This window comes from Astyanax mexicanus, chromosome 3 (genome assembly GCF_023375975.1).
Source record: "Astyanax mexicanus isolate ESR-SI-001 chromosome 3, AstMex3_surface, whole genome shotgun sequence".
NCBI classification, from domain to species: domain Eukaryota; kingdom Metazoa; phylum Chordata; class Actinopteri; order Characiformes; family Acestrorhamphidae; genus Astyanax; species Astyanax mexicanus.
Window position 1 is genome coordinate 3,926,781 of NC_064410.1, and position 131,878 is coordinate 4,058,658.

Below are 131,878 nucleotides of genomic sequence, written 5' to 3' on the forward strand. Positions count from 1 at the left end.
GCATATAATCATTCATTTAATCAAATAAAATTTTACATACATAAATCATACTTCATTCAGTGTACAGGCCTAAATCCACCTCTACTACAAGATCTGGCTGCAATCAACGCTTCAATCTTGATTAATGCATTCAGCACTGAGAATAAATGAACTTAAGGAAAGCTGTACAGAAAAAAGGGAACAAAACTGGACTGACAGATCAGTTTTTATAGAATTTTTTTTTTTAAACGGACTGTACCCTGGTGGTTAATGGCTCATGTGAAAAAAGTTACTTGGGCTCAAAAAATGGAACCATTGCTTTTCATTATTTGACAAATAATCAATTAAATAATCTCTTATTGATTATATATTTTGATAGTTTGAAAAAAAATGAAAACCGCCTATTGTTTTCCCACACAAATCATAATCAATATCCTTAAAGTACATAATGATATCAAACTAATTCTGTTTACATAGATGCACTAACTATATGTTCACAGGCAGCTAAAATGTTATTAAGCTACTTATAAGGATGTGACTTTTATTGAAGATTAACCCTTGTGGTGTTCATATTTTTGTTACTCGTTTACTTTGTTACTTGTATTTAATTCAGCAATTTTAAAATGTTTAAAATGTTTTAAAATATTAAAATGCTTTACACATGCTTGCTTCACCTAAATTGCAAGCAATATAAACAGCTTACATGGTTAATATTTGCCCTTTACCTTTCTTATGTTACATTTCTTTTAAAAAGTGCTACTCTTTTTTTTATTAGTTTTTTAATAAAATGTAAAAGAAAATGAATTAAACTCAAGATATGAGTAGAAAATTTGTTTAGTTGCAAATTTACAAATGAAGCAATGTTTATTAGCCCTTGGCCAAACATACTGTATATAATATAAATGTGTGTGTGTGTGTGTGTGTGTGGGGGGGGTGTACAGTGTGTGTTAATCGAAAATGTGTTTTGATATATGTTTTTCACAAAAAATGAGCCAATGCCAATGAGTTTCAGTTAGAAAAAATCTTTTTTTAGTATCATTTGATGAAAAATGAAAACCACACAAGGGTTAACTAAAGAGTGCCAAAAATGTCTCACAGTATGCAAATAGAATGTACCAGGAGCCAATGGAAAACTTAAACTTAAAGTTAAAGAGAGTAAATTAAATGATCATAAGTTGATTAAACTTTTATGCATTTCTATTAATAAAATAGGTTCACCAATGTTATCCTAATTCAAAGTAGTGGAGCAATGTTTGGAAATATACAGTTTTACATACAACAGACTTTGAGATTAAAGGAATTGTGGGTTTACAGTACAGTTTACAGTAAACTGATGTTAATGGAGAAGGTGGAGAGAGACGGGGTGGAGGTCAGGCTGTCGGGGAGCTGAGGAGAGGGAGGAGGTGTTATTAGGCTGCTTTGTAATTACTCTGCTGTCTTTGTTTAGAGAGTCCCGGACAGGGGCTGATCTGCCTACTTTAAAGCCCCTCTGTCAGCGTGCCCCTCACTCCCACCCTGTTCTTTACTCCTCAGTCTCTCTGAGAATAGAGCAGAGATCTGATTCTACTGCTGCCTTAAAAAAGAACCCTCCTTACTGGAATAATCTTCGGTGTTCTTTTTATTTTATTTTATATATATATATATATATATATATATATATATATATATATATATTTTTAACTCTTTTAACATTTGATTTTTAATCTTACTAATTTATTTTTTTTAGCTAGACCTAATAATATATGCTATATATATATATATGTATATGTATATATATAATATAATTGCATATCTAGAGCACAGTTTGGATCCCAGTTCAACATAACTGTGTCTGGATACAGTGATCTTCATCCTGGATGATAGCAGGAATCTTTTATTCTCACTTCCCTCCAATGAAGGTAAAACGCTATATATTTTATATATATTTTATATTTTCTCCAATGTGTTTTAATTTAATCTAATCAGTCTGCATAGGTTGTAAAGGAATGCAGTAAATTAAATTTCTTGAAAATCAATCCTTATTTATTTAATTTATAATAAAATTGATTTTGACTCCTAAATCAGTTTACAATGTATGTATTTGTAAATGTAATTGTATTTAGTTAAACAAAATGTGTTAAATGCAATTTTCCCTTTTGGGAAACACCAGATCATTATAAATATGTATTATATAATATTGTATAGCATTTTGGAATTAAAGTCTAGTTGCTGTAACTTTTATTATTGATGCATAATCAAAGCTACTAAATTATTGAGAGTAGTTTCAAAATAACATACAGCTCTGGAAAATAATAGGAGAATTTTTGCACCGAGAGTGGCATACATTCATCCAAAAGCAGTGTGTAAGACTGGTGGAGGAGAACTGTGATTAAAAACCAGGGTTATTCCACCAAATATTGATTTCTGAACTCTTAAAACTTTATGAATATGAACTTTTTGTTTTCTTTGCATTATTTGAGGTCTGAAAGCTCTGCATCTTTTTAGTTATTTCAGCCATTTTTTAGTTACTTAATAGTATACAATATAATAGATCATGAATAAATGAGAGTAATTGCTTAGTGAATTAAAGCTCTTACTGAATCATTTATAATAGTTAGTAAAAAAAAATCACTTATATTTGATTATTTAAAATTGACACTAAAAATGCAAAGAGTTTAAGAGTTTAAGAGTTTAAGAGTTTAAGAGTTTGCGGAGTTGTCTGTATCTCTATAGAACCACTTGAACTCTTTAGTTCTTTGGCTTTGGCTGAGTGTTGACTCTGAACTCTGGCATCCTGGAGACTGTTGGCTCGGGCTGTGGTTTTGTTGACCGTGGTTTTGTTTATGTTGACGTGCTAATTAAGACAGCAATAGGCTTAGGCCTCCCACGCTTCACCCTGAACATCTGGCTAACATCAGTGCTGCAGACCCTGTGGGCTACTGTCTGAAAATCGTGTTGTGTTTTTAATGTACAGCTCTGGAAAAAATTAAGAGAGCACTTCAGTTTCTGAATCAGTTTCTCTGATTTTGCTATTTATAGGTTTATGTTTGAGTAAAATTAACATTGTTGTTTTATTCTATAAACTACAGACAACATTTCTTTCAAATTCCAAATAAGATTAATGTCATTTAGAGCATTTATTTGCAGAAAATGAGAAATTGCTGAAATAACAAAGAATACCTCAAATAATGCAAAGAAAACAAGTTCATATTCATAAAGATTTAAAAGTTCAGAAATCAATATTTGGTGGAATAACCCTGGTTTTTAATCACAGTTTTCATGCATCTTGGCATGTTCTCCTCCACCAGTCTTACACACTGCTTTTGGATAACTTTATGCCTTTACTCCTGGTGCAAAACATCAAGCAGTTTAGCTTGTTTTGATGGCTTTTGATCATCCATCTTCCTTGGTAAAATCAAAGAAACAAAAATATTTAACTGTTCATCTGTCTGTTCTGTTCTGTTAGTTTTTTTATCATTGTGTTATATCGATATGTTAAGTCTCATAATAATAGAAGCTATATTGTATATGAATTATAAATATAATTATATTATAAATATAATATTGACCCCTAGAATGTGGGATCCAAATGACTAAAATGTGTGTTTTTCTTTCTTTCAGGAGAGCCAACAGTAGGTGAAAGGAGCATCCACTGGACAGACAAATGGACGCTCCGGTCACATGCACTTTATTGCTGCTAGTGGGTTTGGTAATGTTGGGCGTGGAGGGCCGTGAAGGGGCCTTTCATCCTGACAGCTCCAAAAGCGAGGGTGCCCAGAAACGCCCGTCGCGCTCCTCCGACTCGAAGGCGGGCCGCTGCTCTTACACCTTCATCGTACCCCAGCAGAAGCTGAAGGGGGCGCTGTGTGTGAGCACAGAGAGCGCGAGAGCTAACAGCTCGGAGACGGCCGCCCTGCGCACCCTGCTGGTCCGCCAGCAGGAGCAGCTGGATTTGCTGCACAGGCGTCTGGAGCAGGAGGGGTCGCTGGCGAGCGAGGTTAGAGTGTTGCGGAGAGAGAGCAGCAGCATGAACGCGAGGATCACCCAACTGTACGCCCAGCTACTGAACGAGATCCTGCACAAGCAGGAGCAGGCGAAGGAGCAGCGGCGTCTGGAGGGTCTGCTGCTCAACGCAACCTCACAGGTAGTCTGGAGTTCACACTGGAGTGTAAAATAATGTCTTGTGACACATTCTTACACTTCTCCATGCTTAAAATAGGACTTAAGGCGCATCGGATTATAAGACAAATTAAGCAACAATATTAAGGATGACTACATTGAAGTGAGTAAGGGTATCGCCATGTTTCCCTTCTAACAGGGAAGCTGGGGGAAGCGCCTAAGTAAACAAAACTGTAATTCTTCAAAAAAAAAAAAATCTTTCAAAGTAAAACGAGCTCTGGATGTTAATCTACTCATTTGGGTGATTAAAGCACTTCCGCTAATTTACAGTAAGCTTAGATTTACAATATTTTGTCTAAGGGTCAATATTTTTTCAATAAAGAGTCTCCAGCACTAAGGCTAGGTGCAGCAGCATTAGCAATAGCATTAGCCGCTAACCAAAGCGCTAACAGGAAGTGAATGCTTCCCGATAGCGCTAGAGTGTTTTATAACCCAAGGTGCTATCAGCTAGCAGTTTATTCCACGTAGCTTGTTTTAACATGTATATACTATAGTCAATATAGTTGCCTCTGAATGGCAAAAGAGCTATTGCTGTGGTTAGCGCCTAATGCTAATGCTGTTGCACCCAGCCTTAGTGCTGGAGAAACTTCACTGAAAACTCACCCTTACAACGCTGTGCTTCAGTGGAGTGACTTTACTGCTCCTTAATACCTGACTCGTAAAATTCATACATAAGCTACACCAGATTATAAGGCGCACTGTCCATTTTTGGGAAAAATATTTTTAAGATTTTAAGTATGCAGGTTTTTTTAAACATTGTGGCCACTCACTGTCTACTTTATTATTAGACACTGCAAACTAGCTGATGACACAGAAGCTCATTTTTTCCTACACAGTTCGTGTTGGTCATCCACTAGTTATTCATCAGTGGTCACAGGAAGCTGCCAATAGGATGCTGCCTAAAGAATGCTGCCTAGCAGTGACACTACGGTGTTTAAAAACTCCAGCAGCACTGCTGTATCTAATCAACTCATGCCAAAACAAGATCAATACTCAGTGTCACTGCAGTGCTAAGAATGACCCACCATCCTTACTCTTTCTTTCCCTGGTTCAGCTGTTACAGATGTCCAAAAACTACAGAGATCTAGAGAGGAAATACGAAGCCCTTGCCTCTACTGTGAGCAACCAGAGTCAGATAATGACACACCTGGAGGAACACTGCCAGCTCTGCGACATCGCCAAAGCACAGCAGGTGAGAGGCATCTACCAGCACTATAAGGCCATTATTTTAGTGGTATGTCAAACATATAATAAATGCAGCTGAATATACAGCCCTGGAAAAAAATGAGACAATTTCATCAAATTGAAAAAGATGGATAATCTGCTTGAATTTTTGCACCAGGAGTGGCATAAAGTTATCCTAAAGCAGTGTGTAAGACTGGTGGAGGAGAACATGATGCCAAGATGCATGAAAACTTAAAAAACAGGGTTATTCCACCAAATACTGATTTCTGAACTCTTAAAACTTTATAAATATGAACTTGTTTTCTTTGTTTTTTTGAGGTCTGAAAGCTCTGCATCTTTTTTGTTATTTCTCATTTCTCATTTTCTGCAAATAAGTGGTCTAAATGACAGTATTTTTTGTTTGAAATTTAGGAGAAATGTTGTCTGTAGTTTATAGAATAAAACAACAATGTTCATTTTACTCAAACGTAAACCTATAAATAGCAAAATCAGAGAAACTGATTCAGAAAATGAAGTGGTCTCTTATTTTTTTCCAGAGCTGTATCATAATTTATTTATTCTCTTTATTCTGACACTGACAGGATGCTGCATCATCAGCAGTTAATGCGTCTGCCAGCAGCCCTGAGCCTAAACCCATGGTCAGCTACATCCAAAGAGACCAGAGTGCCACCCAGAACCAGGAGGAAACACTGCAGGAGGTTCAGGAGTTCTTCACGCCCTCGTCAGATCTTTCCACAGAAGCACCATTCATCAGTTACCCTGTCACTAAAACCCCAGGTAAAGTCATATAACAAAATGGAAAATGAAATCTGCATCTCCAAAAAAGTTGTCAGTAGCAGAGGGAATGCTGAAGTGCTGTAAGATTTTGTGGGAAAACAAAACTGCACTGACTTTAGACTTGATAATAAAACACAGTGGATCAACACCAGCAGATGACAGACATGTCTCTCCAAACCATCACTGATCATCAGTAAATTAGTTTGTACATTTTATTTGTAAATCAAGGGAGCAGAGTCTGGAGGAAGAGTGCAGAGACACACAGTCCAAACTGCTCGAGGTCTAGTGTGAAGTTTCCACCAATCAGTGATGGTCTGGAGAGACATGTCATCTGCTGGTGTTGATCCACTGTGTTTTATTATCAAGTCTAAAGTCAGTGCAGTTGTTGTTTTCCCGGAAAATCATACAGCACTTCATGCTTCCCTCTACTGACAAGTTTTATAGAGATGCAGATTTTATTTTCCAGCAGGTCTTGGCACACTGCCCACACTGCCAAAAGTACCATTTAGTCTTATAAAATATTCAAATTTTCTGAGATACAGATTTTGGTTTTTTTATTGGCTGTGAGCCATAATCATCAACAATAAAATAAATAAATGCTTAAAATAGATCACTCTGTGTGTTTAATACATCTATATTATATATGAGTTTTACATTTTAAACTGAATTACTAAAATAAAGTAACTTTTTGATGATATTCGTATTTTTGGAGATGCACCGGTACCTACGCTGAATTTTGGAACGGCACAGTAATTGTCATTACTTGGCACACACACACACACACACACACACACACACACACACACACACAGATACACACACACACACAGATACACACACACACACACACACACACACACACACACACACATACACACATATGCACACAAAAAAAGAGCCACCTTTTGTGCGGTGCTGCTCTGTCACTGCCCTGTGAGATTACAGGTTAGACAGATCATGGTGGGCGCTCATTTAACAGCCCCACCCTTTTAAGCTACAGCAACCAGACGCAGCATCGGCGGCAGGAAACAGAGGGAAATTTCAGTTACAGTTATTACAACACAGCAGCAGTGGGCTGTGGTTGAGTTGCATTTTTCAACCATTCCTTTCAAAACTAATAAAAAGAAGTGAAACTAATAAAATAGACGTTAGCAGAAGTGGACAAAACCATAAAGAAAATGGGATATGTACTTCTTCTTTCACTGTTTTATTCAGCAAATACAGCTTTTTTACACTTAATGATACATTAGTGGTGCCAATTGAAAAAAAAAATTGGATTAATCACAAAAGAACTGTAATTAATTGTGGTTAATCGCACCTTTTCTTCTTCTACTGAAGCTTTAATATAGCTTTTAATAATGCTAGGCATTGAAATTTAAATAAATGAATCAATTTTAGATATGCATGAATATTCAATAAATTCATTTTTTGCAAGAGGGACAAAAATTTTATTCATACTTCACCTTCAACAAAAGCATGCCTGAGCGTGAGAGAGAGAGACAGAGAGAGAGAAAGAGAGAACAAGAGAGTTAATCCAGCATAAATAAAATTAAACCTACCTTTACATCACTTAATACAGCAAAAACTAACTCTAATAATGCAAAGAAGGCAAGTTCATGTTCATAATGTTTTAAGAGTCCAATTAATATTTAGTTGCTTAATCATGGTTTTTAATCACAGTTTTCATGCATCTTGGCATGTTCTCCTCCTCCACCAGTCTTACACACTGCTTTTGATTAACTTCATGCCACTCTTGGAGCAAAACTTCAAGCAGTTCAGTTTGGTGGTTTGATGGCTTGTGATCATCCATCTTCCTCTTGATTATATTCCAGAGGTTTTTCAATTTGGTAAAATCAAAGAACCTCATCATTTTTAAGTGGTCGTTTATTTATACCAGGAGTAAAGGCATAAAGTTATCCAAAAGCAGTGTGTAAGACTGGTAGAGGAGAACGTGCCAAGATTCAGGACAACAGGGTTATTAAACCAAATATTGATTTCTAAACTATTTTCTGCAAATTAATGCTCTAAATTACAATATTTTTATTTGGAATTTGGGAGAAATGTTGTCCGTAGTTTATAGAATAAAATAAATATATACATTTTACTCAAACATAAACCTATAAATAGCAAAATCAGACAAACTGATTCAGAAATTGAAGTGTTCTCTTCATTTTTTCCAGAGCTGTATGTATGCTTTATGTATACGTGTATGTGGACATGTAGAGGATGATGTATGATGCTAGAACTCAGACCTGTTTCTTCAGGGACGGTGGGAGACCGCTGCTGGACATTCCTCTGCAGTAAACAGATAAGCGCAGGCTGAGAGATTGGCTGGGGCTGTGTGTGGATGGTGCGTGACCCTGCCAGGGGTTTGATAAACAGGCCAGAATTCCTAAGGCATCCCTTGTAATCTGCTTGGCTCCTTCACACCATCTACTCATTAGAGAGTTCCCCTCACACCCTGTCAGTAGCCCTCACTTAGAGTACACACTCATTATCAGCACACGCCAGCCAGCTGAGGACGACTAGCAAACACAAGAAATTCCAGCAGTTAATGTATGGACAGCCAGTAGGGGTGGGCAATATTATATCGTATACAATATATCGTGACACAGAAATATCGTGATATTAAAAATTTATACCGTGATAATAGAGATGTTCTGTCTTAAAAGTAGTCTATTATTTACTATTATTATTTACTATTTATTATATTATTATGAAGCTTTATTTATTGTATAATTGTTTCAGTTTGCAGTTTATATGCATGCACTAAATATTCTGCAATATTTTTGCTGCATTATATTATTTTATGCTATATTATTTATTTTGCCACATTATGATTATGCTGTTATACTATTATACTATATTCCTGAAATTAATTAATTATTTTTCTGTTTTCCTATATCGCCAAGTATATCGCTATCGCAAAAATACCCTGAAATATCGTGATATTATTTTAGAGCCATATCGCCCACGCCTAACAGCCAGGCCTGAGCTTATTTAGCAGATGTCCCAAGTCTCCCGGAAGTTGCAGGAGTCTATCGCATATCAACAACGGCTCCCTGATTCCTGCAAGTCAGATAGAGAAAAATTTTAACCTTAAACAATACTAAATACTATTTATTTAATTAGAACAGACTGTTCTAACAGTGCCAAATAGCGTACCCTTGATATTACGATCCTTTAAATTTTCCAAAAGTCTTCAGTGTGCCTTATAATCTAGTGCATCTTAAGTATGAATTTCACCAGTCAGGTATTAAAGGGGCAGTAAAGCATTAGCATTAGGCGCTAACCGCAGAGGCGAGTATTTTGGACTGAGTCTGTCTGTTTACCGTGTTAAAACAAGCTACGTGTGATGAACCGCTAGCTAATAGCACCCTGGGTTACTGGAACACTCAGGGTTCCTCAGTCTAGCACTATCCAGTGGGGTTTACCACCAGCTAGTGCTGTGGTTAGCGGCTAATGCTAATGCTAATGCTGCTGCACCCAGCCTTAGCTATAGTGCTGGAGAAACTCTTTGCTGATCTGTTGTTTTATGGTGCTCTAATCTCTTGGTGTTTGACAGCTTTAGTTGATCTTACAATAGTCATAGGCCAACTAGTGAACTTTTATGCTGAACTTGTTAAAATATCCTAAGAGCTCGCTGTTTAGCTTCTTGTTTTGGTAAATTTGGTTAGAGTTAATTTAAGACTTCATGTAAATGTACTCTAACCTGTACATTGCTGTTCTTGTTCTTTTGCTAGAGCCGAAAGGGTTTGTGTCATTAAGCCTAAGCATTTGAAATAATATAAAAAATTGGAAATTAAAACTTTTACATTTAAATACTTGTACTTTTACTTTCAGTACTTTTTCAGATTTTTTTAAAATTAACTACTTGCAATACTTAAGTACAAAACATGTTGCATACTTTAATATTTCTACTTAAGTATGTAGCTTAAAGAACACTATAACTTCTACTCAAGTCATTTTTTGATAGAGTACTTTAACTTTTACAGACTTTCAAGTCTCAAGTCTGGGTCTCTAGTACTTTATACATGTCTGCTTGTGCCTCGTTTTGCCATAGATTCTAATGAAACCTCTGTTTGGAGTGTGCCTCTGAAAAATCTCTGTTTGAAGGGCAATGTAGCTCTAAGCAACCCTTAACCTAACCCTCCAGTCCAACAAGTATCTGGACAACCCTAGGCATACCTACCCCTAAGCATTAATGTGCAAAACAGAGGCGTAGGGCTAAGTGGTATGGCCAAAGGGTGAAATAGGATTGGGCCTATATAGAGAGAAGGTAAATTGGGGTGGGGGACAAACAAGACTACAGCTAACATAGTAAAAACTCTAAATCTCTACAGTTCCCACAATACCTTGACAACATGGCCTGAACTACAGCATCCGTGCTACATCCAGTCAATGTATGGACATCATTCATCTACCAACATAATGAATCTGTCTCTCCTTGCAGGTCCATGGCAGGACTGCCAGCATGTTCTTGACTCGGGTGAAAGCACAAGCGGCATTTACCTGCTACGTCCACGCCAGTCCAACCGCCTGCTGCAGGCGTGGTGTGAGCACGGGCGAGCTCTCGGCGGCTGGACCGTCATCCAGAGGAGACAGGACGGCTCGGTAAACTTCTTCAGGAACTGGGAGCAGTACAAGGTCAGCTTGTCAGTCTTACACTCTTTTGCTTCCACAAGGGGGCGCTAATAGCACTCAAGTTGCATTTTAATATTATTTCTGCAATATAACACACTTATATTTGTATCAGTACTTAAAATTAAGGAACCAAAAGTGTTTCAAGGGTTTCTGAAGCTTCCTGACACATATATAGATTAATGTTTTCTGTTGAATAGCCAGTTTATCCCATAGCGAACCATCTTTAAAATGGTAATGTTACTGATTTCTATGATTAACGATTTTTTTGCAGAGTTTGTATTGCCTTGAGGAGTGTTGAAAAAGTGCACACAGCCTTTGTCCTCTCTCCCTTGCACCCCTCAACAATCGTTTGGCAATTCATCAGCACAATGGCCACATTTATGCGATGGTTCAGCGAAAAGATGACATTTACACAGATTTCCCCTCAGACCAAATGTACTTAATCAGCCATGATGTATTTTTGGTGTCTGAACTTTGCTTCTTTAGTTCTGTGCTGCAGCTACAGGGCAAAGGCTAATGTAACTAATGCATAATGGAAGCTAATATCTAGCCATTTAGCATCCTCCAAACTGTGAGCTTAAATCTGCACAGACTTGCCTCTGAACGTCAGGTTGTTGAGTTATCAAAAACAGACTGTCTGTAGTGATTTCTGACTCTGTGTAAGACACTGCTGTCTATAGCTTAACATATAACATTTCAAGATAATTGTGTAATGCCTGAGGCAAGTAGTTAGCATCATGCTAATAGTTTGATGTATACATCTCTATTGTTTATGTTGCTCTCAGTGATGTCAGTAATGCATTACTTAGTAATGTGTTATTTAGTAATGCGTTACTTGCTTAGTAACATATTACTTGCTTGGTAATGCGTTATTTTCTTAGTAATGTGTTACTTAAAAATGCATTACTTTGCAATATGTTACTTAGTAATGCCTTACTTAGTAACGCATTACTTGCTTAGCAACATATTACTTGCTTAGTAATGTGTTTTTTTCTTAGTAATGTGTTACTTAAAAATGCGTTACTTAGCAATACGTTACTTAGTAATGCGTTACCTAAAAATGCGTTACTTTGCAATATGTAACTTAGTAATGCGTTACTTAGTAACGCATTACTTGCTTAGTAATGCGTTACTTGCTTAGTAACATATTACTTGCTTAGTAATGCGTTATTTTCTTAGTAATGTGTTACTTAAAAATGCGTTACTTAGCAATACGTTACTTAGTAATGCGTTACCTAAAAATGCGTTACTTTGCAATATGTAACTTAGTAATGCGTTACTTAGTAACGCATTACTTGCTTAGTAATGCGTTACTTGCTTAGTAACATATTACTTGCTTAGTAATGCGTTATTTTCTTAGTAATGTTACTTAAAAAAGTGTTACTTAGCAGTACGTTACTTAGTAATATGTTACTTAGTAACGCATTACTTGTTTACCAACATAATACTTGCTTAGTAATGTGTTATTTTCTTAGTAATGTTACTTAAAAATGCGTTACTTAGCAATATGTTACTTAGTAATGCGTTACTTTGCAATATGTTATTTAGTAATGCGTTACTTAAAAATGCGTTACTTTGCAATATGTTACTCAGTAATGCGTTACTTAGTAATGCGCTACTTGCTTAGTAATGCGTTACTTGCTTAGTAATGCGTTACTTGCTTAGTAATGCGTTACTTGCTTAGTAATGCGTTATTTTCTTAGTAATGTGTTACTTAAAAAAGCATTACTTAGCAATACGTTACTTGGTAATGCGATACTTGCTTAGTAATGCGTTACTGACTTAGCAGCTGCTGAAAGTAACCAATAAAATAACTTAGTTAAAGTAACTTACTTTTAAAATCAAGTAATCTATGAAGTAACTTAGTTCCTATTTAAAGGAATAATCAGATTACTTTTTCAAAGTAACTAAGCATCATTGGTTACTTTGATAAAACACAATCAATGTGACATTCTGGACTGGACACACTATAATATCATCTGCTGTCTTCCTCTCTTCACAGCAAGGTTTTGGGAATCTGGACGGCGAGTACTGGCTGGGTCTGGAGCACCTGTACTGGCTGACCTCTCAGGCCACCTATAAGCTCAGAGTGGTTATGGAGGACTGGCAGGGACGGCAGGTATTTGCTGAGTATGACAGCTTCAGGGTGGAGCCCGAGAGTGACTGGTATCGCCTGAGGCTGGGAAACTACCAAGGAAACGCTGGTGACTCTCTATCATGGCACAGCAACAAAGCTTTCACCACTCTTGACCGTGACAAGGATGCCTACTCAGGTAGTTCTGTCTCTACTTACTTATAATGTCTTAGTACATATCACCAGAGAACCCTCCCAGATCCTCTCTGGAGGTTACACCATCCTGCTGGAAAATGAAATCCGCATTTTCATAAAAGTTGTCAGCAGAGGGAAGCATGAAGCTCAGCTAACACCTATAAGATTTTCTGGGAAAACTCTCCCTTGATTTCCAAATGAAATGCAAAATTTACTGATGTCAGTGATGGTTTGGAGAGACATGTCATCTGCTGGTGTTGATCCACTGTGTTTTATTATCAAGTCCAAAGTCAGTGAAGTTTTATTTTTCCTCAAAATCTTACAGCACTTCATGCTTCCCTCTACTGACAACTTTTATGGAGGTGCGGATTTCGTTTTCCAGCAGGAATTGGCACATTGCAATTATTGCTTAAAATAGATCACATTTTGAAATTACCTTCTGAAATAAAGTAACTTTTAATGATATTCTAATTTTTGAGATGCACCTGTACCTAATGACACTGAAGTGGTGGTGCACTGTTCTACTGTGCAGTGACACCTGCTAAATGTGACCTTTTTGAAGATGAATCAGGAGAAAACAAGAAAACCTGAAGCATGATTCAGCTTCAAAAGTCACTGTATATATACAATATGTAAATGTATTGAATGTGAAGTGAAGGTTGATGATCAGTGTTCTCCTCTGTGTTTTCTCTTCTAGGTAACTGTGCCCATTACCAGAAGGGTGGTTGGTGGTACCACATGTGTGCCCACTCTAACCTGAATGGGGTGTGGTACAGAGGGGGGCATTACCGAAGCCGCTACCAGGATGGAGTCTACTGGGCCGAGTTCCACGGTGGCTCATACTCTCTTAAGAAGGTCATGATGATGATCAAGGCCATTTGATGAGAACAAAAGTTGGAGAGATGGACAAAGTGCCAGTGGAAAGTACCAGGAGGGACGTTTTTTATGTGGATACGGGACAGATATGGCAATAAAAGGTTGAAAATCTTCAAAAAACTGGGTTCTATTATGTTTGTTGGACCTGAAGTTTCCTTTTTTATTAAAAAAAATGATTTTAAGCTTTAGTCCTTGGATTATTAATATGAAAAATCGAATTTTGGTTTCAGTGTCAGTTTTATAAGAGCCGTTTTATAAAATGTCTGTTGTAATGTAATGTTATAAGGTGTGGGTTGGGAATATGTTGGTAAGGACCAATCAGTAACCCTTAATAATACCTAATAATACCATTAGGTATCTAAACTGTGACACATCCTTTGGGAATAGGGGAATGGACACCAATCATGTCTACCTATATTTGCAAATACCTTCCACCAACAACAAAAGACGCTTAAAAAACATAATTTACACCCAACTGGGGCTCAATTTTAAGGCGTGTCTCCCTTTTAAGGCGTGTGTGGATTGAGGCAGCCTTTAATTAAATGTACCTGGCTGGAATTAATCAGTTCAATCGAGCCCAGATAGGCACAACTGAGTGCTGTGTGTTGTGGAGTGGAGGTGGGCCCAGAGTTCCCCTGCCTCCTCACCACAGTCCCTCTTCCTAAGCTTCCAGCCACCAGGGTTAAATATGAGGCATCATCTGGTTGTGTGGTTGTGACTGGAGTGGAATCTAAGAGGCAAGTTGAGTGGACATCATCAGCAACGCTTCCTGTTGTCCTTCCTTGCTGCTGGTTATCGTATCGTTGGACCCTTCCAGGACCCTTCAAGGTCATTCACCTTTTCATCCTGATCCTGCCTCTGCTGATCCAATACTCCACCAACCACAACTCCGATCCTGCCGCCAAAGAGCGTGGTGGTGATCAGAGGTGGGTCACAGGCTTGGAAGAGGGCTTGGTAAAGAGCTGAATCTACAACCGAAAAAGCCCTGAAGCCAGTGGAGAATGTTGGTTCCTTGTCGGGACAGCAGCATCAGAAGTCCAGTCCAGTGTGTGCACTGGTGGAAGTCTTCCTGGCGATGCCTTGTTTGAAGGCTCTAGGCCAGGGGTGTCCAAACTACAGCCCGCGGGCCATTTGCAGCCCGTTTTCTTTTTTGGAGGTATTTTAGAAATAGAATGAAAGTTGGCCCGCTGTTAAGCAGGTTTTTATAATGTGAGATTCAAAGTTTGAACGCTAGGTGTCAGAAACGGGCCAAAGAGTCTAAAAGCGGAGAGGGTGCGCATTTCTAGCGCAGAAAAATGGGCCAAAGAGTCTAAAAGCGGAGAGAGTGCGCATTACTAGCGCAAATAAATTGGCCAAAGAGTCTAAAAGTTGCCGTAATTAAGGAGTTTAATATTAAGAGACATCATGAAATTAAACATCAATTTGAAAAATCTTAAGTAAAATGGTGAATAAATGAAATAATCAGGAAAAAACTATTATTTAAAGTGGTATATTTCATTATTTGTTTTATTAAGGAGTGTGGCCCGTGACTTCAGATATATTTCTCCTTCTGGCCCCCAACAAAAAAAGTTTGGACACCCCTGATCTATGCACACCAGCTGAGCTCTGGAAGGGGTATCCATGTCCTGACATTGTCACCTTGGAATATGCTCGTGCCATCAGGGAAGAAAAAAATCCATTAATTGAATAACCTGGTCATTTGTTATGAACTGTCATTTCAGAACATCTGCAAATGTTCCATTTTGGATAAACAAATTTACATTTGTACATAGCTAATAATGGTCATTAAACCTTTTAACATCCCCCTTAATAAAAAAGGGAGAACATATCTCAAATTTTGTATGTTTTGTTTGTTTGGAGCAACAATAAAAAAAAGAATCAGTGTTTTTTGTTTTTCCTTTTTATATAAACCCCAGTTTTTATTCATAATAAATTGCACCTCAATCAAACATTTGAAACAGAACCCAAATCATGCATAAAAATAAATAAATAAATAAATAAATAAAGTGTGTGGTGTATGAAGTGTATAATCCTATTTCATAATCTGAAAATTATGTTCATCTTCGAAAAATCCAAAATGTGTGAGTGATTTACTTTTAATGAGAAATGAAAAACTACTGAATCCCGTCAGATGATATGACCCCCTAGTGGACATTTTTTTTTAGCTTAAAATACATCTAAAAAATTGGAATATTAGAAAGTTATTTTATTTCAATAATTCAGTTCAAAATGTAAAACTTATATAGATGTCAGTAACAATGAAATGATATTTTTGGCAATGTGGGCAGTGTGCCAAGTCCTGCTGGAAAATGAAATCTGCATCTCCAAAAACGTTGTCAATAGCAGAGGGAAGCATGAAGTGCTGTAAGATTTTGTGGGAAAACAAAACTGCACTGACTTTAGACTTGATAATAAAACACAGTGGATCAACACCAGCAGATATCTGACATGTCTGTCTAAACCATCACTGATTGGTGGAAACTTTACCCTAGACCTCAAGCAGCTTGGACTGTGTGTCTCTCCACTCTTCCTCCAGACTCCAGACAGATTTCATTTTCCAGCAGTACCAATTGGTCTTATATAATATATAAAAAATAAACACTTAAATACTTAAAATACATCACTCTGTGTGTAATACATCTACGTATATACTATATGAGTTTCACATTTTCAACTGGATTACTAAATAAAGTTAATTTTTAAAAATTATATTCTAATTTTTTTAAGATGCACCTGTACTTCTTCCGGTTAGTAAAGTTCCAAAAGTTGATTTTAACTTAAAAAAAGGGTTAAATGTTAGTTATTGCAAAGTTTTAGCATGGATGCACAATCAAAAATAATTAGTATATTGCCCATTTATTACCCTGGACCAGCAGAAGGTTAAGAGTGGAGTTAGATGGGGGTAAATACCGAAGCGTTTGGTGAAATCGGTGCTGCTGCTAGGTGATGCCATAAACCAAACATTAAACCAATGCTTTTTTTCTTTCTTTTTAACGTGAAGGCGGGGGTGCAGGTTACTCAATGTGATTTCCTCTCTCTCTATAGTTCAGGATATCCTGTTGACTTCAGCATCTTCTTAGAAACAGCAGACACGCCGTAGACATGCCCTGTTCCACATGAGTGGGTGAATTACAGTGAGTAGTTTTTTAATTCCCCCAGGAGAACATTAGTAGAACCCCTGTCTGTAGAACTTCATTCTCACAAGAGCAGCTCTGGTTCAGGACCAGCCATGCTGCGGCTGCTGCTTCTGAAGCTGATGGGTCTGATGCTGGTCGGGCTCGTAAAAGGCGGTAAGTTTCACTTTTGATTGTGTAGAGATGGCTGATAAACAAGCTTTCAACACGTTTTTCTCGGCAGTGTTTGCATAGATGAGATAGAACTCCACTTACCACCTTATTCAAACATTTACTCTGAGAAAAAATGGCACTTTGAGTTAAAGCGATTAAAATGCAACTAAACTGCTTTTATTTGGGAGTTTTTTATTTGTGGCAGGGCGAGCAGAATTAATAATAAAAAAAGGATTTTACTACGCCCCTTTAAGAGTTACACCAAGGAACTTGCATAAACTCAGGTTCGTAGGCACCAGAAATAATAAAAAGACAATTATTTTAATTAACAACAAAATATTTTAGATTTTTTTATTTGTTAGACTTGTACACAGAGAGAGAAAGAGAGAGAGAGAGATAAAATTCATATTAATAACAATAAAAAAAAATAACATTGTTAAAAAAACAATTTTTAAAGGAAAAAAACAGTAATTCACCTAATTACCAAGAGAGAAAATTATTTTGTGGGTAATCCAACAAACTGTAGAGTAGAGGCTCACCAGGTTGGGAACAAATTACCTTATCCAAAAAAAATAAAATAAAATAAAATAAAATAAAATAAATATCCCCTCCTGGATCCCTCAACACCTACTTTCCAAAAAAAAAAAATAATAATAAATAAATAAATAAATAAATAAACCACAACCACACACCCACCCACAAAAACACACCCACAGTACTAGGCACTTAAAAAGAGTTAAAAGTAAAGTACAGAGTGCTGAGAGCTGTGAATAATAATAATAATACAAAATATGCTAGAAAACACATTGTTAAAAAACAATTTTAAAGGAAAATACCAAGTAATTCACCTAATTACCAAGAGAGAAAATTATTTTGTGGGTAGTCCAACAAACGATACAACAATTGCTGTTTTAAGCTGTAGAGTAGAGGCTCACCAGGTTGGGGACAAATGACCTAATCCAAAAAATAAATAAATAAATAAATAAATAAAAAAAATTCCCTCAGCACCTACTTTCCAATAAAAAAAAAACACAACCACACACCCACCCACAAAAAACACACCCACAGTACTCAGCACTTAAAAAAAGAGTTAAAAGTAAAGTACAGAGTGCTGTGAGGAGCACTTTACTTTAAAAGACAGCTTTTAAAGGACCACCATGGGCTCTTTTGGGTTAATAAAAGGATTTGTCATAAATATAGTTTTTGTACCTATCAACCACACACTAAGAAAAGTAAGTACAGATTTGTACTTAAAAGAGTATAAAGCTTGTCGCTGGAGCTGTACCTTATATTGAGGTACAAAAAGGTACCTTTCAGTGAAAGTCCTTTTATGTACCCATGGTTTTTGTGCCAGTAAAGATTATAAAAATTTCAAATAAAAAAATGTGCAAATAAAATATATATTGTTTATTTAACAGTGACACAGAATACTGAATGTACCTTTTGGCTGCAGGTTAAATGGTACAAATTTGTACTTATTGCTGTTAGGAATGGCTTTGTACTTCAGAGGGAACAAATCTGACCCTGTAAAGACCAATATTATACCTTTGAGGGTACAATTATGAAGAGTGTACCTTTGAGTACAAAAAAGTACTCGTATCATACCTCGTTTTTTAGAGTGCACTCAATGACCCGTCATGTCTTAACTTTCTCATTTCTGGTATAAACTTTATTGATAAACTGATAAACAAGCTTTAAACACACTTTTCTCGTCAGACCCTGAAAAACAGCACTTTTTATAATTTAGTTGATTAAAATGAGGCTAAACTGCTTTGATTTACAAGTTTAGGGTGCATGACAGTATTCAGACATGTGCATATAATGCTTAATCGGTTAAAACCCTAAAACACAGGATTTTAGGGGTTAAAGTTAACTAAGAGTGAATTTATTTAGTATTTGAATTTGTTGTTTGATGTATACACCAGAGTTGCCAGAGTTGAGTTTCACAAATTAGATGACTCTGGTGACACTGGTGACCGATGGGCGTCTACTGTGGTGAACATGTTGAGGGTGTGAACTTCAAGAATGACAAAGTTGTACGGTTGTTGCATTGTGTGTGTGTGTGTGTGTGTGTGTGTACGTGCATTGGTGTAAGGATGACATGGAATATACAAATAAAACAAATCTAAAAATAAAAATAGTTAAAATATCCGCACCTTCTATAAAACATTAATTTAGTGTATTGATATTATAAAAATAAAAACAATACGTAAAATATAATTTCACTATTGTATTTTATTCAAATATTGTGACACTGTGTGTTTCACTCAAACCAAACCCATAGAATTATTATTTTTTTTTTTAGAATTTTTTTTGGTTTGTAGAACGTTTTCTTAACGATACAGTTAAAGTCCTTAGAACGCTCCATCTTTCACTTTTTTTTGGATTATTGTTTGTAGTTGGTGATATTTTAAATATTTGAGGTATTTTATTTTGGATATTTAAGGTATTTGATTTAAGATCAAGTTGGAATAAACCCTGTAATATTGTTGATATGCTGAACATCAGCTGTTTTGTTTTTGGTTGGTTTTCTCTGCATTTATGCGATTTTTAAGCACACTTTTTAAACAGTGATTTGGTTTTATCTGAATTCCACTGTAACTGTATCTGGCAACCCTGATGGCTTGCTGTTGGCTATATTTGTTTAGCTGTCTGTTGTGTAGTAATGAGAATCACAATGCATTCTGGGACAGATTTAGCTCATTTATTATGCATATATGTTTACTATAAATCATGGTGCATTATGGGAGTTTATAGTGCCTTTTAAAATCATTCTGACCATTAAAAAAAAAGGAAGAAAGCATAATAATGAAGTATGTAGAAAAAACAGATACTTCACACACAGACTGAAGTCTATAATTCTACATGTATCCATCTCTAGAGCTCAATCTGTTTTCAAAAACATGCAAAACCACAGCTGCTGGTTCAGGGTTCATTTCTTTATCTGAGAAACCGATTTAATGCATCGTTGATAAACAAACTAATACCTACCATGGCAACACCACATACACCACATACACATCTCCAACAACAAAGGGCTGAACTCTTGCCATTGAGGTGCAGTAGGTGGCAGTTTCAGAACAGAGCATCATCTTCATGGGAAAGTTTAACCACAACCAACTTCTTGTCTGCTGTTAACACTCTCACACACTCTCACAAACACACACACTCACACTCACTCACACACACAGCGCGTGTCACTCCACCTCAATATGCGTCACTCAGCAGAAGTGTTGCTTGAGAAATACTCATGTTTCTATGACACATAACAAATAAAAGCATGCAAAATAATAATAAAAAAACTATAGCAACTACAGTGAGTCCAAGAAGTATTTGATCCCTTGCTGATTTTCTTCGTTGGCCCACTAATAAAGACATGATCATTCTATACTTTTAATGGTAGATGTATTCTTACATGGAGAGACAGAATATTAAAAAGAAAATCCAGAAAATAAATCTAAGGAATATATATTAATTGATTTGTATTTCATGGAGTGAAATAAGTATTTGATCCCTTAGTATTCATTAGCATTTCTGGCTTTTACAGACCAGTTAGACACTCCCAATCAACTTGTTACCTGACCTGAAGCCACCTGTTCTCACTAATCACTTGTGTGAAAAACACCTGTCCACAGAATCAGACAGATCACACAGATTTCAAGTCTTTTCAACCAAAGAGCTGTCACAGGACCTCAGAGTCAGAATTGTTGACCTTCACAAAGCTGGAATGGGCTACAAAAAGATTAGTAAGGTGTTGGATGTGAAAGTAACACCTATTGGTGCAATTATCAGAAAGTTTAAAGAGTATAACATGACAATCAACAGACCTCGGCCCGGTGCTCCAAAGAAGATTTCGCCTCGTGGGGTGGCAATGATGCTGAGAACCGTCAGAAATCGTCCTGCAACCACTCGGCAGGAGTTAGCAAATGACCTGAAGGCAGCTGGGACCACAGTTTGCAAGGAAACAATTGGCAACACTTTGCGCAACAATGGATTCACATCCTGCAGTGCCCGAAAGGTACCCCTGCTGAAGAGAGCACATGTGGAGGCGCGCCTCAAGTATGCCAATGATCATTTGAAAGATGAACCAAGTTATTGGGAGAAGGTTTTGTGGTCAGACGAGACCAAAATTGAACTTTTTGGCCTCAACTCCACCCGCCAGGAAGAAAAATACTGCCTATGACCCCAAGAACACTGTGCCCATAATGTTTTGGGGGTGTTTCTCTGCCAAGGGTACAGGGCTACTTCACCGCATCACTGGGAAGATGGATGGAGCCATGTACCGCACAATCCTGAGGGCAACAAAGGATTGGCTCAAGAAAAATCACATTAAGGTCATGGAGTGGCCCAGCCAGTCGCCAGACCTCAATCCGATCGAAAATCTATGGAGGGAGCTGAAGGTCAGAGTTGCCAAGCGACAGCCCACCAACCTTCATGATTTAGAGAGGATCTGCAAAGAAGAGTGGGCCAAAATTCCCCCTGGTGTGTGTGCTAAACTTGTGGTTAACTACAACAAACATCTCACCGCTGTGCTTGCAAACAAAGGCTTTGCCACTAAGTATTGAGTGTGTTTGGCAAGAGGGATCAAATACTTATTTTCCTCATTGAAATACAAATTAATTAAAATATATTCTTTAAAATTATATTCTGGATTTTTGTCTTGATATTCTGTCTCTCCATGTTAGAATATATCTACCATTAAAAGTGCAGAAGGATAGTTTCTTTATTAGTGGGCAAACAAAGAAAATCAGCAAGGGATCAAATACTTCTTGGACTCACTGTATAGCACTGCCTGGCCAAAAAAAATATATACCCTAATATTTGATTGGGCCGTCATTGGCTTTAATTGTGCTTTTGATCTCTGTGGCATTGCTTCAATAAAAAAATTGAAAAATCAAGCAGGTAAATCCAAGAAGAAAGGAATAAATAAATAAATAAATAAATAGACACACCGCTGTCGTCAGGGTTGCAGTCCAATACACTACCACTGCCCCAGCTAGTGAATTGGGACACAGCCGGGAAAAAAAAAACAGCCTTATAAGGAGAAAGGGAGCCCAAGTCATGCTGAGCGCGACAAAGACAGACGGGGAGGCATGTAAACTAAAGCATGCCAGAGAAGCGTTTTATTTATTTTTTATTTTTTTCATTATCGTTTATTATAGATATTTTACGCTTGCAGGCCTCCTATTGCTGACCCCTGAGCTAAACCATTATTTCATAATATACTAATACACAGAAAATGTGTGTTTTTAAATAAATCTTTATGCTTTTACTAAGCCAACAATTTGATAACATAGAGATGCATCAATATACCCACTGGCGTACATGTCCCACCCAATTTGTCCCCCCCAAAAATGATACCGCGGAACTGGGGTGTCGCCAGGAGCGAATCGTTTCGCTCAGCTCAGCCGTATTATTAATGAGGAGACAACTGAGCGCTGTGAATGGGAAATCTCTTAGCGCCAATCACAGTGCCGGTTTAAGGATAAAGTTCCCCCTTTCAGAAGAAACAGCCAATCAGCTTGGTGGTTTGGCGGAGCGTGGAGGAGAGTGGGGAAGCTGTGGGGAATGATGCAAAAGTAGTTTATTTTAATAGGTGAGTTGTGAATGTTGCAAATTAAACTTATTTTAATAGTTCAGGCTTAGAGTTAGAGTCTGTTCGAGTTTGTTCTCAAGTATTGTGGTGTAATTTATTATTTAGAGGGGTAGAAGAGACGGTTGATCTGGAGAAAGAGGAAATGTGGAGAGGAAATTGACATGCCAGTACAACAGTGAAATGTAATGTGGAGTAAAATGTTTAGGTTGTAAAGTTTTACTTGGATGTAACTAATAATAAACAGAAGTATTAGCAGATGCCCCCCTACCAGTACTGAATTTCTGTTAAATGTTTTCTAATAGCGTAGCCTTTTTTTAGTATAGCAGTGGAGAAACTGTTGCATGCTGTCTAGCAATATTAAACAACAACAGTGTATTTTATATTGCTTAGTGATGTGCATCATTCAGTTCATTTCAAACCTTGTTTACATTTACTTGAATATATTGTCATTTATATTGCAGATCTTTGCCCCATTACTCTTCATCCTGCTGAGGTGGTGGTTGAATATGGAGCTTCAGCATCAGCAAACTGTTCCACTTCCAACCCTCATGAGGGAATGGGCTGGGTAGCCTTTCAGGGACCAGTGGATGAGACGAATGATGTCCAGTTCATCATCTGGAGTGTGGACAATATTGAAGAATGGGACATAACACCATTTTGCTACATCAACAAAACAGATGATGACCAGTGCACTGTCTCCCTCCCAGTTACTGTCTACAGTGAGTTTTTGAGTCTTATCTGTTGGGTTTGAGATTGATTTCTTCTCTTCTAAATAAAAAGATTTTTGTAGATAACATCTCAGATCTTTTTCTACAGAGATTCCTGACAGCATGTTCATCAGCACTGTGGGCGACATCGAGCCGATGGATGAGGGCAAACAGTATGAGCTCCAGTGTGACATTCAGAACGTCGCTCCTGTTGAGTTTCTCACTGTAAAGTGGTACAAAGGAGACACTCTAGTGGGAAATTCAACCTTTACTGACTCCAGAACAACTCCAAAGAATGAGTCAACTACACTCCAGATCTCCCCCAGCAGAGATGATGATGGAGCTCAGTACAGGTGTGAAGCAGAACTGGATCTGGGACCAAATGGACCTCAACCTCCTCCTGCAATGATGTCAGATCCTCTCAACATTGCTGTAAAATGTGAGTACTCTAAAGATTTCTAAAGATCTTCTAGAGCTAGGGCTTCCCCACATGTTTCTAATCACAGCCAAAACCTAGACCTAGAAAGCTTAAATTGCCCTCAGGGAGGTTTAACCAACCAACCACAGCTAGGTTTGTGAATATCATTAAAAAGTTACTTTATTTCAGTAATTCAGTTCAAAATGTGAAATTGAACTTTTATTGTTGATCAGGTTTTACAGCCCACAAAAACCCAACAAAATTGAAATAATATTCTTAGAAAATTTGAATATTATAAAAGACCAATTGGTACTTTTGTCAGTGTGGGCAGTGTGCCAAATCCTGCTGGAAAATGAAATCTGCATCTTCATAAAAGTTCCCTCAGCAGAGGAAAACTTTGCACTGACTCTGGACTTGATGATATAACACAGTGGACCAACACCAGCAGATGACATGACTCTCCAAACCATCACTGATTGGTGGAAACTTCACACTAGACCTCAAGTAGTTTGGACTGTGTGTCTCTCCACTCTTCCTCCAGACTCTACTCCCTTGATTTCCAAATGAAATGCAACATTTACCGATCAGTCAGCGATGGTTTGGAGAGTCATGTCATCTGCTGGTGTTGATCCACTGTGTGTTGGTCTTGACCATTGAAGAACAGGATGAATGGAGGTTAATAATGTATGGAAAGAAACATATTAACTAAAGTATGTAAATAAGGAGTAGAACCACAAAGAGCTCATATATGCTTAATGGAGGTCAGAAATGGGACTAATAGTGTAGAAACAAGGAGGTGGAGTTGTGAATGTGATTTTTTAAATTTAGTTCATGACGAGGTAGTGCATGTCATAAGCATATAATCTAAATATTGATAAGTGATTCTCTATTTTGTCAGATTGCCCCATTACTCTTCATCCTGCTGAGGTGGTAGTTGAATATGGAGCTTCAGCATCGGCAAACTGTTCCACTTCCATGCCTCACAAGGCAATGGGCTGGGAAGCCTCTCAGGGACAACTGGACATGATGGAGAATGTCCAGTTCATCACCTGGAGTGTGAAGAGCATTGAGGAGTGGGACATAGCACCATTTTGCTTCATCACTCATGAAGCTGACCAGTGCCAGGTCTCCCTCCCAGTTACTGTCTACAGTGAGTTTTTGCGTCCTATCTGTTGGCTTTGAGACGTATTTTCTCTCTTCTTAATGAAAATATTTTGTAGATAACATCTCAGGTCTTTTCCCACAGAGATTCCTGACGGCGTGTTCATCAGCACTGTGGGTCACACTGGACCGATGATTGAGGAGCAACAGTATGAGCTCCAGTGTGCTCTTCAGGACGTCGCTCCTGTTGGGAATGTCATTGTGAAGTGGTACAAAGGAGACACTCAAGTGGGAAATACAACCTTTAGTGAATCCAGCAAAACTCCAGATAAGCTGTTAGCTACACTCCAGATCTCCCCCAGCAGAGATGATGATGGAGCTCAGTACAGGTGTAAAGCAGAACTGAACCTAGGACCAAAAGGACCTCAACCTCCTCCTGCAGTGATGTCAGATCCCCTCAACATTACTGTAAAATGTGAGTACTCTAAAGCTTTAGCTCTTCAAGAGCTAGGGCCTCCCCACATGTTTCTACTCAAAGCCAAAACCTAGACCTAGAAAGCTTAAATTGCCCTCAGGGAGGTTTAACCAACCACAGCTAAGTTTGTGAATATCATTAAAAAAAGTGACTTTATTTCAGTAATTCAGTTCAAAATGTGAAATTGAACTTTTATTGTTGATGATCAGGTTTTACAGCCCATGAAAACCCAACAAAATTGTGTCTTAGAAAATTAGAATATTATATAAGACCAATTGGTACTTTTGTCAGTGTGGGCAGTGTGCCAAATCCTGCTGGAAAATGAAATCTGCATCTTCATAAAAGTTCCCTCAGCAGAGGAAAACTTTGCACTGACTCTGGACTTGATGATATAACACAGTGGACCAACACCAGCAGATGACATGACTCTCCAAACCATCACTGATTGGTGGAAACTTCACACTAGACCTCTGCTGATTTAGTTATTTAAGAGCACACGCAAACCTGGGCTGGGTTACCTAACAGCATCTTACAAAAATAATGAACCAGTGGGAAGGTTAGCAATGTTGGCCAAGCCTAATTGCCAGCATTGCTAATCTTGCATTGATGATGGTAGAGTCTGACCACTGCCTTCTTTAGCACATCCCAAAGGTTTCCATTGGGGTTAAGGTCTGGACTCTGCAGCAGCAACCCCAGATCATTTGCTTAGTTAAATCCAGGTGGTAACTTTTCTTTTTTGGTCAGGTAGTGTAGTTAGCTAGTATGCTCTGTTCTATGCAGGTCCTGGTCCTCTGCAAAGGTCACTGCTCTCAAGTAAATGTACTGCTAGCCAACTGATAATTTAGGCTACTCTTAAGTATACTTTGTATTTCTGTTTTAATAAGTATTTTCCAACCTCTTGTTTTAAATATAAAAATAGTATTTTGTTTAGAAAAAAAAACAAACTAATTAGAAAACAAAAAAGTAAACTAAAAGCCATTGGTCTCTAGTAGGACCACCCCTGAACACCCCTGATTTAAACTTTATACAATGTTGTATGAGTTCATACTAATGCATATTGTCACGTATTATTTTGTGTTCATTTTTCAGATAAACCAGTGTCAGCCTGTTCAAACTGGTCACCAGTAATTAGCACCACCCTGGACTCATATCCTTTTCCTTTTGTGGGCAACCCGCCACCACGGCTCACCTGGTATTTTAGAGGGTCAAAGGTTGATCCCACTAAGCAGCTCGGCAAACACGACTCTGGACAATATCTGTACACAGCCATCAATACTGTTCACATGGGGAGCTGCTTGCTCAACATCACAGTGGAATGTGAGTGAAAAATATTTCATTGTGAATTATTTTATTTTGTATATTACAAACCTAATTAAAACAGTATGGAAAAAGGAAAAAGCAAAAAGCACAGTGTTTGTAGCCTTCATTGTGACCTGCGTCGTCTAAAAAAAATACTTACTCCAGTAAAGTATCAAAAACCAACATTTCTACTTAACACCTCAGTTTACTTTAACCTACACTATTGTTGCATTACTGAAGGGTACTGAAAAGGGCTGCACGATATATCATTTAAGCATCGTCATCATGATGTGTGCATGCACAATAGTCACATCGCAGGACGTGCAATGTCACTAAAGGCAATTAAATTAAACACATCATGTTGCAATGTTTTGATTCTTGACACAAGAAGTAGAAACACAGCGCTGTCTCTGTGTCTGTGTAAGTGAAAGGCTGCTGCTGCCTGAGAAGCGTGAGGGGGGGGAGTTGTGGGCAGGAGTAAACACGAGGTTAGTTGGGCACTTGCTTGTAAACGTGAGCACGTGTTGATAGCTGTGCACCACAGTCCAGCACAGTTTTGCAGCGCAGATATTTCCAGTTATTCCAGTTAAAAGCCATTTAAATGCCTGATTAAAGGTCAGATTACTGTTGCTTTGCTGTTTTCCTCGGGTTTTGAGGGCTTGGTGCTGACTCAGATTTTAATAGGTCCAGATGCGAGACAGAGCGCAGGTGGGGGCAGGGCTGGTGACGTCATAGACCCTGCATTGTTTAATATCTTGATATGTACCGTCAAAAAAGCACATTTGCAATGTAATTTTTTTCCAAAATCGTGCAGCCCTACCCCCTATCACTAGTGAGGGTAAAGACTAGCACATCCCTCCTCTAATACATATGAAGTCATATTCCGCCTCTTTTTAAACTGCTCCTGATGCAGCATTGGCAAGTAGCATCACTCGGAGCGTACTCGGAAGAAAGGGTAAGACCAGGTTCTGATACATCAGCTCACAGACGCCTTGTGTTGATCGACATCACCCTAGAAGTAATGAGGGGAAAGAGCTCCATCTACCCATCTACCCACGCAGAGAGAGCAAGACCAATTGTGCTCTCTCAGGGCTCCGGCAGCTGATGGCAAGCTGCATAAACAGGATTCATGCAGCACCTGTTTGACATTTTCCACACTGTCCCAATGTTTCTTATGTGGTTATTTGGCTGTAATATGTTGTCTACGTTGCTAGTCTCATTCCTAATCTCTAATCAGTGGTTCCTTTGTACAAATTTGTTCTGCCTTTTTTCTACAGATGGACCAGAGATAGCACCAGGAGACGACTCAGCAGAGGTCAACAGAGGTCTGAATGTGTCCCTGACCTGCAAAGCTGATGGGAATCCAAAGCCTGTTTTAAGGTGGAGCTTTAACAATCAACCTATGGCTACTGGAAAGGGAGAGGCAACACTCACCATTTCTAGAGCCAAGGTTACCGACAGTGGCGAGTATCTGTGCACTGCAGCAAATAAAATTGGGACCCAAACAAAGAGAGTCTCCCTGGTGGTAAAAGGTAGGCACATTATTGCTACTGTAATATAGTATAATAGTGTTATTTTCATCAATAACTAATGTATATCTGCTATAGCTAACTAGCTAGCTATCAACAGCACAGGCCAGTGAGAGTTTAGTCCTATGAAGCATGACTTCAAAGCTTTAACATTTTTTTCTTAACATTATTAAGCATTTCTTGGGTGAAGTGAAAATATGATGTTGGTAGAAGGACCATGCAACTGTCCTATTGGCTGAAATGTACACATGGTCCAACATTTGCTTAACAACATATGAAGCATGTTGTAGAATCCATTCTCTGTAAGGTTTTGCTAACCTGTTTTTTTGGAAGTATTTTTAGCACTATTAGGCGCGCCAATTATAAGGCCCATTTTATGCGACACTAGTAAGGGACAGGGGTGTCTCCATGTTTTCCTTCTAATTCGGCAGGTCTTGCCGCTGGGTTACCTGTAGACCTGTAAAGCTAAGCTAAGTTAGGTAAACAAAACTGTAATTCTTAAAAAAAAACCTTTTCATATGAGTCAGACAAGTCAAACTGGATGTAAATCTACACAAATTTTTCTCCTAAAAACTGTTTATTTGGGTGAGTTAAGTGCATTAGCGTTAGCTGCTAAAATGTAGCTTGTTTTAACGACTGCTTAGCATGGTTAGCGGGTAATGCTAATGCTGCTCCAGTCTCGTGCTGGAGAACTAAACTGCTCCTTAATACCTGACTGCTAAAATTCATACATAAGGCGCACGGTTGATTTCAATTTGCTGTATTTTGCCTAATGCAAGACTGTCTATCTATTTTGGCAGACATTTGTCCCATCACTCTTCGTCCTTCTGAGGTGTTGGTCAAATATGGAGACTCAGTCTCGGCCATCTGTTCCACTTCCATCACTCATGAGGGAATGGACTGGGAAGCCTCTCAGGGACAAGTGAATGAGACGAATGATGTCCAGTTCATCACCTGGAGTGTGGACAGTCTGGAGAAGTGGGACATATCACCATCTTGCTACATAAATCTAATAGATGATAACCAGTGCAGGGTCCACCTCAACGTTACTATTTACAGTGAGTCTTGCGTGTTGAGTCTTATATGTTGGCTTTGGGGCTTTGGGACGTTTTTTCTCTCTTTTCAATGAAGCGATTTTGTAGATAACATCTCAAATCTTCTTCCACAGAGATTCCTGACAGTGTGTCCATCAGCATTGTGGGTGAAACTGGACCAGTGGTTGAAGGCAGACAGTATGAGCTCCAGTGTGACATTCAGAACGTCGCTCCTGTTGAGTTTCTCACTGTGAAGTGGTACAAAAGAGAGACTCTAGTGGGAAATTTAACCTTTACTGACTCCAGAACAACTCCAAAGAATGAGGTAGCTACACTCCAGATCTCCCCCAGCAGAGATGATGATGGAGCTCAGTACACGTGTGAAGCAGAACTGGATCTGGGACCAGAAGGACCTCAACCTCCTCCTGCAGTGATGTCAGATCCCCTCAACATTACTGTACACTGTGAGTACTCTGCTGATTTTTGCAAGTAGTAATTCCAGAAAAGGCAGAAAATATATGTTCTCTACTAAATGAAATGAGCTTAAGACTAACTCCATGGTCTTCATGATGCTGTTTGTTCACTAAAGTTCTCTAAGAAACCTCTGAGGCCTTTACAGCACAGGTGTTTTTATACTGATAATAAATTACACACAGCTGGACTCTATTAGCTAATTAAGTGACTTCTGAATAGAGCAGCTGATTGCACTGTATTTTATATAGGGTTTTCAGGTATTTAATTAGAATTCAGAATGGTCCAGTTAGAGAAAATTTCATTCTTGGGCTCCCTATCTCCTTATAAGGGAGTTACACGGCAGCGTCCCAATTCAACAGCCGGAGCAGCGGGACCGCGACCCTGACAACACGGGTTCGATCCTGCGTAAAGAGTATTTATTTCTTTTTTTTCCTTACCGCATCTTCACAGACCTGATTTGCGGCAGAGGAGAGCGTTTGGTGATCTTACACCACACGTGATTGGTCTGTGAGGTTACTGCGCTGCAAAGCACGTATCCAATTAAATGCGGTGTGGGTCCGCATTGGACAACGTCCAATAGGTCTGCCTATAAGTGACCTCTGGTCTATCACCTAAATCTCAATAAAGTACATTTAAAGCTCCACTAGGTAGGATTGAGATTTTGTGCTCATGGGCTCCCCCTACAGTTGCTGAGTGTAATAAATGTTTCAGGCGGATTAGTTTCTCTTTCTCGTTTTTTGGCTTTCACAGACATATTCGGTCTCTTTCCAGCTTCTGTAAAGAATGAACCAGTAGTCCTTGTAGAACTGTTAGAACTAAAGGTCGGAAAGCAGGTTGCAGTTCTCGCGAGCGTTGGTCGCGGCCGCCTCGGAAAACTTACAGAGTCTGGTTTGAGCTCAGAGGAGCTCCGGCACAGACACGAGAGCACCGCTATTCCTCCTATTACACCTCAATGCAGCGCTGCAGTGAGTTTCAAGATGTAATTTTACTTCTTTAAAAAGATCAAAAATCAAGGAAATCCTACCTAGTGCTGCTTTAAGTTTGTGGTTGTATGGTGAAAAAACGTGAAAATATTCAAGAGGTATGAATACTTTTGCAGGCCACTGTAGTTGTGGCCCACAAGTTGAAACACGCTACTCTACATTGCAAAAACTTTTTAGCTTTACAAAAACGAGGCCTCATATATTGTTTGTGTTCTTTTTGTTTTCAGATAAGCCAGAAATAATCTGTTCAGATTGGTCACCAGTAAGTAACACCCCCTTGAGCTCATGTCCTTTTCCTGTCATGGGAAACCCAACCCCTGAACTCTCCTGGCTTCAAAGAGGATCTCTGGTTGAATCGACTAAACGCCTCAGGAAAGATGACTCTGGACAGTATCAATACATCGCCACCAATTCTATAGGGAGGGCCACCTGTGTCACCAACATCACAGTCAAGTGTGAGTCTCTTTCTTATCATGAAAGCTGTTCTGTTAACTGAGACAAGTAGACAAGTGAGGCCTGCAGTTCTTTGGATGTTGTTGTGGAGTCTTTTGTGACCTCTTGGATGAGTGATCTCTGTGCTCTTGGGGTAATTTTAGACAGCTGGCCACTCCTGGGAAGTTTCACCACTGTTCCATGTTTTCAGCATTTGTGGATAAAGGCTCTTACAGTGGTTTGCTGATCAGTATAATGTTTAGCAGTTTAATTTTCAGACTAAACTATTTTTTAGGCTAAATTTAAAATGAAGAAGAAATGGGATTTTATCCAATTTTTCAATTATATAGTTTTTCATTTCAGCCGTTTGCAAAGAGAATTTCAAGAAAAATTAAAAGTTGAATCTTCTCTCAATTTTCTGATTTGTCCATTTTTGTATCTTGTAACACAAATCTGATGGTATAATAATCCTTAAAAATGCTAAAATGGAAAAATCAGAAAATAAAGATAAGATTCATTTTTTTTTATTTTTTCTGAAAATTCAATTGTGAGGTGCAGAAATGAAAAAAAAAAACCTAAAATTTGGAAAAATGGATGAAAACCTATTTCTTGTACACGGCACTACATAAAAAAAAATAATACATTTTACATACAATTTTCTATTCTTACATTTAGCCTCAAATGGTCAGAAAATTACATCAATAAACATTACACTGACCTTCGCTGAAGTCCCAAGTAATCAGACTCAACTCAGGTGGCAAACACTTTTTCACACAGGGCCATGTAGGTTCTTTATGTTTTTTTATCCCTTAATAATAAAAACCTTCATTTAAAAATTGTAACCAAAACATTTGAGAGTTAAAAACAAGCAAAAAAAAAAAACTTTTTCACACCACTATATATAAACACATGCATATGTTACTTTAATTAAAGCATTTTGTTCTAATTTAGCTTTTTTTACTTCATCTTATCAGTGTGATAAAGTCAAATACAAAAATCAGAATTTCCCTATATGATCAATAAAGTATCGATCTATCTGCCTGTCTGTCTATCTGTCTGTCTGACTGTGTGTTTGTCAAAATTGGTTCACGCCTACTTTCTCTAAACAGACGCACCAGAATTTGTATCAAGAGAGGACTCAGTGGAGGTGGATAGAGGCATGAATACGTCTCTGTTCTGCAAAGCTGAGGGGGATCCAGTGCCTGAAGTGAGCTGGAGCTTTGAAAATATAACAAAGGCCACTGGAATAGGACAGACAACACTGAACATTTCTGGAGCCAGACCTGCTGATGGTGGAGAGTACACGTGCACTGCCACAAACACATTTGGAAGCCAAACAAGAAGAGTCTCCCTGGTGGTTCACAGTAGGAATATAATAAGCTTTTATTTTGCATTAATTTGACAGTAATTCTGCAAACCAGGTCATGACTAACTAGCAACAAATGTTTTTTTTTTATTTATTTATTTTATTTATCCTGACATGGTTTATTCACGACTAATTGCCTCCCTCAATCTCTCAATCGCCCAATCATTTAAATAGGAAATCCCTCATTATATGTCTACTTGGGAACTGTAATTAGGGGTGGGCAATATTATATCGTATACAATATATCGTAACACAGAAATATTGTGATATAAAAAAATCCATATCGTGATAATAGGGCCGTTCTGTCTTAAACGTAGTCCATTATTTACTGTGAAGCTTTAGGTGTATTTATTGTATAATTGTTTCAGTTTGCAGTTTATATGCATGCACTAAATATTCTGCAATATTTTTTGCTGCATTATATTATTTTATGCTATATTATTTATTTTGCCACATTATGATTATACTGTTATACTCTTATACTATATTCCTGAATTTAATTAATTATTTTTCTGTTTTCCTAAATCGGCAAGTATATCGTTATCGCAAAAATACCCTGAAATATCGTGATATTATTTTAGAGCCATATCGCCCACCCCTACTTGTAATCATGATTTGGTAAAAAAGCAGTATCCACAAAAGTCTTTGAGGAGCAAAGATGTGCAAATTATCTCCAGTTTGGAAACAACAGTTTTTCCATCCTTCTTTATTTTTTATGGTACTTGCAGCACTGGAAGACAATATGCACTTTTTGACTTTCTTTGTACTGGAGCACCAAACACAGCGCAGAAAGTCAGAGACTGCTGCTCAGAAACAGCACATATATGGCAACAACATATAAAACTGCATATTATATGGCTTTATACACAGTATTTTCTATAGAATATAAATACAGCTTTGAAAGTATTATTATATTAAACTGACTCTGCGTTATCAGTAGAAACTTGTACCATAATAATTTTAATTACACATTAAAATGGATGGGCATGAGCACATTTTACAAACTTTACAAAAGTATAACAAAACATTACCAGGGTTCTTGCTCCATTTTAAAAGTCAAATGTAGTGATTTTTAAGACCTAAATAAATATATTTCAAGGCCCAAAAATGTAGTCATAAAATAATTTATTGAATTGAAAATTAAAACTTAACATTTCAAATTTGTTATCAATTTTCTTTCTCAATTTTGTTTCTTTGTGATGCAGAACATGTTCGCATGTTAGCTAGCTCACCGCTAATGTTAGCTAGCTTTCCGCTAACCCTAGTTTTCTCCCGGGTAACGTAGCTAACTCTCTGCTAATGTCAGTAAGTAAGCTAGCTTGCCACTAAAGTACGCTAACCTTAGTTCTCTCCCCTCAGTAACGCTAGCTAGCTCGTTGCTAATTTTAGCTAGCGCTACGGTAATGTAAATTTTCTTCCCAGTAACTCGCCGCTAACGTTAGTATGTGCTTTCCCACTGGCATTAAACGCACAGTCTAACATTTTAATACCTACAGCAAATTTACAGTAAATTTAAGACTTTAAGCTTTAAGCTTTAGTCACCATGTTTACACCATGTACTTACATTTGATTTAGGAATTTATTGTATGTATTTATGTATACTTGTATTTTGTCAGATTGCCCCATTACTCTTCATCCTGCTGAGGTGGTAGTTGAACATGGAGCTTCAGCATCAGCAAACTGTTCCACTTCCATGCGTCAAAAGGGAATGGGCTGGGAAGCCTCTCAGGGACAAGTGGACATGATGGAGAATGTCCAGTTCGTCACCTGGAGTGTGAAGAGCATTGAGGAGTGGGACATAGCACCATTTTGCTACATGACTCTATATGAAGCTGACCAGTGCCAGGTCTCCCTCCCAGTTACTGTCTACAGTGAGTTTTTGAGTCTTATCTTATTTACTCTCTTCTTAATGAAAATATTTTGTAGATAACATCTCAGGTCTTTTCCCACAGAGATTCCTGACGGCGTGTGGGTCAGCATTGTGGGTCACACTGGACCGATGATTGAGGGCCGACAGTATGAGCTCAAGTGTGCTCTTCAGAACGTCGCTCCTGTTGGAAATGTCATTGTGAAGTGGTACAAAGGAGACACTCAAGTGGGAAATACAACCTTTAGTGAATCCAGCAAAACTCCAGAGAATCTGTTAACTACACTCCAGATCTCCCCCAGCAGAGATGATGATGGAGCTCAGTACAGGTGTGAAGCAGAACTGAACCTAGGACCAAAAGGACCTCAACCTCCTCCTGCAAAGATTTCAGATCCCCTCAACATTACTGTACTCTGTGAGTATACAGTATCTGGATGACAATAGGGCTTTGTATTGGCAAGAACACATTGGCAAAAACACTCATAGTATAAAAAAACACACTATCACATTTGAGGAAATCTGAGGAAAAAAAAGCTTACTTATTATGCAATCAGAACGGTGGGATCTTAAGACAGAATACAACATTGCCCTCTAGTGGGCAGGGGTTAACACTACACTTATAGTGCTTTTCCATCAAAAGAACTCTTGAACTTTTGAAGGTTTCTTAAACCAGTTCCATTTGGTCTTAAAAGAAAAGTGGTGCTTTTTTTAATTATTTTTTATCAATTCTCTTTCCAATTTACAAGGCCAACTACCCAACCCACTCATTAGGACTCCCCCTATCACTAGTAATGCCCCAACACACCAGAAGGACAAAGAATAGCACATTTCTCCTCCAATACATGTAAAGTCAGACTCCGACATCTTTTTAAATAGCATCACAGCGCTAACGTTCGGAGGAAAGCGCAGCGACACGGTTCTGATACATCAGCTCACAGACGCCTTGTGCTAATCGACATCACCCTAGGAGTGATGAGGGGAAAGAGAAGAGTGCCATCTTCTGTACCCACCCAAAGAGAGCAAGACCAATTGTGTTCTCTCAGGCTTCCGCAGCTGATGGCAAGCTGCAAGACCAGGATTCAAACCAGCAATCTTACGATCGTGTTTCCGATCTTACGATCATACGTTAGCAAAAGAGAGCATTGCACATAACCCAGGCTATCACAGCTGAAGGAGCAATAGCATTAGCCAACATGTTCAACAGGTTGAAAACCACTGTGTGTTCACAATGGCTGTGTCTAAAACGTGAGACATGCTGTCTACCTAGGCAAGATTTTAAGGCAGGAAGGCACCTGGTCAACTGTCTGAATCAGTTTTTAGTGAGCCAGCCTTCTGTTTTTTTTTTCAGACTAAAATGCTAACAGCTAATTTCAACACAGCTTAATGCTCATCTTCATCAGTAGATCTTCAAAGAGATCTTCATCACTACACTACATTGCCTTCTAAGTGAAATAGCGTGAGCAGCAAGGCAACAAGGCAGCATTGTTTGCGTTTCAGACACTATAATAGATAATTGCATGAATTCATACTAATCAATTCTTCATATATTATTTTGTGTTCATTTTTCAGATAAACCAGTGTCAGCCTGTTCAAACTGGTCACCAGTAATTAACACCACCCTGGACTCATATCCTTTTCCTTTTGTGGGCAACCCACCACCACGGCACACCTGGTATTTTAGAGGGTCAAAGGTTGATCCCACTAAGCACCTCGGCAAACACGACTCTGGAGAATATCTGTACACAGCCATCAATACTGTTCACATTGTGAGCTGCTCGCTCAACATCACAGTGGAATGTGAGTGGAAATTTATATTGTTGTGCATCTCAAAGAATTTGAATATAATTGAAAAGTTGCTTTATTTCAGTAATTCAGTTGAAAATGTGAAACTCATATATTATATAGATGTAATTCAAACAGAGTGATCTATTTTAAGTGTTTATTTATTTTGTTGTTAATGATTATAGCTTACAGCCAATGAAAACCCAAAAATCTGTGTCTCAGAAAATTGGAATATTATATAAGACCAATTGGTGCTTCTGGCAGTACTGTGGGCAGTGTGCCAACTCCTGCTGGAAAATGAAATCCGCATCTCCATAAAAGTTGCCAGCAGCAGAGAGAAGCATGAAGTGCTGTGAGATTTTGTGGGAAAACAAAACTGCACTGACTCTGGACTTGATAATAAAACACAGTGGATCAACACCAGCAGATGACAGACATGTCTCTCCAAACCATCACTGATTGGTGGAAACTTCACACTAGACCTCAAGCAGTTTGGACTGTGTGTCTCTCCACTCTTCCTCCAGACTCTGCTCCCTTGATTTACAAATGAAATGTAAAATGTACTGATGATCAGTGATGGTTGGTTTGGAGAGGCATGTCATGTTTTCACTGTCTTTAAGCCAAGCCAAAATTGATGATGAGTATGTATTATTAATTTGTCTTTTATTAACTAGTACTTCAGTTTATGGCAATCTCTCTACCTCTCTTCTTTCAGATGGTCCAACATTTGACTGTCTCAAAAACTACAAGTGGAGAGAACACAGTCTCTTCTCACATAACTGCACAGCTCTGGCTTCTCCTGTAGCTACCGTCTCCTGGATCAAAGATGGAGAAAATGTGCAACCCCCACGCAATATCACAAGGAGAGATAATGGCTTGTACATCATAAGGGCAAAGAACAAATATGGAACTGTAGACCATCATTTGTACCTTAATGTTCTATGTAAGTTACTGTCTTAAAAAAAACATATTATTATATCATATAATGGATGGGTAGCAATAGTGTCCACCTCCAATATTTGTCATTTTGATCAATTATTTCATCAAGACCCTCAAAAAGTCTTCTAAGGTCGTCACCCAGAGAGAGCAAGGCCAATTGTGCTCTCTCAGGGCTCTGGCAGCTGATGGCAAAGCTGCATGAGCAGGGGGTTCCAACATCGACATCATGTTAAACTCTATGGATTAACAATGGGATGTCACTCAAGGTCATATGCGTGCAAAAAGCAGATGAACAAATGCCTTAGTGAAATAGTGAAAGTTGTAAAAGTTTTAAATTTAATATACACTTTCCTGCAGATACCCTAAAGACAGAGATTCATTTTCTCTCCATTTCTTTTAAAGCTCATATCATTTATTGATTTGGAAAGAGTAACTTTTATTACCAGCTCATACCACCCACCCCTTATACTTTAAAAAGTCTGTATGTATGTGTTATTTATGAAACGTGAACTTTTTTTTTCTGCAGATGCCCCAGTTATAGCACTGAAAGAGGAATCGGTAGCGGTGTACAAAGGCAATGCTGTATCTCTGCTCTGCAAAGCTGAGGGGAACCCAGAGCCTGAAGTGATTTGGAGATTTAACAATCAAATAAAGCTCACTGGAAAGAGAGAGGCGATACTCAACATTTCTGGAGTCACCGCTGCTGATAGTGGAGTGTATACATGCACAGCCAAAAATGAGCTTGGGAGCCAAGAAAGGAGGGTAGAGGTGCTGGTGGCGGTGAAAGGTAAGCTGTTTATCAAGCTTTTTATGGTGGGAATGTTGGGACTTTGACACATTGGCATGCAAAGTCTTGGTCCAAAGCTATGCAAGCTGAACAAGAAATTCAATCCAAATTGCTAAATGTTAAGATGACACATTCTCAATGTACAGGGGTTGGACAATGAAACTGAAACACCTGTCATTTTAGTGTTCGATTTTAGGTTTAATGGCTAAATTGGAGCAGCCTGGTGCTCAATCTTCATTAATTGCACTTTATTGCACCAGTAAGAGCAGTAAGAGTGTGAAGGTTCAGTTAGCAGGGTAAGAGCACAGTTTTACTGCTCAAAATATTGCAATGCACACAACATTATGGGTGACATACCAGAGTTCAAAAGAGGACAAATTGTTGGTGCACGTCTTGCTGGAGCATCTGTGACCGAGACAGCAAGTCTTTGTGATGTATCAAGAGCCACGGTATCCAGGGTAATGTCAGCATACCACCAAGAAGGATCAACCACATCCAACAGGATTAACTGTGGACGCTGTAAGAGGAAGCTGTCTGAAAGGGATGTTCGGGTGCTAACCCGGATTGTATCCAAAAAACATAAAACTACGGCTGATCAAATCACGGCAGAATTCAATGTGCACCTCAACTCTCCTGTTTCCACCAGAACTGTCCATCACCACAATCAATTACTGTGCTCTAAAACCAGGTGTTTCAGTTTCATTGTCCAATCCCTGGATTTTGAGCATTTTTTCATCTTCAACTTTTTTTAAATACCAAAATAGGAAAAGGTCTTATAGGCACCATGCATGACTAGTGGCCCATCCTACAGCTTGCTTCTTTTAAGGTAGACTATTGTAGATTTTGAGATTTTGTTTAGAATTATTATCACCGCGTAGAAGCAATGCTCTTGTCAGCTTATTAATCTTTTTCACAAATGCTACTGCTGATGTTTGCATCCAGAATTTGCTTAAAAATGACTGAATTAATTTCTCCCTTTATCTGTAAAATGTTCCCAAAATTGCCATTGGCTGCAATACGATGCCAATGCATGACTGATCCACCCCCATGCTTATCAACCATTTCTAGAGGTGTTCTTTTCATGAAATTCCTCTTTTCTTAAACATGCTGGCTTTTTTCTTTACATCCCTTAGCCTTTTCTAATATATCCATAAACCTAACAGACTAATGACTAGTTAGTTTGCCCCCTTGCCCTCTGGTATGTGTGTATATATATATATATATATATATATATATATATATGAGTGAAATAAGGCCTCTAAAAAATTCTTTGATTTTACCAAATTGAAAACCTCTGGAATATGATCAAGAGGAAAATGGATGATCACAAGCCATCAAACCAAACATAGTGGCATAAAGTTATCCAAAAGCAGTGTGTAAGAGTGGTGGAGGATAACAAACCAAGATGCATGAAAACTGGGATTAATCCATAATATGTCTTTTCAATCTGTAAATCACTGTAAATATTCTGTAAATAATATTTACAGTACCATATTTATATTCATATTTATACATACCTATCTATATTTTGCATATTTTGTATATTTTGCACTTGCTGCTATTGCATTTCTGGTTAGATGACAATAAAGTTAAATCTAATTAAATCTAATTAAGGTCAAATCTCCTACGTTTCCTATACTTTTGCAAGGTAATTCTATCATTTTAGTTTAAAATTGTACCAACAATCTTTAACTTCATGCCTTTTGGAGATCATTTCTTCTCTTAATCCTGCTTAACTGTTCACAGTAACAGTCATTTTGACCAGGGGTGCCCGAACTTTTGCATGCCACTGTATACCCTTGGTTGTCATATACAGTATAACAGTGATGATGTGAATGAACTAAAAATAAATGCTGGGGTTTTGTAAGTGCTGACTTTCTAACTCTCTCTTTTTCTACTCTCCCTCTTTTAGAAAACACCATTCAGATCGTTCCAATAATTATTGTTTTGGTGTTGATCATCATAATTTTGATATGCATATTTCTGTGCCTCAAGAAGAGGCGGATGAGACGTTACAACGTGACTGCTGCGAACGGAGTTAACATGTCATTGCTTGGTAATGGTAAATCGAAATAATGACTAACTTGACTCCTGAAGTATCTCTTACTGTACACTTTTAGTCTTTTCACTGCTTTTAACACACTGAAACCTGAGTGATGTATGTTGTTATGTTGTTATGTTGTGATGTACTTAGATTTTTATCTTGATGCAGCATAAAATTGACAGGACGTTGGTCTAGTTGTCACTGTTTATTGTAAGATTTCGAGTTAAAGAGGATGAGAAAATACAATCTGTTTGGTTATAAACTTATAAACACTCCTCCAGTTAAAATAGTTCCATTGCTGCTCTGTTTGTAGCTAGACGGTTTGGTTTGTAAGCGCTGCATTATTGCTAGGTTACCTGTATGTGGCGGAGTAATACATGGAGAACTTCAGTTACAGTGCATTACCAGCTGATAACGGTACTCACGGAACACCTCTCAGCCAATCACATTGCAGGGTTGGAACTGTGGTATAATGCATAATAATTAGTAAATGGACTAATAAAAAATATATATAAAAAATAGATGCAATGGGTCACTAGAACTTTTTAAGTTGGTGAGAGTTTATTTTTTTATAGTGTAACACAACAGTATAAGAACAAACTCTTGAAGGCAAATAGGTGCACTCACAATGGTATAAACTTTATTTGATGGTACAATACAAAGTTAACTGATGTCAAAGATGGCACAAAGCTAAAGTAAATAAAAAAATCCCCCTGTTAAATATGCGTCCATTCTAGGGCTGGAGCGATATTGATCAATAATTACATCTCAATATGCTCTGGAAATAATAAAAGATCACTTAAAAATTATGAGTCTCCCAAATTAAAAACCTCTGGAATATAATCAAGAGGAAGACGGATGATCACAAGCCATCAAACCACCAAACTGAACTGCTTGAATTTTTGCACCAGGAGTAAAGCAGCATAAAGTTATCCAAAAGCAGTGTGTAAGACTGGTGGAGGAAAACATGCCAAGTTGCATTAAAACTGTAATTAAAAACCAGGATTATTCCACCAAATATTGATTTTTGCATTATTTGAGGTCTGAAAGCTCTCATTTTTTTTTGTTTTTGTTATTTTAGCCATTTTTTGCAAATCAACTCTCTAAATTACAATATTTTTATTTGGAATTTGGGCGAAATGTTGTCCGTAGTTTATAGAATACAACAACAAAGTTCATTTTGCTCAAACATATACCTGTAAATAGCAAAATCAGAGAAACTGATTCATAAACTGGAATTGGAAAGTGATCTCTTAATTTTTTCCAGAGCTGTATATCTTGATATTTTTTCATTCCATAAGGTAATAAAAAAAACAGTTTTAACTGTTGCAGCTAATTGAAATGCATCATAATATATATATACCGATATAAATGATATTGTTTTTCTTATATCTCGTATGAAAATATTTGGCCACACCCCCTCTAGAATGTCATTTATTTTTAGCTCCTGCCCTTCAAACAGCATGAGTCTGTCATTGATATCTGACTTAGAGGTACAGATTGCACACTGCCATTCTCTTGTATACTGACTGCTTGTTGGTGTAAGCAACTATAAGGTACTGATTTCAACATTTTCTATATTTATATATCAGTGTATTGTACATTTTTAAATGTGCAATAGACTATAATAATCTTCTTGCTACTGGCGTTTTGTAAACAGTATTATATTACCCATTAATGCTTGCATTTGCATGTGTCAGATTCCATTAAAACTGTTCTGTAAAATGTTCAAATGCTCAGATGTTTAGATGTTCACATTACAAGTGTTCTCAGATCAGATTTGATTTTATTAACCAGCATAATACTACTGATGAGGCTACGAGACTATAGACTGACAGAAGGGAGGAGGAAGTAGCTGTTAGATATAGTAAAATGCCATCTGAATATATGCTGATTTTGTGGCAATGCAAAATTGTTTAAATACTTGAGATATTATTCTGTCTTATGGCTGAATTGATGCGTGGTTCAATAAAAAGTGCTAAAAAAAGAAGTGGTGATAATGTGCATCCTTTTTTTTCAGACCTCTGTTTAGAGTGAAAGATTTGGGTATTATTTTATTACTGATTACAGATGCTAATGGTGAGATATATCATTTTTTTAACCAGTTAATGAAATGAGGGCTGAAGCCAAAATAAATAAGGGAGGTAAAGAGAAAGGGCAACCCTACCCTGTCAAAAGTCTTTTCTGTCGTTTCTCAGGGGTTTCTGAGGTAATTCTCTGGTTTATTGGGGTTTTTATCCTCTGTGATTTTATTCCTGTCCAGAACGACCATGTATGTGTTTTTCTCAGATGTCCTTTAAAGAGAAAATTACAGGCTGAATTATCTACTGTTTTTTCTCTATCTACTGTTGGTCCTCCAGTAATTTTAGTCCCGTCCGGATCCACTTATCAGAGTTTCGTCTTCTCGCGTTTATTAAAATAGCTATTTATCCACTGCCGTGCACCGTAATTACACTTTGGGCACGCGATTCCACGGAGATCCACTTGACAAAAAACACAACAGCAAGTGGAAATGGAGGAGCTACTGAACGCACTGTCATGTGACTGAGAAAGCCAAAAAAAAAAACAAAAACACTGGTCCTCCTGTTTTTTTTTTGCACTCCGGACGCAAGAGTAGAAGTGTGAAATATTTTTTCACAGACTTCCCCCTGAGAAACTAATCCCGTCTGGGTGGGTAGATGGCGCTCTCTCTCTCTCTCTTCTCCTCACTCCTATTGCCAGCACAGAGCTGTGATATATCAGAGCTGAGGATCTGGCAACTCATTTCCTTTAGAGATCATTGGCTACCCAGTGATGCTGCTCTGATGGCAGCTTAAAAAGAGCTGATGGCTGATTTGACATGTATCAGGGGAGGCATGAGCTTGTCCTGATCCTCCTAGTGTTGGGAGCATTGCAAGTGATGAGGGGAGTCCTAGTCAGCGGAAGGGATAATTGCCTCAGCAGAGTAATAACTATAAATACATTTATAAAAATAAAAACATTCTTTTTGGAGAGAATTTTACAGAGCAGAATTTCCCAGTTTAGCTTTATTCAGCTTAATCACAGAGCTGAGGTACAGTCCCTCTGGAAGGTACTTATCTGTTTTGTGAACCCACAATGACCTATGATTTCTCAACCATTTTCACCTGTTCATAACTAGAAAGCACAACATCCCCCATGAAAACAAACAAAAAAAATCTTTTGTCAATTATTTTTTAATAGCTGACTCTGAAAATGTGAATGAACTAAAAATCTGAAATAAATAAATAAATAAATAAAAATATTCTCCATCTCTGGGGCTAAGCTAAGCTAAGGCTACATTCATTGACATTACACATTGACATTGCTCAAATCTGATTTTTGTGCTCAGATCTGATTTAACTATCTTGACGGTTCACATTCACAAATGTAAGTAATCTGTATCTGTGTGTAATGTGAACGAATTTGTCCACCAACAACAATAAACGCAAGTTGGATTATACCATCAGGTTTGTGTTACAAAAATAGATGAAAAAACTAAAATTGGAATAAATGGACAAAAACTTATTTCTTGTACACTATACTACATAAAAAAACAAAACAAATAATATTTAATAAATATTCATTTTTGCATTTAAACGTTACGCTGACCGTCTAAGCTAATGATTATTCGACACTAGATAAAAGGGGTAAATAATAAAGTGTAGGGAGCAGGTTTAGGGCACTCGTGTGGAAATGAGATCCGGCTCCTTTAAGAATTAGGGATTTGGGAGAAGATTCAGCTTTTTTCATTTTTCTTGAAATTCTGTTTTCAAAGGGCTGAAATAATAAAAAAAAGATAATTAAAAAATTGTATGAAAACCCATTCTTCTTTAGTATACTGAATGGAAAAAATAAGTTTCATAAGTTGTATTAGTTTTTTTAGAATGCAGCTTGATTTGGTCAAAAAAAAAAAATAAACTGCTAAAAGTTACACTGATCGTGTAATCCTTGCAAAGTGCAAAAATGAAAAAATCAGAAAATAAAGAAAATATTTATTTTTCATTTTTTCCTGAGTTGCAGAGATGAAAAAACTAAAATAGGAAAAACTTATTTCTTGTGCACTGTACTACATAAAAAAAGAATGATTTTTTATTTATTTATTTATTTATTTTATTTTTGCATTTAAACGTTACACTGACCGTCTAAGCTAATGATTATTCGACACTAGATAAAAGGGGGTAAATAATAAAGTGTAGGGAGCAGGTTTAGGGCGCGCGTGCGGAAATGAGATCCGGGTCCTTTAAGAATTAGGGATTTGGGAGGGACGCGGATATGAAGCTTTAGTCGATCCTTTGCTTTGCAGTGGAAATTACTCCGCGGGCAGCGGGAAGTTAGTGGGGTTTTTAGCCTGTTAGTGAGTTTCTGCGCTGTTTAACTCGCGGTGTGGGATATGTGGAGTTAAATGAATGTCAGACGCGGGGAATTAGCTGTTTAAGGCTTTACTCCGGGAGCTCCCGGCTCTGCTGAGTTGGGATAACTTTTCCGTGGAGGAGGAGGAGGAGGAGAAGCAGCGGCGGTTTGGGATCCGCTGATAAGAAACAGCAGAGGGAGTCCGCCATGGATTGGGGAACGGAGCTCTGGGTGAGTGAGCTTTTTAACTTATAGCTAATTTAGAACAGACAAGAACAAAAAAAGAACAAGTATAAGTTAAGAACAGCTATTTAACAGTGTAATATTATGTAATATGACTCTAATTTAACGTTAAACCCTATAACGCTAACTGTAATCAATGCTTATGACCTGCACAACAACAGTGTAGGTCTCCTAGTTAACTATATAGAAAACATAGCTAGCAATAACTAATCCAGGTGCAGAAAGTAAAAATCCATCCCAGGATTTTGTTCCAGCTGCGAGCCTGGGACACTCTGTCTGCGCTCTGCAGCTGCTGACCCGCCCATACTGTGCTAGCAAAACAAAACAAAACCCGGAGCCGGATTTTTATTGTCTGGATCAGGATTACTCATCTCCGAACGTACTAACTTGGTTTGCTTGAGTTAAAACTGGTAAATATTAAAATATTGTCTATTAAACTTTAAACGTTTATGTTAATCGAGTGTTTGAGTGTTTTACAAACAGTTTACTTGCAGTATGTTTGCAAAAAAGAGTTGTCTGCCTGCAAATAAGTTAACTGCAGATCGGTAACGATGCGGTTTCTATATAAAGACTATTAATCTAGTTAACTAAAACAAGTGAACTAAGATAGGTTAGATAGGTTAGTTTCTTGTTTGTTTGTTTGTTTGTAACTTTGCTGCTGCTGTTGTTGTTTTGTGCATAAAAGTTAGTTTATTTATTTAATTTTGCACTGTGGCAAAAGTTAAGCTTGAGCTAATCCGATTTATTCCTTCACTTATTAGTCGTTTTCATATTGGGTGCTAATTTAGCTGAGAAATGTGTTTTTCCATTAGTTGGTATTTCCAGAAGCTCTGCTGACTGTCATGTAGTGTTTTTATTTTTGACTTCTCTATGTTAAAAAGTGAAGAGGCTAAGTAGGTGTTGCTTGCTTTGTGTCTGTCTGTCTGTCTCTCTATCTATCTGTTAGTCTGTCTCTCTGTATGTGTCTATCTCTCTATTTGCATATCCGTGTGTCTATATCTACGTCTGTCTTCCTCTCTATCTGTCTGTATGTCTTTCTGTCTGTCTCTCTGTGTATCTACATCTACCTTTCTATCCCTCTATCTGTGTCTTTATGTCCTGTATCTGTATCTATATCTGTCTGTCTGTCTGTCTGTATGTCTGTCTATATCTGTGTTTCTGTCTGTGTATCTTTTCTAGAATGTCCCCCTGGGGATCAATGAAGTGTCTGTCTGTCTGTCTGTCTATCTATGTCTGTCTCTATCTGTGTGTTTGTCTCTCTATCTGTATGTGTCTATGTCTGTCTGTCTGTCTGTCTGTCTGTCTGTCTGTCTATCTATCTATCTATCTATCTATCTATCTATCTATCTATCTATCTATCTGTCTTTCTGTCTCTCTATCGGTCTTTCTGTCTCTCTATCTGTCTGTCCTTCTATCTGTCTTTCTCTGTATCTATGTCTGTCTCTGTGTGTTTGTCTCTCTGTCTGTGTCTATCTCTGTCTCTTTTTCTGTCTTTCGCTGTATCTATCTGTCTCTCTGTTTCTGTCTCTGCCTTTCTGTTTCTCAGTCTCTCTGTCTGTCTGTCTCTCTGTCTGTTTCTGCAGGCCTGTCACAATAAAAACATTGCAAATGTAAACATTATCTTGTCCAGTACATTTGATGCCACTGATATAATGATTTCCATAGCATAAAATTACAGTCACATCTTTTTAAACAGTAGTGAACGTTTAAATCTTGGGAACTTATATAAATACATTGAGGAATGCCCTAAAAGAGGTTGTGCAGATATATTGTATGATAAGTCAGTGTTATTATCGTGACCTCCATCTGTCACTCTCTTGATCTGTCTCTCTCTGTCCTTTCTCTATCTGTCTAATATATTTCTATCTTCTTTTTTTATAATAGTAAATAATAATAGTTTATTGACATAAAGTCAATAAACCAGCATATTTGTACCATTCAAAAACTCTGATGCAGAATGTATGAACAATCTTTTGTAAGAATAATGTTGCAGTAAGAGAGGTGAGAAGAATTTTTTCTTTGTTCTGATCATTATTAAAAAAGTTTGAATCATTTTAACAGCAGATAACTCCACAGCCTGGGTTGCAGGTAAAGATTACAGTGATGTTTATCCTGCCTGACTCTCTGTCTCATTTAAAACTGCCTGAATGTCACCCACAGCCCGGTCCAGTGACCTTTTGGCCTCGGCTCTGATGTCAGAGGCCGATTCCCTGTGTAGGGTCCTGTATAGAGGGGGAAAATAGGATTATCACTTTAACAGGCACAACATGTTTAACCAAACCTACGCCTGCGACAGTATGGAAATGGAGCACTGCGCAGAAGTGGGTGGGGATTTTCTGACCCCATTACGCCGGCTCCCCCTGGGCCTCTGTCCTCTGTCCCCTTTCCATCTTCTGGGCTAGAGCACTAGCCTAATTAGTGTTGCCCTAATTCGGTGGCACATCATCTGTGTGTTTATATTTGGTGTTGGGCAGGAGCGAGGCAGGTTGCTGCCAGAGGACAAGGGATTTGTGAATGGCGTTCCACTGGCCTGTGCGGTGATGTTGGGCTGGAGTTACACCAGTGATGTTCTACCATCACCTGGAGAAGCTGTTTAGGGTTTGCTCCAATACTTTTCACAGTAGAGAAGTTTATTTTATTAAGTTTGAATTTGGAAGTCATGATACTTAATTAGTAGCCCAGCTACAGCTTGGTGCAACCCTAATTATTTAGATGATTTGTTTGTGAAGAGGTGGTACTTTGGGGTGTGCAATATAATGGTATTTTATTGTTCTTATTGTCTATTATGCCACAATAAGCATTTTGTGAAAAAAAAAATGATTTGGTGCAGAACAATGTGTATGATTCAGTAATAAAAAACAGCTTTAATGTTAGTTTTGGATAGAATGTTTTTTTTAATGTGACACTAGAGGTGGGTGATATGGCCCTAAAATAATATCACGATATTTCATGATATTTTCACGATTGCAATACTCTTGGCGATATGATAAAACACTGGTTAAAAAAAAAATAAAGAAAAATACTACTGCAACTAAATGAAAATTTTATTTAATTATTACATACAATATGATATGGCACACTACTAACTGAGATAAAAAATACAAGAATTTTATCAGATTTCTAACAAAATTCAATGACCCAGAATGTCATGACACTAATAATGCACTCCAAATATCTCCATATATCCAGAATTAAAGTAAAATAAATGATACTGGACAGATATCCATGCAAAGAATCGCTATTTTTTACACCAATAACAAGCACCAATAACAAGTAGCTCCATACTTTAAATAAGGCACTAAGGCTAAATTCACTTTACAAGGCTCAAATCAGGTTTTTCACTCAATATGGCTCAGATAAGATTTTTTCATGATTGTGTGAACGTGCCAAATCTGATTTTTTTTTTCTCAAATCAGATTTGATTCACTTTCATATGTGGCCCTAAATCGGATATGTATCCAATCTGTGGACATGCAGCATGAATGTGAACAGTCAAATCTGAATTCATGCTCTGTGTTTTTGCTTTTGCTCATTAGCATTAGCATTAGCGCTACATGCTTCTCTCTTGTACCCACTCTCAAACTCTTGTTGCAGCTCAGCAGCTTCAGACCAGCTGTTTCCAACTCTCCACTCCAGTGAAAGATGCTCCACATATGAGCTGCAGCAAATGCAGTTCTAATCCATTATTTCACCTTATAAAGCTGTGAGTCGTCTCTCAAATATGAGTTTCTACATATATACACAACATTTCTACATATATCAAAATGTGCAGCATGTGAGACGGTGTTTCAGGGACAGATTCATTCACATTACACACAGATACAGATCACTTACATTTGTGAATGTGAATCGTCATGATTCAAAGGCAAAAATGTGAAAAAATCGGATTTGGGTGGATTGTAATGTGAACGTAAAGCAAGAGCTTTGAAAGTGCACAAGTAGTTACAAAATTAAAAACACTGTTTATTCACACAGTAACCTGATGACCGTTGATGAATTGTGACTCATATATTTTAGATTTTGTATCCTGTCGAATGACTCAGGGCAGTGCGAATCAAGGCGAGGCAGAAGTGAGGAAGAGGCAGGTCATCGTCATCAGTTTGGAAGCCCTTGAATGGCCTCCTCTCCACAAGCAAAGTCCAGCCTAATTGGTTTATTTTGTGTTTAATCATTAGGTGCCACTGACTTGACCACCACACAGCATCTGTCCAGTGCTTCCCTGTTAATCCCTTCGCTATTTTTGGCAGCTCTGGACTCTGGCTCACTCCTCCATTATGTACAGTGTCTGTGAGAACGGCTGCTGGGCTGGCGTGTGCCAATATTTGCACGATTTGTGTTTTGACATGGCTTTTAAAAATGCAGCGCAGCAGGCTTCGTATTAAGTCATTATAGCAGCATGACGAACAGAAGAACTATTTGCCAAGGACTTTGAGTGGGTATGATGTCTCACAGAAGGGCTTGCTGTGCTACTTTATGTAGGCTCCAGGGGAGTGTTTTTGCTATTCGCTCCCTGCCCAGGGAGGGACGAGACGAGACGAGACAATGACAGGGTTAAAGAAAAAAGAAAGAAAAGAAAAGGGAGGGGTCAGGACCGATTTGGACTCAGAGCTGAAGATAAGAGGAGTTAGTGTAATTAGGCTGTTTAGAAAAGGGTTTAAAAATCTTAAATGAGCTCTAAGAAGACTAATAACCTTTAGCTTTAACCCTCCTATTATGTTCATTTGTCCGAACCAGCAATGGTGTTCCCGGGTCACACTGACCCGTGGCACGTTAAATTATCCAAAAGATATCTGAAGAAAAAATCCTAACAAGCAGTGTGAATATTTCATTGCTTATTCTATTACTAATTATTATCAATATAATCAATATTTAGTACAATAGTGTTCCTTACCTCTAACAGGTTAATGGTTCAATTAGGATGATTCACGAATTTTTCATTAAAAAAAAAAATACATGTTCAAACTTTATTACTTTTGAAAGACCAACATAAAAAACACAATAGTTTTACATAACATTGAAACATACCATTGCAATTTTGTTTTAGTTTTATTTAATTTATAGGGGGTGGTTGCAAATATGTGAGATTAACCATTTTCATATTATATGTTGATTATCGATTATTACAATTTGACCCATAAAATAACAAGAGGGTTAAGTGTTCATGCTGAGTATAGATGGTTCATATTTTTACAGTATTAAAAAAAAGCATCTGTTATGGAATGGAATAAAAATGTGGTTGCATTTTATTTTTTTTCCATTTTTTAAAATTTTTTTCCATTTTTTCCCATTTTTTTTTAGATGTATGATTTTATTTTGAGACCATATACTAGCGATTCATCCCATGTAGCTTTTTAGCTTTTTAACACAGCAAACATGCAGGCTGCAGTCCTATATATATATATATATATATATATATATATATATATATATATATATATATATATATATATATATATATAATGCTAATGCTGCTTCAGCAGTGCTAGGCGGGGTTAGCAGCAGGCTACAGGCTGATAATACTCACCTCCGAACAGCAAAAGAGCTAGCGCTTAGTGTGGTTAGCGACTAATGCTAATACTGCTCCAGCCTCAGTGCTGGAGAACTAAACTGAAGCTCCTGTATAACTCTGTACTTCAGCGGAGTGGCTTTACTGCTCTTGTCAACCTGATTGGTAGAATTCTTACGTAAGGCGCACCGGAGTGTGGCACACCTTGCCGGTTGGTCACACACTTAGAGGCCCCCTGGAGCCCCCCTGGAATCTGGAGACTATTGTGGCTTAGGAAGTTGGAAACCTGACGGTAGTTGAAGGCCCATTTTGGTCTTTAATAGTTGGAGGCCCTTGGCAGTTGGAAAACCCGTCGTAGATTCTTGGCATTCAGAGGCCCCTTATTGCATTTTGGGTGTTAGAAGGCTCCTGGTAGTTTGAAGCCCCATTGCAACTAGTTTGACCCTTCTTGAGACTCCCTGGTGGTTGGAGGCCCTTCAAAGCCCTTGTCTGTTAAAGGCCCCCAGGTAGTTGGGAGTCATTTTGAGGTCGGTATGTGGTGTTTGGAGGCCCTGGCAATTGGGCACTCCTTGGACAGGCTCAAGTAGTTGGAAACCTGCTGGTAGTTGGAGGCCCTTGGCAGTTGGAAAACCACCATAGCTCCTTGGCATTTGGAGGCCCCTTGAGGCTGCTTAGCAGTTGGAGCCCCCTCATTGCTTCTTGGCTGTTAGAGGCTTCTTAGCAGCTGAAGGCCCCTTGAGGCGCTAAGGCATTTGGAGTATCCTGGGAACTGGCCAGATTGGTCAGGTCAGTTATCTATCCTTGTGAGTTTTTGTTTTGTAGCAACAACATGACCTAGTGACAAGTCTGGCTTTCATCCACTTCACATTTTTTCTCATACTGAACAGTAATTTTATGATCTGTTATTAGTCATACCGCCCAGCCCTAAAGGCCAATAAGTACTAATATGGCTCACTGGATTATAAGGCAAACTGACAATTTTTGGATTAAACGCGAGGTAACCAAACGCATGGCCTCCATCCACATGGTTGGGCATGTGCTTGTAAACGCATGTCAAAAGCTGTGCACCTCAGTCCAGCACAGTTTTGCACAGATATTTCCAGTTACAGCTGAATTCAGGCTTTTAATCCTAGAAAAACAAACGCTCTTATTTACCTTTTAAAAAGCCATTTAAATGTCTGATTAAAGGGACGATTACTGTTGTTTTGCTATTTTCCTTGGGTTTTGAGTAGGCCTGTCTTGATAAGAATTATTAGTAGACGATATATCGTCCCAGAAATTATTGCGATACACAATATTTTTGTAAAACTATTAAATGCCACTGACATTATGACAACAGAACAGCATAAAAAAACAATTATACACTTTTTAGAGACAACACATTTTGAATTATTAATCATTAATTATAATTAGTTTGGGAATTGTATAATGGGAATAGTTATTTCTTCAACTTCTTTAGTCCACACTGCGTGTATGTTATGGAGTCACAGTTATTGAAGCATGACTGGAGCTAAAATACTGTTCACTGTTACATATATGTGAACAAACATACAAATAACCACAATAGACGATATCACGATTATCAAAAACAACTGAGGTCATGTTAATTCATTGTACGATAAATCAATATTGCAATTATTGTGACAGGCCTAGTTTTGAGAGCTCAGGCCCCACATTGTTTAACATTGCGAAATTTATTGTTAAAAAAGAACATTTACAATGTACAATTTTTCCAATATCGTGCAGCTCTAGCCTAGATCCAACTAATCGATTATTTATTATTTATATCATTTTAATCGAGTAGTAGTCACAGTTGTATATGAAATTGATGATCGCCCTATTAAGCCCCCATTGAGTTATCTAAAAAAAAATATAATAATAAATAAAAAAGACACCCTGATAAAGCTTCTTTCATTTTAAAAATGAATTTAACTTCTATAGATAGAGTTTTTTTATTTTGTTGTTGTTGTTTTTTGTTTAAACTAGCACTCTGTTGGTAGTCAGTTAATTCGTTCGGTCATGCAGATGATGTAGATTCTGTTAGGGCTGGTTATGTAAACAGCCGTGTTCGTCTCTGAGGCTTCTCTACATGCTGCTGACTTCACTACATGTGACTGTTGTTTTGAGTGAAAAGTGAAAAGTGTTTTTTTGCTGCCGAGTGGGTCGCGTGGGGGCGATGAATTCTTTATTTGTTCTGTACTCATTGACTCCATTTTGAGATGTTGAGAAGGAGGAGGAGTTTTGGGACATGGACCAGCTTGTTTGGAATCTGGCCCTGAAGGGTCCTCCCCCCCCCCCCCCTCCCCCCTCCCCCCCCCCCCCCCTCCCGCCTCCGTTTGCTGCACCGTCCTGCAGCCGGGCTCTGGAAGGTGTGTGGAGTGAGGGTGGGAAAGCAATTCACAATATCATCACTCACTCACACACACACAGGCATGCCTGCGCTTGAAGTGCTTTCTCTCACACACACACACACACACATGCGTGCACACACAGGCTGGCCAAAAAAGGAACAGAAAAACTGTGAGAGAAAGAGAGAGAGAGAGAAAGAGAGGGGCGAGAGATACTAGAGAAGTTCTCCTCAGTCTCAGCAGAGCCTTTTTTTTTTGCACAGTGGAGGAAAAGTGCTGACCAGTGTTTAACCAAATTAGCCTGTTGCTTCCGGTGGGGGGTTGCTGTGTAGGAAATAACACATTCATTCATTTAGTGTGAAATCCCCGATCTCCAAATGTTTGCGGTAGGGCTGGGCGATATGTATCAGATCTAATATCTGAATATTTTTAATAGGGATGCACGTAGGTCAATATGTTACAATAATTACATTATCGTTTTATCGTTCAATAAATGAATAAACATGACCTCAGTCATTTTAATAATGACAATAACGTGATATCGGCCATTGTATTTGCTCTTACAGAGTGCACAGAAAGAAAGACACAGACACAGGGAGTAAATGAACTCAAAACATACCTTTTTATTAGGAAAAATGCACAAATCAACACCCAAAACAATCTTAAAGAAACATACTAACGGCCCAGTGCGGCTCTAGTCGCTTAACTTTAGTGTCTCTTAGGTTCGTGTTGCTGAGGCAGGGTCTTTATGCTGGTCCAACGCGTGCCAGCTAGGACAGACCGGGGCTGCACGTCATGGTATGGGGCTAATTATAACCTACTATGGTTCAAGCTGGGAACATTTCGGGTTCCAAAATTAGGTTTGTATACAGAAATAGAAAGTTTATTGTCTTTAAAATGGTGCAATACCTTTGTTATGATATTATGTCAACATATCGTTTGCAAAAAGTTATCGTGACCAGCCTAGATGCATGAGAATATCTTAATTAAATCTGTATTGGCCAATACTTCAAACTGATACTTGCTGATGTATTAATTGTATGCCAGAACAGGACAAAGCAACACCTCATATTAACAAACTGAGTTGTTATTTTTAAGATAAAGTGAGTTTGTTGAGATGCTAAGTCAGCATTTTAAGAAAATCAGTCATTTTATTATGATACTGTCTCATTTTATTGTGATACAATAGCCCTGTTCTCAGGGGAATGTTTGAAAATTAAAAATATTTCACACACTTCTACTCTGCAATTAAAAAAACAGGAGGACCAGTGAGTTTTTAGGCTTTCTTGGTCACAGGACATCGCGTTCAGTAGCTCCTCCATTTCCACTCGCTGTTGTGTTTACATGGATCTTCGTGAAAACATGCGTGTATAATTATGGTGCATGGCAGTGGACAAATAGCCAGTTTATTAGGCAAAAAAGAGTAGGTTATTCAGCTTGTAATTTTCTCAGAGGATAGCTGAGAAAATCACATATATGGTAGTTCTGGATGGGAATAAAATCACAGAGAACCCCCCATAAAAGAGAAAATTACCTGGGGTAACTTTTCACAGCAATTATCCTCCAAAATCCAGCAAAAGGATTTTCCTGAAACTTAGAAACAGTTAAAAGATGGAAAACTTTGTTTTATTTATTTTAGAAGCAAAAAAAAAATATTTAACAGGTGTCCCAATACTCTTGTCCATGTAGTGTATCTTCTGTACATTGTAGCAGTTCAGTTTTTTTGAAGTTGCCCAAATACTTTCAATTTCAGAAAAGTTTTATGTTGATGGAGATTGCATCAAAAAAACAAAAAAACAAACAAAAAAGCATGTTACGCCAAAAAATGTAAATATTTTTGTGTCCTGTAAACACTTTGAGCCAGTTTTCCAGCCGCAGGATAAACCAGGACCAAAGCAATTTCCAGTGGAGATTCATCATCCACACTGTGATTTAGCCCAAACCAAAGACTAGATTTAATCAGCGTCTGATGCATAATCAAGAGCAAAATCTAACGATAAATCAATATATTCTAATTCTGATTGTTGTGAGACCTCAAGCAGTTTGGACTGTGTGTCTCTCTCCACTCTTCCTCCAGACTCTGCTCCCTTGATTTACAAATGAATTGTAAAATTTACTGATGATCAGTGATGGTTTGGAAAGTCATGTGCAACATCTGCTGCTGTTGATCCACTGTGTTTTATTATCAAGTCTAAAGTCAGTGCAGTTTTGTTTTCCTGCAAAATCTTACAGCACTTAATGCTTCCCTCTGCTGAAAGCTTTTATGTAGATGTGGATTTCATTTTCCAGCAGGATTTGGCACACTGCCCACACTGCCAGAAGCACCAATTGGTGTTATATAATATTCTAATCATCTGAGACACTGATTTTTGGGTTTTCATTGGCTGTAAGCCATAATCATCAACAATAAAAGAAATAAATGCTTAAAATAGATCACTCTGTGTGTAATACATCTTGCTCCTGCAGTAACTGTGTATGTTTCGAATCATTCTGAAACACGGCAGGAAGTGGAGAAGACTTCCTGTGGTCTGTCTGAGAGAGATGAGTGTGTTAGGCCTGAGAGCTCCAGCTCTGATCCCGCGGAGGAACAGGGAAGAATTTACAGCCGTCAGGAAGACCTCCCTGAGATATAACAGCCACAGGTTAAAGGTTGGGTACGTGCTGAGAATCTGAGGAATGCAGGCCGTAATCAGGGGCCAGATAGAGCCAGACGCAGTATCTCCAGCCCTGGACCTCCATACTCTTCTGACCAGTGAGGGTCAGAAAATAACGGCACAGCTTAAAGCTGTGTTCACAAAACCAATGCAGTGTTGCTGGATTAATTAATTAATTTTTCACCAAGATCATCAATTGCAGCAGCATTGCTGATGGTAGAGTCTGACCACTGCTCAAAGCAGCTCTCCTCCATCAAGCACATCCCAAAGATTCTCAATGAGGTTAAGATCTGGACTCTGTGGTGAACTCTCTCTCAATCCATGTGTGAAAATGATAAATAATGATCTCATGCTCCCTGAACCCTGAACTCTTTCACAATTCCAGCCCCATGAATCCTGCTTTACATTGTCATCTTGGAATATGGTCGTGTTCATCAGGGAAGAAAAAAACACCCATTGATGGAATAACCTGGTCTATATTCAGTATATTCAGGTAGTCAGCTGACCTCATTCTTTCAGCACATACTGTTGCTGAACCTAAACCTGCAGACCAACTGCAGCATCATTAACCTCACATCATTTACTTACTTAAATCCAGGTGGAGACTGGAGACTGGAGACTGGCATTACCACCCACAGTGCACAGTACAGTGTGTGCTGATGATCGTGACCCACGGCGTCTGTCTAGAATTGACCATGTGTACAAAAAAACGACTGCCAGAAATCACATTCACTTTCAGTGCCAAAGGGCCGATGATGATGATGATGATGGTGGTGATGAAGATGTTGGTAATGATGGTGGTGATGATGATGATATGCTATTTTATTAGTACTAGTGGTGTATCATATTGCTTGTGATAATATTATCATTTTTGAAGCAATGCAATTTATATTGTTATAATAATGTAACATTATTTATTTTGTTACATTAGTTTATACTAAATCAATCTGAAGTTACTGTTGTTTACAAAATAGTACATTTTTTCTAGTAAATGTTTTTATGTAAACCTTTCATATTTATTTTATTGTACTAGTATATTTTTGAAATTTAATAAAATAATAAATAATTCCAAATAGTTTATTGTAAATCTTAAATATGTTAACAGTATTTTAACGATATTGCAATGACTATATTCAAAAATGTTGACAGTATTATTTAATACGATATGATATGGCGCACCCTCACTGCACAGTATGTTATTGTGAATAAATTCAGATATAAAAAGAAAAATTGTATTTGACAAATTATTTTATTGACATTATTATTATTATTATTATTATTATTATCAGAATTATATAAGAGGATAATTTGCTGAAGTGACTGCGCAGTTTCTGTAGCTCCAGTTGCTCCTGTTTCCAGGCTTTTCTGTAATTACTCTAAATCTGGCTGACAGTGTATGTTTTGTTCAGTGCTGTAAAAGTGCTTAGGCCTGTATTAAACTCAGGAATGCGTATTGATATGTGAATTATCACAACAATGATAGCATGCTTTATTACAGCACTAGCGGTTTAATGTGTGTGTGTGTGTGTGTGTGTGTGTTGTGATTATGTCTGAGGAGGGTGTTAAAGTTAAAGCTCCGCTCTCTCTGCAGGACCAGTATGATGTGATAGAGAAGCACACTCAGTCTGGGCTGGATCTGGTGGAGAAATATGTGAAGTTTGTGAAGGAGAGGACGGAGATCGAGCAGAACTACGCCAAACAACTGAGGTGAGCAGTTTCATAATGTGGGCCAACCGGCAAGTGTAAGTGATACGCCTGCATGTATGCGTGCACACGGAGGCCTGCAGTGTGTGTGTGTAAGTGTGTGTGTGTGAGTGTGAGAGAGAGAGAGAGAGAGAGAGTTGTAACTGATTGTGAAATTGTCGTCTGGTCTTATGACTGGTTTGGGGCAAAGCTGAACTTGCCTGCGCTCCTAAGAAACTGTGTGGGGCTCGGCCCAGTGCAGCTACAAACACTACACTTCTTCTCAACTGTGAACAGATCTCTCTCTCTCTCTCTCTCTCTCTCTCTCTCTGTACTCTCTTCTCTTTTCTTTCTTTTCTCCCTCTTTCTCTCTATCTTTCTTCTCTTTGTACAGCAGTTTAGCTGACACTTTTATCCGTAGTGACTTACAGGTATTTTCCTATTACATTTCTCTGTGTCTTTTCTCTCTCTGTCTCTTCTGTCTTTCTCTCTCTGTCTCTCTATCTCTTCTCTATTGCCATTGCTCGCTCTCTCTCCTTTTCTCTTCTCTCTGTCTCTGTCTCTTCTCTCTCTTTCTTTTCTCTCTTCTATCTCTTCTCTCTATCTCCTCTCTCTGTCTCTCTCTTGTTCACAATCACCCCCCATCATATAAACCAGAGGTTTAAATCCCTAACCTAACAATCATATGTTAGTTATTTGTATGATGTTATTCATAATTACTTCCAAGTGAGATATTGCTCAGTTTTTTTTCTCTAGAAAAGACCAATATAAGCATTAAAAATAACCATTTTTGACCAAAAAAGACTGAGTAATATATATACTGAATAATAACTTATTAAAGTTCATGGTTCAATACATAGTAGTTATAACACGTTTTTAAATTTGTTTTAAAATAAATTTAATTTAAAAAGCAGTAAAAAAAAATATATATATCATTGTGGTGCATCTGTAGTCTATTATTACAATACAGAAGCCCAAATCATGAATTAAAATGTGATTAAATAATGATCTAATTTCCAAACTGCACAAATTTAAGAATGAAATATTACACAAATATTGTAAGCAGCTTGCTTTTTCACAATGGTTGTGGGCTTTTTGCATGGTCGGTTCTCGCTATCACCCCCTTTAGCAAGGGGTGTGTGATAACAGCGATATTTTATATATTTCTTTAAGCTGAAGTCTTGACCAGGCCTGCCCAAACGTTAGCCTGTCACAGTGTGAGTTTTGGGATGGAGTGATTGAGTTGGTTTGTGACGGGTGTAGTGGAGAGTTACAGTGTGATGATAGGTCTTCAAACCACAGAATAAGGAACTGAGAGATTTCTCCTGCTCTGTCTCTCCGTCTCTCCGTCTCTCTCCGCCACAGTCTTTCGGTTTCTCTGGCTCCTCCAGACACGCTTGATCACTCTTCTGCTTTCTTTCTTTCTTTCTCACTCTCTCTGCTCTCTGTCTTTCTTCTGGCCTCTCTGTCATCGTTGCTCTGCTCTGCTCTGCTCTGCTCACTCTCACGTGTCTCTTCCTGTGCCCTGCGCTTCAGCCCGGCGGCTCACAGAGAGAGAGCAGAGAGGAAGTGGGAGCAGACCGGCATATGACTGGGAGGATGTGGTTGAGTAGAATAAAAGAGGAGTGGAGGGAATCTTCTTTTACTGCCTCAGCACACTTCACACCATGAAGAAAACCCACCACAGCGTGGACAGTCTTTTGTTTTAAAAGAGAAAGTGTCTCCATTGTGTAATTGGCTGAATCTGGATCTTTTAACAATGCAGAATGAACTGATTGTGTAAATTCTTTCATTTAATTCAAATTAATAACTCATTTTAGCTCCAATTATCATATAGGACACTTTATGATCAGTCCTATAGTTCTATATACTATTACTATTCCTAGTTCTATTATTTGGGGTGGGGGCAATGTTCTATTCTTAGATGTAGTGCTGGCCGATATGGGAAAATTCATATATCACGATATGGAATTTTTTATATCACGATAACAATATATATCATAATATACCACATTTAAATAATGTCACAGTTAAATGGGCCTTTTGGAAAGCTCAGCTGAGCAAATTTTTTTTTTCTGCACTATTTCAAATTATTCTAATTCGTTGACCAGCACCTGTATATATGTATATATGTATATATGTATGTATATATATATATATATATATATATATATATACACATACATCCACACATATATACATATATATATATATATATATATATAGATATAGATATAGATATATAGATATGTATATATATGTATGTGTACGTATGTATGTATCAAATGAAAACAGATGAGGTAGAGGCAGCCCTCCATCAACACCCAAAACAAACTTAAAGAAACATAGTAACGGCCCAGTATGGCTCTAGTTGCTTAAATTTAGTGTTTTTTTTTAGCTATATGTTGCCTCAGCCTTACTCTCACCATCAGCGTATCTCTCGTTATCATTGTTTTGTGCATTCCACAAAAACAAGTTAAAACTGTATCATGCAAAGAAGAAGCTGTATGTCAACACCATCCAGAACTTTTGCTCTTCTCTGTTCCTCTGTAAAATGTTATTTATATGCACAGTCTTGCAGCTTGTAGCTTATAACTTCTGTTACAGCTGTTTTTTATTTTATTAGTACCGCAGGATTAATTAATGGTGGAGCCTTTTAACAGATACTATAGATGCTGTAGTGATGGAACGCCTTTGCTGTTTTGTATTTTTTTTTTTATATTGCATGTCTCTGCATTCCAGGGTTTAGAAAAATATATAAATATGGATGGTAATACACTGGCAGGTTTATAAAAACGGCTCGTATTTTAAACGGTTTGTCCCGGTCACATAATTACAACAGCTTTGTTGACAGACTCGGCTTGGTGGTACACAGAACAGGTCCAGCAGCTTTGATATGATAATACACACCAGGTATTGTGTACATGCAAATATTGCTGAGAGCACTGTCACTCAGCTCTAAATTCCAATTAGAGTCTAGCAGATAACAGTGGCAGGCTGTCCCGCATGGCCTTTTAAATTAGCCACTTTTCACTCGCTCACTGCCTGCAGGACATTTTAATAAACGTTGTTTGCTTGTTTATTTGTTTATTTGTTTATATATATATATATAAATTTATATGTCTGTCTATGCCTTCAGTGTGCATTGCGTTTGTCTGACTGCGAGAAGGCAGCTAGACAGCAGAATAAAAGTTTAGAAGTTTCCTATTTAAATCAAACTATGAACTGTAATTTTAAAACTCATATTGTAGGGCGCCGAGTGGTCCAGCGATCTAATGCGCTGCCACTATGAGCAGGAGGTCACAGGTTCGAACCACCACTCATGCAGCTTTACCATCAAGCTGCCGGCGCTCAGAGGGAGCAAAATTGGCTTTGCTCCCTCCGGGTGGGTAGATGGCGCTCTCTCCCCATCACACTTAAAAGTTGGCGCCGGGCGGCACAAGGCATCTGTGAGCTGATGTATCGGAACCTGGCCGCAGGTGCCACCGGTGATGGGGACGCACAAAAGGGGTGGGACAATGGGATAACCAAATTCGGAGAAAATGGGGAAAAATCAGAAATAAAATTATTTAAAAAAATAATAATAATTATATTGTAGAAAAGACAAGAAACTAGGGGTGGGTGATATGGCCCTAAAATAATATCACAATATTTCATGGTATTTTTGCGATAACGATATTCTTGGCGATATGACAAAACAAAATACTTCAAAATATTTCAAGAATGCCCTCCTGCAACAGAATGAAAATAAATACAATTTTAATACTGTATACGATATGATATGGCACACCCCTAACTGAGATGTTAAAACAAATACGAATTTTCATCAGATTTGAAACAGAAGTCAATGCAAAAATCCAGAAAGTCGTGATACTACTACTACTACACTGCAAATATCTCAATATATATCCAGAACTGAAGTAAAATAAATGATACTGGATGATAAAGATATAATCTCTAATCTCTAGTAGATTAGTAAATTAGTAGTAAATTAGAACAGTGTGAATTTTCCTTTTAATAAAAACAGCTAAAAAAAAAGTAGTACCATGATGTTATAACTAGGGGTGGGTGATTTTAGGATACAATATCGTTCACGATATTTAAAAAAGTTGGCAATATTATCGCGTATGATACGATATGGCACACCACTGCAATAAACACAACAAGAAAAGAAAACAGGATTAAATAAACAACACATTTGCAACTTCAAATAATCCTTGTTTGTAAGGACACACGTTTTCTTCTGATGATTCCTTTATTAAGGTAATATTTGGAAAGGTGTCACTGCACAATAGAACAGTGCACCACCACTTAACAAAGGTCTTGCAGTCAAGCTGTGATTTTTGATTTTATAGGAATCCTATAAGCAGTTATATCTGAACGTTACGTCTGGAAGACCAAGGGAACTTTCATTGTTTCATTGTTCCTGTTAACTACCATCTTCTGCTTTATGGTTATCAGTTACTTTAATAGTAAGAGTGTCTCAGAAATTTAGAATGTTATATAAGATCAGTTGATACTTTTGGTTGTGTGTGTGGGCAGTGTTCTCAGTCCTGCTGGAAAATGAATGCTGCATCTCCATAAAAGTTGTCAGCAGAGGGAACGATAATTACATTACATTGTCGATTTATCGTACAATAAATGGACATTCTATATTTTTTTTTGGATAATCGTGATATCATCTGTTGTGTTCATTTGTATGTTTGTTGACATATATATATATATATATATATATATATAATAGTGAACAGCATTTTAGCCAGTCATGGAAAACCAGATCAATGCTTCAATAAAATGAGAAGAAAGAAGTATATATTCCCCAAAATTTTGTTGGTTTAAAAAATTTATTTGTGATGCTATTCCTTTATAGTTATGTCAGTGGCATTTAATATATGTTGTTAAAATGGCAATAGTATCGTTTATCACAATAATTTCTGTGATGAAATATTGTTTAAAAATATTGATTTTCCGGGAAAGCACTGATTTTGAACTTGATAATATAACACAGTGGCAAAAGTACTATTGGTCTTATATAATATTCTAATTTTCAAAACTTTCCCACATTGTCCCACACTACCACCACCATGTTTAAAAGCTGCCAGGGTGGTTCAGCTGTGTATTAATGGTCCTATATTGTCTTGAAAGTTTCTGTTGTACTGGTCTTTTTCTTCCAGTGAAAGATCTTGAGGACTTTGATTGATTTTGCTGCTTATTGGTCTGTCCATGGTCTCTTGTTTGCACATCCCTTTTTAAGGTCATTTAAAGCTTAATCTGAACAAAAGAGTACAATTACAGATTCAATATTGTAACATAACAACATGAAGTGTGTGAGCAGCTGGACCACGACCACTAACCTGCATCACCACAGATGGTTTGTGGGTGAAACCAATGGGGAAAAAAAAGTGATTATTACAATAATTGCATTTAAAGTAAATGGATGGTAATCATGGTTTTTAGCATGTTGGCTTTAAAAAAAACTATCATTTGAAAACATTTGTACTCATTATGAAATAAGTATCCTGTTGGCAAGGTAAAGTGGAGATGCTGTATCTGAGGCTTGTTTACTACAGATTTTTTTTTTCAGGTTTTCTTTTTTCTTTTGTTGCTTGGCAACTGCAGTAAGTGTGCGAGATGATGATGAGTGAAATTTGTGCTGACCTGGAGCCAGTAATCAAAATAATGTGTTTTTGGGTTCGGTGAGCTCAGGTTCTACCACTAAAACTGTGTACACTTAATGTTTTTTTTTTTTGGGGAGTTTATTTTATTTAATGTTTATTTTAATATCCCTAGTGTGTCAATTCCAGAAAAGTTGGGATATTGTGTAAAAAGTGAATAAATACACAGTGCAATGATTTGCACATCTCTGCAACCCATATTTTATTCATAGTAGAGGCATATTTTACCATTTTATGAAGAGCATTAACTCATTTCGAATTTAAAAGAGCCAATAAACCCTAAATCATATTTTTCACAATAAGAGCTTAAATGTGTTTCTTAGAAGTAAGAAACATATCGATCCTGCTTAAAATTATTATAAACATTTCCTAATCTTTAAAAAAAAAAAAACACTTTTTTTGTGATAATTTCTGCCTTTCCAGACCCCTCTCAGGTTCAACTATAGCTATATGTATAGGATGATGTTTCTTCATACCAAAGTACACGGTAGATGTGGGTGATATGTCTCTAAAATAATATCACAGTATTTCTTGGCGATATGAAAAAACACTGAATGAAAAAAGAAAAAAAAATACACTACTGCAGCAAAATGAAAAAAATTAAAGGAGAACTCCGGTGTAAAATGTAATTTTGGTGTAGGGTTCTTACCTTTGTTAAATAGCACACCCCCTCTCTCCCACAACTTTCTGAGATCCAGTAATGTTGTGCTTTTTGCCCAGCATTCTTTACAAAGGCTACTTCGGGGCGTAATTTGCCCCCGATAAATCACTTTTTACGCTGTTACACAGACTCAAAGTAGCTCCAGACATCCTTGATAGAATCCGGAGAGCCCTGACATTTAAAACGAGGGATTAATAACTTTAAAACTGCGCAAGAAGCTTATTTAAAACCACTGTTAACATCAGCTCAGGGAGCCGCCATCACTGTGCTGATAATAGGGGTGCAGGAAAAAATCGATTCGAGCTCGAAACGCTTTTCTGACATTGAACGATTCAGAATAGATTCTCATTTTCGAAAAATCTTGTTTTTTTTTTTTTGTGGGTGCAGCTACTGTCGCGCTGAGCTTTTGAACGGACCCAGTGCATTTATTTACACTGAGGAAGGTGCTTTTAATGGGATGTAAACAGTTGTTTTACAGCGGCTGAGATAATCTTCCAAATCACAGCTGTTATGTTATTCGCGGTAACACTTCTCTCGTGTTCTATTGCTTAAGTGATTAAAATCTGTGGTTAAATACCCCTATATAGATATTCTTTTTAGATTTGGAGATATTAGTAGACATTTTGTAACATTTTAAATTTCTTGGCCAAGGAAATAACAGTTAGTTACACAGACATGTGTTTCCACACTCAAAGCCACACTGTAGACTAAGAGGAGTTGCATCTTTTAGACTGTGTAGAGAAAGTAAAGTACACGCACTGCATTAGCAGCATTGTTTGGGATCATATAATCGAACCATTTGATAAAAATCACATGCAAGTTAAAACGTGCAGGACTCGTCCAGTCCTGCTTCAGTCCCGGAGTTTCCTCTGTTGCACTGCATAGTTTTGTGGTTTTCCCCTCTCTGGTGCACCTGATTCCCAGAAGAGGTTGATGAATAACTAATGATGTGACTCGGGTGACTCTGAGCAGGGTAAACAAAACACTACAGGGAGCTGCGGAAACTAGGATTGGAGCAAGGACATTCTACTGTAGAGGGTACACACCCCCTTAGCAAAAAAAAAAAGTGGCCAAACCAGCAATTAAACATGTGATTATGTGCAAAAATCAAAGATAGTTTGGCTCAACAGTGATCCATCGACATTACCAACAAATTAAATCTACCTGGATATCAATATGTAGATGAGAAACACCCGGGAAAATGCATTGAACCATTTCATTTTTCCCAAAATCGCATGTTATGTATGAATTCTACCAGTCAGGTATTAAGGAGCAGTAAAGCCACTCTGCTGATGTACACTATTTTCAGTTTCTCCAGCACTAAGGCTGGGTGCAGCAGCATTAGCATTAGCCGCTAACCGCAGCGCTAGCACTTTCGCAAATTCAGAGGTGAGTATATCGGACTGTAGTCTGCATGTTTGCCATGTTAAAACAAGCTACATTGGACGAACCACTAGCTGATATAACACTGGGTTACTCGAACACTCAGGGTTCCTCAGTTCAGTGCAATGCTGCTGCTCCCAGCCTTAGTGCTGGAGAAACTTCACTTGTCTGTTAGACAAAAACTTACTGAAGTTTTTTACTCACCCAAATAAATGGTTTTCAGGAGAGAAATCTGTGTAGATTAACGCCCAGTGCTCGTTTGACTTTAAAGGAAAATGTATTTCTTTAAGAATTACAGTTTTGTTTACTTCTGGTGGTTTTCCCAGCTTTCCCATTAGAAGGGAAACATGGCGACACTCTTGTTCACTTTAATGTAGGCATCCTTACTTGTGTCGTTTAGTGAGCCTTATAATCTGGTGCAAAAATACAATAAGCTCTTTAAATTTTAAGCGAGTGCTACTCCAGGTTTCAGAACAAAAGCCTGAAAGTTTCACGTTTTGGTTCAGTTTAAACAGCAGGTTTAATCTTTTTATATTTAAAAAATGTATCCCCCATCACTAGTGATCTAGCCCCAACACCAGGAGGGTGAAGACCAGCACATGCCTCCTCTGATACGTGTGAAATCAGACTCCGCCTCTTCTCGAACTGCTGTTGATGTAGCATTACTAAGTAGCCAGAGCTGAACCTAGTACTATTCTGAACTTTGTACAGTGATGTTTATTGTAAATGTGCTGCACTCCATCAAATAAAACAGCGCTAATCACATTCTTCAAAATAAGATGTGCAGTCGCTCAGTGTTGTTAATGCAGTTTGATTGAGCTCTGATCTGGTTTCTTCTCTCTGCAGGAATCTCAGTAAGAAGTATTGTCCCAAACGAGGCAGTAAAGAGGAGCAGGAGTGCAGGTAAGCAATACAATACCAAATCAATTAAACCTGATCAGAAATCAGTTTAATCTGAGCGAGTGTGGTGGAGCACTGTGGAGTCTGACTGCAGCTGGACCTGCAGCTGGACCTGCTGCTCATCCTGAGATCAGAGTCATGCAAATGAGTGAACAGCAGCAGCCTGCGGGAAAGAGGAAGTTCAGGATGGAAATGAGCTGCTCCAACATTTAACCTTTATCAGCCCTCAAATCAGTACCTGCAGCATCTCTCTATCTCTATCTCTTACCTCTCTCTCTATCTCTCACTCAATCTTTCTCTTTCTCTCTGTCTCTATCATTCTATCTCACTCTCGTGCTTTCACACTCTTATCTCTTTTTTTTGTCAACTTAAATTGTTTTCTTTCTTTTTTTATTACTTGTGTTTTAAAAGTTAATTTTATCTTTCACACTTGGTAATTTCATCTATCAATTATTTTTTATCTTTATCTTTCTTTTTATCTTTTTTTCTTTTATACATTTTTCATTTAATCTTTTTCTATATAATTTTAATATTTGTTTTTTTCTTTTTGTTTGTGCCTTGCTTTAAGTTTTTTTTATTTTTTTTTATTTTTTCTTTTTCACTGTTCCTCTTTTACTTTCAAGTTTTTTTCTATGATTTCCATATTTCTCGATTTCTTTCTTATTTTCTTTCTTTCTTTCTTTCTTTTTTTCTTTCCTTCGTTCTTTTGTTCCTCTTTTTCACCTGTTTATTCCTTTCTTTTCATTGTTTTGTAATTTTTTCTACATTTTTATGTCTCACAAGTTCTTTCTTTCTTTCTTTCTTTTCTTTCAGTTCTACCTTTTGATTTCTCTCATGTTTTTATGTTTTTTTTTTTAACTTTACTTTTATTGTACTTTTGATCTTTCTTTCTTTTCTCTTTTAATCTTTTTTAAATCCTTTTTTCTTTAATTGAGTTCTCCTTTTTATGCTTTAATTTAATCCTTTATCAATTATATCTTCTCTTTTTACTCTGTTAATTTAAGGTTCTCGAACCACCAGTCTTTCCTGGACATTCTGAACGAGATGAACGACTACGCGGGGCAGAGAGAGCTGATCGCTGAGAACATGATGATGAACATCTGCATCGAGCTCACCAAGTACCTGCAGGAGCTCAAACTGGAGCGCAAGACGGTGAGACAGTGAGCGAGAGAGACAGAGAGAGAGAGAGAGAGAGAGAGAGAGAGGGAGGGAGGGAGAGCAGAATTGGGCCATGCTTAAAATAAAGTCTGCAGTGGGATGGATGGATGGGTGGAGAGCGAATAGAGAGAGACGGGGAGCTGGAGTAGGGTGGGATAGAGAAAGAGGAGGAGGAGGAGGAGAGCATGCTGTACTGTTGTGGTTTGAGGGAAATTGGAATAGTGGGGGGATCATATTGTACTGGTGTCAGATTTGGATGTTTGGAGGAATGCTTTGGGGTTTTGTTATTCAATAACTACATCCCAAAATATCAGTGTGTGTGTGTGTTTATTGTGTGTACTGCTCGGGACTGGGTTGGGGGGGGGGGGTGTTACTGTGTGGTACCGTTGAGGCCAAACTGCACTGAAAACCGTCTATTTATCTTTGTGTCCTTTTTTTTGTGATTTTTTTTTTTTAGCATCTATCAGACGGAAAAAAGGCCCAGCAGTCTCTGGAGAGCACCTACAAGCAGCTGGACAATGTAAGTGTGCACGTCTCCGTCTGCGATGGTGCTTTACAATGCCCTGTTGTGCTGCGTCCGTTTATGAAGCCCCTCATTGAGACGGGCAGACAGGGTGCAGTCTGGGATTGATGAGTGAGTGTTGTTCTGTGCTGAGAGTGAGCTCTCTTTTGTTTGTATGCGCTCCGTTTGTATATATTCCCTCTGCTGTCACAATGGCATGCTCTGCTCTGTAAGAGCGTATTGAACGAGGGAGAAGGGGGTGGTAATTGTTTGGCTGGGGGTCTGTTATCAGTGGACACACTGATGGCATTTCTGATGCCTCCCCCAGCGCTAGGTGTTTTGTTGATTGAAAGTTCAGAACAAGAGGGGTTTTTTTTTTCTGCTTCTTCTTTTTAAAAGCTGTGCTTCCACTGTAGAATCAGATTGTTAATATTGTGTATGTGTGTCTCTTTGTGTGTGTGTGTGTCTCTCTCTCTTTCTCTCTGTGTGTTTGTGTGTGTGAGACAGAGTAAAAAGCGCTTTGAAAGAGAGTGGCGGGAGGCAGAAAAAACGGCACAGTACGCCGAGAAAACAGATCAGGACATCAATGCAACGAAAGCTGATGTGGAAAAGGTAACCCACATGCACTCTCTTGATTGTGAAGATATATATGTGTGTGTGAGTGAGTGTGTGTGTGTGTGCAGATCTGTACTGCTGCTATCTATACTCCAAACCTCTATCTACCTCTTCTTTTCCTATCAGAACCAGTGTTTTTTATTTTACGTACATTTTCCGCACTATAAATTGCACTTAAAATCCTTTAATTGTCCCAAAAATCAACAATGCACCTTATAATCCAGTGCACATAATGTATGAATTTTACCATTCAGGTTGTAAAGAGCAGTAAAATTACTTAGCTAAAGTACAGCGTTATACAGGAGTTTTAAATTAGTTCTCCAGCATTATTAGTAGCCTGCTGCCAACCCTGGCTAGCACTGCTGGAGCAGCATTAGCATTAGGCGCTAACCACAGCGCTAGCTCTTTTGCTGTCCAGAGATGAGTATAAGTATATCAGACTGAATGCTAATGCTCCAGCCTTAAAAATAGACTAGAAAATAGAGGTTAATTGATAGTGCGTCTTATAGTGCAAAAATTAAGTTAGACTTGTACTCCTAAAAAAAAGTAAATCTGATTTAGCAGTCTCGGAAACCACAACAAGTTAACAGCTCCCCAGATAAGAGCATCTAAATGCTTCACAGAGTATTTTGGTTTGTTTAACACTTATTTTAAGTTCCTTCATTGTCTAGATCACTGCACTAATTATTTACACTTGTAGGGAAAAAGAAAAAATAAAATTGTTAAATGAGAAGGTGTGTCCAAACTTTTGACTGGTACAATTTATTGGGCATTCTACCAACTGCTGCATAATGTTCATTCCTGTACAAACCTCTGGAAGAAAATAACAGACCACTTAAAAATGACGAGCTTCTTTGATTTTACCTAATTGAAAACCTCTGGAATAAAATCAAGAGGAAGATGGATGATCACAAGCCATCAAACCACCAAACTGAACTGCTTGAATTTTTTTGCACCAGGAGTATAAGGCATAAAGTTATCCCAAAGCAGTGTGTAAGACTGGTGGAGGAAGAGAACATGATGCCAATATGCATTAAAAAAAACTGTGATTTAAAAAAAACAGGGTTATTCTGCTAAATATTGATTTCTGAACTCTTAAATCTTTATGAATATGAACTTGTTTGTTTTCTTTGCATTATTTGAGGTCTGAAAGCTCTGCATCTTTTTTGATATTTTATCCATTTCTCATTTTTTGCAAATAAATGCTGTAAATGCCACTATTTTTTTTCATTTGGAATTTGGGAGAAATGTTGTCTGTAGTTTATAAAATAAAACAACAATATTCATTTTATTTAAACATAAACCTATAAATAGCAAATCAGAGAAACTGATTCAGAAACTGAAGTGCTCTCTGTAGTAATTTGATATGTGAGCTCTACTGCTGCTCTCTCCAGACCGTTTCCAGTTCCTTATAATATCAATGTTTGTCTTTCTACACTAACCTGACTACTGTGTGTATATTTAGGCCAAACAGCAGGCACACATGAGGATGCACATAGCAGAGGAGTGCAAGAACGACTACGCTGCCCAGCTACAGAAATACAACAAAGAGCAGAACCAGTTCTACTTCACAGACATGCCTCTTATATTTAACGTAAGTGAAGAGTTTAGTCATCAACCTCCTCCTGTGCGTTTCCATGAATCTGCCCCATCGATATAGCATTCTGATGTATCGTGGTGTCTATTACAGTACTGATGGTGTGTGTGGTGTGGGGGGGGTGTGTTTCTCTTGTAGAAGCTGCAGGACATGGATGAGAAGCGTGTGCGGAAGCTAGCTCAGACCTACATCCTGTTTGCCGACACGGAGCGGCACGTCATGCCCATCATCGGGAAGTGCCTGGAGGGCATCACCAGAGCTGGCACCAATGTCAACGAGAAGAACGTGAGCCCAACGTCTTTGTTCGGCTCACACACACACACAACTTTTATTTTCTAACTAAGCTCAGATACAGGTGCATCTCAAAAACTAGAATATCATTGAAAAGTTACTTTATTCAAAATGTGAAACTCATATATTATATAGATGTATGAAACACAGAGTGATCTATTTTAAGTGTTTTATTTATTTTATTGTTGATGATTATGGCTTACAACCCCTGAAAACCCCAGAAATCAGGATCTCAGAAAATTGGTACTTTTGGCAGTGTGGGCAGTGTGCCAAATCCTGCTGAAAAATGAAATCTGCATCTCCATAAATGACATGTCTCTCCAAACCATCACTGATCATCAGTAAATTTAACATTTCATCTGTAAATCAAGGAACCAGAGTCTGGAGGAAGAGTGGAGAGACACACAGTCCAAACTGCTCGAGGCCTAGTGTGAAGTTTCCACCAATCAGTGATGGTTTGGAGAGACATGTCTGTCATCTGCTGGTGTTGATCCACTGTGTTTTATTATCAAGTCTAAAGTCCAGTTTTGTTTTCCCATAAAATCTTACAGCACTTCATATCTTACAGCTTCCCTCTGCTGCTGACAACTTTTATAGAGATGCAGATTTCATTTTCCAGCAGGACGTGGCACACTGCCCACACTGCCAAAAGTACCAATTGGTACTTTTTGTAAATGAGCCGAGCTCATTTACAAATACAGGGATTTACATGACAAAGAAATTAATAAATGCCAAAACTGTTTAATTAAATTTAAAATAACAGTGAATAAAATATAAAAAATAAGATAAAAATAAGAATAAAAGTAAAAATACAACTTAGTTTAATTGATAAAAAATATAGATCAAAAGAATATAAGGTTACTGCAACAAAAAAAGTACAATTTAAGCTAAAACTAACTTTTACATAGTTCAATAAAAAAAAATAACTAAACTAAAATAAATACTACTACTACTACTAATACTAATAATAAATTAAACTAATTAAAATAAGTTCAAATAATATTCTAATATAATATTTTAATATTATATTATGAGACACTGGTTTTTGGTTTTTTTTTTGGCTGTAATACAATAAAATATATAAATGCTTAAAATAGATCACTCTGTGTGTAATACATCTATATAATATATGAGTTTCACATTCTGAACTGAATTACTTAAATAAAGTAACTTTTCAATGACAATTTTTTTTAAATGAACCTGTACAAGTTTAGAGTTCTAGTGAAATCAATCCTTATTCTGAGGTGAAACCTACGTTTTATCTTGTGTCAAAAAAACCTGTCGCATAGCTCTTATCCGTGTCTGTGTTTTCAGGACTCCTTGGTTCTCATAGAGCAGCACAAATCAGGCTTTGAACGGCCTGGAGACCTGGAGTTCGAGGACTACAGTCAGGGGATTAACCGGGCTTCCTCTGACAGCAGTCTGGGCACTCCGAAGGGTCCGCTGGATCTGCTGGGCAAAAACAAGAGCAAGCCTTTCTGGTTGTTCAGCAAGAAGAGCAAGGTAGGAACCCTGGCAGATTTGAACCAGTTTGAATACTGTGTGTACTGTATATTACATGTTATATATGTTAGGGCTGCACGATATATTGTTTTTAAGCATCGTCATCGCAATGTGCGTATACACGATAGTTACATCGCAGAACGCGCGATGCCACTTAAGGCAATTAAATCAAACACGTCATGTTGCAATTGTCATCATGTTTTGATTCTTGACACAAGAAGTAAGTAGATACACAGCGCTGTCTCTGTGTCTGTGTGAGTGACAGGCTGCTGCTGCCTGAGAAGCACGAGAGGGAGGGCGAGGGCGTGTGGAAAGCTGTGCACCTCAGTCCAGCACAGTTTTGCATATTTGCAGATATTTCCAGTTACAGCTGAATTCACGCTTTTAATCCCAGAAAAAACACTCTTATTTACCTTTAAAAAGCCATTTAAATGCCTGATTAAAGGGCCGATTACTGTTGTTTTGCTGTTTTCCTCGGGTTTTGAGTGCTTGTTGCCCTGCATTGTTTAATATTGTGATATACAGGAGTTGGACAATGAAACTGAAACAGCTGTTATTTTAGTGTGGGAGGTTTCATGGCTAAATTGGAGCAGCCTGGTGGGCAATCTTCATTAATTGCACATTATTGCACCAGTAAGAGCAGTAAGAGTGTGAAGGTTCAATTAGCAGGGTAAGAGCACAGTTCTGCTCATAATATTGCAATGCACACAACATTATGGGTGACATACCAGAGTTCAAAAGAGGACAAATTGTTGGTGCACGTCTTGCTGGAGCATCTGTGACCAAGACAGCAAGTCTTTGTGATGCATCAAGAGCCACGGTATCCAGGGTAATGTCAGCATACCACCAAGAAGGACCAACCACATCCAACAGGATTAACTGTGGACGCTGTAAGAGGTAGCTGTCTGAAAGGGATGTTCGGGTGTTAACCGGGATTGTATCCAAAAAACATAGACCACCAATTATTGTTATCTAAAACCAGGTGTTTCAGTTTCATTGTCCAACCCCTTTATGTCATCAAGAACATTTGCAATTTAATTTTTTTTCTAATATCGTGCAGCCCTATTACATATTAATCAGGATTGTGTAGAAACTTGCCTGGATGGGAGAAGCAGTGCTGAGAATATTATATGGTATAAATTCCTAGAAAGATGTAATTTAGTAATTCAGTGTTGTAATACTGTTGCTTTGAAAATGACCCAAGCCTTTAATCCTTGTGCAAGACGTCTGTCTGCTTTTGAAGTGAAGTCGTATTTAGCTATTTCCTTTAGCTTAGTTAGAGTGTAGGTTTGAACAGACCCTGTTTTTATGGGTTTATTCATTATTTGATTGTAATTAAGGGTGTATATTTTGACGTTGTCTGTTTTAGCATACAGATTTAACGCATACAGCCATACAAATAGTTTTAGTGTCACTTCAGTTCAAATGCTGTGGGTTCCCACACCTTTTGTTCTTCCCAGGATTTAGAAAAATGCATGATCTTCTGAAACTTTAAAAAACCCTTTCGCCCACTCGCTTCTCTTTAAACGAACACACAACCCAGACACACACACACCCACACACCCACAAACGTGTTTCTAGAACCCATTTTTTTGCATGGCTGTCTCTCTCTCTGGCTGTGAGCTCTTTTGTTATGTCCCCAGCGCATGACCGGAGCTTAGCTGCGCTCATATCCAAGCAGGGTACAGCCGCTGTCAGTCCCTCCACGGGCCCTGACACACAAACACACACGTCTACTGTTATACAATACAGAATAAACCCTTCAGTCCCATCACAATAACACCTTTGTGAAGCGTCAAGCACCAGGAAGGATCCCGCTCGCAGTGGCGTCTGGTTAACATGGTTAAAATGCTGTGAGAATGCTGAGAGTGTCTGAAAGAACAGCATAGGAAGTGCATTCACATCTCTACACAAGTGTCTACTCTGAGTACGAGTGAGCAATATGCTGGAATATTATTATTATTATTATTATTATTATTATATGTTATGACAAGCCCCCCTATGTCACACTTATCTGAAAAACACACACACACACAAAAAGAATATAATTGAAAAGTTACTTTATTTCAGTAATTCAGTTCTACTTTTGGCAGTGTGCCAAGTCCTGCTGGAAAATGAAATCCGCATCTCATAACTCATAAATGAATGGATCAGTTTTGGCTGGGTCTGGCCAAGATTTCCTATCACTTTCTTCAGCTTTATATAAAGCTGATAATTACAATATGGCAAAGTAACAAATCAAACTGTTTAAAAAAAAATTATAAAAAAATGTTTGCATAGCTTTCAGATCTCAAATAATGCAAAGAAAACAAGTTCATATTCATAAAGGTTTAAGAGTTCAGAAATAATTAATATTTGGTGGAATAACCCTGGTGGTTTTTAATCACAGTTTTCATGCATCTTGGCATCATGTTCTCCTCCTCCACCAGTCTTACACACTGCTTTTGGATAACTTTTTGCTTTATGCTTTACTCCTGGTGCAAAAATCATTCAAGCAGTTCAGTTTGGTGGTTTGATGGCTTGTGATCATCCATCTTCCTCTTGATTATATTCCAGAGGTTTTCAAAAAATCAAAGAAACTTATCCTTTTTAGTATATAAATATTGAGCTTTGTATAATCAATTATTAATTGTAATTGAGCCTGTTTTGGCATCAGTATTTAAAAAAGCGACGCATATGCACATAGCGCCTTGCACATTCCTAGTATTGGAATTGGTTACGCTAAAGGAAAATGTATTATTGGGAAATCTCTGATGTGTATCATGATATATTGTTGCATACTTCATATTATCATTGCATGAAGGAGTTTGCTCTACTGGAGGGCCGGCATTGGAACCTCCTGACTAGTTTATGACAAATATGGCCGCTGTTATAGTGTTGTTGTCCTGTACCACTGCTTGATTCCTCTACTTTCCCACATAATTCCACTCTGCATACAACTATTACCACTACTGCTACTCTATACTACCACATAACTCCTCCCACCCCGCTTCTGTGTGTCTTCTGATTGACCCTCCTCCACCCCGTGTCTTTTTCCTGCGTCCAGTCTGCATGCAGCTCTGCCTCATCGTGCCGTGTGTCTATCTCCTAAACCAACCAATGAAATCCCAGAGCCTAATCTCGCTCCTAGAAATGAATGGCTTTATCCTGCTTTCCTCAATAGCACAGGTCCAGTAAAACTCCTCCCACCCACATTTCCCAGAATGCCTCTCATCTGTCTTAAGGCTAACAGGAGCTGGTTTACAGGAGAGGTTTATATTTAGCTCCTTAGTTTATCCTGTCCTTCCCTAAGATGTGCTGTAGGCCCATTAGGAAGTTGCAGATGTTTATGAGGATCTTCTCTAATGTTTAGTTAATCTCACTAGCAGAGATGATCCTAGAGCCTGCTAAATAAAACAAAATGCTATTGCTATTTTGGCTGAAATTGCTGGGATTCATTTCCAATGTTGCTCATTCCACTGCAGTGTTTTACTGTGAATTTGACATCATTTTGTAGACGCCTTTGTTGAAAGGACAAAAGTGTGGCTCTACCGAAACAGTGGTCCACAATTTTCTCATTTAAATTGTTTTTTTTTTTGTTTTCCTTTGGTTTCATGGACTAAAGAAAAGTTTGATTTATGGAGCTAGTGAAGCCACACCTTTCTCCATCGTGTTGCTTTGCTGAGTTTTATGTCTTGGATTGTTGGAACATGGGGCTTTAAGTGTTGAGTTGGTTCTTTAGGTTTTGGATTGGGAGAGTTAGTGGAGGGTTGGAGGGACGTTTAACATTAGGGACTTTAGCTTTAGGTGGGGTGTTTATCATTTTGCTTGGGCTTTTGCTTTAGATTTAAGATTGGGATTGGTATTGGGTTCAGGCTTTTGTTGTTTTAGGCATTAGGATGGAAGGATAGAGTTATGTTGGGGCTTTTAAAGAACCACATGGTTGATATTTTTTTTATTTGGGAATTTAGTATTGGGCTAGGAGTTAGTTGAGTAAGGTTGGGTCAAATCATTATTGTGTAGTTTTTTATTGCGTTTGGGCTTCAGCTTTAGGTTGAGTTCTTTTAAAACTGGGCTTGGCATTTAGCGTAAGGTTGATGGTTAGCATTGGGTCAGGGCCTAAGGTTTGGGTTGGTGGAGGGGGTAGAATTATGATTGGGCTTTAGTTTTAGGATATTTTCTGAGGTTTAGCACTGGGTCTGCGCTTCAGTTGTGGGCTGCAGGATAGGGGTTTGAGCTTTTGCTTTAAGCTAGTGACGTGTTTATATTGGTCTCGTCTTCAGCTTTGGTCTGGGGAGGTTTAGCATGAAGTTTGGGTTTTAGCTTAAGGCCAGGTGAAACGCTTCACATTTGGGTTTGGGTATCAGCTTTAGACTGGGGTTTAGCGTAAAACTTGGGTTTTATCTTAAGGTTAAGATTTTTTGTGTTGGGGTTGGTCTTTAGCCTTGGATTTTGAGCAATGGGTCAGCGGTTTAGCTTTTGATGTGCAGGTTAGCATTGAGTTTGGATTTTAGGTTTAGGCCGTTTGAGCTTCAGTTTTAGGTTTGGGGATAGCATTGGGATAAGTGTTGGGTTTGGGATTTTAGTTTGAGGCCTGACTGGTTTAACATTGGAGTTGACCTTTAGCCTTGGACTTTCTGCATTGGTTCAGAGCTTTAACTCCCGATGGGCAGGCTAACATTGGGTTTGGATCTCAGGTTTAGGCTGTTGAAGCTTTGGCTTTGGGATTGGGCTTTAGTTTTAGACTGAGTGTGGTTTAGAATTGGGTTTGAGGTTTAATATTGGGTTTGGGCTTCAGCTTTTAGGCTGGATATATTTAGTGTTAGATTTGGGATTTGGCTTGAGGCTGGACAGGTTAGACATGTTTAGACAGGGCTTTTTAACAATTGGGCTTTTAGGCAAAAGGAAATTTTAGAATAGCTTCGGGCTGAGGGGCTTTTTAGTGTTTGGTTTGGGCCATGTTCTGCTTTGGGTCTCGCTGAGGTTGTTCCAGTGTTTTCTTCCTCGCTCTGTGATGTTGCTCATGGTGTTTGATGGTGTCTCTCTCTTTCCCTTGTCATCTGTGTGTCTTTTGTGTTTTGTCTCCCTCACCCTCTTCCCTCCTCCCTCGCTCTTTCTCTCCTCCACGACCTGCCGTCGCCTCGTCACCCTCTCGTTTTCCTCTGGGTCTGTGCCTGGTGTTGGTCCCACCTTTCCACACCTTTCCCCAACCCTTCCTTGTCCCTTGTCGCCCTGCCACACCCCTCCCTCAGCCTTCCTCATCCTCCTCTTCCTCTTCCTCCCCGCTCACACCCTTCTCCACTCCCCCTGCTCCCTCACCCGCTAACGGACCCCCATCCCCAAAGTTTGGCCGGGACCCCCTGTCGTACTGTTTGAAGGAGATCAATAAGACAGTCAAACCCAGAATCTCCTCCTTCAGGACCCTACGAAGAACGGTGAGTGAGAAGGGGCGGGGCTCTGGAGCTCTGGAGCTCTGATTTTAAACCTGCTGCTGCTGCTGCTGATGATGATACAGCTGGTGGTGCTTGTCCTCAAAACACCATTCAGCAGCCAATGAAAGCCTCGATTGATCCTAGCCTGAGTAATGGTCATGTGCACTGAGCGGTCACAGTTAAGTTGATGGTTTTGCGCTTATTTTTTTAGGACTTTTCTCACACTTATCTCATGATTCTGAGTCCTTAGAGCACAAGGAATGCTTCATTACATCTATGAAGCCTTCTACAGACCTCTAGTAGTGTCACTGAACCTCTAGTGTACTGGACACACAACCTCTCTCTCTCTCTCTCTCTCTCTCTCTCTCTCTTAGAAATATTCCCTGGAGAGGATCACGGTAATCAGCAGTGGAGTGGTGTAGGGGCTGCCGTGTCTTCTCTTTTCCTTTTTTTTTGTTTATTATCTCTTTGGGAACATTACGTATTTTTCCAGGTTTTCCACAAGGCCGCCTATGCATCGTTAATTGAAGCCCTGCCCAAATTCACTTTTAGAGGCCAATCTCTAATGTTTTAATGGTGGAAGTAAATTCACAGAGAACCATCATGTTGCAGAGGGGGCCTGCGCACTATGGTGGACACTGAAACTCTTTCAAACCTTTGGATTTCTTTACAACACACCATCATGATCATCATCATACTATACTCCTCATCATACTGATTATTAAAGCTAAATAATTGAAAGTTTTTTAGTATGTAAACGCATACCGTATTTTTCACACTATTATCTGGTCTAATTTTATACATATACACCTTATTATTATAAGGCGCATTGTATGCGACACTAGTAAGGAACAGGGGTGGTGCCATGTTTTCCTTCTATACCAGCAGGTCTGGGTGGTAAAACCTGTAAAGATAAGCTAAACTAAGCTAAGTTAAGTAAACAAAACTGTAATCCTAACTCATTAAAAGAAACCTTTCAGACAAGTAAAACAAGCACTGGAATTATTTGGGTGAGTAAAGCGCTTCCGTTTATTAACAGTAAGCTTCCATTTCCAAATTTCCACTGAAGCTGTAGCATTAGCTGCTAACAGGTAATGCTAATGCTGCTACAGCAGTGCTAGCCGGGGTTAGCAGCAGGCTACAGGTCGATAGATAATACTCCCATCTGAATGGCCAAAGAGTTAGCACTTAGCGAGGTTAGCGACTAATGTAAAAAGACTGCTGGAGAACTAAACTGAAACTCCTGTATAATACTTTACTAGTAAAAGTCATAAATAAAGCCCACTGATGATTTTTGGGAAAATAAAAGGATTGCCTTAAAGTGCGGAAAATACAGTTATTTGGTAATCGATGGTGAGAAATGATGGTGTATTGTGATAGTGTTGACTAGAACACTTATTGCACAGTGGTGTAAGACAAAGATAAACATGTTAATATTAACTGAATCTTGCAACCTTAGTTATTCAATCAGATTACTACATTTCTTAGTCATTTATTACTAATTTATTAGTATTTATTACTTTTGCACAGTGCTGTATGTGTGTAATCTGAACAAATCTTCTAAATTTGCTCTCTGAGCGTGTAGAACAAACAGGAAAGGGTGATTACGCCGGCACAAACATTTACTTTTTTATTTATAACTCCCAGTTACTTGAACCAATTAAGTCTCATGGGCAGCTCCTCCTTTCATACACTTTCATTTTCTGTTTTGCACTCTTAAAGGAGAAATCCAGTGGAAAATGGACTTGGGTTGAAGTGAAACATGATAGTGAGTGCAAACTTTTGTGGAGTTGCCTACCTTTATTTACCGCTTTTAGCAAATGGTCTCAACAGGCTTACAACTGTAGTGATGGGGGCATAAAGTTGCACATGCAAAGAAATCCCTATTTTTAAACCATTAACTTAAAGCTCTAAGCAGCTCCACACTTTATTGGTGGAATTCTGAGAGTCCTGATATTTAAAACAAGGCACTGAGAACGCTGTTTATACACACAGTACCTTCAGGAGCCATCTTGAAATTAAAGACAAAGAGTGCCATATTGTATCGTACACAAAAATGTGGCCAACATTTTTGAATATTGTGAATGATAGAAGTACCCTAAAATATCGTTCCATATCCCCCACCCCTAATTATCACATCAGATTGCCCATTATATATCTACTAGAGACAGATTATATCTGTCCAGTATCATTTATTTCACTTTAATCCTGGATATATGGAGATATATGGAGTGCATTATTAATATTATTAGTATCATGACATTCTGGATGATTGACTTCTGTTACAAATCCCACATCATATCATGTAAAAGAACAGAGCCTTTCAATATATTTTTCAGAATTGTACTTAACATGAAAAAGTACACTCATTTAGCATTAAAATTAATACGTAATTAAATACATACGAAATGTACTATTTTGAAACAACTAATGGCAACTAAAGTATATTTAAATAGTACTTATTTAAATAATATAAATAAATAGTACTTTATTTAAATACAACATAAAAGCATTAGCATAAAAACGTGCATTGTAAATGTGCTACTTTGCGTATTGATGCACATATTTTTTTGTACACCTAAATGCTACTGAAGAAAAAAAAAAAAACTAAACTACACTAAAGAGCACTTTAAGCAGTATTTAGCTTAAAATGTGTTTAATGGAAATACAGACAAAGTATATTTAATGTGTATTTTCATTGAGTATATTAAAAAAAAAATCACTTTTAGTGTTCTTTACCTGATTTAAACATAATTTTAATGCTCTTAAAGCTCACCTTCCGTCGTTTTTTCTTTCATTTTAAAATGTCTAGTTGTGGTCTCTAGTATGAATGAATGACATGTGAGCCGTTTTTGTAAAAAAAAAGTGCTCAGGTGTCTCTGTATAGCTCTTTTTTAATGGACTGTTTTAGGGGTGTGTCCAAAATGACCGGATTCCAGCTTTGCTCATGAATATTCATACATGCAAACAGCATGCAAATATCTCTCCTCTGATTGGCTAGGAGCACTGCGACGCCCCTCCACCGCTCTGCCGCTCACTGCCTCCCACCTCCTAACTGATGAGCGGTGATGTTGCGTCGCTTCAGCTCCGCCTCTGGGAGTTTCTCGAGCCAAGGTGGGCTGGTCTGTGAATTTCTGCCTACGTAGGCAGAAAGATAATTCAAAATTCACCCGTTTTTCGGAGGGGGGGAGGGGGGATTTCTTTGCTTAGCTCCTGCAGACAATGGGGGCTGCAAAACAGTTTAATGTGCAGGTGTACACATTCAACTCGGAGAGACCTACTGTATTCCACAAAAAACAAGAAAAATCGGATTTTCGCGGAAGGTGAGCTTTAAGTATACTTTCTTTTCTTAAGGGGTATCATATAAATTTTTTATTTTAGTGTATTCTTGATATTGTGATATCGCCAAGACTATCGCTATCATGAAAATATAATAAAATATTGTGATATTATTTTAAGGCCGTATCGCCCACCCCTAGAGCTGTATTAGGGAATGGTGGAGGTGAACAAAGGTGGGATATTCAAAAAAAAATATATATATATATGTATATATCATTATTATGTTTCTCAACTACACCCAATGTCCATTTCTCACTGGAATTCTCCTTCAAATAAGAGGTGAGGGGGTTTTTAATTTGTGGGGTTGTCGACAAAAGTTCCTCACCACTCGGTTTTTAGATCTCATTGGACGCTGTGCTTGTGGTGCCGGACAGTCAAAAGTGTGTTTGGGTGCTTTTTAATTTTTTATGAATTTTTTTTCCTCTCTTTCGTGTGTTTGTTTGTATATATGTTGCATCTGCTCTTTACTGAGTGACACTATCTCTCCCCCCCGTCTCCCATCTCCTCAGCCCGCTGCCTCCGAGGACTTCGGCCACCTCCCGCCGGAGCAGCGCAGGAAGCGGCTGCAGCAGAAAATCGATGACCTCAGTAAGGAGCTGCAGAAGGAGCTGGATCAGAGGTGAGCAGCGTGGCGTGCCATCTCCCTGGCGACCGTTGCCATAACAACGAGCCGCACGGAGCGAGATCCCAATGGGGTCGCCGGACTCTGGGGTCTCGTTTTACTTTAGTCTCCATGGAGATTTAGCGGTGTAGAAATCATCAGTCATCAGTTTGACCACGGCGGATGCGGCAGAAGGTTGTGTAAACTAATTAGCGCTATTGTGAAGAGCGTATCTTTACGTTGGTGAAGTGGTGGAGTAACCTTAGAACCTTAGATGGACTCCTCAAGATGCTATCTTGATCTTAATCATGTGCTTTCTGATGCTGTATGACATTCTACTTTGGGTAAAAGTGTGTGTCGCACCAAACTTAAAAATCCTTTAATTTCCCCTTAAAATCTTCAACGCGCCTTATAATCTGGTGCAGCTCAGAGTTCAGAGGCGAGTATATCAGCCTGTAGCCTGCTGCTAACCCCAGCGAGCACTGCTGGAACAGCATTAGCATTTCCAACAAACCAAGCTACGTGGGACGAATCGCCAGCTAATGGCTTTCTGGCTTCCCGGAACACTCAGGGTTCCTCAGTGTAGCTCTGTTGGGTGGCTTTTAATAGTGCTAACTGCTAATGATAATGCTAATAAAAATGCTGCTGCACCCAGCCTTAGTGGGAATCTGGAAATCTAAGCTGACTTACTGCAAACAAATAGAAGGAGAGAAATCTGTGTAGATTAACATCCAGTGAACGTTTGACTTGATAACATCCTATATAATAATATTATAATATCCTAAATAACAATGTACGTGTCACGCATGAAGGCTTCTAGTTTCTGACCCTGGAGGGCTGCTGTTCTGCACTCTTTGGTGACTTTCAGGCTAAACTGCACCCAATTCCACTTAACTGTTACCTTTATTCCAAGTACCAGGTTTAGTGGGTGTGTTTAATCAGTTAAAGCTCCTCTCAGCACTCTGCAGGAAACAGTGGTTCAGATTCACTCAAGTGTGGTAAAGAAATTATTTTTGATTATGGCTTGGAGCCAATAAAAACCCAAAAATCAGTATGTCAGAAAATTAGAATATTAAATAAGACCAATTGGTATTTTCGGCAGGCCGAAATCCGAAGTCCTGCTGGAAAATGAAATCTGCAGAAAATTCACATAGTTTAAAATGTACTAGTTTTAAGTAAACTTATTCATACCAACATATGCACTGTTCAATATTTGTATTTCCATTCACTCTCTCTCTCTCTCTCTCTCTGTTCCCTCGTTTCTGTTCTGCAGTGAGGCTCTGGGGAAGATGAAAGATGTGTATGAGAAGAATCCTCAGATGGGAGATCCAGCCTGTTTGGCCCCACAGATCAACCAGACGACCCAGAACATCGAGAGACTGAGAGGAGAGCTCAACAAATACGAAGTACTGCAGCAGAAACACGCATCAAATATCTGTCTGTCTACACACTCAACCAAACACACACTGTTCTAACACTTCTCTCTCTGTGTCTCTGTCTCTGCATGTGTCTGTCTATCTGTCTCTGTTTGTGTCTCTCTCTCTCTCTCTCTCTCTTTCTCTGTATCTTTTTCTATCTATCTCTGTACGTTTGTCTGTGTCTCTCTGTGCATCTCTCTTTCTGTGTGTCTCTCTCTCTCTGTGCTTCTCTCTCTGTGCCTCTCTCTCTCTGTCCCCCTCTCTGTGTGTCTGTGTGCATGTCTGTCTCTTTCTCTGTCTCTGTGCCTCTTACTGTGTATTTTTCTCTGTGCATATGTCTGTCTCTCTCTACGTCTCTCTCTCTCTCTCTCTCTCTCTCTCTGTGCGTGTCTCTCTCTCTGTGCGTGTCTCTCTCTCTGTGCGTGTCTCTCTCTCTTTGTCTTTCTCTCTCTGTGTGCCTCTCTCTCTCTGTGCCTCTCTCTCTGTCTCTCTCTGTCTCTGTCCCCCTCTCTGTGTGTCTGTGTGCATGTCTGTGTCTCTTTCTCTGTCTCTGTGTCTCTTTCTGTGTGTTTTTCTCTGTGCATATCTGTCTCTCTCTCTCTCTCTCTCTCTCTCTCTGTGCATGTTTCTCTGTGCATATCTGTCTCTGTCTCTCTCTCTCTCTGTGCATGTTTCTCTGTGCGTGTCTCTCTCTCTCTCTCTCTCTCTGTGCGTGTCTCTCTCTCTATCTCTCTCTCTGTGCGTGTCTCTCTCTCTGTGCGTGTCTCTCTCTGTGTGTGTATCTCTCTCTCTGTGTGTATCTCTCTCTCTCTCTGTGCGTGTCTCTCTCTCTCTCTGTGCGTGTCTCTCTCTCTCTCTGTGCGTGTCTCTCTCTCTCTCTGTGCGTGTCTCTCTCTCTGTGTGTGTCTCTCTCTCTCTGTGTATCTCTCTCTCTCTGTGCGTGTCTCTGTGTTTTGTAGTCGTGGCTTGCGGGAGCCGGCGGTCGAGGAGAGACTCTCCGTTACTCCACTTACTCTACTCACTCCCTCAACAACAACAGCGGCAACAATGTGTACAGGTCAGTCTTATCATCCAGACAAGCTACAGAACACACACACACACACACACACACATACACACATACACACACACACATACACACCCGATAACCTTATCTTAAACGTACATGTTTGCTTTAAATATAGTTCAGGGTTAGTAGTGGGGCGGGGTTATCAGTGTTTGATGATTGGTTGGACTTCAAACAATGCTAATAATAATGCTATAATAAAAATATTAAACCATTTGAGTTTTTTTTTTACATTCATCAGATGTTTGCAAAGAAATTGATAGTAATTAATTTGTAGCGTTTTTCAGTAAACAAACAAATTAATAACCCTACGTCGACCCTTTTTCTCTTTTGGGAGTAAATTATTATTATTATTATTATTATTTTTTTTTTTTACTGTTTTAAGGTAATTTTATTTTGAGTGTTCTCATCACTGAAGAAATATAGGTCTAAATTAAAGTATCTTTTTTTTTTAATGTAAAATCAGTCCAGAGAATAACCTTATCTCAAACCTGCATGTTTGAAACACTTGTTTGCTTTAGATACGAGGGTCAAAGTTTCATTGCTCTGATGTTGTCCTAAGATAATAAGTAATACATTAGTATACAGTGTTATTAGGTCTGTATTTGTGTTTGGATAATCGCACAGTGTTTGTAATATACTGCCACAGTGGATTTAAAATGAATAAACAATACATTTTTATTTTAAGTGTAGATTTTTAGCTTTAAAATATGCATGGCATATCTGAGGATTTATTTGGTCATTTAAGATTGTTTCATTTCTATATGTGTCTGTACTGTAAAGCACCATCCTGTGGAATTTGCAGCATTTTGCTGCAGAATTTTTAGGCTTCATATACTTTTTTTTTTTTTATTGAATTTATACTGCTATGTCTTTCAGTGCTCACATTTTTTTATTTTTTTAATAAACACCTGTGACCCAGTTCTACTGGCAGCCATACCAGTTCTCATGCAGACACTACCTCCACCATGTTTGACACATGGCATATGTGTTAAACCTCAGATTATGAACCCTTCCTTTGTTTTTTTTTTTTTTTTTTTTTTGTATGTAAATTAATTTGTTTCTTATTTCTATAGAACCTTGTTCCAGAAGTAGAAAGAAGCAGAGAGATTTATCTCTTTTTAAATGTTTAATCAAAATATTTTTATGGCCATAATCAATAAGAATGAAACTAAGAATGGTAATCTTATTACCATCATAAAATTATATAATATCATATATCATATTTCTGTCATCCTATATTTGATATTTGATATTTAAATTTAGAATTAATTTTGCCTTATATGATTTTTTTATGCAAATTATTTATGCACATTTTCAGAGTTTCCTTCTTCTGCAAATTCAAAATGGATTTTTTTTGTTTTTTTTTTGCCTTCTGATTATTGGAGTTGCTGGGGTCACCATTGTAATTATTAATAAAGAGCTATTAAAGCCTAAACTATATTTTATCCATTAATAACTGAAATGTGTTTCTTTAAGGTCATGAAATGTAGCAGTCCTGCTTAAATCTTTTAATAAACATTTCATAACCTTCAAAAAACGCTATCAGAGGCACACTGCTGCTGCTGCTGCAGCTCAGCCAATCAGCTCTCCCTCCCTCCTGCCCCGCCTCTAAACCCAGTGCCCCTCACAGACTACTCCTCGCATTTTCTTTTTAGCCTTATTTAAATTTGAGCTGAGGTTGGAGTCAGCTCTAATCAGGGCGTTTAGTTACTCATTAATAATGCAAATTGTGCCACTGTTTAAATACTTAAGCTGCAAATAAAAATTTAACATTTTTAGTAACAGACAAAAAAAGTAATTGCTGTGTTCACTGAGAAAAACGGTTCTAAAAAGCAGATAAAGTAAAAGTGTGATCTCCTACAGCTTGTAAAGGCAGTCTAAATATTTAATTTAAGAGTTCAGTCGCAAAGTAGAACAAAGTGTTACTGAGACTCGTTCCATCACCCGTTATTTCTGGAACAGCTTCCAGGCCTGCTGGATCAGCATTTCTGGATTTTCAGTGCAGTTTTTAAAATGACTCACCTACAGTCTCTCTCTCTTCCCGCAGTCCTGATGGAGCCCACTCGGATGAGAGCACCCCCGATGCCTCGCAGGCCATCTACGCAGAGTTTGATGATGACTTTGAAGAAGAGGAGATGTCCTCTCCTATTGGCCAGTGCACAGCACTCTACAACTTCCCAGGTGTGTATGAGATGAGCTTTGCAGTAGGAAGCCTTATTTGGAGTTTTATTTTATTATTTTTTTATTGTGGAGTCTAAAAGTCATAATACAGGAACTAGTACAGTAGTACAGTGTCCCATGACTTTTGTCATGTCCTGTGGAAGCTAAATATTGCTGCTTTGACCTGAGAGATACTAGTGCATCTCAAAAATTTGAACATCAGCCAATGAAAACCCAAAAATCAGTGTTAAAAAATGTGATTATTATATAAGACCAGTTGGGCAGTGTGCAAATTCCTGCTGGAAAATGAAATCCGCATCTCCATAAAAGTTTTCAGCAGAAAAACATTGCACTGACTTTGGACTTGATATAACACAGTGGACCAACACCAGCAGATAACATGTAAATTTACTGATAACATCAGTAAATTTTACATCATACAAGACCATACAATTGGTCTTATATAATATTCTAGTTTTCTGAGACACTGTTTTGGGGGTTTTCATTGGCTGTAAGCCGTAATCATCAACAATAATATAAATAAAAGCTTAAAATAGATCACTCTGTGTTTAATACATGTATATAATATATGAGTTTCACATTCTGAACTGAATTACTGAAATCTGAAAACATTTTTCAAAGATATTCTATTTTTTTTTTTTTTTTATGCACTAGTATATGCATGTGGATGTGATTTCTACCAAAGTTGCCACTCTGTTCACATGGACAGTTCTAGCCAGAACCTGCTGGTCACAATCATTACCAACCACTGCGCTGTCCACTGGGTGCGGTAATGCCTACTGTGCATTCACACTGTGAACTGAGAAATGTCTTTTGGAATTGGAATATTCTCTATTTATCTGTTTATTGGCACCTACAATCAGGCCTTATGTACAAGGTACCAACTGACAACTTATCATTATTATTATTATTATTATACAGATGTAGGCATTAGGGGTGGGCGATATGGCTCTAAAATAATATCACAATATTTCAGGGTATTTTAGCGATTACAATATACTTGGCGATATGGGAAAACAGAAAAATAATTAATTAATTACAGGAATATAGTATAATAGTATAACAGTATAATCATAATGTAGCAAAATAAATAATATAGCATAAAATAATATAATGCAGCAAAAAATACTATTTTCATGCATATAAACTGCAAACTAAAACAATTATACAATAAATACACCTAAAGCTTCACAGTTAATAATGGACTACTTTATGAGACAAACCATCCCAATTATCACAATATGGATTTTTAATATCATGATATTTCTGTGTCACGATATATTGTATACGATATAATATTGCCCACCCCTAGTAAGCATTCCCAAGCCATCCCCTGAGCTAGTGCTGGACGATATGCCCAAAATTTATATCACGATATATTCCTTAATTTCGGTCGATATTATATCATTTCGATATCGATATAAATACATTGAAGGCCTCCATAAAAAAAAACTGCTAGGTATCCCTGCAATGAAAATCTGTACCTACTACTGTCTGAAACTTTAATTTATGTTTTTTAAAAACTTTATAATTCTTTAAATATACAGCATTGTGCAATAGTTTTAGGCACAATGCTGTATATTTAAAGAATAAAAAGAAAAATAAACACTTATTTCACATTTTCTTTACTGGAATTCCCACAGTGCCTAAAACTATTGCACAATGCTTTATAATTCTTTAAATATACAGCATTGTGCAATAGTTTTAGGCACTGTGGGAATTCCAGTAAAGAAAATGTGAAATAAGTGTTTATTAGCTCAGTAAAACACTAAAGCATTACAATAAATACAAACAGCAATTTTACAAAAAGCAGTTACAGCTTTTACATCTCCTAATCTCTCCTCCTCTTAATCTGAGTTTAATAGAGTTATTTCTAGTTCTCATCATTATCTTATTAATCAACACCTCATTTGGTAAATTGATAAATGTAGTAAATCAGTTTCAAAATCATCAATTTTGTCCGGACAAAATAGTTTGTTAGTGTTTAGAGCTTTAATTCGACTAATTTAATTTCTCTGTATCTTTGGGTTGAAAACAGATGGCGTCGAACGCACAATAGAGCAGTTTGTGATTAATGTTAGCCGTTCTGTGTTGCAGTTTTATGAAGACACAATGTGCTGTTGATTTTATGTGGTTGTTTCTGTCCTGCCCTCTTAATTCCTGAGCACTTGCAGTCAGTTGTCCCAGTTGTGTTGCTCCAAATGTTGCAGAAGTGCTGAAAGAATGCAGATTTATTGAACATTTGGGCCTCGTAATGTTGGAAGATGCCAAGTTTTCTTATTTAAGGCCAATTGTGCCGCCCTGCGCAGTAATTCTGAGAACACTTTTTGCAAGATTTGCAAGATTGCTTTAGAAGATAATAGATAGTGTTTTTATACTTTTTTTACCTGCAAGGTCATCGCCTCCTAGTGGTGCTGTATTGCATCACCAGCATGCTCTGCCTGTGGAGTACCAACAAGTATTAATACAGCTAAGAATGCCCTATTTCTAACTATCGTAACAGTATCACCATCATGTTTGACAGATGACCGATGTAGACTTTATGACTTTTTATTATTAGTAACCCTTCCTATATCACTCCATATTTAAATTGTTAATTAATCATAGTTCTTTGGGAAGATAATTAATAATAAAATTACATTTTCATTTTATTGCAGTAGGGTGTTCTTGAAATATTTATGTTTTAATTGAATGTTTTGTCATATCGGCAAGAATATTGTTATTGCAAAAATACCATGAAATATCGTGATATTATTTTAGGGTCATATCGCCCACTGCTATTTATTTATTTATTTATTTATTTACTTATTTTATTATGCTCTTTTGGTCTGATTTGTGTTTAAGCGTTTATTTATTTTACAGCCTTCTTTCTTACAGCCAATGAAAACCCAAAGATCAGTGTCTTAGAAAATTAGAATATTATATATATAGACCAATTGGTACTTTTGGCAGTGTGGGCAGTGTAAAAGTCCTGCTGGAAAATGAAATCTGCATCTCCATGTGAAGTTTCCACAATCAGTGATGGTTTGGAGAGACTTCTGCTGTCTCATCTGCTGCTGTTGATCCACTGTGTTTTATTATCAAGTCTAAAGTCAGTGCAGTTTTGTTTTCCCACAAAATCTTACAGCACTTCATGCTTCCCTCTGCTACCGACAACGTTTACGGAGATGTGGATTTCATTTTCCAGCAGGACTGCCCACAGTACTGCCAAAAGTAATAGTTGGTTTTGTATAATATTCAAATTTTCTGAGACAGATTTTTTTTTTTTATCAATAAAAGTAATACATATATATAATATGAGTTTCACATTTTGAGCTGAATTACTGAAAATAATTGCTGAAGTGACTTTTTTTTTAATGTTTGTTTTTTTTACACACAGGTATTCTAGCTTGATTTTTGGGTTTTCAACTTCTGATAAGCATATCCCCATTACACCTGATCTGATAAGAATCATGCTTTTCGTATTTATTATTTCTTTTTTCTCTTTTCTCCTCTTTTTCCCCCACAGGCTCCAGCGAGGGCACCATCTCCATGCAGGAGGGCGAGGTCCTCGCCGTGGTGGAGGAGGACAAGGGCGACGGCTGGACGCGAGTGCGGCGGAACAACGGCGATGAAGGCTACATCCCCACCTCCTACGCCACCATTAACCTCAACAAGTGATCCACCACACCCGACCTTTATCATCCTAATGCAGCTGCTGTACTGCACCGCCCGTGCACACACCCCCCCCCCCCCCCCCAGCCCTGGAGCTGCAGCTCCCCATCACGGCTCATCATCCGGCAGGAAAAGAGCTCTGCTCTGCTCTGCTCTTCTTTTCTCTTTAGGGTGCAGAAAGAGAGAGAAAAAGATGGATGGATGGATGGATACTATATAGGCTTTTATACATGGACTATGTTATAAATGGTGGGAATTAAAATCTCAGAAATTTCAGAATTAAGTCATTTTTTCCGCTCCTGCTTTTCTCCACTTTTTTCAGCAGACTGATCTACAGGGAGCAGCATGTTTATGGTTTGGCTGCTGTTCCAGGATCCCTCAGGCTTTTTTGATTTTTTTATAATTTTTTTTATTTTTTTTGTAATAATTTTTAAGAGGTTGAATGCTTTATCTAAAACGGGACTTTTCCATACGTTTTAATGCCAACAAGAGACAAGAGAACGAAAAAACAAGCAGCTTCAAAATGAGCTTTATAGATACTGACTTGTCAGTGCTGGCTGAAGAGGATTTGATTGATTGATTGATTGATTGATTGATTGATTGAATGACTGAAACCAGGCAATGGAAAGCATGGCGTGCTCTGACCTCTTGACCTTTTTCAGTTTACACATTCACTCGTAACACACACGCCATCGAGCTCCACTACTTTTTTGCAAAGCTTGCCTATGTGTGCAATTATTATAGTGGGACGAACTGTGTGTTTGTGTATGTGTGTGTGTGTGTGTGTGTTTGTGCAAATGTGTGCGAAAGAGCACGAGCACAAGAGTGAAAGAGAGAGAGAGTGCACAAAGGCACCAGAGCGTGAGTAAGCCAGCTGATAAGGTCAAACATTTATGCTTTTAGGAATATTGCGTTTAACGGAGTATTAAATATATATTAAGACAATCAGCTCCACCCTCAAGCGTACATATGACTCCTCCACATTAGCTTACGACTTTTATGTTCCCAGCTTCAAAACTGCAAAGATAAGATAAGATATGATATGATATGATATGATTCCACGCTGCAAAGGTCATAATTTATTAATCGTTTTTTTTATAAAAAAAATAAAAAATAAAAAATAAAAAAACAAAGATTATGAATTAATTATCGTGTGGTCACAATATTTCAATAAGTGGTAACTTCACATAAAGCAAAATGACTTACACTCACACAAACACAGTCTATCAACACTTATCAATATGTGTGTGTAATATATATATATATATATATATATATATATATATATATATATATATATATATATATATATATGTATATATATATATATATATATATTTATATTTATATATATATATATATAAGCGCGAATAAATCAACACAAAAAAAAAATGCAATAAAGCTTAAAGTTGAAGCTCAAGTTGTGCAACATTTTAGGACTTTCCTATTTATATAAATATATAAAAGAAATAATATATTTTAGATATCACAGCACCACTGTTGTCTTACTAGCTTCTTTTTTTTTGGTCTTTAAAGAATAAAGATTTAAAGATTGTTTAGTCAGAGCTGCTGACTCCTGTATGCAGTAGATGATGATGATGATGATGATGATGATAAGAACAGGAACACGTGTGTGTCGGGACTCACGCCGCTGTAGCTTCTGCAGTAATTGAGCGCAGAATCTGTGCTCTACATGCAATGCTTTTTTTTATTTTTATTTGTTTTTTTTTGTTAAATGTCCAGGTGCCTTCTAGTTAAGCATTGTGTATGTAACATTTACAATGTCTACTGTCTATTTTAGGGACTTTATAAAGCACATTTTCCCATACGATCAGAAGTCTTGTGTCTTTTTTTGGTGTGTATTTGTAAAAATATATATAAAAAATAATAATAATAATAATGCATGCCAGATTGCTCATTCACTGCCATGTTTGGCCAAGTGTGCCAAGTCCTGCTGGAAAATGAAATCGGCTTCTCCATAAAAGTTACCTTGTGAAACAAGAAGGATACTTAAGAGCAAAGCGAATTTTCAATGTATTGTATACTATATGAAAATACACATTTAAATATACTTTCTCTGTGTTTCTGCAAAATGTATTTTAAGCAATATGCTTTAATTCTAAGTTGTGTTGATATAAAATATATGTAGTGGCATTAAATACTGTTAAAAAAGTGCACTTTAGTTTAGTTTTTTTCCCAGCAAAATTAAGGTGTGCACAATATGTGCATAAATATGCAAAGTAGTACATTTACAATATGCAGGGGTTGGACAATGAAACTGAAACACCTGTCATCATTTTAGTGTGGGATTTTAGGTTTCATCATGGCTAAATTGGAGCAGCCTGGTGTTCAATCTTCATTAATTGCACATTGCACCAGTAAGAGCAGTAAGAGTGTGAAGGTTCAATTAGCAGGGTAAGAGCACAGTTCTGCTCTAAATACTGCAATGCACACAACATTATGGGTGACATACCAGAGTTCAAAAGAGGACAAATTGTTGGTGGACGTCTTGCTGGCGCATCTGTGACCAAGACAGAAAGTCTTTGTGATGCATCAAGAGCCACGGTATCCAGGGTAATATCAGCATACCACCAAGAAGAACCAACCACATCCAACAGGATTAACTGTGGATGCTGTAAGAGGAAGCTGTCTGAAAGGGATGTTCGGGTGCTAACCCGGATTGTATCCAAAAAACATAAAACCACGGCTGATCAAATCACGACAGAATTCAATGTGCACCTCAACTCTCCTGTTTCCACCTGAACTGTCCGTCACCACGATAAATTATTGTGCTCTAAAACCAGGTGTTCAGTTTCATTGTTCAAACCCTGTACTTCAAGTGTATTGTATAAAAAAAATGTGTTTAAAACAACACAAACGTAAATCTACTTAAGTTCACAGAAGTTGTATAAAAAAACACTCAAAAGCACAAAATACAGCTTATTTACAACTGAATTAAACTTAAGTTGCCATAAGTTGTTCCAACATAGTATATATAGTATGTATTTAAGTTTGTTAATTTAATTTTAATTATAAAAAGTCTAAAGTCAGTGCAGTTTTGTTTTTCCTTAAAATCTTACAGCACTTCATGCTTCCCTCTGCTACTGACAACGTTTATGGAGATGTGGATTTCATTTTCCAGCAGGACTTGGCACACTGCCCACAGTACTGCCAAAAGTACCAATTGGTCTTATATAATATTAAAATTTTCGGAGATACTAATTTTTGGGTTTTCATTGGCTGTAATCCATAATCATTAACAATAAATGTAACACATCTATATAATACATGAGTTTCATATTTTGAACTGAATTACTGAAATAAAGTAACTTTTCAATGATATTCAATTTTTTATTTTATTTTTTTTGCCTGTAAACCAGCAAAATCCTCAAATTCAAACTCAAAAACATGCAATACACTAAACTGGTCAAGAGTTAAACCGAATTAACCAGATTAAACATCTTGAGTTGGCCAGTCTGCTGTTATTCCTCAGTGCTGTTGGGTGAGATAATAAAGATGATGTGAACAACCAGGCCTTAAACCGTGCATGATCTGGACAGATTCCACAGTGATGAATGGTCTCTATATTTTCTTCAGCTTCATAAGATATTAAAGTAGAGATAAGTGCTGTTTTATTGCTAAAGGAAGCTTGTAAAATATATTAAATGCACTGGACGTGGTCCCCATGCATGTGCAGGGGTCTGTATATATTTGTCACCTTGTATTTCAGTGGTTTCCATTTGGGAACGTCCATTACTGACTTGCCACCCGTCGCACGGTTAGTCTCGCACCTTGTCATGAAATGTGCATGGTGGCCCCATCCACCATCTGATGCGTGTCGGACACATCTGTCCCCGTTACATCTTGCCGCTGCATAAATTGCCGCATTTTCTGCTTTTCTGCTTTATTTCACTAAAATTTTCATCAGGTTTTAATGGAGATTTTCACTCAGGTCCAGCTGAGGCCGTCCACACTGTAAAATACTCTCACAGTAGATCACTGAGAGTCAGGCTGGTCTAATGTGGGATTTTTTTTTGTTTGTTTGTTTTTTTTTTTGTTTTTTGCCACTTGTTACACTTTTTTTTTACCCCCTTTGGCTCACAAATGCCCCCCCTGCTGGGAGGAAAAGAGCTTACAGATCTTATTGTAGTATAATTTTCACTGATCTAATACCCTAATACACTAGTGCATCTCATACTCATATTATATATTAGATGTATAACACACAGAGTGATCTATTTTAAGCGTTTATTTCTTTAATTGTTGATGATTATGAAGCTTACAGCCAATAAAAACCCCAAAATCAGTGTCTTAGAGAATTAGAATATTATACAAGACCAATTGGTACTTTTGTCAGTGTGGGCAGTGTGCCAAATCCTGCTGGAAAATGAAATCTGTATCTCCATAAGAAGTAGTCAGTAGCAGAGGGAAGCTGTAAGATATGAAGTGCTGTAAGATTTTGTGGGAAAACAAAACTGCACTGACTTTAGACTTGATAATATAAAACACAGTGGATCAACACCAGCAGATGACACGTCTCTTTATCCAAACCATCATGTCTGTCATCTGCTGGTGTTGATCCACTGTGTTATATTAAGTATATATCAAGTTCAAAGTCAGTGCAGTATCTGGACACGTGCTTGTTCATTATTTCATCCTGAAATCAAACGAGTTCATCCTGCTTTTGTTGGAGTAACTGTCTCTAATCTCTTAGAAAGACTTTCTAATACATTTAGAAGCATTTCTGTGAGGATTTGATTGGTCTACCTATAATCAAGAGGAAGATGGAAGATCACACCACCAAAGATCAAAGCCATCAAACTAAGCTGAACTGGCTGAACTATTTTTTTTTTTGCACCAGGAGTAAAGCAGCATAAGGTTATCCAAAAGCAGTGTGTAAGACTGGTGGAGGAGGAGAACATTGATGAACTCTTGAAACTTAATTTTTTTCTTTTGCATTATTTGAGGTCTGAAAGCTCTGCATCCTTTTTTTTTTTTGTTATTTCAGCCATTTGTCATTTTCTGCTAATTAGTTTTTTAGAATTTGGGAGAAACGTTCTCTGTAGTTTATAGAATCAAACCGCAGTGTTCATTTTATTCAAACATAAACCAATAAATAGCAAAATCTGAGAAACTGCTGAGGATTTGCTTTGGATTTCTACGTGGGCAGTGCTCGACTGCCTCCTGTAGGCGGCAGCGTTGCTTCACACATCTATTTTCTGACTGTGTGTGTGTGTGTGTGTGTGTGTGTGTCAGAGAGAGAGGGAGAATGTATTATTTCATTATTGTGGTCTGACTTCAAAGAATAATGTGCATTAATAAGCTGAGGTGTAGAAGTGGAGATAAAGAAAGCAGTGTGAGTGTGTGTGTGTGTGTGTGTGTGAGGTGTGTGTGTGTGTGTGTGTGTGTATACAACCCGTGTGCATGTAGTAAACCTGAGTGTGCTGCTCCTGGTCAGGCAGGGTGGATCAGGCTGCAGAAAGCAGAACTAATGTACTATTATGAGAGAGCTGGTGAACACCTACAGCCCCCCGGCTCGCACGTCCGCTTTGCACGGCTCAGCCTGGTGTGTGATGCGACTTAATTTGTGTTACTGTATGCATCTGCTGTTCCTCCACCCCACCCTCCCTATTCTATAGGTGGTGTCGTTTTTTTCTTTATATCTTTATATAAAAAAACTCTTTTTTCATTCCTTTAAAATTGATGCCTCCTATACGTTCCGTTCCGTTCCTCCCGGGGCCGTGTAATTTATATGCTCTGGCACGGCTTCCCCAGGCACATTAAAGGTCAGTTTTTCCATAATCCTCAGCCCGTCTGAGACTGCTGGATGGTGCGAGGAGGTTCTGAAGGTTCTGAGGTAAGATAAGCTGCTTCTCCCCAGAGAGCAGCACCACCGCAGCGCCTCCTGTAACACCGACTTCCAAACAAAGCTTCCTCTTGGGTTGATCCTACATTCAGAGAACACCACCCGCACCTCCAGATCTGATGCACTTATTCTCTTTGAACCTTCCCCACTTGGCTCTAACTCGCCCTTTATCTTTCCCCGTAGGAGGCCTGAACATGTGGCGTTGCCTCTTCATTGTGTACAGTAATCCAGCGCTGCTGAGAGAGGACAGCTCTGGATTGTGCTTTGTTCTGCATGTTCTGAGCTCAGGGACGCTCTGGGACGCTTTGGAACATTTTGAGACGCTCTGGGACGATGCTTGCCCTCAGTTTTAAGTAACATCTGAATATCCAGGGCCCGTTCACATGTTCCTAGTAGACGACGGAAGTCTTGTCATCATTTTGTAGTCAGCACCATGTTGTTTACGCCCATATTTGGGGTTCCGTGTCTAAGCGTTTCAAGTGAATAGGGAATTTGAATGTTTTTTTGTTTTTTTAAACTTGCCTCTGTCACATTCTGTGGTAAATAAATATGTTCAGAACAATGTAGGTTTTATTCTGTGTACATTTACCTCGTAAACAACACTGGATCCTTAGGATATTGAGAATTTTAAGTGTTTATTTCTTTTATTGTTGATGATTATGAAGCTCACAGCCAATCAAATCCACAAAAACAGTGTCTCAAAAAAATTAGAACACTATATAAGACCAATTGGTACTTTTGTCAGTGTGGGCAGTATGCTGTGGGTAAGTCCTGCTGGAAAATGAAATCCGCTTCTCCATAAAAGCTCTCCAAACCAACACTGATTGGTGGAAACTTCACTCTAGACCTCGAGCAGTTTGGACTGTGTGTCTCTCCACTCTTCCTCCAGACTCTGATCCCTTGATTTACTTTAAATGAAATAAAGTAAAATGTACTGATGATCTGTGATGGTTTGGAGGGTCATGTCTGTCATCTGCTGGTGTTGATCCACTGTGTGTTTTATTATCAAGTTATCAAGTCTATTAAGAAAATCTTAAAGCACTTCATGCTTCCCTCTGCTACTGACAACTTTTATGGAGATGAGGATTTCATTTTCCAGCAGGACTTGGCACACTGCCCACACCACACCAAAATTGGTACCAATTGGTCCATTTGCATCTAATTTCGACCAGATATCAGGTGTTGATGTTATTTCTGATCAGTGTATTGGTTCATTTTTTTTTTATATCACATGCATATAAAAATATTGGATGCTAAGATTATTAAATCAGTCCTCGCAATATCTGCAGCACTTGTACCACGCTCAGGTATTGATCTCCCACCGTGTTATTGATCTCAAAAGTCGATATTCCGTATCGCAGTAATGTATGGGAGTCAATGATCAGCAAACAGTAAACGATTGTGTCGCCGATAAAATCTGTGCTCTGCGCGAAAGAAGCATCAGAAATTGAGGCATGGAGGGATCTACTCAAATATTGATCGCGTTGGAGACGCTGTGGAGCTGCAGGAGAGAAATGAAAGGATCATCATGTACGGTTTTGACGTTTCTGCTTTTTTAAAACGCCTGTTTTTTTTCTCTCCGCCCTCGACAGACGTGAGTGATGGGCAGTCGCAAAGCTCCGGGTGGTGGAGAGGTCATTAGAAAGTCAGCACACAACCAGAGGAGCTGTGTGTGTGTGTTTGTGTGTGTTTGTATGTGTGTTTATGTGTTTGTGAGTGTGTGTTTGTATGTAAGTGTGTGTGTGTGGTCTATTTTTAGAAATTGATTTCAAGTGTGAATGTTTGCTGTACTTGACATCACGCTGCAGCCACTAAGATCTGTAGTGTCACTTTGAAGAACATGTTAGTGTGTGTGTGTGTGTGTGTGTGTGTGTGTGTATAATGGCATGTAAAAATGTTGGAAAAAAGGAAGAGAGCACTTCATTTTCTGAATCAGTTTCTCTGATTTTGCTATTTTTAGGTTTATGTTTGAGTAAAATAAACATTTTTTTGTTTTATTCTATAAACTATAGACAACATTTCCCCCAAATTCTAAATATAAATATTGTCATTTAGAGCATTTATTTGCAGAAAATGATAAATGGCTGTAATAACAAAAAAAAAAAAGATGCAGAGCTTTCAGACCTCAAATAATGCAAAGAAAACAAGTTCATATTCATAATTTTAAGAGTTCAGAAATTAATATTTTGTGGAATTTTTTTAATGCATCTTGGCATCATGTTCTCCTCCACCAGTCTTACACACTGCTTTTGCAAATAAAAATCAAGCAGTTCAGCTTGGTTTGATGGCTTGTGATCATCCGTCTTCCATCCGCCTTGATTATATTTCAGAGGTTTTCAATATTTTTTTTTCCACAGCTGTATGAGCTTCCATTATCGCTGTTTATTAACATATTTTGAGTTGAAGAGGAGGAGAAAATAGGATCTGTTTTGAGTTAAAATAGTTCCATTGCTGCCCTGTTTCCTGTTTGTAGCTGCGCTGGATCTGTTTGGCTTGTAGGCGCTGCATCGTTGTGCTAAGTTGGCTGTATGTGGCGGAATAATACATAGAAAGCTTCGGTTACAGTGCATTACCGGCTGATAATGGCACTTATATAACGCCTCTTAGCCAATCATAATGCAGGGTCGGAACTAACTGTGGTATAATATTACTTTTGAGACCCATCCAAGGTCTATATCAAGGACCCCTACCATAAAGTAACACTGTGAAAAATAATATACAGGTGAATCCACTCATTGTTAATAATACATCCAGTACTGTACATGTATTTCAATAGCCTTTCTGGACGTCTATAATAGCAGCTGTGATACATATTGAGCAACAAAGCGAGAATTTCTCAATGAGCCGAAAAGCCGCGCTTGGTCTAGTCGAGCTGAACACAATGAAGCGCCTTGAAGAGTTAGCTGATCAAGGACAGCACTCTATCTTTGAAGTAGTTGCATTCATATTTGCATTTCAATTGCTTGTGAGAGGCATTACCAGGCCTCTTGGCGCGGCGCACAAAAGACCACAGTAAACACGGTCTGTTAAGAACTTCCGAGTCTTAAGGAACCACTGCTGGATTTCCATTTCTTGCGCTTCCCTTTCCGAGGTTCTCTCTGTTGGCCTGTGTGTTTCCTTACGCATGACGCTCATTGCGTTACAGGGGGCTGCCACCACATAACTAATCATTCCGGTGTCTGGCAGCGGATGCGTGATTAAAGATTAAACTGCGGTCGGACCCTGGAGCGGGCGCTTTGTACCGACGCCGCGTCGAGAGAATGCACATCTGTCCTATAATCTCTGTTTTTGCTCCAGCGGTCGCCTTATCAGATGCTAAGTGAAGGATTGCCGTAGCGCTGCGTTTTGACTGGTAGAGGTTATAGTGCTGTAGTGAGAGATGTTCTCCACGCTGTACCAACTGTTCTGCCTCAGGTGAGAACAAATGGATCAAAGTGTGCCCTTTCACAACACTCCCTGATGCTGTGTCTAAAATCTGTGAAGGCCTGCAATAACTTTAAGGGTCCTATTTTACGGTACATGTCCACCGGCACTTAAGCGCCGACGCATCCTATTCATTTCAATGAAGAGAGAGAGAGAGAGACGCTGCACACGCAGCCCAACAAGTTCAGCAGAGCTCAACTTTATTCAAATTAATCAGGGAACAGTAGGCTGCAACTTCAGACACATACAAGCCTCAAACACAGAGAACATCCGCCTTTTAACCACAGAAGTAAAGCTGAAAACGGTGGAATATGGATTTATAGAGCTATAGATTACAGCGAGGTTTACTAAAAATGTACAGTATTAAACTTATGATTGTTTACTTATGTTGCTTAATTTGAAATCAAAAGCACGGAATCATCACGGACACACCCACACACATAAAGTGTCGCTTGCCATTCCCTTTAAGAGGAACTTTGGTGCGTTCGTATCTTAACAGCGTGGAGCTTTTGTGTGTCTCAGCAGAGGACACTGGTACACCAGCAGCTCATTTAAGGGAACAGCAATGTTATTTTATTCTTTATTATGTTATTTATTGTCAAAATAAAAGTTGGGCTTGCACTCTGCAGAACATCAGTGTGTGTTTGGCAAATAAGGGCATATAATGCACATGCCATTCCTGCATGGCTGTTGTCAGGGTTTTAATCAGTCAGTGGCGCAAGATAGAAACATACCAGATATATAGATATATTTACCTTAACACACCTCACACACCAGACCACCACATCCATCAGTGTAGATTTTTATACCTAAACTCCTAACACTATTTTAATGGCGCAGGCACAAGGCGTGAAAAAAGACTGTTGGCGGGGTGTAACCTACACTACTTGTAAAACATACCTATTTTTTAGTTCCAGAAACAGCTTATATTTTATTTTCTCATCTTAGCAATTTCTTATAACCCTCCATTTGGAATGTGCCTCTGAAAAATCTTCACTTAAAGGGCCATGCAGCTTCACCATACCTCTCTATCCCAACAAGAATTAGGACACTCCCTAGGTGTGAAGGTAAAGTGGTAAAGTGGTAGAGTGTTAGGGACAATGGGGTGAAATTGGATTGAGCCATTGACCACACTTTCCTTTTAATAAAAAAAAAATGTCCATTCAGAATGTTATATAATCCAATCCAAGACTAAACTTAATCCCTGTCTGGGAAACAGGGCCTGGACAGACATTGCCAGCACTGGTCTCTGAAGGTTCCACTTCAGTGCTTAGCCACACACACTTGAGTCAGCCTGAGCAACACACTTCAAATTTCAAATTTACTTTTCATTACAAACTCCGGTGCTCCAGCATCTGTCACTTGCAGATGTTTCTGCCTGCTTTCAAAATGTTCCTGTTGGACTGTAGATGATTGAAAGTTGGAAGACGGGTTTATTTCTTAGCTACGTTGAGGGGATCCTGTATTATAAATCGGGACAGGCTTCAGCGATGCAGTAGTGCATCTCAAAATAAGAGAATATCATTGAAAAGTTGCTTTATTTTAGTAATTCAGCTCAAAATGTGCAACTTATATTTTATGTTGATGTTTACAGCCAATGAAAACCCAAAAATCAGTGCCTCAGAAAACTAGAATATTATATGAGACCAATTGGTACTTTTTTTTTTTTTAGCAGTGTGGGCAGTGTTCCAAATCCTGCTGGAAAATGAAAGCTGCATCTCTATAAAAGTTGTCAGCTTCAGTAAATTTTACATTTCATTTGTAAATCAAGGGACCAGAGTCTGGGGGCTTGAGGTCTAGTGTGAAGTTTCCACCAATCAGTGATGGTTTGGAGAGACCTGTCATCTGCTGGTGTTGATCCACTGTGTTTTATCAAGTTCAAAGTCTTGCTTCCCTCTGCTGAACCCATTTATGAAGATGTGGATTTCATTTTTCAGCAGCACACTGCCCATATTGCCAAAAGTACCAATTGGTCTTTAATATAATATTCCAATTTTTTTTCATTTCTGAGGCACTGATTGTTGGGTTTTCATTGGCTGTAAGCCATAATCATCAACAATAAAAGAAATAAACGCTTAAAATAGATCACTCTGTGTGTTTAATACATCTATATAATATATATAATATATATTACTGACCTGGACTGTGTCTTTATATTTGAGACATGGCTTTTGTCAGTGCTCTGGGTTCAACCGACAGGCCTATTTTATATCTCCACAGCTGGTTTGGATCTTTTTTTTGTGCGTGGCTGTGAATATGTCAATCTCAGTGACAGTGCAAAAAAAATAAAAAAATACAGTGACTTAGATTAGATACTCCCCCCACCCCCCCTCTCCTTCCTTTCCACTATTACTAGATGTACCTGTTCCTGCTGCTGGGTTGCTATAACCCAGATATGACATGTCTGCAGAACAGAAGAAGCTCTGGTTGTCAATGAGATACATTTTTTTTTTCTTTCAGCTTCGCTACTATGAGAAAGTCAGCATAACCAGATATGTGTTTATGTGTTAATTCACACTGTAATTGGTTATGTATCTGTAACTATAACTGTGTGTGCATTTGCACATTTGTATCGGAGATTGGTGCACCTTAACCCTTGTGTGGTGTTCGGGTCTGTGGGACCCGTTTTTCATTTTTCATCAAATGATACTAAAAAAATATTTTTTCTAACTCAAACTCATTGGCATTGGCTCATTTTTTGTGAAAAATATATATCAAAACACATTTTCGATAAACACACACTGTACACCCCCCCCCCTCCTACACATTTATATTACATACAGTATGTTTGGCCAAGGGCTAATAAACATTGCTTCATTTGTAAATTTGAAACTAAACAAATTTTCTACTCATATCTTGAGTTTAATTCATTTTCTTTTACATTTTATTAAAAAACTAATAAAAAAAGAGTAGCACTTTTTAAAAGAAATGTAACATAAGAAAGGTAAAGGGCAAATATTAACCATGTAAGCTGTTTATATTGCTTGCAATTTAGGTAAGGAAAGCAAGCATGTGTAAAGCATTTTAATGTAGAATTGCTTTTTCAATTTTGCTGAATTAAATACAAGTAACAAAGTAAACGAGTAACAAAAATATGAACACCACACAAGGGTTAAAAACGTGGCTAAATGCATTCATTTAGAAGGAAAATCAACACACATTTGGACATGTCTTCAACTACTTCTGTCTTCTACTCCTTCCTGTCTTTGTCTTCAGGGTCACTTCATTCAAAAAATGACGTTTCTGCGTCTCTGTAATTTTTTGATCAAAATGCAGTGACCTATACTCTCCCCTCAAAATCCTTTCTGACGTTTGGTGACACCATGCAATTAATCAATAGAATCACGACATGTCTTCCATTTCCCTTTCACTCACTGAATAAAATCCCCAGTTGTAAACCAGCATTCAGAGCTGCTTAAATAAAGATGGCCAAACTCCTGAAACTAAATCCTTATCCTTGTCCTCTACTATCACTATTTTGTGGTTTTTAATAGGTGTGTAGATAGGTTAACAGTTAACAGTTAAAACGAGAAGTTTACATACACTAGAGGTGCCTCTAAAAAATCAATTTTAAGCATTTATTTTAAGTATTTATTTTATTATTGATGATTATGACTTACATCCAATGAAAACCCAATAAAAAGAATATTATACAAGACCAATTGGTACCTTTGTGCCATGTCCTGTTGGAAAATGAAATCCACATCTCCATAAAAGTTCCCTCAGCAGAGGGAAGCATGAAGTGCTGTAAGATTTGGCGGGAAAACAAAACTCTGCACTGACTTTAGACTTGATAATAAAACACAGTGGATCAACACCAGCAGATGACATGCCTGTTCTTTCAAATCAGCAGTTGCCTTTTAACTATCCCTACATAAACACATCATCATTGCCCAATGAAAAACAAGTATCTCCACTTTTTTATTGTCCAAACTGTGGCAAAATGTCTTGAGGAATGGATCAATAGAAATCCTCCAAAATGACCTAAAATAAGCTCTTTTAACCTTGACTTCCATTGAAAGTTGAAAAAGTTGAAAGTTTTGTCCCTCTCCTATAAGGTTGCTGTTCTGGATATACCTGTTTTTCATTGGACAGTGACGATATGCACGCGATATGTCATAGTGAATGTTCTTGATTTAGCTTTAATTTTACTGCATAAAACACTACATACTGTACCAGCTGCCTCAGGGGGAATTAAAGGACTCTTGGTAGAACAAACTGTAACTCGCACTAAATTAAACCTTGCTTTAGTTTTCTTGATTTTTCTCACTGTACCAAATGCTATTTGCTTGTCTGCTGTTGCATGCACATGAACTTGAGTGACGTCCCATCCTTAAAGGAGTAAAAATGGTGTAAAATGGACTTTATTTGTAGTAAAACATGATAAAAAGTACTTACCTTTGATGAATAGCACACCTCTGCTCTTCTACTGCTTTCTGAGATCCAGAAATGTTGTGCTTTTAGACCAGATAAATCGCCTTTTCCACCATTCTCCAGCAGTTCAAAGTAGCTCTACACCTCCTTGCTAGAATCCAGAACGAATCCTGACATTTAAAACGAGGCATTAATAAATTAAAAAGTGCACAAGAAGCTTTTTTAAAAACTGTTTACATTATTTAGCTGCTATCTTTCAGCTCTGTGTGCCGCCATCATATATACAGAGACTCTGCAGAGTCTATGTACCTATGTCTATGTCATTATCAGTACAATGATGGTGGCGCACGGAGCTGAAAGCTAGTGGCATGGGATGTTGTGCAAAATTCAGCACCCCCCGCCAGGAAAAGCACCCCCTCTTGGGAGTGCATATGCACTGTCTTCTTGATAAAAGTGGATATAATTGCTTTAGATAACTTCAATTTGAAACGCTCCCCAAAGGGGGTGCTTTTTTATGGTGGGGGTTTCCTACGTCAATGGAATTGATGATTGGAACATCTGAATTCTATGATTTAGATGAGTGAGTGAATACTTTTAGCAATATGGTGTGTTTAAGAGGAATTTTCTTAACAACTCACAGGGGTTTTTAGGCTTTAGTACCTCTTCTCTTCTTCATCCTCCCGTGCGATTGCACCAGAGGTCACCAGCAGGCCATTCATCTGCCAGGAGGAAGATTGATGGGGTCTTCAGAGTGAGCTATGTGTGATCTCAGTAGCTCCATGTAATCTCGATATTACTCGTTTCTGCTGACCGGGATGCTTCCCAATCACATGACCTTTAGACAGAGCTCCGAAAGGGCAGGAGTGGACAGAGGGATGGAGGGAAGGGATGGAGGGAAGAGAGGAGGGATAGAAAAGAAGCTGCAGTTTATCTTTCAGTCTTGTCGGCACGTCTACTGGGGGGGGATGAATGGGCTTCTTTAAATAGCTCTGATTAATTAGGGCTTTTAATTGCAGGCGAGTCTACAGCAGAGGCGCTCACTTCCCCCTGTCACTCACAGATAAGGGGGCGGGGCCAGTGTCCCAGCCAGACACCTGCAGACTCTCTTCATGTGCTCTGTTGACAACACACACACACACACACACACACACACACACACGCGTCCTCCTCCACCATGCAGCTAAACTGATGTGATGAAATCTCTGCAATTCAGCCTCGAAATTAAAGTTCAGAGGTTTAAAATAAGGCTCCTTTATAAAGAGTTTATAAATGGCTTATAAAAAGGCTTATTAATATTATAAATTAGGTTATAAACCATTAATAAGCAGTTATAATACATGAATAGCAACAGCAACAGTGGCCTGCATTGCAATTGCAGTGCAATTGCATTGAGCTTCTTTGGAGAGAAGTGAAAATTACTGTTCACAGACGCTCTGCATCCAACCTGGCTGAGCTTGAGCTGTTTCTTAAAGAAGAATGGGGCAAAAATCTCAGTCTCTAGATGAGCAAAGCTGGAAGAGACAAACCCCGAAACACTGCGAGTGGTGGCTCTACTAAGTATTGATATATTATGCGATAATTTGTGTAAAATACATTTAAGTTTGTGATTCTAAGGTGAAAAAATGTGAAAAAGTTCAAGGGATATGAATATTTTGCAAGCCACTGTACAGTAAATGGTAAAAGCTCTAATGGGCATCTCCCATAGTTCACTCTTAACTTACCCAGAGCGTCCCCCTCGGCAGCTCTGGGTTCTCAGAAAGTTATTTTAGAATTGTGACTTAATTCACACACATACACACGTCTGCCTGCCGCCTCATCACCTTCTTTCAGGCTAATTGCATCAGCGCTATCTGCTCATCCTCTCTCTCTCCGCCGAGCTGATTGTTGTCTCTGTAGCCTGAGCCGCTCCAGGTCTCTGTCTTCTCCTTGCATTGGTTTGCATCAGTACGCATGCTGAACGCAAGCCACCCCGCTAAGTTCCCTCTTGTTCGGGGACAACTTGAGTCACAGGCGAATCTCACAGGCTCCGCCCCCCCCCACCAACCAACCCAACAACCAACCAATCATACCCACCCCCCACCAACCAAACACCAACCGTGCCACACTGCGATAAAGCCCAGCTCTCGTTTCACAATGAAGTTTCTTCTTTCCTCATTCTTCTGTTACAAAAGCATCAAAACTGGGAATTTATCACTCATGTAAATGAAATATATGCGTGACGTCAAGAACCAATCAGATTCTGCTCTGCTCCGTTCCACAGCGGAACTGCGTCAGACCCAGATGTCACTGTTGAGCTAGTGATAAATGCTAAGAGCAGCTGATACATGACAGAGATACACGACAGATAATAAAAAAGACACTAAAAGCTGAATAAATGCAGGAGTCCTCCTGATGTTCTTGGGTCGTGCCAATGTGTCAAAACATATGTAAAAATATATATGTAAATTGAGACCAAAATGACTAAATTAAGAAAATCTGTGCCTGTGTCATTGCCCACGTGGTCCTGTGTGTTCCTCCCGTGTCTCTGCTTTAAGTGTTTTCACCTGTGCTCATTTGTAGCTCCGCCCCCCTCGTTACCTGTCCTCAGGTGTTTCTTGTTTCGTCCGTATGTATTTACAGTGCTGTGTTGCCTTGTGTTTCTATTGTCGGTTCTTTTAAATCTTCACGTCTGTCATGGTTGCTAGTTTTGTTTCTCCTTTCTAGTTAGTCCTGGTGTTCCTAGTTTGTTGTCCCGCTCGTTAGTTCCTTTTTTTTTGGTTTCTTGTTTTGTTTTCTTCAATTTTTTAAAAATAAAACCTCTTCAATAATAACTAAAAACACTTACGTCCGCTCTCAGTGTCCTCACTCCTGCACACACCGTGACGCTTAAAATGTAAAAATTTCTTAAAATAAGCTACTCAAAATATCTCAAAATGAGCAAAGTAAAATCCCTTATTTTGTGGCTTACAAGAATCAGAATAACTTGATTAGTGACATTTTGGGCTTATTTTGAGTCAAATGACTTAAAATAAGGTGAAAAATCTAACTTAAAACTGAATAATAAGATCAGCATTCCTAAAATAAGTAAAACAATCTCACAATTACAGAATGCTTAGCAAAACAAAAGTAGTTATCGGAGGAAAAAGATAAGATTTATTGCCTTAAAATGAGATTTAACATGGAATGACATTAAAAAAAATATTGGCAATATTTTTTTTTATTTTTATTGGCAATATCATCGGCAAAAAGCGACACATTACACCCCAATCTTAGGAAGTCAATTCTAAGACTTGGGGACTTCAGTGAACCACAGTGAGAGCTATTATATGATATAACATGGAAAACTGGTCAATCTTCACAGGAGTGGCCGACGTATTGAAATTACTCCAAAAGGGCATGAACAACTCATCCAGGAGGTCCCAAATGAATGAATTAAGCCAACAAATAAACTATTCAAATATCCACTGGGCTGAGCGGAGCCAAAACCAGCTTTGCACAAAACGTACACTTCTTACATCAGTTAAGTTAACAAAGGGTTAATGGCACCTTTATTAATGGATATGCACATATAATTGTAAGTACAATGCTGTGCAGGAATCAGAGACACGCCTTCATTTATTGAGAAATCTTAGTTGAGAAATCTCCCTGTAGATTTGCCTTTTCAGCTTATAGCTGTTTAGGCTTACCCTTTCACACTTTACTTTGATTTTTCAACCAATCAAAACAAAAGCTCATTTCTATACATCATTCTTAAAGTTGCAGTAAGAAAATGAGCCTCTTTACTTTTAAGGACTGAAGAAAGTCGGGAGTGTTACTTTTGTCCGAGCTTCTCCGGGCTGATTGAGTATTCGCAGCACTGGCCGCTGATTGATGACTCTGCCCGGAGAGCGGAAATCCATCCCCAGGCTCCGGCTGCGGCCCACTGATGGATGGCACCTTGGAGCTCGGCAGTGGTCTGATGGGTCATTGGGCCCCTCCGAACCCCCGGGAGCAGGCAGAGGAAGTGGGCACAGAGATACCCTCGGTGACCCCTCTTTACATCCACAGCCCCTGGATCTCTGTGTTCCTGTGGTTTTAAATGCAGGAGGGTAGAATTAATGGAGCCTGGGTGCACAGCGTCCAGCGCTGACGTGGTGCGGATGTTCGAACAGGCGACTCAGCGGACGACTTTACTCGTAAGAAGAGTCACTTTTCTCGTGATCTTGGTTGCTGTGGGCTGCTGGGATAGCTGTGTGCTGGAGATTGGATGGCTTTGGTTGGTTGTAGTGAATGGGGTGATTGCACTCTGCTGCTGCAGAGCAAAAACAGGTGCCATTTATCTGACGGGGAAACAGCTGCAGGACTTTTTGTTTCTCGGGCGGCATCCATCAAATCTGTCGCATATATAGCTCCCAGAAATTGTTGAGACTGCACATGCCTCTGAGTTGTGTATAAGAGAGAAAGAGCAAGAGAGAGAGAGAGAGAGAGAGAGAGAGAGAGAGAGTGTAAGCTACTTGTTTGCAAGAATGAGACAGTAAATTTGGTTACTTCCTAGTGTCAAGATCTATATAGCCATTTTTGAAATAGTTGAATAATAAGAATTCAGCACCTCCCAGAAAACATACCCATGTGGGGCTTTGTATTGGTCGCCCAATTGAGTTCCAGAAAGTTGTGTCCACAGCCTTCACATTGGCCCAACATATGGAAGACAGTGATGGACCCCATCAGGATGGGACCAAGCTGTGTTCAACATGGGACCCATTGGGTTCTACACCTAAACAGAATCCATGTGAAGTAATCTGTAGGCACGTAACAGTATTAGACGTTATCCTGACCATTGTTTTTTGTCATCTGACATCATGACCAACATCCAACCTGAAATTAACGTCCATTGACGTTGGTGGCCAGCTAGGTAAGGTGTGCAACCCATTTGGGAAACCCAACAGGAACCTAACCCTTGCCCACATTCCAACAAGAATCTGTGCATGTGCATGTTTAATTATAAGGTGGTAACAGGTATGTAAATAGGTTAATAAAATAAAACACCATCTGAGCATTTTTCAATTCAGGCAAAGTCAAATACCATATTTTTTTCCGACTATACGTCGCACTTAAAATCCTTTAATTTTCCCAAAAAATTGTCATTGCGCCTTATGTATGAATTCTACCAGTCAGGTTGTAAGAAGCAGTGAAGCCACTCTTCTGAAGTGCAGCATTATACAGGAGTTTGAGTTTCATTTTCCAGCAGTATTAGCAATACAGGTGAGGATTATCGGCCTGTAGTCTGCGTGTTTAAAACCATGTTAAAACAAGCTACATAAGATGAACCACTAGCTAATATCACTCTAGCTTTCTGGCGTAGCGCAATGTTTGGTTGTCGTTAGCTGCTAACTGCGGCTAGTGCTAGCAGTTTGCCTCTAATGCTACTGCTGCTGCTGCTGCTGCTGCACCCAGCCTTAATGGAAACCTGGAAATCTAAGCTTACTGTAAATAAACAGAAGTGCTTTACTCACCCAAATAAACAGCTTTCAGGAGAGAAATCTGTGTAGATTAACATCCGGCGCTCGTTTGACTTGGGAAAATGTTTTTTCTTAAGAACATTACAGATTAGTTTACTTTACTTACAGGTCTAGCTTTACAAGCCACCCAGCAGTGAGATCTGCTGAATTAGAAGGAAAACATGGCAACACCCCTGTTCCTTACTAGTGACGCATAATGTGCCTTATAATCTGCTGCTCCTTATAGTGCAAAAACATACTGTACTTTTCCATACACATATAATAACATTGAATGCTAACTTAAATACTGAATAAATGTGTTATTTAGGCAACTTTAAATGATTTGTTAGCAACATTAGCCTCGCAACTCGCTGGTAAACCATTGTGTTAATAGTACATCCTTTGGATTCTGACCCAAACATGCTAATCTAAATGTCGTGCTCCCGCACAGCGTGATTTAAAGGAGGAAGACTAGCCTGCAGCCTGGTCCTAAACTCCATCCAGGCTTTCCTAGCTGCTTTGAAGTCCGCAAAAAGCTTGTGTGACGGCTGGAAGCCAAAACGATTTCCATGATGCGCCCACACACCGCTTAGACGGACAGAAAACTGGAGTAATACCCGATTTCATTAGCTGTCTAGATACAGTAATGGAGGTGAGTCATGCTGGAGGCCTTTTGGGCCTGATGGTTCAGGGTGCTGCTCATTAGGAGATCTATGTCCTGCTGGCTCGTAGCGCTGATAGCTCCTCCTAAACATGCAGTAATGGATGGAGCGGAGCTAACCTACTGCACTGTTTCTAAAGCCCAGTGACATCAGGCCTAATGCCAGCTCTGCGATTGGGCCCTGTGGGCCTAGGCCATCTAATATTCTCTCTCTCATCAACTCAAAATGACTGTTCCATCAGATTTATTTTTAATATTAAAATCAATCAAATCCAAAAGATGTTAGCCATATTAAAACTGCAGACGAGTGCAGTGCATGACATTGATAACCTGGCAGAGACAGTTAGTTGTAAACAGCTTAACAGTTTTTTACATTGGACCAACATTTGGATGAAACCATGAGGAACCATGAGGGTAGCATCACAGTGCACTCGGAGGAAAGCGCAGCGACTCGGTTCCAATACATCAGCTCACAGATGCAGCCTTGTGCTGATCCACATCACCCTTTGGAGTGATAAGGGGGAAAGAGTGCCATCTACTGTACCCACCCAGAGAGAGCAAGGCCAATTGTGCTCTCTCGGGGCTCCGGCAGCTGATGGCAAGCTGCATGACAGGGATTCAAACCAGCAATCTCCCGGTAACAGTGGCACCGCTTGGTATCTCCCAGCATAGTATGTTTAATTAACCAGCAAGACTCAACTAGTTGACCTGCAAAAACACACTGGCCAGCACAACATGGCCAAAATCAAATGTAACAAAGGTTATCTTTCATTCTTTCTATTGTTTTCTTTCTTTCTTTTTTATTTCTTTTATCCAACAATTAAGGTATTCATTCATACATTCATTCTTTGTTTTGTATATTTACATAGTCATCTGTTCTTTCTTTCTTTCTTTCTTTCTTTCTTTCTTTCTTTCTTTCTTTCTTTCTTTTTCATAAGTGGAGCTAGGGTTTAGCGACATAGCTTATAAGAACTGGAAATTAAGAACCAGAGAACCAAAAACTATTTTCTTTCTCGCTTTTTCACTCACTTTATTTCAACATTTCTTCTTATTTAATGTATTTCTTTCTCTTTCTCATCCATTCTTCTTTGTTAAACACTACTTTCTTTCTTTTTTCTATATAATTTGCATTCTCGTTCATGTTACTTTTTTCTTTTTTACAGGTTTCCTTTACTCCACTGCATTCTTTTCTTGTTTTTTTTTTTCATTATTTCTCTTATTTGTCTCACTTTTCTGATATTTTTCTTTACAACATATCTTGTCTAGTTTGCTTGGTGTTCTGGTAGCTTGACATCACTGTGTGCACCCTCACCTGCAGCGGTGACGGTGTTAATGAGAGTCGATCAAGGTTAATCTGTTCTGGGAGCGTCGAAACATCGCCGGCTCTTTTGTATCTGGACATGAATTATGAGGCTATCAGAACCTTGCGGTGGAGAACACAGATGTCAACAGGCGTTGGGGGTTTGGAGATTTGTTCAGGTGACAGGTGGGGTCCTCAGCGGCCTGGTTTACACCTGTCTTGGGTATTGTCAGCCTTGTTTTGATGTCCTTCACCTGCCAGAATGCAAATAGAGGGGAGAAAGGTGAGATGAATTGGCGTGGATGAAATGTCAGCACCTGGTAGAGACGCCGGGCCTGGACTGGGTGGACTGGATCCTCAGCGCCTGCGTCTCGCTGCGTCTCTTCCTCCACCCTTCCTAAAGCTGTGCATCAGGCCTCCTCTGCACTGTGTAAAAATACTCTCCTCTCGGCTTCCTGGCGTTCACCCATCACCCTTCTCCTGCAGCAGCTGGCTTTCCGCTTCCTTCCCCGACCCAAACAGATGTCTGTGCCTCTCCAGAACTGTGCTAATTTTGCCATTTGCTAACAGATATCTCCTCTGTTTTGCTAATGAGCCTGTGTTGGATCAGCTCCTCTCTCTCTCTCTCTCTCTCTCTCTCTCTCTCTCTCTCTCTCTCTTTCTCTCTCTCTCTCCAGTGTGGAGAAAAATACTGCGTTCCAGAAAAACATCAAGTCTAAACTCCAAACACACGCCAGCTCATATCAGCCTGATCACAGTAATAAGGAGGACTGGTGTTCTTCAGAGGCTTATTCACTTCATCTTCCTCACTTTCACTTTCTCTCGCTCTTTCTCTGCCTCTTTTTCTCTTTTTTTCTCTCTCTCTTTCTTTCTTTCTTTCTTTCTTTCCTTTTTTTGTATAGTTCCTTTTATGTAAGTTCAGGCCATGCTGTCAGCATATGATAATATGAGAGGAACCAGGTAAGAGGATGGCAGGCCTATGTCTTTCTTTCTTTCTTTTTTCAACCTCTTTTCTTCTTTCACCTTCCAATCTCTTTATTTATTAAGTTTTTTTTAATTATTTAGTTTTTTCATTCTTCTTTCTTTCTTCATTTCTTCATTTACTTGTTTGTTTATTTGTTTGTTTGTTTATTTATTTCTTTCATCCATCAATTCATTTATTTATTGTTTTGTTTTCTTTCTTTTTCGTATATTGCTCCATTTTGTTTGTTTGTTTGTTTGTTTCTTTTGTTCTTCAATCCATAAATTAATTTGTTCATTCATCCGTTTTCTTGTCTGTTTTTTGTTTATTTGTTTGTTTGTTTTTCTTTTCTTCTTTCTTTTGTTTTTATTTTTTTCTTTTCTTTCTATTTTTTCTTCTTTCGCCCCTTAATCAATTTATTTATTCTGTTCATTTATTTATCCATTTTCTTGTTTTTTTTTTGTTTTTTTTGTTTTCATGTTTCTTGTTTATTTGTTTCCTTCTTTCTTTCATCCATCAATTCATTTATTTATTGTTTGTTTTTTATTCTTTCTTTTTTCATAAATTGATCCGTTTTCTTTTTTTGTTTGTTTCTTATGTTTTTTCATCCATCAATTAATTTGTTAATTTATCCATTTTTATAGTTTCTTGTTTGTTTCTTTGTTTCTTTCTTTTACCCATCAATCATTTTATTAATTCAATTCATTCATTTTTTTCTTTCTTTTTTTTCTTTCTTTCTTCAACCTGATATAATTTTAGATTTAATTCCTCATATTAATTCAATATATCTTATTTTCTTTCTTTCTCTTTCTCAATCCTTTTTTATGTATTTATTCAATATATATATATATATATATATATATATATATATATATATTCTCTCTCTCTGACAGCAGTGTTTCAGCCCAGGTGATCATCTGTTCTGCTGAACCTCTGCTTCCATCACTGCATGTGTAAAAGTAGTGAGGGGATCTCCAGCTGCCGGAGTGTTATAGCTGCAGTGTGTGTGTGTGTGTGTGTGTGTGTGTGTGTGTGAGAGAAATTCCCTGGAGAAATTCCCTCTCATCACACTCACCTTTACTCCTCACTCATCCCTGACGTCTGACCAGCTGCAGTTTCCCTAATTTATATCCTTCAGACTGGAGGTCATCTGCACCCAGTGACCCTCAAACAGTCCTGGGTCAGCTGGGTGGTGGGATAGTATATGGATTAAATATTACTATTCTCTATATCAGTATTTTATATAACACAAAAACTGCATATGAAAGACTATATAGAATGTTATATTAAATAATGAAATCAATTAACAATTAATCTCTACACAGAAATCCATTTACATAAAACCGTATAACAACATACACACACCTGTCCAACTGCTCATTAACGCAAATGTCAAATCATCCAATCATCCAATCACATGCCACCAACCCTAGTGAAAAAAAGTAGATTAAAGTATACTAAGCATTATTATAAAGCTATAGTGAACTAAAGTGTTCTTGTAGCCACATTATTATTAATTATTATTATTATTAATCAGTATATTTAAAGAGTGCTAAAACCTTTTTTGGTTCCACTTTAAAATAAGACTACCTTTATAAAGGGTTTATAAATGGTTTACAATTAGTTTATTAATGGTTACTATGATTTTTAATGCATTTACCACCTAATTAGTAACCATTAATAAACGTATTGTAAACCATTTATAAACCCTTTATAAAGGTAGTCTTATTTTAAAGCGGTACCTTTTTTGGTACTTATTATACTTTAATTACAGTATAAAAATAGTACAAAAGTCTTACTTAAACTGTGATAAATGTACTTAACTGTACTAAAATGGAACTATTTTAAATATACTTGAGTAACATTTAAAAATGTAAACTACTTCATGTATGTAACCCCATATTTTAAATATGCTTACAGTAGAAATAAAATAAATTCATTTAATGAGTATTGCAACTGTCCTAATTAGTAATGTATTAAGAATTGATGTTAAATATATGTGATCTATTTACATTAGAGTACAAATATGCTTCTTGTTCCTGTATTTTGTAACAAACACACTTCTAGTATACTTCATTGGGTCTTAAAAAAATGCTTTGCTTTTGTTTAGTTTATGTTCTGTTTTGGTTAAGCTATGTATCTGATTATGCTTTAGTCACTGTAGGGGTGAGCTGCCATTTTGTTTTTACTTACTTTTTGTGCCTGTTTATGAACAGGGAAGTAGGTAAGTTGTTTGTCTTTCCTTTGAACTTTTGTTTTTGATGCACAGGTAAGTTAGCACTTATTGATTGGTTAGACACTTTTGTTTGTTATTTTGGCCTGGGCTCACCCTGAAGTTTTGTGACTTAGTTTATATTTGTTTATTACTTTGTTTGTTATTATTGTTATTATTATTATTTCTTTTTGTGCTTTAACATTATTTGTATATATTTGTTTCTTGATCTGCCATGTATTTCTATGACCTGACCCTCCATTTTTTTAAAAACATAAAATACACTTTTCTACTTTTGCATCCAAAACTTGTTGGTCCATTTATTTATGTTGCAACCCTTAGACCCCTAGGCTATACTTTTTATTTTATCTAGGGTCGTAACACTGTTATATTAATGTAATACCTAAATATATATATATATTTATTTATTTAGCAGTTTTGGGATGTACTGGAACAGGAGATGCACACCATTGAAGTGCAGCTGATAAATCTGCAGCAACTGTGTTTTTAGTACCTTGTTGAATCTAAGCCACGAAGGATTAAATCAGTTCTGAAGGCAAAAGCAAGGTGTACCTAATAAAGTGGCCAGTAATTGTATATTCTTCAAGCCTAGGCTTGTATGGCTGCTCCAGATCCTGGCTTACTTATCTTCTCTGATGAAATAACTGCTGATACAGTGCCTTGCAAAAATAGTCGGCCCCCTTTGAACTTTTCAAACTTTTGCAACATTTCAGGTTTCAAACATAAAGATATGAAATTGTAATTGTTTTGGGAAGAATCAACAACAAGTGGGACAAAATCTTGAGGTGGAACAAAATTTATTGGATATTTAAAACTTTTTTTAGAAATAAAAAACTGAAAAGGGGGGCGTGGGATATTATTCGGCCCCTCTACAGTGCTTTTCAGTGGTTTGGCCCTGCTTTTCTGGATGGAACCAAATACAGAACCATTCTGGAAGAAAACCTGTTGGATGGAGATTTGTCTTCCAACAAGACAATGATCCAAAACATAAAGCAAAAGCTGCAATGGAACAGTTCGCAAATAAACGTATCCAGGTGTTCAAATGGCAAAAAGTCGAAAGTCCAGACCTGAATCCAGTCGAGAATCTGTGGAAAGAGCTGAAAACTGCTGTTCATCACAAATCGACGCTCTCCATCCAACCCCAAGCGACTTACAGCTGTAATCGCAACAAAAGGTGGAGCTACAAAGTATTAACGCAAGGGGGGCGGGTAATATTGCACGTCCCACTTTTCAGATTTTGTGTAAAAATTGCAAAATATCCAATACATTTCGTTCCACTTCATGATTATGTCCCAAAATGCAATTTCATATCTTTATGTTTGAAGCCTGACATGTGGCAAAAGGTTGAAAAGTTCAAGGGGGCCGAATACTTTTGCAAGGCGCTGTAGAAGTTTTAAATCAGTTCTGAATTGCATTGTACAGAAGTATTGTACCTTTATCTTAAGTTTAGGTGAGCGCCTCCAAAATCAGTGGATGGTGCTTCATCTTACAGCGAAACAACAATCCCAAACTTACTGCCAAAGCAACAAAGGACTTTTACAGAGATAGAATGCGTCTGTTCGTGACTGGCCCAAATCCCACTGAGCATGCTTGTCATATACTGCAGAAGAGAATCAGAGGGACAATAGAAACAAGAACTGAAAGCTCCGCGTAGGTTCTAGCGGGAAACTCGAAATCACGCCACTTTTCTCAGCCAATCACCAACTCCCACCTGTCCTTAAAAGACCTCCCTCATACCTGTTCTCCCCTGCTTGCAGACGCTGACATACGTTTTCACCCTCCTCCTTCCCCACCGCCTCCAGTTCGGTCCCGCCGGTTGCCCAGGGTATAGGCTCCGCCCCCGCCATACAAGTACGGCAGGATCTGCGAGGTTCCAGACGCTGCGGACCTGGGCTTCGACGGGGCTTTCGCCAAAGACTCTATATACACTATATTCACTATTACTAATTGTCATACGTGTTTATTGGGATTAAATCTTTCTTGCTGCACTTTGTTTCTAGAGTTTTCCTGCTAGAACTGAAGATGGCTGCAGTACGAGCCTGCCAGAGTGCCACGTATTCTTCAAGCAGTCGCTGCATGCGGTCTGAATTCAAACATTATTATTTTATTTTTATTGTCAAACATTACATAAACATTAAATGATGTAATTCCACCTCATTTGCTGCTTTAAATTAGAGTAAATATGAATTTTAGACTAGGAAGTTGCGTTTAAACACCCTCATCAAAATCACCCTCATAAATCCTTGTGAGAAACTGGAGTTGAGGCAGAAAACAAGACATAATTCTTTATTTTAACAGTGCAGTCGCTGTTAATGATTGTTTATGCACATTCTTTTAGTCTATAATCTACTCTATGTTCATTTAACTCGATGTAAAGCAGATTGATTTCTCTGCTAGTGCAGGTCCTCCAAGAAGCAGAAAACCTGAAAACCTGCATCCCAAACCTTGTGTTCAATGAGCACCAGCAGATATCAGACATGTCTCTCCAAACCATCACTGATTGGTGGAAACTTCACACTAGACCTCAAGCAGTTTGGACTGTGTGTCTCTCCACTCTTCTTCCTCCAGACTCTGCTCCCTTGATTTACTAAAAAAAATTTTTTTTTACTGATGATCAGTGATGGTTTGTTTGGAGAGACATGTGCAACATCTGCTGCTGTTGATCCACTGGGTTTTATTATCAAGTCTAAAGTCAGTGCAGTTTTGTTTTCCCACAAAATCTTACAGCACTTCATGCTTCTTCCCTCTGCTACTGACAACTTTTATGGAGATGCAGATTTCATTTTCCAGCAGGACTTGACACACTGCCCACAGTACTGCCAAAAGCACCAATTGGTCTTACATAATATATACATAATATTACATTTTTCTGAGACACAGATTTTTGGGTTTTCATTGGCTGTAAACCATAATAATCATCACCAATAAAAGAAATAAATGCTTAAAATAGATCACTCTGTGTGTAATACATCTATATAATTAATATCGTCGCTGTCCAATGAAAAACACTTATCTCCATTTTTGTTGTTTTTTAGTTTTCTACATAATCTGAACAGACAAACTGTCCTTTACACTTTGCCAAAATTTCTTGATGAACGGACCAATAGAAACTCTTCAAAATGACCTGAAATAAACTCTTTTTACATTGACTTCTATTGAAAGTTTACAAGTTTTTTTCTCTCTCCTGTAAAGTTGCTGTTTTGGAGATAAGTGTTTTTCATTGGACAGCGACGATATACTGTATGACTTTCATAATATGAACTTTTAAAATGCACTATATATACAGCTCTGGAACAAAATCAGAGACCACTTCAGTTTCTGAATCAGTTCCTCTGATTTTGCTATTTATCGGTATATATTTGAGTAAAATGAACATTGTTAAACATTCTATAAACTACAGACAACGTTTCCCCCAAATTTTAAATAAACATATTAACATTTAGAGCATTTATTTACAGAAAAAATGAAAAAAATGGCTGAAATGACAAAAAGGATGCGGAGCTTTCAGACCTCAAATAATGTAAAGAAAACATATTTTTCATATTCATAAAGTTGTTTAGAGTAACTCTGGTTCTTAATCACAGTTTTTAATCATGCATCTTGGCATCATGTTCTCCTCCACCAGTCTTACACACTGCTTTTGGATAACAGTATGCCCTTTACACTTCTGGTGCAAAAATTCAAGCAGTTCAGTTTGGTGGTTTGATGGCTTGTGATCATCCATCTTCCTCTTGATTATATTCCAGAGGTTTTCAATTTGGTAAAATCAAAGAAACTCATCATTTTTAAGAGGTCTCTTGATTTTATTTTTTCAGAGCTGTATATATATATAGTATGCATATATATATGTGTGTGTAAGTGTGCTAAAGTCACATGTCCGCGGCAGATCGTGGCTGTTGGAGCTCCCTGCTGTTCCCGCTGCTCCGTGCCCTCCGTCTCCAGAGCAAACGGCTCCGGCGCTGTCAAAGAAAGCTGAAGCACACTTGGCACAAGCGGCGACTGGAGGAGGGCCATCAATCTTTCAGATGATGCGTGCTCCCCAAACACTTTCACATCTTTCCAAACATATTTTTAATATCACTCGACAAGCCTCTCCTTTTTCTGCCGACGCTTTATGGAAGGTTGAGGCGGTGACAAAATTGTCTTATGCAGATGTAGCTGCCGGCTGTGCAGCGGGATGGAAAAGAGGACATACACGAGCATAGGCACATGGGCGCACACACACATATACACACATATACACACACACACACACACACACACACTTCGAGCAGTTTGAGATGCAGGCACTCTCCCAGTGCATGCAGGTTTGTGCAGGCCCTGGGGAGCATCCAAATGTCTTGCAGTAAACTGCGGAAGGCGACCCAGAAAGCAGTGGAGATGGATGCGTATACTTGGGATCTGTGTGTGTGTGTGTGTGTGTGTGTGTGTGTGTGCGCGAGAGCGTGCACATTCTGATGGAGCACTGCCCAGCTTGTGTCTCTTCCAGTTCTGTGGATTGAGAGCTTGTTCATGGTGCACTGGGACATTTACATTTTGATATCTTTTTAATGAACAGCGTGTGTGTGTGTGTGTGTGTGTGTGTCTGTGTTGCTGTGGCTCCGGCAGGCTGTCGATACAAGCTTAAAAAGCTATTTCATTTCAGTGTTCACTCTAACACAGCTACACACCATCTAAAGCTATCATCACACACATACCTGTACACACAAACACAATGCCTAGTCACACATAAATAAATATATATATATATATATATATATATATATACACACTGATCAACAAATAAGAAACAGTTGCACTGCAAGAAGGAAGTGTGGGATTGCAGTGCTATAAAGAAGCAAGATAAATAAAAGCAGGAACAATAAATGGATTTTTGTTATACATTGTTTATTACAGTTTTCCCAAATGATTAACTGCTTTGTTGAAACTATACAAATCTCTAGCAAAACTGATTCCTTCCCCCAAAACAACATACACAGCTATTTATATGCCTCCTAAATCTCCTGCAGAGCATCAAATAAACACTGACAAGTTAAATTTAAAGCACTATAATAAGAAGTGAAGAATGAGCTACTGAGCTCTGAGTTTCCTCTTCTGAAGTCTCCACTGCTCCACCAGCTGCTCGCGTTCAGTAAAACTGAGCCGGATCCTCTTTTAGAGGCTGTACGTGTGACGTGGTCAGAAGAAGAACTCCCACGACAAGCGACCCGAGACACCAGGCTTAGCAGGGATGTATTAGGCTAAGCAGAAATACTTCTGTTTTCAGTTTAGAAACAAAATAATACGGGCTGCCACTTTAAAAAGCACATACAGATATAGTGTGTAACACAGATATAATGCGTATGTAACGAATAGGTAACGCAAGATGTCTCAGCATGGAGCTGTAGAGGTTCCTAATGTCGTATATATTTACAAATCTCGTTCATCCTGCCCATTCATGCTTTCAGTTAACAGCTGTGCTGAACTCGTCAAAAGTTATTTGAATTTATCGCCTCATAAAAAGGTGTTTGAGAGCATCGGTTGTGAAGAGGTAGAGTTGGTATACAGTGAATAGCTCTATTTGAGTAATGTTTATGAAAAGAAAGAACTACTCAACTAGGTAAAGAAATATAAAAATGACTTTAAAAATGAAGCTCAGTCAATCTGAAACAGTTCAAAATCAAGAACAATCACCGCACAGACCCTCAAAAGTGTCATGGTGAAACTGGCACTCATCAGTTTTCTCTGTTATACAGGATAAGTTAATCAGAGTTACCAGCCTCAGAAACTGCAAGTTAACAGCTCCCCAGATAAGAGCACCTAAATGCTTCACAGAGTATTTTGGTTTAACACTTATTTTAAGTTACTACATGGTTCTTTATAAGTTCCTTCATATATTAGATGACTTCAGTATTCATTTACAATGCAGAAAAAATAGAAACACTGAATGCGAAGGTGTGTCTGCACTCTTTACTGGTATTGTACTGTATTGTGACGATCAGACATTGATTGATTGGCTGAAAACAGCATGTTAAATATCTCTGTATAATATGTTTGATGAAAACTTTAATAACATTTCTTATACAGGCAGAAACACTTCAATGCAGTTCTTTTGTGGTTTGAGCCAAATAAGCCTTCTGACATAATTATAAAAGAATATCTGCAGCAAATAAATATAATTAGGGAAATGAGGCTGTTTTAAAATGTGGTAAATTTATATGTGACCATCATGAAGAAGTTATCAAACCCAGTAATGATGGAAAAAGTTCATTTTTGAGTACAAAACATTCATTAGTATCATTAGTAGGAAACTTTAGTGCGAATATTGGGATTTATTTTTTTCTAAATATGGATAGTCAATATTTACTGATTATGAGACTATGGGAATATGATAAGGGGAGCCAAAGCATGTTTAAAGTAGAAAAGAAAATTGTTTGGCAGTAACCCAAATACATTTTAGGCAATGGCTTAGTGGTAAGCACGTTCGCCTCCCAGCACTGGGGTCTTGGGTTCAATTCCCTTTCTGGGTGAACTCCGGTTTCCTCTCACAGTTCAAAAACATGGAAATCAGGTCAATTAGATACTCTAAAATTACCCAGAAAATTTGGTTAAACTAAATTTTATTTATTTATATATGTATAAAATGTATGTTTGACTGTGCCCAGATATGGATGGGCTCTTTGTCTTTGGTAAAATCCATGTAGTGCCTGATGCAGTCCTCCAGGTGGACGGTTGTTTCCGGTTAAGAGTACGCTGTGCTCTATTGGCTGCTGCTTCTCACCAGTGTGTGGAAGAGTGCTGAGTGTAAATGGTTGTGTGTAAAATGTGTACATTGTGAAGCGTCCGTAGGTTTCTAGAAAGGTGCTATATACTAAGTGTAACTTAATTAATGAATTAATGAATTAAATAATTCGTTTATGCCTCTCGACATCTCCACACCTGTCCACCTTTCTCATCAAGAGAAAGATGCATGGTCAGAAGCCATCAAACAAAGCTGAACTGCTTGAAACTACTTTTAAGCAAAGATTGGTGCAAAGTTACCCAAAAGCAGTGTGTAAGACTGGTGGAGAGCATACAGAGAAAACACATACAAACTGTGAATTAAAATAATCAGGGTTATTCCACCAAATATACTGTAGATTTCTGAACTCTTCTTGACTTTAAAGCTAGTATTAGTATTGTTTAGCATTTATATAAATAAATATAAACTTTTTTTTTACATTATTTGAGGTCTGAAAGCACCGTTATTTTGACCATTTCTTTTTTTTTTGCAAATAAATACTCTAAATGACAATATTTTTATTTGGAATTTGGGTGAAATGCTGTCCGCAGTTTCTAGAATAAAGCAGCACTGTTCATTTTGCACAAATATATACCTATAAATAGCAATAGTCTCTTAATTTGTTGTATGACTAGCAGTTCATTGTCTCTCACCAAGAGGTACACTACCCAAAAGAGGAAAACAAGCAATATACTGTACACCCTATGCATCTCACAAGTATATCCCTCAAAAAATCCAGAACTACACAATTAAATTATTTTAAAATAGACTATATTACAGCCTCATTTTTGGTAATCAGTAATCTGTATCACGTTTTTAATCACGTTTTTAAAGTAACCCTGGTAATTAGCATTAATCTGTAATGTACTACTTTTAGTGAGTACTGCAAAACTGGTAATAATACGTTTCCAAGATCTGGAGTTTCATTTCTCAACACCCCAGTAAACTGAAGCAGATAACCATGATTCTGAAAATACTGAACATGTGTGAAAGAGCTGCTGACCTTGGCATTGCAAGACGAAGGTCTCAAACTGGGCTCTTTTTATGATGTAACACCCGGCCCACTCTTTCCTAAAAGCATATCGGAATAAAAGATCTCTGTGTCCGTTGTGCCACAGTTTCCACAAAATCTGAATTGAAAAATGAAAAATTATGACTCTAAGAGTTCAACACATTAAACAATACAAATTGACTTAAGTATTACTAAACAATTTACACAGCCTGCCAAAAAAAAAACTGGATTTAAGTAAGTAAATGATGTGGGGTTGGTTGGTTGATGCTGCAGTTGGTCTGCAGGTTTAGGTTCAGCATCAGTATGTGCTGAAAGAATGAGGTCAGCTGACTACCTGAATATACTGAATATAGACCAGGTTATTCCATCAATGGATTTATTTTTTCTTCCCTGATAATGCGGCTATATTCCAAGATGACAATGTATAACAGGATTGATGGGGCTGGAATTATGAAAGAGTTCAGGGTTCAGGGAGCATGAGATCATCATTTATCATTTTCACACATGGATAGAGAGAGTTCACCACAGAGATCTTAACCTCATTGAGAATCTTTGGGATAAAGTGCTGGATGGAGAAGAGCTGCTTTGTGCAGTGGTCAGACTCTACCATCATCAATGCTGCTGCAAGATCTTGGGGAAAAATTAATCCAGCAACACTGGATTGATATAAAGCTAAAGCTAAAGGCGGCCCAGCTAAATATTAGAGTATGTGAACTTTTTTTTTTTGGCCATTTTATACACCCAAAGATGCTTTATAATCACATTCTGTACACAACAAATTACACTCAGCACTCATCCACACTGATCCAGTGACAAGAGGCAGCCAATTGCAAACAGCATACTCTCAACCGGAAACAACCGTCCACCTGAAGGACTGTATCAGACACTGAGGAATTGACCCAGCACAGAGATATGCCAATACATATCAGGGCATACAGTCTCACACACACAAACACACACACACAAACATAATCACACCAAGACAATTTAGATTTTTAAATTGTGGGAGGGAACCAGAAGGAAACCCCGGAGGAACTATGTAAATTTCACTCAGATAGGGACTTGAACCAAAGACCCCAGCACTGGGAGATTAATAACCACTAAGCCCCTCTGCAGCCTGCATCTGTGCAGTTTGATTGATTGATTCTCTGAACCAATCGTTTTTCTTTCTGCCCTTAGAAACCATTTGTGTTAGGAAAACTGCAAATCTGCAAATATTTTGGATTCAATCATAGAAAAGTTAAAGAAAATGTAAAAAAAAAAATTGGGACAGTATGGAAAATGTTAAAAAAAGAAAGAAAGACAGAAACAATTAAAGTTTTTTCTTTCTTTTCTGTTTTTAACATTTTCCATACTGTCCCAATTTTTTTTCCAGATTTGGGGTTGTGCTATTAAGTACAACCAAAGTCAAAGTCAAGTAATTTAATTTATTTTATTTTATTTTATTCTATTTAGTTAAAATGAGATGATAAACTGTATTTTTATTGATGTGGATGATGGATACTGATAAATACACAACAGCAAACAAGAGGTTCATCTTGTTGAAGACTCTGAAAAGGTCAAGATCAGCTCTGTAAACATAATATACTAACAAATCAGCACTCAGCACTGGACCACAACAGACCTGTACACACTCTCTTTCACTGTACCATGACCACGACTGATCTCCAGATGATCCTAATGACTATTATCTGATTCTTGTTACAGATAACAGCGCGTGCCGGTGGGCTCTGAGAGAGGCAGCGGCCTGCTGCCGGTCGGCTGAGGGACGGTAATGAGGGAGTGAAGGACTGAGGGAGAGAGAGCTGGTAAAGGTAGCAGGGAGGAAGTGTGTTCAGCTGCTGTGCTGAAAGCTGCGTTTTTCTCCAGAGGGGCTGTGCAGCGAGTCATTAGGGAGGTGTTTTCCTCCTCTTCTTCTTTCAGGGGGCTTGATTTGCTCTGAGCAGAGGCTGCGAGCGGCGATGAAAGAGGCAGAACTAGGAGAAGCTGAGGGAGCTGAGAACGTGGAGAAAGAGAAACCTGTGAGAAAGGGGCCATATGTAGGGCATCTGTGTGTGAGAGTGTGTGTGTGTGAGGGACTGTGTGTGTGTGTTGGAGGTGTGAACGCGTGGGTGTTTTTGTGCATGTATGTGTCCATGTGAATGTGACTTGGAGTTAGTGTGGGTGGTGGAGATGGCTTAAAAGAGTGTGGGAGAATGAGAGAGAGAGAGAGAGAGAGAGAGAAAAATGAGGGAGAAAGAGTGCACAAGATTAAGACAGAGAGAGAGAGAGAGGGAGAGAAAGGAAGGTTGTGGATTATATCGTCATTTTTCTTCTCGTCATTTGCAAGTCACAGTTCCATACAGTGGTATGTTCTCATATTTGCCAACACATGCAATTAAAATGGACAATTTAATGCATCGATTTAATGCACAAGATTAGTCAAAAATACAAAACTGGATCGGAAACAAAATGAAACGCGAGGTAGAAGAGCTAGAGACCTAGATTCAATACTGGGCAACAAAGAACAGAAACAGGGGGGGGGCATTTATACTAACAGTACCAGGTGTGGGCAATTAGAAGCTCGGCGAGTCAGAAGCTCGACGATGTGTCACATGATCAGTCATGTCTGGGAGGTGGAGTGTTGGTGCATGCTGGTAAGTAGTGTTTTCTGGCTACTATATCAGATTTAACTGCACCTTACATAGCTGATAACAAAACTGCTCTGTTTTAACCGAATCAAATTGTGCTAGTTAGAAAATGCCCTAAGAGACAATGAGTGAGACCAAGGGAGAGTGTGTGTACGTATGTGTGTGTGTGAGAGAGAGAGAGACAGAAAGAAAGAGAGAGAGACAGAGAGAGAGACAGACAGAGAGAGACAGGGAGAGAGACAGAGACATAGAGAGAGAGAGACAGGGAGAGAAAGAGAGAGAGAGACAGAGAAAGAGAAACAGAGAGAGAAAAAAGAGCAAATAAACAAATGAAGCGTAAGGTAGAAGAGCTAAAGAACTAGATTTGATACCGCGCAACAAGGAACAGAAACAGGGGGGTATTTATACTAACAGGACCAGGTGTGGGTAATTAGAAGCTTGGTGAGTCAGAATGCCGATGCGTCACATGATCAGCCATGTCTGGGAGGTGGAGTGTTGGTGCATGCTGGTAATAAGTGTTTTTTGGCTAATGTATCAGATTAAACTGCACCTTATATAGCTGATAGCTAAACTGCTCTGTTTTAACCGAATCAAATAGTGCTAGTTTGAAAACGCCCTAAGAGACAATGAGTGAGACCAAGGGAGAGTGTGTGTACGTATGTGTGTGTGTGAGAGAGAGAGAGACAGAAAGAAAGAGAGAGAGACAGAGAGAGAGAGACAGACAGAGAGAGAGACAGAGAAAACAAAGAAACAAAGAGAGACAAAAGAGCAAATAAACAAATGAATCGTAAGGTAGAAGAGCTAAAGAACTAGATTCAATACTGGGCAACAAAGAACAGAAACAGGGGTGCATTTATACTAACAGTACCAGGTGTGGGTAATTAGAAGCTTGGCGAGTTAGAAGCTTGCCAATGTGTCACATGATCAGTAATTAGTGTTTTTTGGCTACTATATCAGGTTAAACTGCACTAATAGCTATTTAGCTGATAGCGAAACTGCTCTGTTTTAACCGAATCAAACTGTGCTAGTTTGAAAACGCCCTAAGAGACAATGAGTGAGACCAAGGGAGAGTGTGTGCATGTATGTGTGTGTGAGGGTAAAAGAGAGAGAGAGAGAGAGAGAGGGACTGCGTGCTCCTGCATGCATCTCCTGTTTCTCCCAGCGCTCAATACGTGATGGACCTCATTGGAGAGGCAAACTGACAGCCATGTTTAATTTCCTTGCAATAACAGAAAATTGAACACACCAGAAGGGCGAGCGAGCGAGAGGGCTTTTCATCAACAGCAAGAACTCCAGCCTGTAGCTCCACACCACTGCGGTTCCACACACACACACACACACACTCACAAGAGCACTCACTTATCTATTAATATACAGAATGAACACCGACACACCACCACAGAGACAGAGAGACAGAGAAACAGAGAGAGAGAGAGAGACTGAGAGAGAGAGAGAGAGAGAGAGAGAGAGAGAAACACATGCACACACTTATCACTAACGATCTATAATAAATTCAGGCAAAACTCACACACTCTCACGCACAACTAATGGCCAATGACTCAACAAAAACCTGTAATCTAGCAGCTCGGCCTGCCAGAAGCTACAGCAGAAGAGTGCGCATGATAACCGCAGCACGCTAGAGGCAGACCAGCCCTACCGAGGGTGACTTTTATATAAAAAAAAACAACCTGCAGCAATTATCCTGTGGAAGAGAGATAAAAGCTGTTAAAGCGAGGAGCTGCGGGCCACGTCTCACATGTTAACGTGTCCACTGTCACTCCGGGAGCCATCAGACGACGGACGGCCAAGTGACTCCAGAGCGCCTCGGTCGTGACAGCTGAGCTAACTAAGGGCGTTTTCACACCTGTAGTTGTTGGTTTCTGTTTTGTAAGAATATGGAGGAGATTTGCCTTATCATATACAGCTCTGGAAAAAAAATAAGATACCACTGCAGTTTCTAAATCAGTTTCTCTGATTTTCTATAAACTACGGACAAAATTTCTCCCAAATTCCAAATAAAAATATAGACCAAAGAAGGCTGAAGAGATTGCAGTTCATTTTGTTATTGGTTAGTTTGGTTTATTTACAATGCCACCACTAGAAATTTTCTATAGAGAATCCCTTGACTAGTTGATAAATCTGTCAATAGGAGAGAAAGTCCGGTAAGATGATCAGACCAGTAAGAGCATCACGTTTCAGACCAGTCAGAGCGAATCAATTGAAACAAGTTACATCAATATCCAAAGAAAACGTAGCATGAAAAGTGCAGTTTTCAAACGGTTTCTTCTTCAAGTTTTATAACCCAACTTTATAAATCTTGAACAGAAATGCATGCAAGAAGCCAACATCTGCCTTACTGAAGACTGACAGTCTAGTCTGAGTCCTGAATATTACCTATAAACCCATCCAAAAGTATTACATTTTTTACCAGATATTTTTCAAGCCATTACATGGCCAGCCACAAAAAAAAAATCTGTGTTGGAAAATGAAGTGTAATGGGATGGAGTGCTACAGACTAGTAGCTCTCCAGCCCAGAGGCTTGTTGAACCCAATTGCAGAATAGTTGATCTCAAAGCAGGTAAACTCAAGAAGAAAGAAAGGAAAAATAAATAAATAAACGCACCGCTCCTTATGTAGGATCCAACCCGTGTTGTCAGGGCCGCGTTCCAATACACTACCGCTGCGTCGGCTAGTGAATTGGGACAAATGCGGGGAAAAAAACTCCCTTATAAGGAGATAGAGAGCCCAAGAATGGGCGGAAAAACGAGAACGGACGGAAACTAAAGTCATGCCGAGCATGACAGCGAGAGACAGGGGAGGAATATAAACAAAAGCTTGCCAAAGAAGCATTTTATTTTATTTATTTTTTAATTATCGACAAGCTGCTTTTTATTTTCTCTTCTTAACACAGACTTTACTACTGTACTACACCAATAACAATTCTAATCACTACTGAAACTGAGACTCTAGTCCAATCATGTTAATCTGAGCTAAAGGCTAAAGCTGTTGCCATGTGGGTCAGCCAGACGTGACTCTTCCTGTAGCAGTTTTTTCCAGTTACCAAGAGTCTTTTGAAGGTGTCCTCTTTTAAAACAGTACTCACCTCTCTCTAGCTTCATCTGTAATTTCTCTAAAGAAAAGATTCATACATTTAATAGTTACTTTTAATAGTTCTCTGTGACATAACATGACATTGAAACTATACATTAAACTATCATAATACTGTATAGGGGTGCCAAGTGGTTCAGCAGTCTAAATGCTGCCACTATGATCAGGGGATTGCTGGTCTGTATCTTGGTCATGCAGCTTGCCATCAGCTGCCCGAGCCCTGTGAGTGCACAATTGGCCTTGCTCTCTCTCTGGGTGGGTACAGTAGATAGCACTCTTTCCTCTCATTACGTCAAAGGGTGATGTGGATCAGCACAATCAGGCGTCTGTGAGCTGATGTATCAGAACCGAGACGCTGCACTTTCCTCCGAGTGATGCTACTCGGCAATGCTGCGGTTGACTATACATGTGTCGGAGGAGGCATGTGCTAGTCTTCACCCTTAGCTAAATTGGTGTAAAAAAAATGTGAAAAAATTAGAAATTAATCTTTAAATTTGTGGGTTTCTGTGATCGCTTTGCTAGTATCATCCTGCCAGTGATTTGTATAACCCTCTGTTTTGAGTGTGCCTCTGAAAAATCTCTTTTTGAAGGACCATGTAGCCCCAACACTTCCCTTACCCCAACCTACCCTTCCAGTCTAAACAGAGGGATAGGGATAAGTGGAGAAAGACCAAGAAATAAAATGGGATTGGAGCTAAAAAAAAAAAATTATCTTGTATTTAGTCTCTAGTGTCGTGCAGATAGAAGTAGCCTTATGATCATCTTAAGATGATAAAAATACTTTTATTTTTTATTTGCTTTGGAGAAGCACATACAGGAGTACACTATAAATTAAAACACTGCCCAGAGTTATCGTTTTTTTTTTTTATTATTAAGCTTTTATCTTCATCATTTGTAAACCTTACTCCCCTATGAACCACACTCTGCCTGGTCAGGTGATGGGGTCACTGCGTCTGCTGCCACCCTAATGGCGTAGCGGGCAGCCCGCCACGCTTGGCACATCCAAGCTTGCCAGCGTCTGCCGTCGTTGCTACAACAAATGGGGAAAAATAAACACAATCTATTTAGCTGCTCGCGCGGCACTGAGATGAAAGGGTTCGGGCTGTTAGCGCCAGCACCGGAATATTTATGCATATTTATGGAGGTGGGAGAACTCCACAGAGCCCCAAACACAGGCATCAAACTGCTACACTCCCCCCTCCCCTCACCACCCACCCACCCATCCGCCTGCCACCCCCTAAACAAGGCCTAATACACTTCATACACACACACACACACACACACACTTGGGCTGTGTTCCCACACACACACACACACACACACAAAAAAAGAAAAAAAAAAGAATCCCTCCGTCATCTGTCTGAGATCCACGTGAGCCGTCTATTTCTTTGAGTCTATATGAAGAGAGATATCCGTCATTGTGCAGCAGACTATTCTAAAAAGAGCGGTTCAGACGGTTTTAATGAAGCTCCAGACAGCTCCTCTTTCGCACACACACACACACACACACACACACACGTTCCTTCTCAAACAAAGGCAGCCCTGCAGTCAGAACAACTCCCTCAGTCTATAATCCTAAAGCTCATATAAAGCCACACAGATCAGATTCAAATGTCTTCCTCCAGAGTTTTTGGATTTGAGAGAAGAAATAAGAGAAGAAATAAGAAAGGAATAACGGAACGTTTCTGCAGATCGTGCTTTAATAAGCCAGAAGACTGAAGGCTTCTTCTCCCGAACAGTTCTCCTGCCTACAGAAAGCAGCAGCAGGAGGAGCAGAAGAAGAACACAGGAGAAAGAACGAACACACAGGGAATAAGTATAGGTTATGTATCGCAGAGCTCTGCTGCACAGCACGTGATGATGCTGATGATCTGTGGTATTTATAGAGTAGCAGTGCATACACAGCAACAAGATAAAAAATAGAGAGACAGCAAAGATAAAAAAAAAAAAAATACACTGATGGTAAACAATGATAAACTATAAATGATACAGAAAAAGCCAGAATATATTAAAGATTATTAAGGCACAAATATTCCAAAAGAGTAGTCAAAATGCCAGGCCAGGTCAAAAACATAAACAGCAAAAAGTAAAAAACAGTTAAGCAGTTAGGCAGTTAGACAGTTGAGCAGTTAGACAGTTAGGCAGTTAGGCAGTTAAGCAGTTAGACAGTTAGGCAGTTAGACAGTTGAGCAGTTAGACAGTTAGGCAGTTAGACAGTTAAGCAGTTAGACAGTTAGGCAGTTAGACAGTTGAGCAGTTAGACAGTTAGGCAGTTAGACAGTTAGGCAGTTAGACAGTTAAGCAGTTAGACAGTTAGGCAGGGGTGAAGTAAGTGAAATTTCAGCAAACACAGCAAAGGGGGAGAACGGAGCCCCTGAAGGGACATGGTGTATTTTTTAACATGACAAAGTGGTGAGCACCACATACTAAGTGGTGAGCACCAGACACTAAGTGATGAGCACCAGATATTAAGTGGTGAGCACAACATACCAAGTGGTGAGCACCACATACTAAGTGGTGAACACCACATACTAAGTGGTGAGCACCACATACTAAGTGGTGAGCACCACATATTAAGTGGGGGGGACCAGATAGTATATTCACCTGACTTCACAGACTGCTACGTTGTGCCGTGCACATGCTAAAATCATATTTAGCTGCCGTTTGTGATCTAATGTAGACTTTTTTGCTAAGATCTAGCTAGCTGACCTAACGCTAGCTAATTTAGCTTAGCCTAAAGACTTTCATTGCTCTCTGTACAATATATGGTAAGATTTAGCTGGCTATCGTTAGCTCTGGGCTTATAGAGCTACCTTTAGAAACCTAGCTAAAACATTTCACACTGAAATGAAGTAGTTAACATTAGCTAACGTTAGCTAGGTTAGCTAATGTTAAACTACTTCATTTCGGTGTGGAATTTAACATTTTAAAATATACACCATGTCCCTTTAGGGGCTCTGTAAGGGCAAGAGCAAAATATTTCAGCAATACCTCACAAACAAACAGGCCTTATATACACACCCAGGTGAATAGAATCCCTAATTAGTAACAGGTGCAAGTGATTAGAATTCAGGTGACAGTGAGCATGGGACCTGTTTTGGAAAGTGCCATAGAAGAACCAGTTTTGGCTTCCTAAAGCATAAAAACCATGTTAGTAAAAAAATAAAATAAAATGTGCGATTGTGAAATTGGTAAATATCTTTCGCATCCAGTGAAGCTTCTTGACAAGATATTTGATCACCGCTGACAGGCGAAGTAAAACATTGATTATCTTCATCTTCTTCAGCGGCATCTGCCAAAAGCTGGATATATGAGGCAGAAACAGAACAGACAGATCTTAAAGTTGACGTGTTGGAAGCAGGAAGAATCCGGAAGTGTTTGAATTTGAGACACATTGATGAGAACCAAAATCTGATGGCTAGAAAATTGGGTTGGACAAAGAAAAATATCCAAAAACATCAGGCAGGTTTTGTTGAGTGTTGCGTCTGCTGTGGTCAGTACCTACTAGGTATGTAACGATGCATCGCAAGATGTTAATCCAGTTAATAATCGATGCAAATATGCCACGACTGAAATCAATAAAGATATAAAATTAATCGTTCCATGAGGGGTAGAAGAAATGTTTTAAAGGGGGTCCCAGACAATGACCGGTTACGATTTAAATACAAAGACAGACAAACTATGTGAGAAGTACAACACTGTTATCAGAATTCCCCTCAAGGGGGCGCCTCCCACTAGTTACTGACAGTAGCATACAACCAGACTGGAACATGTTCAGCAGTATCCGTGCAGACCAGCTGTTCACTGTCTTTACACTAGATTAGCTGAAGCTGCTGACTAATTGGCATAAGTTTCATTTTTTTTTAAATCATGGAAACAACAAACCAAAATCTCATCCTGTCCTTTGATAATATTTGATAATATTCAAGGTGCATCACATTTTGCCTCAATCTTGGTCAAACAACAATATAAATTTTCAGTAAAGAAATGTACGGTGCTCTTATCTGGGGAGCTGTTAACTTGTGTTTTTGTGGCTGCTATCTATTATGGGTACCACTTTAAAATAAGACTACCTTTATTAAGGGTATATAAATAGTTAATTACAATTAGTTTATAAATGGTTAATAATTAGGTTGTAAATGCCTTGTACAACCTAATTATCAACCATTAATAAACTAATTGTAAATCATTTATAAACCCTTTATAAAGGTAGTCTTATTTTAAAGTGGTACCCTATTATGTACTTATGCTGTTCAACAGAGGAAACTCTTGCTCTTCCTTTCCTGAGGTGTTCCTAATGAGGGCCAGTTTCATCATAATGTTTTTGATTGCGTTTGAGGTCATTTGAAGAAAAGTTCTTCTTGAACTTTTTAAACTCTTTTAGATTGACTAACTTTATTTCTTTTAGTCTTTTCATCAATTTTTCTTTACTTAGTTGAGTAGTTCTTGCCATAATATAGATTAGAACCTATTAATACCTCTTCAAAACTTTATTAAGAGGCAATGAATTCAAGTAATTAACTTTTGATGAGTTCAGCACAGCTGTTAACTGAAAGCCTGAATTCCAGGTGACTCTACATTATAAAGCTGACTGAGAAAATCCAGCCAATATGTGTAAAAACTGTCTAATCTAAGCAAAAGAAGCAACTTTGAAGTATCTAAAATATGACATATTCTGGTTTAACACATTTTTCTTCATAGTTTGATTAAACGAATTAAATCATTTTGACTGGTACTATGTATTAAAGATAAACATGTCTGATATTATAGCATATCAAGTAATAATACATTCTTTATTAAAGACAATAATGGAGCTGTGGTATTTTGCTGTCTTGTGAAAGTTTTCCTCTCTGATGACTCCAGACTACTTTACCACCAACATCTTAAGCCCATTTAATCTGTCTGTGTTAAAGAACTAAATGGCACTCCCAGTGGGAAATCTCCATTGGAAATCCTTTCACTTAGCGACAGCATTTGTTACTCTCTGCCCCGAAAAGCAGCCCTGTGTTGTTGTGATTGTCTGCCGGTCATTTGGGGTTATTTTGGGCTTGTTTAAATGTTTGGAGAGTACAAACACACACAAATCTCTAAATCTCTGATTTAGCTATTTTTAGGTTTATGTTTGAATAAAATTAACATTTTTGTTTTATTCTATAAACTACAGACAACATTTCTCCCAAATTCCACTTAAAAATATTGTCATTTAGAGCATTTATTTTATTGCAGAAAATGAGAAATGGCTGAAATGAAAAAAACAAAACAAAAAAGATGCAGAGCTTTCAGACCTCAAATAATGCAAAGAGAAAAACAAAGTTCATATTCATATTCAAGTTTTAAGAGTTCA

At 38.4% G+C, this 131,878-nt stretch overlaps 3 protein-coding genes across 7 annotated transcripts; all 3 read left to right on the forward strand.

Annotated features, from left to right (window-relative positions):
* Positions 1-1,689: 1,689 nt before the first annotated feature.
* Positions 1,690-14,070, forward strand: angptl6 (angiopoietin-like 6). Its single transcript, XM_022668110.2, has 7 exons — positions 1,690-1,877; positions 3,580-4,102; positions 5,192-5,329; positions 5,904-6,099; positions 10,553-10,746; positions 12,746-13,016; positions 13,710-14,070. The coding sequence occupies exons 2-7, from the start codon at positions 3,623-3,625 to the stop codon at positions 13,892-13,894; spliced, it is 1,464 nt and encodes a 487-aa protein (XP_022523831.2). The 5' UTR covers positions 1,690-1,877; positions 3,580-3,622; the 3' UTR covers positions 13,895-14,070.
* Positions 14,071-16,958: 2,888 nt separating this feature from the next.
* On the forward strand, positions 16,959-41,998 carry icam5 (intercellular adhesion molecule 5). Of its 3 annotated transcripts, none has more exons than XM_049476056.1 (15): positions 16,959-17,178; positions 23,233-23,490; positions 25,143-25,472; positions 26,562-26,789; positions 28,049-28,303; positions 29,101-29,358; positions 29,469-29,798; positions 31,019-31,246; positions 32,333-32,587; positions 34,206-34,460; positions 34,542-34,871; positions 36,026-36,253; positions 36,954-37,181; positions 37,704-37,964; positions 39,877-41,998. In XM_049476056.1, the coding sequence occupies exons 1-15, from the start codon at positions 17,118-17,120 to the stop codon at positions 40,038-40,040; spliced, it is 3,669 nt and encodes a 1,222-aa protein (XP_049332013.1). In that variant the 5' UTR covers positions 16,959-17,117; the 3' UTR covers positions 40,041-41,998. The 3 variants fall into 3 exon arrangements, with proteins under 3 accessions (XP_049332013.1, XP_049332014.1, XP_049332015.1); XM_049476057.1 differs by lacking the exon at positions 23,233-23,490 and adding an exon at positions 24,795-25,046; XM_049476058.1 differs by lacking the exons at positions 36,954-37,181; positions 37,704-37,964 and having other exon boundaries at positions 39,877-39,965.
* A 2,271-nt stretch (positions 41,999-44,269) lies between these two features.
* trip10a (thyroid hormone receptor interactor 10a) lies at positions 44,270-89,997 on the forward strand. Of its 3 annotated transcripts, none has more exons than XM_022668113.2 (15): positions 44,270-44,589; positions 56,701-56,816; positions 65,358-65,414; positions 66,416-66,563; positions 67,027-67,089; positions 67,579-67,683; positions 69,152-69,280; positions 69,422-69,568; positions 70,889-71,077; positions 76,309-76,491; positions 80,337-80,446; positions 81,702-81,834; positions 82,806-82,903; positions 84,963-85,096; positions 88,605-89,997. In XM_022668113.2, the coding sequence occupies exons 1-15, from the start codon at positions 44,566-44,568 to the stop codon at positions 88,754-88,756; spliced, it is 1,788 nt and encodes a 595-aa protein (XP_022523834.2). In that variant the 5' UTR covers positions 44,270-44,565; the 3' UTR covers positions 88,757-89,997. The 3 variants fall into 3 exon arrangements, with proteins under 3 accessions (XP_022523834.2, XP_022523835.2, XP_022523836.2); XM_022668114.2 differs by lacking the exon at positions 76,309-76,491 and adding an exon at positions 76,863-76,886 and having other exon boundaries at positions 44,271-44,589; XM_022668115.2 differs by lacking the exon at positions 76,309-76,491 and having other exon boundaries at positions 44,273-44,589.
* The last annotated feature ends 41,881 nt before the right edge of the window (positions 89,998-131,878 follow it).

Bases quoted from the DNA above. Each gene is read 5' to 3' on its own strand.
- angptl6 (XM_022668110.2), top strand. From the start codon at position 3,623: ATGGACGCTCCGGTCACATGCACTTTATTGCTGCTAGTGGGTTTGGTA. The intron at 4,103-5,191 runs GTAGTCTGGAGT...TCCCTGGTTCAG, and splicing joins TGCTCAACGCAACCTCACAG to CTGTTACAGATGTCCAAAAA. The intron at 10,747-12,745 runs GTCAGCTTGTCA...CTCTCTTCACAG, and splicing joins GGAACTGGGAGCAGTACAAG to CAAGGTTTTGGGAATCTGGA.
- icam5 (XM_049476056.1), top strand. From the start codon at position 17,118: ATGCTGCGGCTGCTGCTTCTGAAGCTGATGGGTCTGATGCTGGTCGGG. The intron at 29,359-29,468 runs GTGAGTCTTGCG...CTTCTTCCACAG, and splicing joins CCTCAACGTTACTATTTACA to AGATTCCTGACAGTGTGTCC. The intron at 34,872-36,025 runs GTGAGTATACAG...TTCATTTTTCAG, and splicing joins CCTCAACATTACTGTACTCT to ATAAACCAGTGTCAGCCTGT.
- trip10a (XM_022668113.2), top strand. From the start codon at position 44,566: ATGGATTGGGGAACGGAGCTCTGG. The intron at 66,564-67,026 runs GTGAGACAGTGA...TTTTTTTTTTAG, and splicing joins TCAAACTGGAGCGCAAGACG to CATCTATCAGACGGAAAAAA. The intron at 85,097-88,604 runs GTGTGTATGAGA...TTTCCCCCACAG, and splicing joins AGCACTCTACAACTTCCCAG to GCTCCAGCGAGGGCACCATC.